General features: G+C 44.1%; 2 protein-coding genes across 5 annotated transcripts in view; both read right to left on the bottom strand.

Moving 5' to 3' along the window:
* Positions 1-18335, bottom strand: part of LOC142749412 (phytanoyl-CoA dioxygenase, peroxisomal-like) — a 48789-nt gene extending 30454 nt beyond the window's left edge. Inside the window, exon 1 of the mRNA XM_075857401.1 lies at positions 18170-18335. Within this exon, the coding sequence (XP_075713516.1) occupies positions 18170-18238 (69 nt within the window). The 5' untranslated portion in view covers positions 18239-18335. The remainder of the gene's footprint in view (positions 1-18169) is intronic.
* A 42514-nt stretch (positions 18336-60849) lies between these two features.
* On the bottom strand, positions 60850-135685 carry SEPHS1 (selenophosphate synthetase 1). 4 transcript variants are annotated; one of them, XM_075857397.1, is made up of 9 exons: positions 135582-135685; positions 98138-98401; positions 85996-86099; positions 83918-84025; positions 76487-76641; positions 72122-72212; positions 71469-71568; positions 65566-65778; positions 60850-62258 (listed from the first exon to the last, which is right to left on the bottom strand). In XM_075857397.1, the coding sequence occupies exons 2-9, from the start codon at positions 98328-98330 to the stop codon at positions 62044-62046; spliced, it is 1179 nt and encodes a 392-aa protein (XP_075713512.1). In that variant the 5' UTR covers positions 98331-98401; positions 135582-135685; the 3' UTR covers positions 60850-62043. The 4 variants fall into 4 exon arrangements, with proteins under 4 accessions (XP_075713512.1, XP_075713511.1, XP_075713515.1 ...); XM_075857396.1 differs by lacking the exon at positions 135582-135685 and adding an exon at positions 135484-135571; XM_075857400.1 differs by lacking the exon at positions 135582-135685 and adding an exon at positions 135438-135457.
* Positions 135686-144179: the final 8494 nt, after the last annotated feature.

Raw genomic sequence — 144179 nt, 5'->3', positions numbered from 1 at the left:
TTAGCAGACTGCTCCTGACCGACCCCTCTATGGGGGGTTCCGCCTAGCCATTTAGCAAATTGTGGACCAGATTTGAAGGACGACCATGCACTCCACAGAGAAAGAACCGCACCAAAGCGATCACTGTCCTCTGCAACCAGAGATTCCATTCGACATAAAGAATCCATCTCCGCTACCCATTCGACAACTGAAGGCGGCACAGTAGACTTCCAAGGTCTAGGAATAACTGTTCGTGCCGCAGTCAGGAAATGCCGTAGTAGCCCCTTCCTAATACTCGGCAAAGGGCCCGGAATTAGGGATAGCAAAGCCATCTGAGGAGTGGGCACCAGCTGTGTACCTTCCACTGCTGTATAGATTTCAAAAATCGCTTTCCAGAAGGTCTGCAATACTTGACATGACCACCAGATGTGCAACATTGTTCCGGTCTCAGTCCCGCACCGCCAACACAAACCTGACACCTCAGGGTACATTCTGCTAAGAATCTGTGGGCAACGGTACCATCTAGTCAGTATTTTGACGTTTTTTTCCTGTGCATGACATGCCACCGGCATTTTGTGAGACAGAAAAAATAGTCGATCCCAATCAGCCAGTGACAGGGTTACTCCCAGTTCTCGCTCCCATGCGCTGACGTATGCAGGAGGCTGATCATCACAGGCCTCTAGAAGTAAGGTATACAGGTTAGATATCACCCGGGCCGGAGGCTCGGTTTGAAGCAACAACGACTCAAATGCAGTGCTAGTGACGATATGCATCCCGCCCGGTAGGGCCGAACGTAAGAAGGTGGACAATTGGGCATGTTCCATCCAAGAAAGCGTCCTCCCCGGACAAGTCCCGCGCAACTCGGACAAAGGAGGAAGCCTCCCCCCATCCGACATTACCTGACATAATCTCGTGTTTTCAGAAGAGGACCAAATCATAAACTGTTTCGTATGGACAGCTGGTAAAAATTCTGGGTTATCAAACAGCGGGCTAAGGAGCCCGGGTCTATGTAAAAGGCCCTTTCTAATCATCAGTCTGTCCCATAAAGTGAGGCAGTGCTGGGTTAGCAATGGCAGGGTCGCAAGCGCCGGCCTATAATCAGGAAGAATCCATGGCAACGATCTAAGTGAGAGCGCGACTATGGACTGCTCAATCTCTACCCACTGTTTCTTGGATCCATTATGAAACCAGTCCACCACCCTTGCGAGTACTGCGGCCTGATAAGTGATCAAGTCCGGGAGTCCAGCTCCCCCCTTCAGTTTTGGACGGAACAATGACTTCCGATTAAGGCGTGGCCTCAAAGTGCCCCACACAAAGTTCCGAAAGGCTTTCTCCAATGCCTTAAAAAATGTTCCGGGGATTAATACTGGGAGAGCCTGAAACAGATATAAAAACCGAGGGAGGATGTCCATTTTGATAGCGTTTATGCGGCCAAACCATGAGAGCTGCGCTCGATCATATGAATGTAGATTTTTAAGAGTGGTTTGCAGTAACGGCTGATAATTGAGAGTGTAAAGATCTACTAGGTCCCTAGGAATCTGGACTCCCAAATATTTGATTGACCTCGCCTGCCATTTAAAATTAAAGGGAATGTGTTGCCAGCAAAACATGTTTTGTTTTTTTTAATTAAACATTTTGTGTGTAGGTTATTAAACATTGTTCAAATTTTTTTTATTTTTTTTCACGAGTCAGGAAATATTATAAATTAGATTCTAATTTATAATATTTCCCATCGCTGGTCACTAGATGGAGCTATTCCCAAAATTGCAGCATTGCAAAATTGGGAAAAAAGCACTCGCTCTAGTGAGCTCTGAGAATCCCCCCCTCCTTTATCCTGGCTAGTGCCGGGATAAACGAGGGGTTTGAACGGTCTAACCTCCTACACTGTGTGTCGCAATTTTTTGAGCTAACACACAGTGTAGTAGGTTTACATACAGTAGTAAACACACACAAACACGAACATACATAGAAATCTCTTACCTGCTCCTGCCGCCACGGCTCCCTCCGGCCCGTCCGCTCCGTCTGCTGCCGCTGGTCCAAGTGCACAAGTCCGGAAGCCGCGACCGGAAGTAGTAATCTTACTGTCCGGCCGCGATTTCCGGTCCACAGGAAAATGGCGCCGGACGGCGCGCATTTCAAATTGGACTGTGTGGGAGCAGCGCATGCGCAGTTCCCACACAGACGGCGTACACAGAAGTGGATGGGACGGGACCTGTTCGCAGTCCCTATGGGACTGTGGCTGCCGTATTCCATGTCTGTATGTGTCGTTAATCGACACATACAGAAATGGAAAAAAAAATGGCAGCCCCCATAGGGAAAAAAAAGTGTAAAAATAAGAAAAAGTAAAACACAAACACACAAATAAATATAAACGTTTTTAATAAAGCACTAACATCTTTAACATATTAAAAAAAAAATTGTGATGACACGGTTCCTTTAAAGGATGACTTTAAGAGCTCCAGTGTCTCAGAAGATAAGGAAATGTTGAGTGCTTCAGTTTTCGTATAATTTACTTTAAAGTTGCTGACCTGGCCAAATACTTTGAATTCTCTAATGAGTACTGGTAAGGAGATCACAGGGTTTGTCACGAAGAGCAGGAGATCATCGGCATATAGAGCTAATTTATGACAATCTCCACCTATTCCTATCCCTGTTATATCTGGGGAATTACGGATAGCCACAGCTAAGTGCTCCATCGTGATGACATAAAGTAATGGTGACAGGGGGCATCCCTGTCTAGTGCCGTCGGCAATCAAGAATGTTGTGGAAAGTACCCCGTTTGCCCTAACTCGTGCAGTAGGTGTCTGGTATAGGGACAGTATATTATCTAGCATAATGGGGCCAAGCCCAACCTGGGTTAGTGCCGATTTCAGGAACCCCCAATGTATCCGATCGAAGGCTTTTTCCGCGTCAACAGATATTAAACATGTGGGTAGAGACTTTTTCAGGACATAGGATATTAAGAGAGTGGTTTTATTGGTATTATCCCTCGCCTCTCTGTGCCGAACAAATCCCGCCTGATCTCCGTGGATACAACGTGGTAGGAGTGGGGCTAGTCTATTTGCAATGGCCTTAGAATAATGTTTTACATCCACATTTATCAGGGAGATTGGACGGTAATTAGAACAAGCCGAGGGATCTTTCCCTGGTTAGGGGATCACAGTAATGGTGGCCGCTAACGTTTGCGGAGTGAATGGCATGGAGGTTGTAACTGCATTATATACCTTAGTCATATAGGGAAGAAGTTAAATAACAAAGGTCTTGTAAAAGGACGCCGGGAATCCATCCGGACCCGGACTTTTACCCGACGGAGCTGACTTTATGATTGCCTGTATTTCCGATTCCGAGAAGGCCTCCCCTAGTGAGGCCGTCTCGGTCTCCTCTAAAGTCGGCAACGCCGTCTGTGCAACATAGGAATCAATCCTCCTTTGGGTGTACTTGGAGACATGTCTGCCAAAGGCCCCTTGAGGTTGTATAGGGCCTGATAGTAGTCCTTAAATGTATTAACAATGTCTTCTGGCTTATGTTTGACCTCGCCCTGTGTCGTTTTTATCGCCGGTATAAAGGATTGAGGAGCCCGTGGGTGTAATGATCTAGCTAATGCCCTCCCGCATTTATTAGAATGTTCGTAAGCGAAACGCCTCATCCGGCCTCGAAACGACGCATGCTTCTGGTCTAATAAATTTCTCAGCGAATTTCGAGCAGCTCTGCTAAAGTCTGGGGGTGTTGGGACTGTTTGTGAGTGGTCTCTAGAGTCCGTATCTGGGACAAGAGCTTTTCAATTTTGAAAGCCCGTTCCCTTTTTAGTCTCGAGCCTTGCTGTATAAATATACCTCTTAATACACTTTTCAACGCCTCCCACTGAACCGGCAGAGGAGTGGAGTCCACCTCATGATGATCCAGAAACTCCGAGATGGATCTGTTAATCGCCGTTTGGCATACCGCGTCCCTTAAAAGATGGGGGTTCAACCGCCAATGCCATTCCCGCTGTTTAGTGTCTGGGAGGGTAAGAGACAAGTAAACCGGCGCATGGTCCGCCCAAATCATAGTTCCAATCTGAGACTTCGGGGACCAGGAAAGTAGATGATGACTAATAAGAAACAAATCTATCCTGCTGTACATGTCATGTACCGGAGAATAAAAGGTGTAGTCCCGTGTTTGGGGGTTGAGAATCCGCCAAATGTCTACCATTTGCATGGCAAACAGCTTAGACTTAAGGGAAGCCAATTGAGAAGCGGAAACGGAGGATCTGCCCGAGGAGGAGTCTGCAACCCTGTCCATTGTGAAGTTAAAGTCTCCTGCCGTTACCAAGAGACCCTCTGCAAATTTGGAGAGTTCCGTTAAATAACTCCTGCATACGCGCACCTGGTCATGATTAGGGAGATACAAGTTCGCAACAGTGAACAGTCGCTCACATATTCGAAGTTTCAGAAATACAAAGCGCCCCTGGGTATCATATTGGGTAGCAACAACCGAGACCGGAAGAGATTTATGTATAGCGATACTCACTCCTCTGGATTTCGCATCAGGGTTGATACTATGGAACCACTTCGTATAGTATCGATGTTTCAGAGTGGGCACATGGTCGGTCCTGAAATGAGTCTCCTGCAAAAGTAAAATCTGAACACGTTGTTTGTGCATATGATGCAGAATTTGAGCACGTTTTTGAGGGGTATTAAATCCCCGAACATTTAATGAGCAACATTTTAAGGGATCCATCTGGGAAAGAGGAGGAAGGGTAAGAGGGAACAGGAGAAGAAAGAGTCAGTGAACTAATGGATTCACTACAGACAGTGATCCAGCCCCAAAACTACTCTGTTTAGGGGAAAGAAGTTAAAGGGAATGTGTTGCCAGAAAAACATGTTGTGTTTTTTTTAATTAAACATTTAGTGTGTAGGTGATTAAACATTGTTAAAAATTTTTTTATTTTTTTCACGAGTCAGGAAATATTATAAATTAGATTCTAATTTATAATATTTCCCATTGCTGGTCACTAGATGGAGCTATTCCCAAAATTGCAGCATTGCAAAATTGGGTAAAAAGCCCTCGCTCTAGTGAGCTTTCAGCATCCACCCTCCTTTATCCTGGCTAGTGCCGGGATAAACGAGGGGTTTGAACGGTCTAACCTCCTACACTGTGTGTCGCCATTTTTTGAGCTAACACACAGTGTAGAAGGTTAACATACAGTAGTAAACGTACACAAACACGAACATACATTGAAATCTCTTACCTGCTCCTGCCGCCGCGGCTCCCTACGGCCCGTCCGCTCCGTCTGCTGCCGCTGGTCCAAGTGCACAAGTCCGGAAGCCGCGACCGGAAGTAGTAATCTTACTGTCCGGCCGCGACTTCCGGTCCACAGGAAAATGGCGCCGGACGGCGCCAATTTCAAATTGGACTGTGTGGGAGCGGCGCATGCGCAGTTCCCACACAGACGGCGTACACAGAAGTGGATGGGACGGGAGCCGTTCGCAGTCCCTATGGGACTGTGGCTGCCGTATTCCATGTCTGTATGTGTCGTTAATCGACACATACAGAAATGGAACAAAAAATGGCAGCCCCCATAGGGAAGAAAAAGTGTAAAAATAAGAAAAAGTAAAACACAAACACACAAATAAATATAAACGTTTTTAATAAAGCACTAACATCTTTAACATATGAAAAATAAATTTGTGATGACACTGTTCCTTTAAAGTAAAGTGTTCAACCGAACACGCCCTAAGTGTGGCTTTGACTGGACTATGGAAGAAGGAAGCTCCCAACCAACTCCCAAATGCCCGAAGCCTTGTATAGACACACATGTAAATTATCACATCAAACAACAATGATCAAACAGCCCGTAACTGGCTAATGTATGCCTAGCACCATCTACCTCCATTAAGGGGAACTGCCCCTTATCAAAGATAACCTGTATCATGTCTAAACGGCTCCCATTACCATACAGGTAAGTATATCAGCTGCTATTCTGACTATACTGCCATTTATTCCCGACTAGGGTCCCATCCTGCGGGAGGGGGGGTTACTCCCGAAACCATCGCGGCGGAACTGTATATAGGCCATAAGCTCTATCATCTCCCTCCCACCATATCCCAAAGGTCTGCAGACATGATGCGAGGTGGTCCATATAAACCCACATGGCCAATTGCCAGAGAGGAGGTATGTACCCATGATCCCGACCTTGGGGCTCGTTCTGATCTGTAAGGAATACATAAATCCCCAATGCAGTCCCCTTCCCCCACATCCCCAATGCAGCATGTTAGGACATAGAAAAAAGTAACCCCAACCACTCCTTATCAGCGGAGCAGAATGTTCCAACATCTTATTCCAGCAATCTTGACCTGGTCATAGCCGATGTCGAGGTAGCCGCCATTTGTGCTTCACATAGACAATTCTGCGGGGCAGGCCAGTCCTGTAATATTCCTGGCAGGGAGGTAATTTCTCGGGACCCGCGGAACAGAGTCAAACATATGCGACCGTGGCTGTCTTAACCGCTGTATAACTCAGTAAGGCACCATGGAGGCCGCCGGCGGCGCATCAAAGGAGCAATATCAAGATTCCTGAGAGGCATTAGCGGGAGCTCCCGGGCCCTGCACTCTTCTGCGTCTCGCAGGGGTCGAGGAGTGATTACGGTGATTACGTCTTGGTGTTCATTGCGGCATAGGAGGAAAATAAGGCCAATCTGAGATGGAAATCTGTGGGAGATCCAATGCAGCGAGGAAATCAGGGATATCTTCCGGAGAATAGACTGAATACAAGGAGGATCCACGGCGTACTTGTAGTTGGAAGGGGTATCCCCATGAATACTGGATATCTTTTTCCCTAAGTGCGACAAGTAGGGGTCGTAGGGCTCTCCTTTTTGCCAAAGTGGAACGAGAAAGATCCGCCAGTAATTGCACCGGAGCCCCGTCAAAGTCCAGTTTACCCCTGTTACGGGCTTGCCTCATTATAGATTCTTTAAGTTGAAAAAAGTGGATTCTACACACCACGTCTCGCGGTCTGGCCAAATCCATGCTTTTTGGACCCAGGGTGCGGTGAGCTCTATCAATTTCCACCGGGGAATCCGCAGGTCTTTCCAGCAACATGTTAAATATCCCCTGTAACGTATGAACGAGGTCCTGGGGCCCCGTAGCTTCTGGAATACCCCTGACCCTAATATTGTTTCTCCTATTTCTGTTCTCTGCATCATCCGTCATATCAAACAGCATTTGTATATGTGCAGAGTGTTGATCCAATAAAATTTGCTGGGAGGCCTGATGCTGCTGCAGCTCCTGTGTTTGCACTTCAATAGCTTCCACCGATTCATGAATATGTGTAATGTCCTCTTTCAAGGAACGGATTTCATTTTTGCAAACCGCTTCAAGGCGGGAAATATAACCCTCCATATCCCGTTTAGTGGGTATGGCCGCCATTTGTGCCGTTAGTGCCTGCAGCTCAGGGCCCATAATACAAGTTGGTGCCGGGTTAGAGGCTGACTCACCCCTCTAAGGCTCCGACGAGCTATCATGCGGCTGGTCTGGAGGAGTTGCCTTTCCCAGAGGCGGCGTCCCTGAGGTGCTGGTGCGTACCGCCATATTGGAGAGACGGGCCGGAGATGCAGACAGGCCCGGGTCCGAAAAATAATGAGGTATACCACTCCTCGTCTTTGTCTGATCGCTTCTTGCGGGTGTCGGGGGTTTGGTGCTTGATCCCCTTCGCATTAGTGCGATGTGTGTCGCAAATAGACGCTGTTAATCGGGCTTGGGAGCAGTCAGGGAGCAGGAGCTCTTACACCACGCTTCTCACCAGCTCCATGTCCAGGCCACGACCCCTCCTTCAGGAACTTTGATGCAGTTTTGGAATTGCATCTTTGATGCACTTTTCTTTCTATGTTTTTCCACAGCATTATTTGCCTACAGCTGGTAAATCTAATGCAAGGACCTCAGGCAAAAAACGATCACAAATGAGCGCAGTGGGTTTTTCTGCTTCCTATTGATTTCAATGGCGGGTCAGAGGCGGAAACCGCTGGAAGAAAGAACATTGCTAAGAACGGAAAATTTCACACAAACGTGTGCGTTTTTCGCGCGCAAAAAACACAGCGTTTTTTGTGTGTTGCAGTGCAGTGTGTCATCAGTAGTTGGTGCGTGGCTGCGTGATTTTCGCGTGTATGACATAGTTATGACACTCTGTTTTTATGTTAATAAACAGAAATAAAGAAGGTGGTTTTATTTGTCCCATCATTTCTTTAACAACTGTTGCGCGAATCACGCGCAGCACACGGAAGTGCGTCCGTGTGCCGCAAGTGATTTTCACGCACCCATTGACTTCACGGAAATCACGGAATGTCTGAACGGCCCCATTGAGTTACATAGGTCCGTGCAACGCGCTTGATTTTTCACGCGCGTATCACAGCCGTGAACTACGTTCGTGTGAATAAGGCCTAACAACCAGGAACAATATTTACACATCTATCTAATATTATTCTTTAACTGGATACTGATACGCAAAGCTCTCCAGTCACTTAATATTTGTTGGACTGGCCACCTTAGATGGTCCCTCTAGATCACTGAATGAAGACTCACCCTCGGCTGGAAAATATCAGAGAAGTATATAAACCAATTATTAAAACTATAAACATTAAACCAGAACATTAAAACCACCTCAATTCCTTCACATCGTTCCAGTGTGATTGTGCAGTGAAAGAAGCTGGGCTGGAACAATGAGAAGTGCATGATGCTGATTGGTCACTGATTGCACATAGCGGATAAATTAAGTATTTTTCCATGCTATGCGTGTGGGTACCCTTAAGGTATGTTCACACGGAGTGTTTTCAGCCGTATGTCACTTCTTAAGCCGTTTTTGGAGCCATTTTTCATAGACTCTATAGAAAAACAGCTCCAAAAACGGCCGTAAAAAAAAAAAAAGCAGCAAAAAACGCAAGTTAGATTAAAAAAACTTCTGAAAATTAGGATCCGTTTTCCCTTGAAAACAGCCCCGTATTTTAAGACATTTTGATTTTGTGTGTGCGTATACCCTTAGGCTACATACACCTGACGTGTAAATTGGTCCGATACAATTCTGAGACGGAAACGCAAGATAAATTGACATACCGCGGATTTAAAAATAGGCACCGCAGGAAAATTTATGTGCGGAAAAATTCTGCATTGAAGTCTTAATTACTTTGCTGGTACTGTATTACACTGCAGATTTGCCACACGAAAATTCATGCGTAATACACATTGTGTGCATGTGGCCTTAAAGGGAATCGGTCAGGACTTTTGAGCCCACCACCACTAGGTATGTAGGTGTAAGGGAGAAAAGTTTAGGTATGCCTATGTCGACGTTATGGCTGAAATCCTCATCCTGGAAAAAGACAGCTCTTGGATCACAATGCCTATGAGCACTGGCGTAGCTATAGGGGTCGCAGCGGTCGCAATTGCGGTCGCATCGCAAGACAACTGTCCCATACTGTAATCATGTTTTCAGTACGGGACAGTTGTCCGGCAGCGAGGCAGGGACTCCTAGCGTCGTACATAAGTACGACGCTAGGAGCCCGGCTCCCTGCACTGTGTTCGGTCCGGTACTTGCGGCCGAAATACGTCCGTCAATTACGGACGTAATTAGTGTGTGTGCACATACCCTAACACATGTGTTACTAATCATTTTTTGTGTGTTTTCTTACAGGTTCGGTCGTTGGACTGCGGCGGATTCCAGGACTACTTCGATGACGGCTTTTTTTTTTATTATCAATAAAATGGTTAATGAGGGCTGTGTGGGTTTTTTTTTTTATTTCAATAAAATATTTTTTCTATGTCTTTGTGGTTTTTTTTTAAACTATATTACTACCGCCTTAGTAATGGCCGCCGGCTGATTGACAGCGTCCATTGCTAAGGCGGGACTTAGTGTTAGCTGCTGCAGAGGCTAACACTAACCCCCTTTATTACCCCGGTACCCACCGCCACCAGGGGTGCTGGGAAGAGCCGGGTACCATCCAGTACTTGACCATCTGTAGTGATGGTCGGCCACTGGGGTGGCCGCAGGCTGGTATTATCATGAGGGGAAAGGCCAAAAACAGTGGCCCTTCCCATCCTGGTAATGCTGCCTGCTGCTGCTTTATTGTATCTGGCTGGTTATGAAAATGGGGGGGACCCCACGTCATTTAAAAAAAAAATAATAATTGGAAAGAACGATGTCGGGTCCCCCCCAATTTTCATAACCAGCCAGATACAACACAGCAGCAGCAGGCAGCATTACAAGGGTGGGAAGGGCCACTGTTTTTGGCCTTCCCCAGCCTAATACTACCAGCCTGCGGCCACCCCGGTGGGCCTGCCCGTCACTACAGATGGTCGGGTACTGGTTCGTACCCGGCTCTTCCCAGTACTCCTGGTGGCGGTGGGTACCGGGGTAATAATGGGGGTTAGTGTAGCCTCTGCACCGGCATAACATTAAGCCTCGCCTTAGTAATGGAGATTGTCAATCAGCCAGCGGCCATTACTAAGGCGGTGATAATAAAGTTTAAAAAGATACAAGCACATAGAAAAAATATTTTATTGAAATAAAAAACACAACCCTCATTAACCATTTTATTAAGAATAAAAAAAACGCAGTCATTAAAGTCCTCGTATCCGAAGTCCAACAACCGAACCTGTAAAAAAACACAAACACACAAAAATAATCAGTAACACATAAAGAAGCAAAATTATTATTCTTACCTATCCTGGGTCCAGCGCTGGAGCCGCAATGTCAGCGAGCTGGGCCCTGTATCTAATCCTATCATGTGTGATACAGTCTGCTGAGCTGTGTATCTAATCCAATCATGTATGATACTGTCTGCTGGGCCCTATATCTAATCTAATCATGTGTGGTACTGTCTGCTGAGCCACTGTATCTAATCCGATCATGTGTGATACTGTCTGCTGAGCCACTGTATCTAATCCTATCATGTGTGATACTGTCTGCTGGGCCACTGTATCTAATCCTATCATGTGTGATACTGTCTGCTGAGCTGTGTATCTAATCCTATCATGTGTGATACTGCCTTCTGAGCCACTGTATCTAATCCTATCATGTGTGATACTGTCTGCTGAGCCACTGTATCTAATCCTATCCATAGTTTATAGGGTCGTAGTGCTATAGATATGCTATGCTGTCTCATATACACACTTTTTTTTGGGCGGACACATATGTATTGGGGCTATTTCCCGGACATTTTAAGCCCTGAGAGTATGTTCACACGGCAGCGTCTGTTACGGCTGAAATTACTGTGCTGTTTTCAGGAGAAAACAGCACCGTAATTTCAGCCGTAATGGCATGTGCAGGCGTCTTTTGCTGCGTCCATTACGGAAGTAATTGAAGCTGGTTTTCCATGGAGTCCATGGAAAACGGCTCCATATACGTCTGAAGAAGTGACAGGCACTTTTTTACGCGCCGCATTTTGACAGCGGCGCGTAAAAAAAAATGACCGTCGGCACAGAACATCGTAAGACCCATTCAAATGAATGGGCAGATGTTTGCCGACGCTTTTGAGCCGCATTTTCGGACGTAATTCAATGCTAAAACGCCCGAATTACGTCCGTAAATAGTGTGTGTGAACCCAGCCTTAGTGACGCCCCGGCTGCTAGTGCTGCATTGTTGGGTCACTTAGAAGACCCAGCGATGCAGCTGAAAGCGGACCGTCGGCCATGAGAAGTTTGCCGGGGGGGGGGCCCAGTAAGAATTTTTGCATCGGGGCCCATGAGCCTCTAGCTACGCCCCTGCCTATGAGGACCAGTAGAGCTGTCAGTCAAGATTAGAGTACAGGGGTTGAGGAGGAGTTAGGCCCCATGCACAAGTACGTAAAAACGCCTGTAATCACGGCCCGTAATTACAGGCCTATAGACTTCTATTGGCCACTGGTACCTCCCCGTATGCTTACGGGAAAGTGCCCGTGCCGTTAAAAAATATAGAACATGTCCTATTTTAGGCCGTAATTACGGCACGGGCAGGCCCATAGAAGTCTATGGGGCTCCCGTAATTACGGATGACTACGTGTGTGCACCCGTAATTACGGGAGCGTTGTTAGGCGACGTCAGTGTATAGTCACTGTCCAGGGTGCTGAAATAGTTAAACGATCGGCAGTAACTATTTCAGCACCCTGGACAGTGGCTGCCGATCACAATATAGATAAAGCTGTATAAAAAAAACAAAAAAAAACGACGTCCATACTTACCCAGAACTCCCTGCTTCTTCCTCCAGTCCGGCCTCCTGGCATGACGTTACAGCCCATGTGACCGCTGCAGCCAATCACAGGCCAATCACTGGCTGCAGCGGTCACGGTCACATGGACTGCCGCGTCATCCAGGGAGGTCGGGCTGGATGTCAAGAGAGGGACGCGTCACCAAGACAACAGCCGGGTAAGTATGAATTTCTTTTACTTTTATTACGGAAAGGGCTTTCCCTTCTCTCTATCCTGCACTGATAGAGAGAAGGGCTGCCGATTACTGCAGTGTAATTTTGCAGTCAAAAACGTGCCCGTAAATACGGGTGGAATACGGGTGACACCGGACCTGTATTTACGTGCACGGGTCTGTAAATACTGGTGCAATACGGGTCGAATACGTGTGACCAAGGACCCGTATTTACGCCAGTATTTACGGGAGGACAAAAATACGTTCGTGTGCATGAGGCCTTACAGTGGGGTACCAGACACTTTCTATTCAGCGTGTGAAGATTAAAACTCCTTTTCCAGGGTGAGGATTTTAGCCACAACACCGACACAGGTAGGCCTAAACCTATCTGGTGTTAGCCATGTGGGGTGAAAGAGAGTCCTGATAGAATCCCTTTTGGGTAGAGACACACACAGCGTAAACACTGAATTTTTCGCAACGGATTTAATTGCGGAAAATCCGCAGAATAGTACTGTAGTCGCAGCAGTGTGGATGAGATCTTAAGAAATCTCATCCACACACAGCGAAAAAAAATCAGCCGAGAAACCGTTCATAAATTGACGAGCAGTGCGATTATTTTTAATCCACAGCATGTCAATTTATGCTGCGGAATCGCTGCTCTTCTGTTGCAGGCTTTCTCCATTGAATTCAATGGGGAGGTAAAACCCGCAACAAATAAGCAAATGTTACGATTTATTTAGGTGAAAAGCTGCGATTCCACAAAAAAAAAAAAAAAAAAAGCATGCTTGAAAAAATAATAAAAATGTTCATACTTACCCGTTGCCATAGCGACATAATCCGCTGTTCTGAGCGCAGCCCGGCCTCCTAGGATGACGTTTTATCCCATGTGACTGCTGCAGCAAATCAAAGGCAGTTACATGGACTACAGCGTCATCCTAGGAGGCCGGGCTGTACTCCAAGAGGTACGCTTAGCCATGACAAAACCCGGGTGGTAAGCATAAACTTTTTTTTTCTTTCCTGGTATTTTCGCAGCGGACATTCCTCCTGAAAAACTGCACAACAATTTGGCACGGTTTTTCAGGCGGAATTCCATGCGGCTTCCAGGACAAGTGTTGGTGGCACATTTCAATAGACCTTCACTACTATGGGAGGTGACAGTCCAGATCTTTACATGGGCTCTTTATATTCGATAGTGGCACCTAATGTGTTGTTAAGCAAAAGCTCAAATAGAACTGCTGAAAAATTATTCATTAGAGAATCTGACAAGAAGCAGAGACATGTGAAATTACACTGTAGATCTCAATTTAGCAAGATCTTAAAGGGGTTTTCCACGTTCCGACAACTGAATAGGTAATCAGTATGTGATCGGTGCGTGTCCGACACCCGGACCTCGCACGATCCGCCACTTCGGCTGCCTCCAGCGCCCGGACGATATTGCCAGAAGCAGATGGCTCCGGTCAAAGAATAGTGGCCGAGCTGCGGTACTGCTCCTATTCAAGTGAATAGGAGCAGAGCTGCCGTTCTGCCGAACGGCAGCTATGCACTGGTCGGAGCCATCTGCTTCCAGCTCCAACTACTGTATACCGTTCCAAACAGTGCACGGAGGCAGCCGGAGTGGCAGATCGGTGCGAGGTCCGGGTGTCGGAGACACGCACATAGCTTATACTGATAGGTCATCAGTTGTCAGAAAGTGGAAAACCCTATTAAAGGACTTTCTTTGCGACTTTTCCAGTTGCTCTGCTGTAGATCTCAGTGAGATAAATCCTATGCAGCTGTGACTGAAACGGAATAATAAATAGGTGCTATTGAAGTGCTGCTCTAGTCATATTGTAGGTAGCCCTGATATAAAGGGTGTATTTATAAGAGTCATTTTATTTGAAGTTTTTGCTGCGACTTTGGTAATGTCTACCAAACCACGACATTTTTGCTAAAAACGCCATGGTTTTGCTGCAATTACGAAAATTGCTTCAAAAACCGCAACAAAAAAACAACTTGTGTATTACAGGCCAATTTAGGTGTCGAAAAATTCTGCAACATGTAGGCGAGATTCCTATTACACTGCAGATTTGCTGTAGGAAAATCTGTGCGGCAAATCTGCACGTAATACGCATCGCGTGCATGTGGCCTTATACTTCTCTCTCTCTAACTTTCTATTAAGCCCATACACTGCTTGCTTGGCTTTCCAAAGAAAGCCGAGCAGCTCAGAAACAAAGAGATACAGCGCTAACCGGAGCACTTCTGCCGCTTCGTTTTAGCAATCGGTGGGGGTCTCAGTGCCCGGACTCCACCAATCAAAATTTCTGACATGTCACTATGACATGAGAGTTTTATTATAAGTTTAGTATAAGTACACTTTAAGTGTGAGTGACACCCCGACCCTCTATTCTATTGAACCAAGCTCAAAATACCAGAGAACCCCATAGTGATCTAGGTTTATTCAGTAAAACTGCACAGGCTCCGGGTGTTGCGGCCACATTACAGCTGTGTAAAATAGACTCTAACCCCTTGACGCATTATCACGTACATGTACATAATAAGCTTTAGGCTGGATTCACACGAGCACATTACGTCCGTAATGGATGGGCGTATTTCGGCCGCAAGTCCCGGACCGAACACAGTGCAGGGAGCCGGGCTCCTAGCATCATAGTTATGTACAACGCTAGGAGTCCCTGCCTTGCTGCAGGACAACTGTCCCGTACTGTAATCATGTTTTCAGTACGAGACAGTACCACGTAGAGGCAGGGACTCCTAGCGTCGTACATAACTATGATGCTAGGAGCCCGGCTCCCTGCAGTGTGTTCGGTCCGGGACTTGCGGCCGAAATACGTTCCGTCCATTACGGACGTAACATGCTCGTGTGTACCCCAGCCTTAAAGGGAAGTATGGAGCACGCTCACAGCTGAAGGCCCCCAGGACTGACTTCACTCTGCCTCTGTTAAGCCCTGCCTGTAGATCGCTGCTTCAAGTCCCCTAAGGAAGCTAATAAAATGTGTAAAAAAAACAAAAAAAAGTTTAATACAGTTATTCGTTGTGAAAAAGAAAATTGAAAAAAATTAAAGTTAAAGAAAAAAAAAACAATTTTTTCCCATTTTTCCTCTAAAGTAATGTGAAAAATAAAAAAAATAAACAAAATTGGTATTGCTGTAAAAGTCCAAACCATTACAATATACCATTATTTAACTCGCACAACGAACAAAAAGGTTAAAACGCCAAAAATCCCCGTTTTTTTGGTCACCTTAGCACTCCAAAAAAATATTTAAAAAAAAGATCAAAAAGCTGTATGGACCAAAAAAAAAATTAACAATAAAAACTACAGCTCGTCCGGCAAAACATAAGCCCTCATCATGCTCAATCCACGGAAAAATATAAAAGTTACAGCTTTCAGAATGTGGTGAAGCCGTAGAAATGAAAACCAAAAGAACAATGGAAGAATCGCAGGTTTTTCCAATTTCAGCCCGGAAAATATTTTTTTTCCGTTTCCCAGTACATTATATGGTAATTTAACAACCCCTGCAAAATAAGCCCGCACACCACTCTATTGACGTAAAAAAGATAAAAGTTATGGCTCTTGGAAGGTGGGTAGTGAAAAACGAAAATGAAAAATACAAAAATGGCTCAGTCCTTAAGGGGTTAAGATCTACTTGTAATAAGTTTCCCTTTTCAGAGGTTCTACACCTTTCGAAAATGTCTTGCTGCAATTACAGGGTTAGGCCTCATGCACACGACCGTATTTTTTCCCACCGGTAAATACTGGCGTAAATACGGGTCCGGTGTCACACGTATTCGACCCGTTTTGCACCAGTATTTACGGACCCGTGCCCGTAAATATGGGTCCGGTGTCACCCGTATTCCACCCGTATTTACGGGCACGTTTTTGGCGGCAAAATAGCACTGCACTAATCGGCAGCCCCTTCTCTCTATCAATGCAGGATAGAGAGAAGGGACAGACTTTTCTGTAATAAAAGTTAAAGAAATTCATACTTACCGGCCGTTGTCTTGGTGACGCGTCCCTCTCTTCACATCCAGCCCGACATCCCTGGATGACGCGGCAGTCCATGTGACCGCTGCAGCCTGTGATTGACCTGTGATTGGCTGCAGCGGTCACATGGGCTGAAACGTCATCCAGGGACGGCCAGGACGTCGGGCCGGATGTCGAGAGGGACGCGTCACCAAGGCAACGGGCGGGAGACCGGACTGGAGGAAGCAGGAAGTTCTCGGTAAGTATGAACGTCTTTTATTTTTATTTTTTACAGGTTGCTCTTTATTCTGATCGGTAGTCACTGTCCAGGGTGCTGAAAGAGTTACTGCCGATCAGTTAACTCTTTCAGCTCCCTGGACAGTGACTATTTACTGACGTCGCTTAGCAACGCTGCCGTAATGACGGGTGCACACATGTAGCCACCCGTCATTACGAGAGCTCCATAGACTTATATGGACTGTCCGTGCCGTTATTACGGCCTGAAATAGGACATGTTCTATCTTTTTCAACGGCACGGGCACCTTCCCGTAAGAAAACGGGAAGGTACCCGTGGCCAATAGAAGTCTATGAGCCCGTTAATACGGGTCATAATTACGACCCGTAATAACGGGAGTTTTTACGGTCGTGTGCATGAGGCCTAACTAAATGTTTGACAAACTTCTGGCATGTCATAGTGACATGTGGAGTTGTTCAGATGGCACTAGCTTTTCTCAGGTGCTCAGAATAGGGTCCCAACCCAGTTGAAGAAATAGAAAGAATTGTATTCCGCACACTCGGAGAAGGGTAAAGTGAATTTTATTTTGAGTTTTTGAAATGCCAACGGCTATATGTTCAACGTTTCGGTCGTTAGACCTTCATCAGGCACTGAGCACATATAGCCGCTGGCATTTCGAAAACTCTAAATAAAATTCACTTTACCCTTCTAGGGCTGGGTTCACATGAGCATGTTACGTCTGTAATGGACGGAACGTATTTCGGCCGTTAGACCCGGACCGAACACAGTGCAGGGAGCCGGGCTCCTAGCATCATAGTTATGTACGACGCTAGGAGTCTCTGCCTCTCTGCGGGACAACTGTCCTGTAATCATGTTTTCAGTACAGGACAGTGGTCCTGCAGCGAGGCAGGGACTCCTAGCGTCGTACATAACTATGATGCTAGGAGCCCGGCTCCCTGCACTGTGTTCGGTCCGGGATTAGCGGCCGAAATACGTTCCGTCCATTACGGACGTAACATGGTCGTGTGAATCCAGCCTAAGAGTGTGCCGAATACAATTCTTTCTATGTCACAGTGACAGGTCAGAAATTTGGATTGGTGGGGGTCCGAGCACTCGTGGGAGCGCTCAGCTGCTTCGTTTCTGTTGTTTTTTCAGGAAAGTCAATACGCTGGAGTACGGGCTCATAGACATTTTATTTTAGCCCGTACACCGATACATTGATTTCCGGAAAAAGCCAAATAGAAACGAAGCAGCTGAGCGCTCACAAGAGCACTTCAGCTGCTTCGTTCTAGTGATTGGTGGGGGTCTCAGTGCTCGGACCCCCACCAATCCAAACTTCTGACATGTCACTATGACATGTCAGAAGTTTGTCAAACGTTTAGTTACCCTTTAAAGGATTTTCCCAAACAAAAAATAATTTTTCAAAAATTCTTATATTGTTCTATAATGTACACGTCCACATAGTAGTTAATACCTTTACTAATAATCATAGTCAATAAAAAGTCCTTCCACATATATAAGAAGAATGTAACATCTGAAGGCTCTATAGCTAAACACAGAACTCTCTGTAGGTCTCCCTTACTGTCAGTGTCACCAGCCATCTTGTCAGGCCTGTGATCGTATATGTTAGAAGGATACAAGGTGTCGCTGGAGGACGGACAGGCGGCCTCCTCCTCCTCCTGCAGCCATAGCTCCCCGGGCTTGCATGCTTCTAGTGGAGTCCTCGTCAACACCCGCGCGTCTGGACCAACACAAACCCCACCGGCCGGCTGATCACTCGTCCCTCCCCGGACCCGCCTCCACCCCCGGACACGCCCCTCCCAACCAGAGCCTGCGCCGCCCCCACCTCCTCCCAACCAGAGCCTGCGCCGCCCCCACCTCCTCCCAACCAGAGCCTGCGCCGCCCCCACCTCCTCCCAACCAGAGCCTGCGCCGCCCCCACCTCCTCCCAACCAGAGCCTGCGCCGCCCCCACCTCCTCCCAACCAGAGCCTGCACCGCTCCCACCTCCTCCCAACTAGAGCCTGCGCCGCCCCCACCTCCTCCCAACCAGAGCCTGCGCCGCCCCCAGCTCCTCCCAACCAGAGCCTGCGCCGCCCCCACCTCCTCCCAACCAGAGCCTGCGCCGCCCCCAGCTCCTCCCAACCAGAGCCTGCGCCGCCCCCACCCCCTCCCAACCAGAGCCTTCGCCGCCCCAGCCAAAGTTCACGGAGCGCACCACATCAACAAGGCGGCCGGTGATATGAGATGGTAGGAGCGCGGCCTGGCATTAAAACGTTACCACCTTATAGACGACTGAGACTACGTGCAATGATACAGTTCCAATATTGTTCCAGTCTGTGGTCTTAATATATATCACCTCAGACCATGTCCTACATCCTGAAATTAAAAATTGCCACAACCTAATTGCGTTTGAGGCTGGTACATGGAAAGGCTTTACTGTTGTGTAAGTAGAATGAAAATTGGATGAAAATGAAAAACTCTGCAACTTTCTAATATACTTTGTTTTCAAATTCCTCACAGTTTTCAAGAGCTCTATTTGCAGTCAGTGAATTAAACTTTTCCCCCCTTCTTTTTGCAATCAAAGAGGGGTCCCCCCTGCTCGTTTTCCCTTTGAATGCCACAAGCAGCTTTGGAGGTTAATACCATAGATCAGTGGTTGCTCTAATCTCTGTGGCTCTCTATTACAGCCGTTGCACTGCTCCTGATCGCGCATGACACTTGTGCCCACTCGATCAGCATGATGTCGATCAGCATGATTACAAGCAGTTAGGCCCCGTGCACACGACCGTGCCTGTAATTACGGGTAGTTTTTATTTTAGCTAAAGCCGGAAGTGGATCCAAAAGGAAGAATAAAGAAAAGACGGAAACATCTTCTTTGTTTTGTGTCCACTCCTGTATTTGACTAAAAAAAAAACAGCTAAAAACGAGAGCGATATCATCAAGCGAGAGATAGAGATCTGGGGCACGTAGAAGTTGCGACTGTCACAGGGCCTACAGAGGATGTTGTGGACGCACTGGGTTTCAAACAGATTTGGTGTGGGGTAAACTGTGGAGTGGAGTCTAAGGCTGGGTTCACACGAGCACATTAACGTCCGTAATGGACGGACGTATTTCGGCCGGAAGTCCCGGACCGAGCTCAGTGCAGGGAGCCGGGATCCTAGCATCATAGTTATGTACGATGCTAGGAGTCCCTGCCTCTCTGCAGGACAACTGTCCCGTACTGTAATCATGTTTTCAGTACGGGACAGTTCCACTGAGAGGCAGGGACTCCTAGCGTCGTACATAACTATGATGCTAGGAGCCCGGCTCCCTGCACTGAGTTCGGTCCGGGACTTCCGGCCGAAATACGTCCGTACATTACGGACGTTAATGTGCTCGTGTGAACCCAGCCTAAGGGTATGTGCACACGATGAGAGGCTTTTACGGCTGAAATGACAGACTGTTTTCAGGAGAAAACAGCTGCCTCGTTTCAGCCGTAATTCCTCCTCTTCGTATTATGCGAGGCGTCTGTGACGCTCGTAAATCTTGAGCTGATCTTCATTGAGTTCAATGAAGAACGGCTCAAATTACGTTGCAAAGAAGTGCCCTGCACTTCTTTGCCGAGGCAGTCAATTTACACGTCGTCGTTTGACAGCTGTCAAACGACGACGCGTAAATTACAGGTCGTCTGCACAGTACGTCGGCAAACCCATTCAAATGAATGGGCAGATGTTTGCAGACGTAATGTAGCCCTATTTTCAGGCGTAAATCGAGGCATAATACGCCTCGTTTATGCCTGAAAATAGGTCGTGTGAACCCAGCCTTAGGGTATGTGCACACGGTAGCAGGCTTTTACGTCTGAAATGACAGACTGTTTTCAGGAGAAAACAGCTGCCTCGTTTCAGACGTAATTGCTCCTCCTCGCATTTTGCGAGGCTTCTCTGACAGCCGTAAATTTTCAGCTGCTCTTCATTGACTTCAATGAAGAACGGCTCAAATTACGTCTGAAAGAAGTGTCCTGCACTTCTTTTGACGAGGCTGTATTTTTACGCGTCGTCGTTTGACAGCTGTCAAACGACGACGCGTAAATGACAGGTTGTCTGCACAGTACGTCGGCAAACCCATTCAAATGAATGGGCAGATGTTTGCCGACGTATTGTAGCCCTATTTTCAGGCGTAAAACGAGGCATAATACGCCTAGTTTACGCCTGAAAATAGGTCGTGTGAACCCAGCCTTAGGGATAGCTAGGTGTTCACCCTTTAACCTCCATAAAGAGATGTGGACTTGGCTGCTAGTATTCCCAGGTCGTTACCCCAGAGTAGTCTCTGTTAGAAATGGCCGTCGTGGACAGGTGAGGTACAATAATAGCAGACAAAATGCAGGGTCTAATATAAGCGTAGGGCAGGCAGCAGACAGAGCTGGTCAAATTCAAGCAGGGTCAGTAACCGTAAATGCGATGGAATACACAGGAGAGTTGAACAAGCTAGACAATGAAAACCTAATTGCGCAGGAATGGAGCAAAGTCTAAGGTAATCTTATATCCAGGAAAGCTGGATGAAATTTAGCGCACTAGAGGCAGGAGAGCCAAGATAAGAGCTGCAGTGGGGAATGCCACCAACGGGGGGAGCCAGAGGACGCCTGCGGACTTGTAAGTACACGGCGGCAGGAGCCGGCAGCGGCCATTACAGTACCCCCTTTTTATGCCCCTTTATTTAGGCTCGTGAGGGAACTGCAGGTAAAACTTTCTGATGAGTGCAGGACCATGGATGTTCAACTCAAGTTCCCAAGACCACTCCTCAGGACCAAAGTTCTTCCAATCAATAAGGAAGAAGAGTTTCTTCTGGACCTCCTGGCATCAAGGCTCTTGTTGACTTTAAATTCGGCATCTGGCCCAGCAGAGGAGGCTGGTAGAAACAATTTGAAACCAGATGTTCGAGGAGCAACACATGAAAAGAATTGGGAATCCGTAGAGACGGAGACTGTAGGAAACAGGGTTAATTTGCTTCGAGATGACATAGGGACCCAAAAATCAAGTAGCCAATTTGAAACAGAGTTTTTAGAAGAATATTTTTGGAGGACAGCCACACTTTTGCCTCTTTCCTGCATTTTTCTTGATTCGAGTGTATGGCATTATAAGCAAGCTCTTCCCAAATTAGGAGACCAGTCCAGTCGAGTCGTCTTGAAAAGGAGTCACAAAGCTTCTGAGAAAGTTCTCCAGAACTTGGTTGATAAAATTTAATTGACCTTTAGAATGATGGTGGTAGGCAGATGAAAAGTCTTAACAGGTTCCCAACTGCTGGCTGTATTTTTACGGCCAGCGGTCAGGGTCTCTGAAGTCCGCCGTATAGACTAATTACGGCGGCACTTCAGAGACTGTGCACGCGCGATCGCGTGCACACAGCTCTATGCCCTGACTGTTGCTAACAGCCATGGGCACTGGGCAGAATGTCAGGGGCCAATCTATGCCCTGACTGTTGCTAACAGCCATGGGCACTGGGCAGAGTGTCAGGGGCCAATCTTCTCTGACAGCCGTAAATTTTGAGCTGTGCTTCATTGACTTCAATGAAGAACGGCTCAAATTACGTCTGAAAGAAGTGTCCTGCACTTCTTTTGACGAGGCTGTATTTTTACTTGTCGTCGTTTGACAGCTGTCAAACGACGACGCGTAAATGACAGGTTGTCTGCACAGTACGTTGGCAAACCCATTCAAATGAATGAGCAGATGTTTGCCGACCTGAACATGTGATCGCTGTGACAACCAATCACAGCAATCACATGCATTTGTACGTATAAAACAGTGTGCACGCGATCACGTGCACACAGCCCTGTGCCCACACTGTTACCAACAGCTCTGGGCACTGGGCAGAGTATCAGGGACCAATCTGATGGTCCCTGAACATGTGGTCTCTGTGAAAACCTATCACAGCGACCACATTTGTTTTATTTTGACTTTTCTGGCAGAAAATCTCCTGCCTCTTTTCTTCTCCTCAAACATTGTTTCAGTATAACAAGTACATGGGGGGGGGGGTGGATTTAAGCGACCAGGTTTTACAGCCCTATTTAGTAAAGCGAAAAACAAAAACCTGGTACAAAAAAGTGGCCATTTATTTGTTACAGGTGGCCATCCACAATTCATTTGTGCTCTACAAAAGAGACACATACCTGGATTTCCAGCAGAAAATTATTGAAGGTGTAATGATAGGGGTAGGAAAACGGACAAGTGAGCCCTAATCTACCCGCCACTCTGTCCCTGCCTACTTGCAACGACCCGCCCTAGGCGACGGGGTACAGCTGGGCGGCAGTCCCTACGCTCAGTAAGTGCACGAGACAAAACATACAAGGGAATATAAAGCAAAGGGAAAGGGGCAGTTGCCCACGGCAACACCGTGAGCAACAGAGTGGTGAACGAGCCAAGTCAAACCAGGAGAGCACGAGGTACCAAACGCAGAGCAGAAGAGTAGTCAGAAAGCCAGGGTCAGAATGGAGCAGGATCAAATTGTTAGGAGCTGTAGCTGGGCCAGGAAACCACACGGAAAGAATCACAAGCAAGGAGGAAAAGGAAGGGCAGGTATAAATAGACAGAGGGCGGGAGCTAGCTGAGTCTGGCCAGGCTGCGATAGGCTCTCCCACTCCTAAGCCTGCCAGCCTGAGTGGTGGAAGCTGGAGTCAGTCTCAGAGAGATAGACTCAGGTGAAGATTGATTACCTAAGGAAGTTAACACTGAAGCTGTGCCTGGCAGATCCTTTAAAGTACCCCCCCTTTTATGAGGGGCCACCGGACCCTTTCTAAGCGGACCTGGTTTACTGGGGAAACGAAGGTGGAACTTCCTGACCAATACCCCAGCGTGAACATCCCGGGCGGGTACCCAAGTCCTCTCCTCAGGCCCGTATCCTCTCCAATGGACCAGGTACTGGAGGGAGCCTTGGACCATCTTGCTGTCCACAATCTTGGCCACCTCGAATTCCACCCCCTCAGGGGTGAGAACGGGAACAGGAGGTTTCCTCGAGGGAGCCAAGGACGGGGAGCAGCGTTTAAGGAGGGAGGCATGAAATACGTCGTGTATACGAAAAGATGGGAGTAACTCCAGCCGGAAGGAGACAGGATTGAGGACTTCAATGACCTTATACGGCCCAATAAACCGGGGAGCAAACTTCTTGGACGGGACCTTAAGACGCAAGTTCCTAGATGATAACCACACCAGATCCCCGACCATAAACAAGGGGTTAGCAGAACGTTTTCTATCAGCCTGAGTTTTTTGTACGCTCTGGGACGCCTCTAGGTTCTTCTGAACCTGGGCCCAGACTGTGCACAGTTCCCGATGAACGACCTCTACCTCGGGATTGTTGGAACTATCAGGTGAAACGGAGGAGAACCGTGGATTAAACCCAAAATTACAGAAAAAGGGGGAGACCCCTGACGAGTTACTGACCCGGTTATTAAGGGAAAATTCAGCGAGGGGAATGAATGAGACCCAATCATATTGACAGTCAGAGATAAAACACCTTAAATATTGTTCTAGAGATTGATTAGTCCTCTCAGTTTGGCCATTGGTTTCAGGATGGAAAGCAGAGGAGAAGGACAGATCAATCTCCAACTTCTTACAGAAGGCTCTCCAAAACAAAGAAACAAATTGTACCCCTCTGTCCGAAACAATATTTACAGGGACCCCATGGAGACGCAGGATGTGTTTGACAAACAAGGTAGCTAACGTCTTGGCGTTGGGTAGTCTCTTGAGGGGCACAAAGTGGCACATCTTACTGAAGCGGTCTACTACCACCCACACCACTGACTTGCCTTGGGATGAAGGCAAATCGGTGATAAAATCCAAGGTCTCTGGGGAATGGGCAACGAACGTAGTAAGCCCGCTGGTCGGGACCTGGGAGTCTTGGACCTAGCACAAACCTCACAAGCGGCGACGTAGGCATTAACGTCTTTAGGCAAGCCAGGCCACCAATAGTTTCTGGCAATGAGGTGTTTGGTACCCAGGATGCCTGGATGACCAGTTAGTGCGGAGTCATGATTTTCCCTAAGTACCCTTAGCCGGTATTGCAGGGGAACAAACAGCTTGTCCTCAGGAAGGTTCCCGGGGGCTGAACCTTGATCAGCTGCAATTTCAGAGACTAAATCAGAATCAATAGAAGAAATGATTATACCGGGAGGCAAAATACAAGCAGGATCTTCCTCCGAAGGAGGGCTGGCCATGAAGCTACGCGACAGTGCATCGGCCTTAATATTTTTAGACCCAGCCCTATAGGTAACCAAAAAGTTGAATCTGGTAAAAAATAACGCCCATCGAGCTTGTCTCGGGTTTAGCCTCCGGGCAGATTCTAGGAAAACCAGATTCTTGTGGTCGGTAAGGACCGTTACCTGGTGCCTAGCCCCCTCCAGGAAGTGGCGCCACTCTTCAAATGCCCATTTAATGGCTAAGAGTTTGCGGTTGCCAATATCATAGTTACTCTCAGTGGGCAAAAACTTCCTGGAGAAGTAGGCACAGGGGCGGAGATGGGTGAGGGACCTGGTACAAGACAGCCCCCACTCCCACCTCGGATGCGTCAACTTCCACGATAAATGGCTCGATTTGGTTGGGCTGAACCAGCGCCGGGGCCGAGATAAAGCACTTCTTAAGGACCTCAAAAGCCTGGACAGCCTCTGGAGACCAGTGGAGGAGATCAGCACCTTTGCGAGTGAGGTCCGTAAGAGGCTTAGCGATGACCGAGAAGTTAGCAATGAATCTCCTGTAATAATTAGCGAGCCCCAAAAAACACTGTAACGCCTTCAGGGAGGCAGGTTGGACCCATTCTGCCACAGCCTGAACCTTGGCGGGGTCCATGCGGAATTCATGAGGAGTGAGGATTTGACCCAAAAATGGTATCTCCTGTACCCCAAACACACATTTTTCGGTTTTTGCAAACAGTTTGTTTTCCCGAAGGACCTGGAGCACCTTCCTGACATTCTCAATGTGGGAGGGCCAGTCCTTGGAAAACACCAGTATGTCATCAAGGTACACTACAAGAAATATCCCCAGGTAATCTCTCAAAATCTCATTTATGAAATTCTGGAAGACCGCCGGCGCATTACACAACCCAAAGGGCATGACGAGGTATTCGAAATGACCTTCGGGCGTGTTAAGCGCAGTCGTCCACTCATCCCCCTCTTTGATGCGGATAAGGTTATACGCCCCCCGTAGATCAAACTTAGAGAACCATTGGGCCCCCTGAACCTGATTAAAGAGATCAGGAATCAAAGGAAGGGGATACTGGTTCCTTACAGTGACCTTATTCAGGTTACGGTAGTCAATGCATGGCCTAAGACCACCATCCTTCTTCCCTACGAAGAAGAAGCCAGCACCTACCGGAGAAGTAGAGGGGCGAATGTAACCCTTGGCCAGGCATTCCTGGATATACTCTCTCATGGCTTCACGTTCGGGACAAGAAAGATTAAATATCCTACCCTTTGGAAGCTTAGCTCCTGGTACCAATTCAATAGCGCAATCGTATTCTCTATGAGGAGGTAACACTTCGGAGGCCTCCTTAGAGAAAACATCAGCGAAGTCCCGAACAAACTCAGGTAGCGTGTTCACCTCCTCAGGGGGAGAAATAGAATTAACAGAAAAACATGACGTCAAACATTCATTACCCCATTTGGTAAGCTCCCCAGTATTCCAGTCAAACGTGGGATTATGCAACTGCAACCAGGGAAGGCCTAAAACCAAATCGGACGATAATCCCTGCATCAACAGTACAGAGCACTGCTCCAAATGCATGGAGCCAACAAGGAGTTCAAAAACAGGGGTATGCTATGTAAAATAACCATTAGCAAGAGGAGTGGAGTCGATACCCACTACCGGGACAGGTTTAGGCAAATCAATCAAAGGCATAGCAAGAGACATAGCAAATTCCACAGACATGATATTAGCAGAGGACCCTGAATCCACGAAGGCGCTGCCGGTAGCAGACCTACCACCAAAAGAGACCTGAAAGGGAAGCAAGATCTTATTACGTTTCATATTTACGGGAAATACCTGTGCGCCCAAGTGACCTCCCCGATGATCACTTAGGCGCGGAAGTTCTCCGGCTGCATTCTTACGCTTAGGACAGTTGTTCACTTGATGCTTGTCATCCCCACAGTAGAAGCAGAGACCATTCTTCCTGCGGAAATCTCTACGTTGTTGGGGGGACACGAAGGCCCCGAGTTGCATAGGTACCTCTGAGTCTTCCGGGGAAGAACGAAGCAACGGAACCTCGGGAGGCATCATGCGGGAGTCGGAGGAGAAAACACATAAACGTTTGCGTTGTCGTTTCCTGAGACGTCGGTCAAGTCGTACCGCTAAAGCCATAACCTGGTCTAGGGAGTCAGAAGAGGGATAGCTAACTAGCAGGTCTTTCAGGGCATTCGACAGACCCAACCTAAACTGGCATCTTAAGGCAGGGTCATTCCACCGAGAAGCTACGCACCACTTCCTAAAGTCAGAACAATACTCCTCAACAGGTCTCTTACCCTGACGTAAGGTCACCAGCTGACTCTCGGCAAAGGCAGTCTTGTCAGTCCAGTCATAAATGAGTCCGAGAGCAGAAAAGAAAAGATCAACGGAGGAAAGTTCAGGGGCGTCAGGAGCCAAGGAGAAGGCCCATTCTTGGGGCCCGTCCTGGAGCCGGGACATAATTATACCCACTCGCTGGCTCTCAGAACCTGAGGAGTGGGGCTTTAAGCGAAAGTAAAGCCTGCAACTCTCCCGAAAGGAGAGAAAAGCCCTCCGGTCCCCTGAGAACCGGTCGGGCAACTTGAGTTGGGGTTCAGGAGTTGAGGTGAGGGGAACCACCAAGGTAGCCTCAGGCTGGTTGACCTTCTGAGCCAGGGCCTGGACCTGTAGGGAGAGACCCTGCATTTGCTGAGCCAGGGTCTCAAGGGGGTCCATAGTAGTGTCAGGGACCAGGGTAGACTAGGTATATGGGCTTGTGATTATGTAATGATAGGGGTAGGGAAACGGACAAGTGAGCCCTAATCTACCCACTACTCTGTCCCTGCCTACTTACAACGACCCGTCCTAGGCGACGGGGTACAACTGGGCGGCGGTCCCTACGCTCAGTAAGTGCACGAGACAAAACATACAAGGGAATATAAAGCAAAGGGAAAGGGGCAGTTGCCCACGGCAACACCGTGAGCAACAGAGTGGTGAACGAGCCAAGTCAAACCAGGAGAGCACGAGGTACCAAACGCAGAGCAGAAGAGTAGTCAGAAAGCCAGGGTCAGAATGGAGCAGGATCAAATTGTTAGGAGCTGTAGCTGGGCCAGGAAACCACACGGAAAGAATCACAAGCAAGGAGGAAAAGGAAAGGCAGGTATAAATAGACAGAGGGCGGGAGCTAGCTGAGTCTGGCCAGGCTGCGATAGGCTCTCCCACTCCTAAGCCTGCCAGCCTGAGTGGTGGAAGCTGGAGTCAGTCTCAGAGAGATAGACTCAGGTGAAGACTGATTACCTAAGGAAGTTAACCCTGAAGCTGTGCCTGGCAGATCCTTTACAGAAGGCCTCATTTTTGATGTTCAGGACACCCGAGAATGCCCCCAGTCTGAGGATGTCACGCGACTGACTGAAAGACACTTCATCAGTTGGATTCCCCCAACACCAACCAGAAGCAACCCCCAGAAAAAGTGCCGCGTCTGCAGAAAAGACGGGCACCGCAAAGATTCCCGATATTTCTGTCCATCATGTCCCTCGCAACCAGGCCTGTGCATTGAGCCATGTTTTAAAAAATGCCACACTGTTCTGCATTATTAGATTTTAGTTAATTCGTTGAAAATATATTTGCCCTACATTACTTTTTTATTTTTCCCCTGATTTTACTCCAAGGGTGAGGGAGGGAATGGGTGGGGGGTGGGGGGTGGCTGTCATATTTGCATGTTTTCTAAAGTTCATCTGCTGAATAGCTCCATTTGCATAAACCTGCAATTTCTTATTTTAGAAAACCCCAAAAAATAAATTCCCATTATACCCCTAGATGAATATTTTGGGATTTCTGCTTCAAGAGCAGATATTTTGGAAGTGTTATAGAGACTCTGTTGAGTTTTGTAAAACCAGCTTTGATAAAAAGCGATTTGTGAAATAATCTTCTTCTATCGTCCACCCTCCTACATCTCTATGTGATAAATAAGGCACACATATTTGGTATCCCCATGCACGGGAGAAGTGAAAGAATGTGAAAGGAGATTAATTTTGTCCATGGTCTATACTGTGTGTGAAAAATGCTGGTATAAACTGACGCATTTGCTAAAAAATTGCTAATTTTATTTTGATCCATCTTATTCAAGAAACTTTCAGAGGAAAACTGGACTGTCTAAAAATATGATAAACCCCTTGAAGGAAACCTTGTGGGGTCTACTTGTGTGAATGAAGTCATTTATGGGGTGTTTCTAATGTTTCAGCAGCATTACGCCCCCAAGAAAACAGTATGCGGCTATAAAATCAAATGCAAAATTCCTGGACCGAAAAGGCCAAAAAGCCTCCTTTTATGCCAAGCCCTGGCACATGCCCGCACAGTGAATAAGGCACACATATTTGGTATTCCCATGCACGGGAGAAGTGGAAGAATGTGAAATGGGATGAATTTTGTCCGTGGTCCATTCTGTGGGTGAAAAAGCTAGCATAAACTGACGCATTTGCTAAAAAAAAGCTAATTTTATTTTGTTCCATCTTATTCAAGAAACTTTCAGAAGAAAACTGGACTGTCTAAAAATATGATAAACCCCTTGAAGGAAACCTTGTGGGGTCTAATTGTGTGAATGAAGTCATTTATGGCGTGATTCTAATCTTTCAGCAGCATTACGCCCCCAAGAAAACAGTATGTGGCTATCAAATCAAATGCAGAATTCCTGGACCAAAAAGCCTCCTTTTATGCCAAGCCCTGGCACATGCCCGCACAGTGAATAAGGCACACATATTTGGTATCCCCGAGCACGGGAGAAGTGGAAGAATGTGAAAGGAGATGAATTTTGGCCATGGTCTATACCGTGTGTGAAAAATGCTGGCATAAACGTATGCATTTGCTAAAAAAAAGCTGATTTTATTTTTTTCCATCTTATTCAAGAAAATTAGTACCAATTTGATAGACCTGTGTCCGTTCTGTTAAATTATAAGTTTACTGCCTGAAATGAACGATTAAAATAAATTTTAATTGATAATCATTAAAATGGGCCCTTAAAGCCAAATATACCAGGCTCAATCATAAGGTCAGCAGCAGAGACACGGCCTAAAAGGCAATGGGTAGTATTAACCCCTAGACCAGTCTCTCCTATTATATTATAATTGCTGAACCCAATAATTGAAAGGTAGTTGCGCTGTACCACGCTACACCATGCGCTACACTGCGCTAGTCCGGCTCTTTAAGCCAAGTACAGTGATATGGTCAGCAATCGAAACCAAAAAAATTTCCGGTGATAAGTAGCATGCACCTTGTTGTAAAATTGCTGACCCACATTCACTCAATGTTTATTGTGCTATACCGAGCTAATCCTACGCGTTTCTACACCACCAGTGTTTATGGTGCATCATCAGGGATTATTGGTATTTCAAATTGTTGTTTCACAATATTGCCGGATCGCACATTTGTGTGCTTTACATAACCTCCCGGCCCGTGCACGACTGAGGTATAATAGTCGCACATGAGCCGGCGAAGTGCCGGTCTTTTAAACAGCTTAAGCCCTCCTCCTACACTGACATGCACACGGCCACCGCCAATCCAGATACGACACGTCACTAGTGACCTGTCAGGACTGCGGCACGCCTCCCTATATCGGCAACCAATCAGGTGTAGTCCAGACGCCCAGCGTCCCTAGTAACATCAGAGATCCAAAAAGCGGATATATTATTTACATGGGGATATAGCACTGAGATACCAGAAGCAATACACGCATAGAACATCACCATGCTCAAAACCTGACTCTATAAAATGTTGTTATGTTCTTAAAAGGAGTACTATGAACCCATCATTTACGATGTTAACAGAGTGTTAGCGTCTGGTTGTCATAGCAACCAGAATATCCACAAGGACATACTGCACTACATTTGCCTATTGACCCGGGAATTAAAGACTCCAAATAGCATGAGACATACACCCCTAACCTGTTAAGTCTATAGTGATGACCCCCGTTACAGAATCAGACGAACATGGATATGTTCGCAAAAATCTAATGCGGCCTATATATATATTTTTATTAGGTGCAACCCATCCATAAAATATAAATGTGTTCAAGGCCCACCACTATATAGAGTACTATTGTCTTATCAAACAGATTACTATGTACACATAATTTACGGTGTTAACATAGTGTTGGCATCTGGTTGTCATGGCACTATACACGCTTATTGACCGTGGAATTGATGACTTCAGACAACATAGAATTATTATGGTGGGTGGGCTCAATGAGGTATAAACCCTGCTTATGTTCAGTCTATACTGACCTCCATCAAAGAACTAGATAGACATGGGTATGTTTTACACATTTATAACAGCCTGTATACATAAATTCATATGGATGGTGAACAGTTACCCTTCGGTACATGAGTCTAAGAACTAGGGATTCCTCCATTGATGCACGGGAGAAGTGGAAGAATGTGAAAGGAGATGAATTTTGGCCATGGTCTATACCGTGTGTGAAAAATGCTGGCATAAACTGATGCATTTGCTAAAAAAAAAGCTGATTTTATTTTGTTCCATCTTATTCAAGAAACTTTCAGAAGAAAACTGGACATTCTAAAAATATGATAAACCCCTTGAAGGAAACCTTGTGGGGTCTACTTGTGTGAATGAAGTCATTTATGGGGTGTTTCTAATGTTTCAGCAGCATTACGCCCCCCAGAAAACAGTATGCGGCTATAAAATCAAATGCAAAATTCCTGGACCGAAAAGGCCAAAAAGCCTCCTTTTATGCCAAGCCCTGGCACATGCCCGCACAGTGAATAAGGCACACATATTTGGTATCCCCATGCACGGGAGAAGTGGAAGAATGTGAAAGGAGATTAATTTTGTCTGTGGTCCATACTGTGTGTGAAAAATGCTAGCATAAACTGACGCAATTGCTAAATTCTTGTATTTTTTTCCAATTTTGCCCACTTTAGAGAAAAAAATAAAAATGATATATACTGACAAATGCCACTAAAACAAAGCCCTATCTGTCCTTTAAAAAAGAGTGTAAAATTCAAAGATGAACTTTATTCACCTACAGAGTTATAGTCATCTAAAGAAGTGCATAGCAAAATTGTGAAATTTGCTCTGGTCATTTAGCTGTAAAACAGGTTAAGATAACCTCAAGTAACTTACATAGAGCTCTCCAGAACCCAGAAGTGACTTGTACAGCTCTGTCAAACACAGTATGCTCACGGAGTCCATGCTGGCTAAAAATGTGTTTAATAAAGAGAGTAGCCAGACGAGTAGCAGTAGGATAGTGGAATAATGTGTGCCATTTTAGAGAAATGGTCAACTATGATACAGATCACAGAGAAGCCAGAGGAACTCTTTAAATGGGTAATGAAGTCCATATCGATATGGGTCCGGGAATAAGCAAAAGGAAAAAGCAATCCTCCTGGCCATTTGAAGTGAAACTTTGTTTTGAGCACAAGTGTAACAAGCTGTTACGTATTCCTTAAAGGGGTTTTCCCATAATCATTATTTATCACCTATCCACAAGATAGGTGATACATATCTGATCATCATAATGATTATGGGAAAACCCCTTTAGTGTCCCAGGGCAGGGGAGACCACCAGTAGTGACGAGAGACTAAATCTAGAGTTTTCCATATCCCAGGATGCCCAGAGTACTCAGAATTTGTATTCTTTGGTTATAAAGAACAAACGTTTTTCCAGGAGGAATATTGAGAACTTTAGCTGGAGCCACTGGCAAAAGACGACTGAGGGCGATAATGTATTGTGGTTCTGGATCTTGATCTGAATCAAAAGAGCCTTGACCTTTTTTGTCTTCTGATCGGTAATGAAGGAAAAAAATTTAAACAAGAAAATAATGAGAAGGTCTTGTCAAGGCAGAGGAAAGCTAAATAAGCTAAAGGAGTCTAGACCTTCGCATTAGCACCCTTTTTTGTAAAACCAGAGATGGGAGCCACCAGAGAAGAAAAATGTGGAATAAATTTGCGATAATTATGGAAAAATTCTAAAATAAATAAAAATCGCTGTATGACTTTGAGTACTTAGGGACGAGACCACTTGAGTGCTGCACATAATTTCGCTAGATCCATTTGAAGTCCCTGGTGAGAAATTATTTACCCTAGAAAAGGTAAACTGGATCTTTCAAAGAGACACTTCTCCAGCTTGGCATAAAGATTGTTCTCCCCAAGATGCTGCAAGACAATATGCACTTGTGTCACGGGGCTCATGGAGAGTGAGATTGTCACGGTGCCTACAAAGGATGGTGTGAACCCACTGTGTCACCAAGGGATTTGACGTGGGGCTAAAGTTTAAGGGAACCTCAGGTATTCACCCTTTAACCCCTATACAGTGATCTGGACTTCGCTGCTGTGGATCCCCAAGTCGCTACCCCCAGATTAGTCTCCCTTGGCGGCTACCGACGTTTAAAGGCATAGTACAGACTCAGCAAACAGAATGCAAGGTCAGGTATAGTATAAGTAAGGGCAGGCGGCAAAATTGCACTGGCACGGCAGAGGTTCATCACGAGTAACAAGCTAGAGGTCAGGGCAGGCGGCAAGCTAGTCTAAGTTGCAGAGGTCAATCACTGGAAAGCCAAAGTATTACGCAAGAGATCATTCGCAAGCTAGGAGAAACCTAACTGCCCATGCAATGGTGGACAGGGTGAGGTCCCTTTTATACCCTGGGAAAGCTGGTTAGTAGCCACTTTCTGGTCCTTCAAGACCAGGGGAGTCAGAACACGCACTAGGAAGTGCACAAGGGACAGGCGGAGAGCAGCGGCGAGGGAGGCTGCAAACAGAATAGAGTGAGGTAGGAACGCATTGTTGGCTAGGAGCCAGAGAATGCCGTGGAGAGGTATACAGCGGTGGGGAGTGGTGGCCATTACAGTACCCACCTCCTTACGCCCCCTCTTTTTAGGTTTGTAATGAAAGAAACTAAAACATTTCCTGAGGAGATATGGAGCATACACATTCTACTCACGTTCCCAGGATCTCCGCTCAGGACCACAGTTCTTCCAATAGACAAGGTACCAGAGCTTCTCCCTGAATCTCTTGGTATCCAGAATCTCTTCGACCTCATACTCAGTATCAGAAGTAGAGCAAGTAGGAGAACTAGGAGACTTCATGTAGATGATTCTGGACCAGCGGCTTAACGAGAGACACATGAAAATATTTAGGAGTTTTTGAAGACTATGTTAGACAAAGCTTGTAGGAGACAGGTTTGATCTGTCTCAAAACAACAAAGGGGCCCAAAAACTAAGGCGCTAACTTAAAACACGGTGTCCTCAATGAATGCACTTGGAGGATAGCCAGACCTTGTCTCATGGGTGAGATTGTGGAAGAGCTCTGCGCTTCTCGTCTTTGCTTCTCTTAAAGTGGGCTACTACCCTGGCGAGCGCTTCTCCAGACAGTAGAGATTAGATGTAGGCCACATTGGCCCGATCAGAAGCAAACTGATGCGCATCACGTCAAAATGGATTGTGCCTGGATTCAAAAATCCTCTGCAGGACTTGGAGTCACCATCATAGCAAGAGGGAGTCAGTAGATGTAATCCAGGACTGTAGGCAGCAGCTTCAAGTGGTGTTTGTGCCACTAGGGAGGCAGCAGGTACAGCTGGAAAAGATGAGGCATTAAGGTGAGATTTTGTAACAACTGAAGCAAGTGATTCTGGCACACAACTGGTGGTCCATGGCCTGAGCAAACGGTCACTCACTAGGTCTACGGAGGACCCACTGTGTTATTGACGGATTTAGTGTGTGGCTATACTGGGAAGAAGAGTTTAAGGGATAGCTAGGTGTTAAATTTTTAACCTCCAGATGTGAACTTGGCTGCTAGTATTCCCAGATTGCTACCCCCAGAGTAGTCTCGTTGGCAATGGCCATCATGGACAGGCGAGGTACAATAACAGCAGACACAAGATGCAGCGTTAGGTATTAGCATAGGTTAGGGCAGGTGGCAGATGATCGTCACAGAAAAGAAGCAATAGGTCAGGGCAGGGGGCAGACAGGGATGGTCAAATTCAAGCAGGGTCAGTAACAGCAAATCCAATAGAATACAAAGAGAGAGCTGAACTAGCAAGCTAGATAAACTAACCTAATTGCTCTGACATAAAGCAAAGTAGGGCGTACCCTTTTAAACCCAGGAAAAACTGGGTGAAATTTGGTGTGCTCTGGCCCCTGAAAAAGGAGAAGGCGTGACGTAGAATAGCGTGGAGTAAAGGAGAGACGCGGCGCCCTCCAAGAGCCAGAGGACGCCATTGACTGGTGAGTAAATAGTGGCGGGAGCAGACAGCGCCGTTTACAGTCTGCATTTTGTATGTCAACAAGACCTGTCAAACCCATGGTTGCACTGAACATAACTTAGATCACCATAGAACATTTCGCCACTCCAGGTCTTGCAACCGCAAAATTGATGCTGAATTGCGGCTTTATTACCGCAATGTGCACACAGCCTTAGGCCTGATTCACACGAACGTGTTAAACGTCCATGGGACGGCCGTTGAAAGAGCGGCCGTCCCACGGACCTATGTAATTCAATGTTGCCGTTCACACAGCCGTTGTTTCAACGGACCGGGTGAAGGGTCCGTCCGAAAATAGGCATGTCCTATCTTTTGACGCATCACGCATCCCTCCATAGACTCAACTATGCGGGATGCGTGACATCGCGTCCCGCAGCACTGAGCACGGATGCAGTTTTTCATGTGAATCAGGCCTAATATGTACTAGATTGCTTGACGTTATGGGTATTTTATCCAGTTATTTAAATGGGTTGTCCCACAAAAACATTTATCACCTATCCTGTGGATAGGAGATAGATGTCTGACTGTGGAGACCCCCAGCGATCATGAGTACGAGGGTCCTGTGTCCCCCGTGTAAATGGAAAGGCTGTTACGCATGCACACTTTCATGGCAGTCATTCTTTTTATGATTGATAGAAATAGTTCTGCACTCGGTTATCTTTGCCATTATCATAAAAAGTAAATAAAGTGGTAGTGCGTACGCTTGTCTTGCTCCATTCAAATAGGATAAATAAAAGGTAAATAAAAACAAGGATATCTGGGCGCTGCTGAATAAAGGACATAGACTGGAAAACATTCAAATAGGGACACAGGACCCTCGTGATTGCTGGATGTCCCAGCGATCGCGCGTGCAGCTATCATATATTTGTCACCTATCCTGTAAAATAGGTGATTAACCCCTTCCTGCAAATGGGCGTTACTGTACGTCCTTTTTAGCGGTGCGTTCCCGCAAATGGGCGTACAGTAACGCCCTGAGGATGAAGCGGGCACAAGAGCTGTGCGCGCTTCATCTTCAGCGGGTGTCACCTGTGATGTACAGCCGACATCCCACTGCAACGGCGGCGATCACCGTTATCTCCGATAACCCATTAAAGTGATTGACACAGAGGGAGGGGGCTCCCTCTGTACCCCGTTGGCCACCGCGAAAAACCGTGGGGTGCTGATGGATGGCCTAGCAACGGCTTCCTGGTTGCCAGGTATGGAACCCTATTAGGTCCTGCTCAAGGCAGGACGTAATAGGCTTAACTGTCAGTTGTAAAATGTCAGTTACAATACACTGCACTACATATGTACATACATAAGTAGTGCAGTGTATTGTACTGGGGATCAGAACTTCAAGTCCCCTAGTATGTGTAAAAAAAAAAGTTTTAGATAAATAAAAGTTTTACGTAATAAAAACAATAATCGCCCTGTTTACCTGATCAAGTCCTTTCTAATTATAAAAAAAATATATACAGTGAAGGAAATAAGTATTTGATCCCTTGCTGATTTTGTAATAAATATATATAATTTTGACTATGTGATTTTCTTTATTTATTTTTTTTATATAATCTATCTCTCACTGGTAAAATTAACCTAGCCTAAAAATTCTAGACTGTTCATGTCTTTGACAGTGGGCAAACGTACAAAATCAGCAAGGGATCAAATAGTTATTTCCTTCACTGTACATAATAGGTAATGCTGCGTTCGTATCGGCCTGACCTATAAAAATATCATATTGTTTATCATGGTGAACACCGTAAAAAAATAAAATAAAAAACAATGGCAGAATTTCCTTTTTTGGTCACAAGTTGCACGTACCCCAACATGATACCAATAAAAACTACAGTTTGTCAAAAAACAAGCCCTCACTCAGCTCCGTCAACAAAAAAAAAAAGTTATGGCTCTCAGGATATGGTGACACTAAAACATTATTTTATTTAGAAAAGTGTTTTTATTGTGTAAGGGCAGATTCACACGAACGTTGCGTTTTTGCGCGCGCAAACAACGCGGCGTTTTGCGAGCGCAAAAACCATTTGACAGCTGCGTGTGTCATGCGTGTCTGATACGCGGCTGCGTGATTTTCGCGCAGCCGGCATCATAGAGATGAGGCTTGTCAACGCCCGTCACTGTCCAAGGTGCTGAAAGAGCTAAATCTTTCAGCACCCTCGACAGTGAATGCCGAACACAACAGCGAAAAACCTGTAAAAAAAAAAGATAAAGTTCCTACTTACCGAGAACTTCCCGGCCGTTGCCTTGGTGACGCGTCCTTGGTGACGCGCCTCTCTTGACATCGGGCCCCACCTCCCTGGATGACGCGGCAGTCCAAGTGACCGCTGCAGCCTGTGATTGGCTGCAGCCTGTGCTTGGCCTGTGATTGGCTGGAGCTGTCACTTGAACTGAAGTGTCATCCCGGGAGGTCGGACTGCAGGAAGGAGACAGGAGTAATCGGTAAGTTAGAACTTCGGGTTTTTTTTACAGGTTAATGTATTTTGGGATCGCAAGTCACTGTCCATGGTGCTGAAACAGTTTAACTCTTTCAGCACCATGCACAGTGAATGTCTCCCGACGTCGCGGACCGGAAATTTTTTTGCCGGGTTCAGCCAAAACGAGTTTGGCCGAACCCGGTGAAGTTAGCTTCGGTTGTCGGGGTTCGCTCCTCGCAAAGACACTCCGTTTGGATGCTTGGAAACAGAAAAGCACGTGGTGCTTTTCTGTTTCCATTCATCCTTTTGACAGCTCGTGCGCTGTTTCAGTCTGTTCGCACGGAAGTGCTTCCGTGCGACCTGCCTGGTTTTCACGCACCCATTGACTTCAATGGGTGCGTGATGCGTGAAATACGCAGAGTTATTGAACCTGTCACGTATTTTGCGCAGCGAACAAACGCTGCGCAAAATACACGGACTGTGTGTACTGCCCCATAGACTTCTATAGGGCATTGCGTGCCGCGCGAAAACCACGCGGCCTACACGCTGCCAAATCACGTTCGTGTGAATCCCCCCTAAAAGTAGTAAAACATATAAAAACTATATAAATTTGGTATTGCCATAATCGTATCGAAACGCAGAATAAATTAAACATGTTGTTTATACTGCACAGAGAACGCCGTTAAAAATGTATAAAAAACAGTGAGAGAATTTCTGTTTTTTGGTCTCCTCACCTCCCAAAAAATATTGAATAAAAACTGATTAAAAAAAATGATACTAATAAAAAGGTCATTCCATGAAAATCACACAGCTCGTCAATGGAAAAATAAAAAGTTATGACTCTCGGAACGCAATAATGCAAAACAACTGCCCAGACTAATTTATAAGTGCAGCAGTTCTTCACCTAAAACCCCACGTCATCATTAGCTAGCCCCCACTGATAGACCCTGTAAATACGGCGGAAACTATGACATTTTGGGATCCGTGCTACATATGGGGATAGTGAAGAAGTCAAAGATTAAGCAATGCTGGAGTGCGGATATTATGTACAATACCACGGACACCCTTTAGAAGTGCGACTCCTGCACCCAAAAATCTGCCATGTGCATAAAGGATTGGTTCAAAGTGTACGTCACTATCCAGAGATAATTAATTTTATTATTCATTTACCCCATTATTACGTTATCCTATTATGACCTGATGCACTTCGCCCAGCTTACATATACCCTGATGTACTCCACACAGCTTACATATACCCTGATGTACTCCGCCCAGTTTACATATACCCTGATGTACTCCGCACAGATTACATATACCCTGATGTACTCCGCCCAGTTTACATATACCCTGATGTACTCCACACAGCTTACATATACCCTAATGTACTCCGCCCAGTTTACATATACCCTGATGTACTCCGCACAGATTACATATGCCCACATTATAAGCTATAATGGAATTCTGCGTAGCGAAAACGCGGCAAAACCGCACTGTGTGAATATACTCTAAGAAAATATTTTTTTATTTAAATAATTCAATATTTGGTAATTTAATATTTATTTATTTTTTATTCAAATTAAAATGTAGATCATCGAAGTAGTCAAACGTATCTACGATGTAGTCCAAACTTTCGAGCATAACCTGCAAAATAAAAAAATAAAGTTAGTAATATAAAAAATAAAAATCTGCTCACCTACTGCGACTTCTGTCTTCTCCCTGAACCGCAATAGAAACTAGACGCCAATGAAATATAATTCCCTTAGGGCATGATCAGACGCCGCTTAAAAATAGCTGCCCCAAACAGTATAATGTTCCCCATACAGTATAATGCCCTCTTAGCTGCCCTATACAGTATAATGCCCCCCATAGCTGCCCCACACACTATAATGCCCCATACAGTACATTGCCCCCATAGCTGCGCCATACACTATAATGCCCCATAAAGTATAATACCCCCATACAGTATAATGCCCCCATAGCTGCCCCATACAGTATAATGCCCCCCATACAGTATAATGCTCTCCATAGCTGTCCCATACCCAGTATAATTCCCCCTCAGCAGCTACCATATGAGCCCCCCTCTCATACCCAGTATAATGCCCCCATAGGTATGTACCTAATAGAAAAATAATAACATAATTACTTAAATATCCCCGTTCCCACGACGGGTGGAGCATCCTTCTCCTCCTCTGCACTGTGCTGTGAGTGAGTCGGCGCAGACAGGCACAATGACGTCTCATCGCGCCTGCCTGCGAGGAGCCGCTCGCGGCGCAGTGAATGCTGGAGCAAGGCTTTGAACCCAACTGAATGTGCGTCCTGCAGATGCAGATTCAGTTGGAAGCGAGTCCAGCACGGTCAGCGCTGTGTGGCAACGTGGGTCCCGCGGACCCCCCAGGCTTAGGGTCCCGGTCGCAGTTGCGACCCCTATAGCTATGCCACTTCCGGCCCGGGATTGGACCAGTCCGGTCACCTGACCTCACTGACTCAGGTCAGGTGACCGTACTGATCCACTCTTGGGCCGGCACGCACCGACCTCACTCAGACCGCCGCTGCTGTCTCCAATACTTGGCTCCTAAATGTGAGTGAGTAGGGCGGAATCACAGCGGCAGCAAAGGTCAGAGTGAGGTCAGGCCGGACCAAATGATCCCGAGGGCCTTATACGGACCGCGAGCTGGACGTTCCCCCCCCCTGTTGTAGATGGTCGAAAAGAGAGTTGGATGAAAGAAGGGAAGACATTTCAAGGTGGAAATGTTGTTCAATCTTTTAGGTAATGGGATGTAGTGTGATGGGGCGATAGCCTGGAGCCCTTGTTGTGTCACGTCCGCTCCAACTCGGACATTACAGGCTTGGACCTGGGAGGCAGATCCCATAAGGTTGCCGCTTACGCGGATGACCTGCTGTTCTTCCTCACAGCCCCTAGAATTTTCTTGCCTAACCTGATGGCGGAGCTGAGTAGATACTCGAGATTATGCAACTTCAAAATAAACTACCAGAAGTCAGAGGCCCTTAATATCTCGTTTCCACAGACTTTGGTCGCTGACTTGTCGGAATCCTTTTCCTTCAAGTGGGCAAGGGATTCGCTTAAATACCTGGGAGTCCGACTTCCCAGTGATCTTTCTCGCCTTTATGCGGTGAACTTCCCTTTGCTTCTTCAACGTATAAAGGCGGACCTGGACTATTGGACGTCGGGCACTTTCACCTGGTTCGGTAGGTGTGCGATTTTTTTAAATGAACATCTTGCCACGGATTCTGTATCTCCTACAGGCCCTACCGATCCATATCCCACGCCCGTTCTTTCAGTCCCTGCTGTCCCTGGTGCACAAATTGATATGGGCAGGGAAACCAGCACGTATCGCCCGATCTTTGCTCTTTCGTGTAAAGGGGGAGGGGGGCATTGGTCTTCCGGACTTTGTCTCCTATCATCACGCCTCCCACTTGACACGAATCTTAGACTGGTTCCGGCACGGCGGGATGAAAGAATGGGTGTCTATGGAACAGGCGTTTATGTCTATCCCATTGCAGGCTCTGCCATGGTTGGGCAGACATGTTCCCAGGGTCGTGCGGTTACACAAGACAATCGGCCCCACTCTGGCAGTCGCAGCGCGGGTGTTTACTTGGGCAGAGTTCTCGCCGTCCCCCTCCCCGCTATTTCCGATCTTGGGCAACCCTGCCTTTCCACCGGGACTGGATAGTGGTCCATTTTAAGTATGGTTGCGGGTGGGTAAGGGGCAGGCCCTACAATTTCAGCAGGAGGGGAGGTGGATGACGAGCGATCAAATACAAGCTCTGTCGGACCCTGTCCCTTTCTCGACATGGCAGGTTACCCAGTTGCGACATTTCCTGGCGTCCCTAGAACATCCTGGAGAGCAACTACGGGACTGCTCCGCGTTTTAACTCCTGTGTACAGGCACAGGCACGATCCAACATGCTTTATCCAGAATCTATGCGTTTTTGATCTCGCCCCTCCAATTTGCCACCACCTCCGTACTTGCCCAGCTGGGAGAGGCATTTGGGCGAAACATTTACACCTGAACAACAAGACCGCCTGTTCACCATGACGCATAAGTCCTCCATGGCCAGTAGATTCCAAGAGGCAGGGTTTAAGATATTGTCACGTTGGTACAGGGTGCCTTCCAGATTGCATGCTATGATCCCGGCGGCCTCGCCATTATGCTGGAGATGTGGGGACCATGTGGGTACAATCCTGCATATTTTCTGGGACTGCCCACTCCTGACTGGGTTCTGGTCCGAGGTGTGGCGCATTTCCTCAAAGTTTACGGATTACCTTCTCCCGAGATCCCCGGCCCTCTTCCTGCTTCATCTGTGCGAGGTCCCACTGCCCTCGTATAGACGTTCGGTAGTTCGACACCTGGTAAACGCGGCTAGGGCATGTGTTCCTGCACTGTGGAGACAGTCCTGTCCTCCGACGGTGAGCATGTGGTTCGGCAAAATCCAGGAAATCATGAGAATGGAGGACCTCACGGCATCAATGAAGGGGACTCATGCCTCCTTCCTAAAAACATAGCGTGAATGGATTAGTTTCCAAACGACCGAGGAATATAAAATCATCATGGCCTCGTGAATTCCTGTCTAGATCCGGTATGTCAGGTCAGCTCCCCCTCCCACCTCCCTTTTTGTTTTCTCCCTCCCCATTTTTCTCTTCTTTCTTTCCTTACTAATTTGCCTCTCCTTCTCTCTGTGTCTGTTTCTCTCTTTAATGCTCTTATGCACACTTAGGACATACCATGCACGGCTGCGGGTTCAGGGTGCATATCGGAGATTCCCTAAATAAGTGTTTTCAGCGACATGGTACTCTCAGGTGACCCCATGTGTTGATGTGAGGCTGATAACTGACCTGTGATCTGTTGCATGTTTTTCACTGCCATTTTCACACTATGTTGTGTATATTATTTGTACGATTTGTGATAAAATAACAAAATGACAAATAAAAGAATTTATAAAAAAAAAAGAAATGGCTTCTTAAGGATGGGTGTGATGGTTGCATGTTAATGAAGAAGAGAATATACCAGTGGTTAGAGATAGGTTGAAAAGATGTGTTAGAGCTGAGATAACAGGATTTTTTGAGTACTCATCGTAAAATAATTTTCTTATCCAGTTCATTGGAGGACACAGACCATGGGTATATGCTGTTGCCACTAGGAGGCACTGAGACACTGAGCTATTAAGTCTGCCCGCAAGCAGTAGGTGTAGCAGAAACAATGTAAGAAAAGTTGTGTCAAAACAATAGAGGAGAATCCCTCAAACTGAAAACCATAAACAAAAAAACGCTTGAAAACACAATGGGTGGGAGCTGTGTGGAGACCACATCCCCGGACTATGAGGTTCCGAATAGTTCCACCACACCCCTTGAGACTGGCATCCATAGAGTACCAGCCAGTGACCTTGGGGAACGGCCAGGGAGAAGATACACCACCGAAGCGATCGATGTACTGCAAGGAGAAGGGTGAACCGTAGATCCATAGAACGGTTCCACTGGGAGAGGATCACCCGCTGAAGGGAGTACGTGTATAACTGCACGAAGGGGATAGACTCAATTGAGGCCACCCTGGTTCAAGAACCCTCATGCAGAGGCGAAGTGAAGTTAGAGCAGCGATCCAGAGGAAGGAAGACTCTCGCAGAACGAGTGTTGAAAGCCATGCCCAGGAACCTGATTTGCTGAGGAGACAGGCAAGATTTGGAGCGGTTGACAATCCAAACGAACCACAAAGTGTCCAGAGTGATCTGGAGCGCTGTCTTGTATTCCCCACCGGAAGAAATGATGAAAATGTGATTCAGGTATGAGGTGCCAGACATTCCCTGGTCTGAAGGAGCGCCATCACGATCGAAAAAACTTTTGTAAAGACTCTCGGCGCCATGGCCAGGCAAAAGGGAAGACCCACAAATGGTAATGGTAAACTGCAAAGCGCAGGAAGGGTTGGTGAGTCAGGCAAATAGGAACGAGCAGCTACAAGTCCTTGAGGGGGACTGAGGTACAGCGAACTGAAAAGAACGCTCTTGTTGAAGGCTGGTATATTTGATTTTGTATGCCAAGAATACCACCCCCTGAACCTAGGCATCCGCAATGTGTGAGAGCCAGACTTCCTTGAAAGTGAAAGTCGAACTGTATCGAGCAGGGGTACACCTTTAGGCGGAAGTGGACTTACTGGCCTTTGCAGACTAAGGTCAGGGGGGCATGCTTTAAATGAAGGTTTGGTCTTCTGGTCCTGGTGAGACTGCGGTCTGGAGAACATAGTGTTGGAGAGCCCACAAAAGGACAGATAACGAGGACCCGCCTTCATGACAGGAGCGGTTCGCTTGATTCGGTTTTGGGAGAGAGATGCGTACTCTTGCCACCAGTAACCTCTGAGATGATTTTGTCCAATCTTGTTCTGAATAGAAGGGAACCTGAAAAGCGGAGCGCCATCACAGACCACTTGGAAACCGTATCCGCAGACCAAGCTTTATGCCAGGTTGTCCTGCGGATGGTAGAAGCCGGAGCCCAATCTACCAGATGAGTAATGTCAAGAGAAGCCTTGCATAGGTACTTGGACACATTGGAGATAAGATAAGATGAGACAAACTTACCAGTTCCTCCTTCGGAAGGACCCGAGTGCAGGCCAGGATGGAGTTTGTGTGCCCATTCAGTGACAGCTCTGCTGACCCAGACTGTGGCAAATTGGGCAGAAGGTGTAGCCGAGGCCTCAATGGCGGATTTGGCAAAGGATTCCATATGGTGAACCAGAGGATCTTTGAAGGAAGTGGAGTCCACCATAAGCTAAGTAGTAGCTTTGGCCAGACGGGAAAGAGGAGACTCTACTGCTAGAGACTTGACTCACTTCGAAGAGGTTCCTTCCTGAAAAGAATAGAAGACGTCCAGGCAGCTAGAATGAGAAAACTTCTTGTCAAGGTGTTTCCACTCCTTGAAAACTATACCTTCAAGTTCAGAATGAACTGGAAAAACGGTCTGGGGCTGCGGAAGCTGGTGAAAAGAAATGTATGACATGTAAGATGTCACTGAAGGCCCTAATAAGCACCTCCACAGAAGTGGGGATGCACAGTTCCCTTGTCAGCCTAATCCGATTCAAAATCAGACAGTTCCCCCTCTGACAAAACCTCTCTAGGGGGAGAGGTAGCACTGGACTGCACCTCCGCTGGGGGAGGTGAGACAGAAGACGGTGAAACAGAAGTTAGGCAGACCTGGACCGCTTTTGGGGCCTGCTACATGAGGAAGACATGGACTTAGAGTCCAGGGGAGGATAGCCAGTAAGATTAGACGACATGCCCATTATGGACTGAGTGATGTTTGCTAGGTTATCAACAGTTCCGAAAATGGAATGCACCCATTCCAGATCCAAACCCACCATAGCAGGCAACACTGGGGGTGGCAAGACTGCAGGAAACGCAGGTGTTTGGCCAGGATGCATTGCATAGGGAAGTAGGCTGACCACAAGGAAACTATGTACTACATTTGGGGTATGCATAATGAAGAGTAATCATTGTCTGCCATGAAGTTTCTCCTTTAGGGTCAGACATGGCAGTAGAGGGGGTCACAAAGCCACACATTGCAAAAAATAAATAAATGTGGGAGTAGAGACCCAATAGAACCACTCAGCACTGCGCAGCAATAACTACTCCCTATGGAGTAATGGCTGCCTTCAACTAGGTCTGCTGGAAAGTAAGGACATGCTCCTACAATGAGCAAAAGCTCAGGTATTGAGGCCAGAGCACCTGTAAGGGAAGTAGAAAAAGTCAAGGGCCAGTCCTACCCAGTTTCAGAGTGTCCTTCCTGAGGCAAGATGTAGCAGCACTGGTCAGGAGGTCCTGTGCCCCCAGAAGCATCCATCTGAAGGCAGGAGAGACACAGCGGAACAGATAGGCGCCACCCCCGAGACATGCTGCTGGCGGTCATGTGAACAATACCAGAAAATCGGAGGAGGATGATGATTCCTCATGTGAGGAATAGATAAAAGCATGGTGGAGAGCTATTAGATAAGCGGAAGGCCCACCCTCCAGCTAGTACACCAGTAAGAGAAAATGGCACCGCCCATAGAGAAAGGTTAAAAACTTGTGCCGCCGTCTGAAGGCAGGCTGGAAATGGTGTCTAGTAGGAATAAGGGGCTGCAGTGCCCGCATAATGGTAGCGACCACTGGGTGGAATCTAGCGGACCCATGAGTGTGCTCACAGTGCTTTACACATGCGGAGGCCCGGGGTGGGGGGTGTGGGTGTTAACGCTCACTCTCCATGTCAGCAGTCTCCATTCCTTCATCTCAGATGTATGAGCAGCAGGAACACCTCCTCAGTGAGTCACTGGTGGGAGATGTTGTGAGAGATGCGCTCCTTAGGCTGGTGGGTGACAGAGGAGCGGACACTCTTGTTCCAATTCTCTTCATAAGCAGGTAGACAATAGCACATTTGTAACATGACACCATGTGCCCGCCTGAGAGACTGACGACCACGTTTCCCTGGTAAAAATGGAGAAATGAAAAAATAAAATAAAACTAACGTAAAAAAAGACTGCTGCATTATCGGAAGTGTCCTCCTCCTATGAACACTAAGCTAAGACTGAATAATAGCAAAAACCAGAGAAGATCCAGCGATTGTGATATCAAAAATAGGAAAAACTAGGTTTCCACTTTATTAAATACAAGCTGTCCAAGCTTAAAGTAGAACACCAGGAGGAAAAGACAAGGTGGTGATATGCGGCAATAGAGTAGCCTACGCGTTTCAGGCACTAGGCTGTGCCCTTAATCATGGCTGTCGAGTATATAGCCATGATTAAGGGCACAGCCTAGTGCCTGAAACGCGTAGGCTACTCTATTGCCGCATATCACCACCTTGTCTTTTCCTCCTGGTGTTCTACTTTAAGCTTGGACAGCTTGTATTTAATAAAGTGGAAACCTAGTATTTCCTATTTTTGATATCACAATCGCTGGATCTTCTCTGGTTTTTGCTACTATTGCTGCCGTGTGCCGTCGCGGCTGACCCGGGCGATTATGAACACAGGAGTGTCAGATTGGTGAGCTGGAGGTTTCCTCCCATTTCCCTCTTCCCTTCATATCATTACTAAGACTGAATAACTCAGTGTCTGTGGGAAAGGTATATTCTGTAGAAAGGGCCACTTTTTCATTTCTTAGTGTCAAGCCTCCTAGTGGCAACAGCATATACCCATGGTCTGGGTCCTCCAATGTAAAAATTTGAGACAGTAGTAAGGTTGGGGATGAGGTGGGATGGATTTGGGTCAAGTGCACATGTAGGGAGGTGTGATTTGGAGAGTAGGGTTGAAATATTTTCATAATGGTGAAAAAGCAGGTTATGGGGGACAAGCACTGAGCACTTGTGGAGAGGGGTTGCGAGGACTGTAGGTTGAAACATTCTCACACAGCTGTAGGACTTGCAGAGAGAGCTTTGATACACTTAAAGGGGTTTTCGAGGACTGTAATATTGATGTCCTTTCTTTAGAATAGGAAATAAATATCGAATGGGTGGTGCCCCGACTCGTGATCTCCTTTATTGTTTAGTGAGGCACTGAGGCCTAAGTTTTATTGTGGCTATGCTGCTCAGTTCCTTTCAAGTGAATGGGACCAAGCTGCAGTAAGAGGCACAACCAACTCTATGGCCCTGTGCCTGAGCCATGTGTAATGTAACCTATACAGCTCTCTATAAGGCTGGGTCCCACACAGCCTAAACGGTGCGAACGGAAATCTGTGCAGAAAAAAAATAGACAAGTTGTGCGGAAAGTATTCCGTTGTGCGACTTCCAATTCCACAGCATAATCAATTTATGCTGCGGATTCAGTGCGAAGATGCTGCTTGATCTATAGACTTGAATGGGGAGTATAAATTCCACGCTAAAATACGCAAGTTAAGTTTTGTATAGTATTTACACAGCGAAAACGCAGTAAAAAACGCAGGAATCACTGCTATAATTCGTGCTTGACAATACAACCGCAGGAAAGAAAATGGTGTTTCTGCAGGAATAAACACAGCAAAAAAAATATTATTATGTGTTGCAGATTTCTGTGACATATTTAACAGCAGGTTTTTTAGATTCTGATGCAGATTTTTTTGTTGTAGAAAATCTGCAGCATATCTTGCATGTGGGAAGATATCCTAAGGCCTCATGCACACGACCGTAGCCATGTGTACGGCCATGATTTTCGGGTCAGCCGGCTGCGGAGTGTCACCGCGAGCCGCCCGCAAACCGTGCACATGACCGCGTCCATTATTTCCTATGAGCCTGGACCGCAGAACACGGCCATAATAAGACATGCCCGTTCTTTCTGCGGTCCAGGCTCCTGGGCCATGCACGGACCGTGGAAACCATGGTCGTGTGCATGGGCCCATAGAAATGAATGGGGCCGCAATTCTCCGGTGGATTTTCGGGGGAATTGCGGCCGCAAAAGCACGTTCGTGTGCATGGTGCCTAAGAGAGCCATAAAGCCACTGTGGGCTGCCGTTCAGGCGCCGTATGCACATACAGCACCTGATGGAACATGCCTTAGTTTTTGTTTGAATTGGATTTGTACAGAATCTGACAGAAAAAACTCTGTATTTATTTGGAGTTCTTTGAAGGTACAGTGTAGACCCCATGGACCTCTATAGAAGTTCTAAAAGGGATCAAAGGGCATAAAGGCAGGCCAACCGGTAATTACCATGGGTTCAGTAGCTGGAACCCCGTGGGTAGCCACATTTACCCTATGCAGTGTCCCCAAGCTCGTCACTCGCTCTTTGCAGTGGCTATGGCTAATAGGAGTCCTGAACAAGTACAACCATCAAGTCTAGATGTCCTCATTGTATAACCTTTTAATTAGCAATGATCCCGTCTCAGCACATAAGGACACGATCCCAAATGTGTCAAGCTCTGTGCGACACTTTTTTGGCACATTTTCCATGGAAATAATGGTGTATAATATGTGCGCTTGATTTATTGAGCACTGTGTGGCGTGCACCACTTTGTGATTCACGTTAGCAAGTAGTTATTGCCATATTTATAAAAAGCTACTTTTATTTTTCACAAAAAAAGTTTCAGCTGCACAGCATAGCAGGCTGGTATAAAATGTTATCCACTTAACTTAATGTCGCATGGCCAAACTAAATTTTATAAATTCACTGGGAGCAAGCAGAGATCTTGTAAAGTACATTAGAAATCTTCATATGTTAAATCCCTTAAAGCGACATTTAGTGCTCTTGCACACGACTCAATGCCACTTGGGCCATTTTTTATGGCATGCGAGTGGCACCCGATAGTTTTCACGGACCCGAATCTCCGATCGGTGGAAAGGTAGAACATGTCCTATCTTTCCATGGATGGGACTCGGGCGGCTCACACAGTCGTGTGTAAGAGCCCTTAGATTCCTGCATTCCTCTTGTAAATCTTTATCCTGTCTGTCCAAGTGTTGTAGCGACTGACATCTTGTTCTAGTCACTAAAGATCTTAAAGAGTCTCTGTCACCAGATTTTGCAGCCCCTATCTGCTATTGCAGCAGATAGGCGCTGCAATGTAGATTACAGTAACGTTTTTATTTTTAAAAAACGAGCATTTATGGCCAAGTTATGACCATTTTCGTATTTATGCAAATGAGGCTTGCAAAAGTACAACTGGGCGTGTTGAAAAGTAAAAGTACAACTGGGCGTGTATTATGTGCGTACATCGGGGCGTGTTTACTACTATTACTAGCTGGGCGTTGTGTATAGAAGTGTCATCCACTTCTCTTCACAACGCCCAGCTTCTGGCAGTGCAGCACTGTGACGTCACTCACAGGTCCTGCATCGTGTCGGCACCAGAGGCTACACTTGATTCTGCAGCAGCATCAGCATTTGCAGGTAAGTAGCTACATCGACTTACCTGCAAACGCCGATGCTGCTGCAGAATCATCTGTAGCCTCTGGTGCCGACACGATGCAGGACCTGTGAGTGACGTCACAGTGCTGCACTGCCAGAAGCTGGGCGTTGTGAAGAGAAGTGGATGACACTTCTATACACAACGCCCAGCTAGTAAAAGTAGTAAACACGCCCCGATGTACGCACATAATACACGCCCAGTTGTACTTTTACTTTTCAACACGCCCAGTTGTACTTTTGCAAGCCTCATTTGCATAAATACGAAAATGGTCATAACTTGGCCAAAAATGCTCGTTTTTTAAAAATAAAAACGTTACTGTAATCTACATTGCAGCGCCGATCTGCTGCAATAGCAGATAGGGGCTGCAAAATCTGGTGACAGAGCCTCTTTAAATACGCCAACTCAGCATTAATGTTCACACTAGATCACATATCTGATAAAAAAAAAAGCTCTATTAACTTTTAAAAACACTACAAATCCATAAAAAAATTTCAGATAGACTAAATACGGTGTAATCAGATTAAGGTCAGATTAACATATTGTGTATTTGTTGCAGAATCCGCACCGTAGTTCCGCAACAATGCAGAACATAATATAAGTAAATAAGGTTTTAACAAATCCCATTCACTTACAGCATAAAAAATCTGTAGTGGATTCTAGATATGCTGCAGATTTTCAAATCCACAGCATGCACTATCTGTTGTGGAAATATTGCAGATTTTCACAGTGGATTTCATTCATTGCAGGGGAAGGAGTCAAATCTGAGGTCATATCAGGAACGAAATCTGCATGTAACACATGCAGATACAAGTGCAGATTTGAAGGCAATTGAACAACACTGTATTTCCGCGATATGTGAACCCAGCCTTAGAAAGAGGACCCTCTACGTGAGCAAGTGAGAGAAATTCGCACCAAGAAAACTAAAATGGCTGACAATGGTAGGTGTCAGAGAGCTACCTACTGTCCTAGAAACGAAGCACAGATACTGCACATAAGGATTCAAGTGAACAGCAAAGCTTTCATTTTCAAGTTTGCATACCACAGTTTTTTTTTTTCCCTTCTATGTACAAGCTTTGGCATGATTTCGGTTCCTGTAAAATGTAAGGCCTCGTTCACATTCCAGTTGGGGTCATGTTCTGGGGTCCCGTTTTTAAGTTCCATCTGAGCTTTCCGTCAGAACGGGACCCTGAACAGACACAAACGGAACGTCAGAACTGGATCCAAACGCAGATGTGAACGAGGCCTAAGCGATTAATTACATCAATAATAAATCGCTTTTACTAATATTTGCTGCTCTAATGCATCTAAAATAAAAAATTAAGCAACTTTAAAAAGATCCCACCATATATACGCGGCAGGGGGGAGTACAATAACAAGTTTTTCAGTATCAGACTATACACAGGGCTTCTTTGCGGTCTGAAACCACAGAAACACAGGTCTGCATATAAGTACTGTACTCAGAACGGCAGAATATTTTTTAAAATGTTTTTTACATTTTAGATACATTGGAGTATTAAAAGAATGCACATGGTTTTTAAAGGGGGTTGTCCACTACTGAAGAACTGATGACCTATCCACCGGATAGGTCATCAGTATATCATTGGTGCGGGTCCGACAACCGGACCCTGCACTTTTAATCCGCTCCACTTGCCTCCGGGCACCGGACGTTATGGCCCATTATGCGATGTACGGAGCCGGAAGCAGTTGGTTCCTTACATAGTACAGCGGCCGTGCTGCCGCTCTGCTCCTATTCACTTGAATAGGAGCAGAGCTGCAGTACTGCAGCTCGGCCACTATTCAGAGGCCGGAGCCAACTGCTTCCAGCATGTATGTCCGGTGCTCGGAGGCAGCCGGAGTGGCTTAACGGTGCGGAGTCCGGGTGTCGGACCCCCTCAGATCATGTACTGATGAACTATCTGGTGGATAGGTCATCAATTGTCCAGTAGTGGCCAACTCCTTTAAAGGCTATGGACATATGCATTATATGCTTTGATACACATGCAGAACATTTTCAGCAGTTTTTGGATAAGATTTTTGAAACATGCACTTGCCTGCAACACTCTTCTGCTGCAGATTTTACGCCTTAAAGATAGCAGCAGGGAGGGGGAGGAGGTTGTACACGAAAAATTGTTGAATGGGGATGGGGAGCATCCAAGTCTTCAGGGAGGGCAGACCACACAGACTCAGTATCCGAGTCAGGATAGGGAGGTAAGCACAGACGGCAGTCTGCTGGGGGAGAGGTGAGAGATCACACAGGCTAAGAGTAGACTGTGCAGGGCGACGATAGAGAGTAAATGACACACTTCTCAGCATCAATGTCTATCAGAACAAGGAAGAAGAGATCCCTCATGGGATGTAGGAGAAACCAGTACAGGAATGAAGAGAGTCAGTCAAGTCAGAAGCATCCTGGACACACCAATCTCACATCCAGCATGCATTACTGGGAGGACACACCAACAGGAGAAAAGTCTGAAACTAGGAGCAAGTTGCAAACTCAATACGAGGGAGTCTGAAAATGAAATCAGTCTGAAAAACGTAAACATGTGGTTAAAAAAAAAAAAAAAAAAAAAAAAAAAAAAAAGTTGTCCATAGCCTTTAAACCCTTCCCACTGCAGCCACTTTTGACCTTCCTGACGGAGCCTAATTTTTCAAATCTGTCGTGTCAGTTTATGTGGTAATAACTTTGGAATGCTTTTACCTATCCAAGTGATTCGGAGATTGTTTTCTCGTGACACATTGTAGTTAAAGTTAGTCGTAAAATTTGGTCGATACATTCAGTATTTAATTGTGAAAAACACTAAAATTAAAGCGAAAAATTGCAAAAATTTTTCTTTTCTAATTTTACATGTGAGGGAGGACGTTACACGCTGAGACAGGCGTACATCCCAGCATCATGGGAACAGATGCAACCAACAACCTTTGCCATTGCATAAGATTCTTTTTTTTTTCTTGCCCCAAAGCCTCCGATTGAAGAGGCTAAATGGCCTTATATCCCCTGAAGAATTTTGGCCACAAGGAAACGCGTCGGGAGAAGGCATAATACTAGTCGCCTGGATACACAAAAAGGAGAAAGGAGGTTTCCCAGTCCCCAGCTATAGCAACGATATGGACTTTGTTACATCATAAAACGAGTAGGGGGGTTGATTACCCCAAATATAGTAATACCTACCTCTTTGAAAAACCTTTTCCTTATTTAGCAAAATTATTTGGAGCTTTGCATGTATTCTGTAAAAAACTGGATACAAGCTGCGCAAATAGGTATTTTGTAACCGCACAGAATGTCATTTTTTTTCCCTCACAAAAGGGAGTATATCTTCATTTTATAAGATTGTCCTTTGTGTATGTATTTGCACACTTTTAAAAAATTATAAGAAAAAGTTATATTTTATCAAACTCTATTTCCACTCCAGTGATTTGTTTATAAATTCAAAGTAGAGTATCAATATTTAAAATAACCTTTGTTGGAAGGTTCAAAAACACCACTGATACCTAACAAATTTTAAATGTACCTGCTTGTAAGACAGGCAGTTATACCACACCAAATCGTTGCTAATTACATTTCCCATATGTCTACATTAGATTGGCATCATTTTTTTTTAACATCCTTTTAGGACGTCACAAGGCTTAGAACTTTAGCAGAAATTTCTCACATTTTCAAGAAAATTTCAAAAGGTTATTTTTTCAGGGACCAGTTCAGTTGTGAAGCGGCTTTGAGGGGCCTATACAATACATAAACCAATAAGTCACCCCATTTTAAAAACTGCACCCCTCACAGTATTCAAAACAGCATTTAGAAAGTTTCTTAACCCTTTAGGTGTTTCACAAGAATTAAAGCATAGTAAAGGTGAAATTTACTAATTATTTTTTTTTTGAAGAAATTCATAATTAATAAAAAAAAATCTGTTACACAGAAGGTTTTACCAAAGAAAAGCAACTCAATATTTGTTGCCCAGATTCTGCAATTTTTAGAAATATCCCATATGTGGCCCATGTGTGCTAATGGACTAAAACACAGGCCTCAGAAGCAAAGGAGCACCTAGTGGATTTTGGGGCCTTCTTTTTATTAAATTAGATTTTAGGCACCATGTCAGGTTTGAAGAGGTCTTGTGTTGCCAAAACAAAGGAAACACCCCAAAAAAGACCCCATTTTAGAAACTACACCGAACAAGGAATTAATCTAGGGATGTAGTGAGCATTTAGACCCCACAGGTGTTTCATAGATTTTATTAGCATTTGGACATGAAAATGAAAAATGAAGATTTTTCCCAATAAGAGGTCGTTTTAGCTATAAAAAACAAACAAACAATGTTCGCAAGGAAGAAGAAAAAGTCCCCTAACATTTGTAAAGCAACTTCTCTGGAGTACGGAAATACCCCATATGTGGGCATAAACTGCTGTTTGGGCACACAGCAAGGCTCAGAAGAGAAGGAGCGCCATTTGGCATTTAGAGCACAGATTTTGTTGGATTGGTTTCTTGGCACCATGTCGCTTTTGCAAAGCCCCTGTGGGACCAAAACAGTGGAAAATACCAAAATGAGACTCCATTTGGGATACTACACCCCTTGAGGAATTAATCTAGGGGTGTAGTGAGCATTTTGACCACTCAGGTGTTTCATAGATTTTATTAGAATTGGGCAGTGAAAATAAAAATGTATTTTTTTTCCAATAAGACATAGCATTAGCTCAAAATTTTCAATTTTCTCAAATAAAAGGGGAAAAAGCACCTTAAAATTTGTAAAGCAATTTCTCCTGAGCACGGCAATACCTCACATGTGGTCACAAACTATTTGGGCACAAGGTAGGACTCAGAATGGAAGGAGCGCCATTTGGCTTTTGGAGTGCAAAGCCTCTGTGAGACCAACATAGTGGAAACCACCCAGAAGTGACCTCATTTTGCAAACTACACCCCTCAAGGTATTCACTAAAGGGTGTAGTGAACAATGTTAACCCCACAGGTTTTTTCCATAAATTAGTGTGCACTCGATGTTGCAGAGTAAAAATGGGAATTTTTCCATAGATATGCCAATATGTGGTGCTCAGCTTGTACCACCATAACAAGACAACTTTCTAATTATTATGCTGTGTTTCCCAGTTTTAGAAACACCTTACATGTGGCCCTAACCTTTTGCCTGGACGATCGGCAGGGCTCAGGAGTGAAAGAGTACTATGTGAAACTGAGGCCGAATTTGGCGATTTACAAAGTATTGGTTCACAATTGCAGGGCTCTGATGTGAAATAATAAAAGAAACCCCTGAGAAGTGACCCCATTTAGGAAACGACACCCCTCAAGGCATTTATTAAGAGATGTAGTGAGCATTTTCACCCCACAGGTCTATTCCATAAATGAATACGTTGCAGATTGTGCAAAGTAAAAATGTTAATTTTTCTCTATATATGCCATTTCAGTGGCAAATGTCGTGCCCAACTTGTGCCACTGGAGATGCACACCCCAAAAACTATTAAAACGGTTCTCCCAGGTATGGCAATGCCATATATGTGGAAGTGAACTGCTGTTAGTGCACACTGTAGGGATCAGAAGGGATTTTGCTTGGTAGTAGTTGTGTTTGAAAACAGCAGTACTCAATAATGTGGGGGTACATGTAAGCTGGGCAGAGTACATCAGGGGCATAGTCAGGTGGTATAATAATGGGGTGAAACAAAAAATAATCCATAGATGTGTGGTACGCTGTGGAGCAATCCTTTATGCACAGGCCAGTGTCACACTGATGAATGGTGTTTTTTTTTTTACCCTTTTTGGTCCACCCTCCACACTTTTGCAGTTTGTGGAATTTTGCTGGGAAAGTGTTGTACTGGTATAATACGGGCACCCTCGCTTCCAGCAGTTTGGGCCCTCCCCTTCCTAGTTGCCTAATTTTCGGGCCTTGATAAATCGCCTCTTGAAGCAGAAGTTCCCCTTTGTCCTGCACAAATGCATATTTTTTCTTTCTCGACTTATGGGAGCATTAACTCATTTTATTTTTTCATAGACGTAGTGATATGAGGGCTGTATTTTTACGGGACGAGCTGTCGTTTTTAATGGCACCATATTGGGGTACATGCAACTTTTTGATCACTTTCTATCCTATTGTTTGAGAGGCAAGGTGACCAAAAAACAGAAATTCTGGCATAGTTATTTAGTTGTTTTTTTTTATACAGCGTTCAGCATGCGTTATAAATTACATGTTAACTTGATTCTGCAGGTCAGTACGATTCCAGAAATACCAAATTTATAAGACTTTTTTATGTTTTACAACTTTTTGCACAATAAAATAACTTTTGTAAAAAGAATTTATTTTTTTCTGTCACCATGTGGTCAGAGCCAGAACTAAATTTTTTAGTCGACTGAGCTGTATGAGGGTTTGTTTTTTGCGAGGCGAGCCATACTATTTATACGTACCATTTAAGATACTTTTTATTCCAATTTTTGTATGGCAAAGTGATCAAAAAACAGAAATTCTGGCATGGTTTTTTTACAGGTTTTTTTTTCAGCCGTTCACCACATGGAAGAAAGAACATCATATTATTTTTATAATTCAGGCCGTTACGGACGCGGCGATACCAAATATGTGTGGTTTATTTTTTTTCAATAATAAAGGACTTGATAAGGGAAAAAAGGGCGATTTTGTTTTATTTTATTATTTTTTCCAACTTTTTTTTCCACTTTGTTTTAGTCCAACTAGGCGACTTGAAGTTCCAACTGTCTCATTTATTTTCTAATACATTGCACGACCTATGTAGTGCAATGTATTAGATCTGTCAGTCTTCGGGCGGGGCCTAATCGGTTTCCTTAAAGGAACAGTGTCATCACAAATATTTTATTTATATGTTAAAGATGTTAGTGCCTTAATATAAACGTTTATTTACATTTGTGTGTTTGTGTTTTACTGTTTCTTTTTTTCACACTTTTTCTTCCCTATGGGGGCTGCCATTTTTTGTTCCATTTCTGTGTGTGTCGATTAACGACACACACAGACATGGAATACGGCAGCCACAGTCCCATAGGGACTGCGAACGGCTCCCGTCCCATTGACTGCCGTGTACGGCGTCTGTGTGGGAACTGCGCATGCGCCGCTCCCACACAGTCCTATTCGAAATTGGCGCCGTCCGGCGCCATTTTCCTGTGGACCGGAAGTCGCGGCCGGACAGTAATATTACTACTTCCGGTCGCGGCTTCCAAGTGCACATGGAACAGCGGCAGCAAAGGGAGCGGACGGGCCGCGGCGGCAGGAGCAGGTAAGCGATTTCAATGTATGTTAGTGTTTGTGTGTGTTTACTACTGCATGTAAACCTACTACACTGTGGGTTACCTCAAAAAATGGCGACACACAGTGTAGGAGGTTAAACCTTTCAAACCCCTCGTTTATCCCGGCACTAGCCAGGATAAAGGAGGGGGGGGATGCTGAGCGCTCACTAGAGCGATAGCTTTTAACCCAATGTTGCAATGCTGCAATTTTGGGAACTAGCTCCAAACAGCTCCATCTAGTGACCAAAAATGGGTAGTATTATAAATTTGAAAAAATTTATAATATTTCCTGACTCGCGAAAAAAATAAAAAAAAATTTGAACAATGTTTTATCACCCACACACTAAATGTTTAAATTTTAAAAAAAAAACATGTTTTTGGGGCGACACCATGCCTTTAATGGCAGAGCAGGAAGCCATTGTTAGGCCTCCTGTCACCATAGCAGCAGTCTCATGCAGGGCTGCCGATCTGCAACCAACCTCTAAGATGCAGCGATCGCTGCATCTAAGGGGTTAATGGCAGGGACCGGAGCTAGCTCCGGTCCCTATCGTTACAGCTGACAAACTCCTATAACATACAGCTGACAAGCACCACTGATGACTCCGGCTCAGCTCCTGGAATGCTTCCGTACGAGGCAGACAGGAAGGCCAGTATTAGGCCTCCTTTAGTTGCCGGTATGGCGATGAGCTGCAAACACCTTAAAGCGTTACTAAACGTTCGATCAACTTTTTATTTTCTTGTAGCATGTGTAATATAAATATATTTTGTAATATACTTTATTAATGAATTTGGGCTCCTTTTTGTGTTATATGTGTTTTAAGTGGCCACTCTGACACATTTTATTTCTTGTATTTCTCCTGTTGCTAGCAGAAATCCGTACACCATTTGAATGTATCGGTGCACGGATTCTGCTGCCTATGATTACGGGTGGGTGATGGCCCCATCCTGACGTCAGATGTGCACGCCCCCATCGTGACGTCAGGAAGGTCTCTCTGCCTCTATACACTACACAGTTCTCTTTAGTATAACCTGCAGCAGCAGAGCGCATGGAAGAGACTGTGATGAGCTCTGCTACTGTCCGGTGTATGGTATTGTGTGCCCCCTACCTGTCCCCTCTTCCCCCTGTGCACAGTGCACTGTACTATAACCGGCAGTAACAGAGCGCAGAGAGGGGAATGACAGCTCTGTTACGGTCCGGTGTATGGTATGTGTGAGAGGCGCTTCAGTAGCAGAAGCGCCTCTCACACACACTATAGTCCGGACAGTAGTAGAGCTGTCATTCCCCTCCCTGCGCTCTGCTACTGCCGGTTATAGCATACCTCCCAACCGTCCCGGATTCGGCGGGACAGTCCCGGTTTCTCACCGGGGTCCCGCCATCCCGGGCGGTCTGCAAAATGTCCCGCTGGGCGCTGCAGCTGTATCAAAACAGCTGATTGCTGCTGATAGGCGCCCTGCATGCCATTAGACTGCAGCAGCGATCAGAAGGCAGGAGTCTTGCGGCCGTGTTCTCACTGGGATCGATGCCGGCACGGTAGTGGACCTGACCTGTCACCTGACCTCACCGGTCAGGTGACTGGACTGGTCCCCTCCTGGGCCGGCATCGACACCAGTGAGAACGCCGCTGCAAGACTGCAGCCTTCTTCTGACGATGAGTGACATCAAAGCAGAGCGGAGAGTGGCAGCAGTAGGCTACCTCAACCGCTCTGGCGACATTGTGGCACAAAGTATAAGGGGGTTGTGTTGTGCCATCTACAGCCGGGCTGTGTGTGGAGCTATGTACAGGGGGGCTGTGTGTGGAGTTATCTACAGGGGGGGGCCGTGTGTGGCACTATCTACAGAGGGGGGCCGTGTGTGGCACTATCTACAGGGGGGGGCCGTGTGTGGCACTATCTACAGGGGGGGGCCGTGTGTGGCACTATCTACAGGGGGGGGCCGTGTGTGGCACTATCTACAGAGGGGGGCCGTGTGTGGCACTATCTACAGGGGGGGGGCCGTGTGTGGCACTATCTACAGGGGGGGGGCCGTGTGTGGCACTATCTACAGGGGGGGGGCCGTGTGTGGCACTATCTACAGGGGGGGGGCCGTGTGTGGCACTATCTACAGGGGGGGGCCGTGTGTGGCACTATCTACAGGGGGGAACGTGTGTGGCACTATCTACAGGGGGGGCCGTGTGTGGCACTATCTACAGGGGGGGCCGTGTGTGGCACTATCTACAGGGGGGGGCCGTGTGTGGCACTATCTACAGGGGGGGGCCGTGTGTGGCACTATCTACAGGGGGGCTGTGTGTGGAGCAATCTACAGGGGGGCTGTGTGTGGAGCAATCTACAGGGGGGCTGTGTGTGGAGCAATCTACAGGGGGGCTGTGTGTGGAGCAATCTACAGGGGGGCTGTGTGTGGAGCAATCTACAGGGGGGGCTGTGTGTGGAGCAATCTACAGGGGGGCTGTGTGTGGAGCAATCTACAGGGGGGCTGTGTGTGGAGCAATCTACAGGGGGGCTGTGTGTGGAGCAATCTACAGGGGGGCTGTGTGTGGAGCAATCTACAGGGGGGCTGTGTGTGGAGCAATCTACAGGGGGGCTGTGTGTGGAGCAATCTACAGGGGGGCTGTGTGTAACAGAGCTATCTACAGGGGGGCTGTGTGTAACAGAGCTATCTACAGGGGGGCTGTGTGTAACAGAGCTATCTACAGGGGGGCTGTGTGTAACAGAGCTGTTATTCCCATTCCTGTGCTCTGCTACTGCCAGTTATAGTACAGTGCACAGGGGGAAGAGGGGACAGGGAGGGGAGGGGGGTTCACACATACCATACACCGGACACTAGCAGAGCTGTCATTCCCCTTCCTGCGCTCTGCTACTGCCGGTTATAGTACAGTGCACTGTGAACAGGGGGAAGAGGGGACAGGAGTACTGGCAAACATCACACACAGTAAGACACGCCCCTAGCAACTGGCCAGAATCAGGAAGTGTGAGAAAATAGATGTGGACGGTTTCACAAGAAAAAAAGCTGCAAAAAAGGTACTTTGAAGGGAAAAAAATTGCTAGGAGTAATGAAGTCACATAGAGGGACATAATAGCAGTTTAAATAAATTGCGAAAGTTTAGCTACGCTTTAAATGTAGTGATCGCTTTTGACTGCTGCATTTAAGGGGTTCATGGCGGGGATCGGAGCTAAATTTCGCTCCCTGCCATAATAGCAGGGTGTCAGCTGTAACACACAGCTGACACCCGGGGATGGTGGTACCCACTCAGCTTCTGAGACGGTGTCCACCATTTGTCGTATGGAAACGGCTAATTGCGGGAAGCACTGGCATTCCAAGACGTATCCATACGACAAATGTCAGAAAGGGGTTAAATATATTTGTAAATTGTATACAACATAAGCTTAAGTGACTAACAACCCTTGAATACATATGGTTTTTTTCATCTGAATAGGTCTAACATTCAGCGCAGAATAATTTCATAATATATATTTATAGCGCCCGGAGCCCTGTTTTTCTGATACAAAGCTCCAAATCTCTTGCATATACATAAATTTAAACTAGAACATTCTGACTACCAGCAGCAACCACTACAGAAAGTTTAGGAGCTAACTGCATACGGTTAAACATTAAAAACTCAATGATAAATCGCAGTAAGCTCCCATGCTCCCTCTAGTGGCAATTGCAGGCAGCCAGCATGTTATCTTTTTAAATCTATGTCTATGCAGGGGATTTGGAGCTCTGTATCCGAGTAGAAGAAGATTCACTTTAGGGCTAGCAAGTTTACAACAATTTAATATATATGGAGGCAGGTTAGTTCTTGCTGGAGATAAGCCACTGCCAGAGGTGTCGGGTAGAAGTCTATTCTGCTCGGCCTATTAAAATGAACATGCACACTTGGCCAAGACCAGAGTTGGAAGGGATAGCCATCGGCTGAATACAAGATGACCATTTACACATAGAATGTCAAATCATAGTAATGATAGCCAACTCAAAGCAAAAGGAAACCTTTTGTAAGTTTACCAACCACAAAATACTTGAGCCATTGCTTACCAGCATATACCACACGAAGCGGTTCGATCTCAGCGCCCCTATGGGGGGTCAGAGGTATAACTTGCTATACTACCAAAGAGTTGGTGATATGATTGGATATACCAATAGCAATAGGGCCATTCTCCGTACTGTAAGAGGCTCCAGAGATTGTGACAGCAAGAATATTGTAGTACAGAACATTCCTTGCCAGCAAAAACACCAGAACCACAGACCTTACAAGCCATACCTGCCAAGCCATGTCGATAGTATAAACAGAGCCTCAAATAAATAAATATATATATATATATATATATATATATATATATATTTATTTATTTTTTTTCCTCTCTGAATATACCATTTGCTGTAAGAAAAGAAAACAAATACAGGTTGTACAAGAGCAATAAAAAAAATTAAATATTTATTTGAATAACAAGTTTGGAGTTTAAGCTGCAATGTTGGCAATGTCAATTTTCTTTTTATTAGATCACAAACTCATGCACCGAATTGGAAAAAGGAAAGAGCTACCAACTACTTAACAGCTGCAGATTTATAAAGAAAAAATATATAAAGGCATGTAAATCACTATACAAAATATAAAAATGTATGAAACACTATCAACCACAGAACAGAAAAGTTATTGATTATACGTAAAGTGTTTTGTACTTATGTGTGCGCACATTTAGAATTACTGAATTGAAGTGACTTAAGTTATCTGTAAGTTTCTTTGCATGTGGTCTGCATTTACGTTGTACTTTAAACAGATCTAACCACGCTGCAGTTTCATGTGCTACGAATAAGAAATGACTTTGTTAATATGTTAAATATGAGAATTACAGAGGAAAAATAATCTTCTTAAACAGAAGCGCTTTAAGCAAATGTTGCCCTCTTCAGACCCTTCAATGCCGCAGTAAAATGTGTACCCAGCATAGAAATGAGAATAAGAGCACTACATTAAAGAGGAGTGGAGGGTACAAGGCTAGAAGGAGCGCAAGCCTAAATTAAAAAAATAAAAATTATAATCATGCACCCTCCTACTATGATTCGCAGCCAATTTATTTATTGCCTCTCCATAATAACTTCCAAAGCCATCCAACTTTGTCAGACCAATAATGATAAATACACATATATAAATGAAGACACTAACTGCTTGTTTGACACTACGAATGGCAATGTCTGTGCTGAGTGAAAGCACCTTTAAAAAAAGAGCCTATGCGGCAAGAGATAAGTGTCTATAGATTCAAAATGAATCAACTGTATCGGATAACAATTCTTCAACTTAGAAGCTGCCTCCATATTAGGCGCATCTTCAGTTAATGTAACAGGAAGGAGGGAAAACAGATAAAAAACAAAAAAAAACAAAAAAAACAAAAAACAGAACCAGAACAAAGGCAATGGATTTTTTTTACTTCTTAAATCATACCCATTCGCATAACTGACCCAAGGCCACAAAATGGGCAGACACAATGATATATATTTATATATATATATATATAATTTTTTCTTTACAATTATTTAAATTGTATGATGGTAAAGAATAGGGTCTATTTAAAAACAAAACAAAAAAAGCTAGGGAAGCCTAAATTAAGATGTGGCACCAGGTGTTGGGTTTACATTTTGAGTAGCAACTTGGGGGGCGACTTCTATGATCCGTGGCTTATCAATTATTCTGGCGGTGCGGTTGCCCTTTTCTACTATTCCAATGATCCATGCTTGATGACCTTCTCCATACTTTGGGGACTTGATCTCAGCACAAAACCGTGCAGCCTGTTCTCTTGGTAGACAGATTAGGAGACCTCCTGCAAAAGACCAGAATCAGAATTGTGAAAATAGCAAGCTTAGCATTATTTGTATGTTCTTAACCCTTTCACTGCCAAGGACGTATGTCATAGGACGCGGCTAGCATTTTTATACTATAAGGCCTAGGGCTTAGATCTTGGCATCATCAATATTTTAGGTGCTATATTCGGGGTGCAATACTCGTTTGAAGTCAGGAAGCAACACTCGTTTGAAGTCAGGAAGCAAGATGAAAAGTTTTTGTCTCTGTAAGGCAGGGGTGGGCTGCAAGTGATAAGAGTCATTTCCCCCTATACAGTCTTCCAGTGACCCTAGGGTAATACAATAACTTTTCTCTGTGTTGCCACCCCTCTTACCAATCAGAGAGCATATGTGCTCCCTGATGGTCACATTTAGGAGGGGGGGGGGGGCGGGTAATATATATTTTCTATACTAAGGAGTAAAAAAAGTTAAGCAGTTCAACTAATCATCCCTGCGCCTGGTGAGGCGTATTTGTCGACTGTGATCCAGATACCATAAACATTTGAGTCACAGAGATTTTTGGTCAATTCAGTTCTGGTGATTATGTGAAGATATGTGCATGTAGACATAGGCATAAGTGGCATGTAAGAACTCTGCACATCATGAACTTTTATTTTTATAAGGTTTTGTCATTCTCCGGCTCTGCTTAAGTAAGGCTTTTAGGGCTCGTCCACATGCTGCGGAATTGCAGCTTTTTTTACATCCGGATTGCGGACGGTAAAAAACGCAGCAGAATACAGTAGCAGCATAGTGGACGAGATTTAACAAATCTCCTATGTTTTTCAGAGTTATCGCCATCTCCCAGCATTGGGAAAAAAAGCAGCAAAATACGCACCATTTTCTGCAGTAAAAAACGCAGGAAATTATGCATTTTTGCCGCAGCGGAATGTCTGCGTTTTTCAACGGAATTGCTGCAGAAATTTTTCTGCAGCAATTCTGTTGTGTGTGTGGACAAGCCCTTAGCCCAAAAAATTTATTTGTATACATTTCTTAAATAACATTTAACTTTGGTGCAAAATTGCATGAAGGTGCCCAATGACTGTAAAGTGCTGGGTGGCATTTACACTATATGCTAGGTGTCTACTTTCAGAAAATATATTTGTATGGGGGTATAATATGATTTTTATTTTGTAATTCTTTATATAATGTAATAATAATTTGTTTTGGTCAAAATTGTAAAAATTGTCCCGGCACTAAAAACTTTAAAAGGACACATAAAAGTAACAGATCAATGTTCCTTAAGGAATTCACATTTACCATTTTTTTTTAACTGAAAATTTTATGTTTGAGAGATTACCAATGGATCCAAAGTGTTTAGTTTTCCATGATTAGAAGTTAAATTATAATGAACCACGATAACATAATATTCAATCTTACAATATATACGCAAACATTTACTTATTCTAAAATTCAGGTCCCTTGCAGCCAACACAGATGACCACCGGAATCCTCAGGCGTCATGTTCAGTCTACAGCTCTCTTGGTAACGCTCACATATTAAGCCTCATTCACACTTTGCATCCGTATTTGGAAGCCAAAACCAGGCGTGGAACATAAACAGAAAAGTATAACGGAAATTGTTATACCTCTTCTGTGTTTTGAACTTAATCCGGGTTTTAGCTTCCAAATACTGACCTAAATACGCAAGTGTGAATGAGGCTTTACTCTGCTTAGTGCAAGTAGCATCATGTGAGCACTTCTGAAAACATCACTTAATGTAATAAATTCAAATGAATGTAGACAAGGCTTTCCAAAAGTTCCCCTGGAAAAGATAAAATATTTATGGACAAATGTGGACTAAGTTTGATGTAATGTTCGTAAGTGATTAGCTTATTGAAGGAAACCAGATTTAAGTAATTTTTCTGCAGAATGTATACCTATAATAAAATAATTCTGAGGCACCCGAAGCATATGCTTAAAGATGTTCAACATTGAATCTTAGGGTATGTTCACACGGCTTATTTTCAGTATTTTTAGCCAAAATGGCTAAAATTATGGGAGGCTGAATGCCTCCAAATATCTGCCCATTGATTTCAATGGGAAAAACTGCGTTTTTTTACGCGGCCGTTTGCCTAAAAACAGCCCCGTAAAAAAGAAGTGCATGTCACTTCTTGAGCCGTTTTTCTTTGTCTCAATAGAAAAACAGTTCCAAAAACGTCCGTAAAAAACGCTTGATGCATAAAAAACAGCTGAAAATCAGAGGCTGTTGTCCCTTGAAAACAACAATTTTTAGTTTGCCACATAAAGATAGCCTTATAGTTTGGAATTGAACCCATTTACGACCAATAACTGCATATGTACGTCATAGAGTGCTGCATACGCTGTGGGCGTCAGAGCGGGGTGTCAGTTGTAATATGCAGCTAACGGCTGGGTTCCGAGATAAATCAGATTCTGGCCGTTTAACTGCATAAATGCCGCGGTCAATAGTGACCGCGGCATCTGAGCCGTTAGACATTCAAATTCTGCCATCCAACCCCCCCCCCCCCACAAATGCATATTGTCATGGTGTCTGGGGGCCTAATGTAGGCCTCCAGATATGCCATGTTAGTACTCCTATTAAGCCCTGCCATTTTCCCCCTAAAGTAATGTAGAAAAAAATACAATTTACAATGCTAGATTTGGTCACCTCGCTTCCCCCAAAAAATAAAAAGTTGTATAGTACTAATAAAAACTACAGCTTGCCACGCATAAAAAATAAGCCCCCACTCCACTCCATCGACGGAAAAATAAAAAGGTTCTCGGTTTCAGAATATGGTGACGCAAAACAATTTATTTTTACAAAATGTTTTGATTTTGTAAAATTAGTAACACATTAAAATAATTGTAGAATTGACCCCAAATTAAAGTGAACATGTCACTATCACTGCAGGGTGAACCCCGTAAAAACGAAACCTAAAAAACAATGGTGAAATTTCAGTTTTTTATCCATTCCACAAAATAATTTTTCAAAGATTCCCAGTATATTATATTGTACATTAAAGGGTGACGTTAAAAACTAAAACTCAACCCACAAAAAAAATAAAAAATTCAAATGGCTATGTCTGTCTGTGTAAAAATAAAAAAAAGTTATGCATCTTAGGAGAGTTGGAAGAAAATTAAAATATAAAAAATGGCCTGGTCATTAAGGGGTTAAAAGGAAAGAGGGGAAGAAATTTGAGTTGTCCTGGAAACAAGGGTAAAGCAATAGTTGCAAAGAGTCTGGACAGGTCTTTCTGCAGGTACTTTACACATCAAGGTATTTTTTGTGTGCGACTTATTTGCATCAACCAGAAGGATGGGGGTTACTTACCGGATGTCTCAGGGCAAGATCCATGCATAAGACCAAACATGTTTCCGCAGGCCTTGCTAACAGCAGCCATTTTGGCTAATACAGGAAGGTTATGGATGACGAAGGAAACCTCATTCCGCTGCTGTTTGGCCAAGTTTTGTGCGTGTCCTAAAATCCCAAAACCTGTTATATCAGTAGCAGCATGTGCATTAAACGTGTGCATGAGACCGGCAGCTAGAAAGAAAGGGGAAAAGACACAAATATGATTTATGTGCTAAAATTTAATTTAGCCAGCACACAAAAAAAAAAGTAAATACTGATTTAGAGGATCTGTCACTGGTTTAGTAATGCCTCATCACCTAGCTAATCTAATAGGCGCTGTCACACTGCTAATGCTAGTTCAAATTGTGTCCCAAAACGATTATTATTTTAAAAGTTATGAGCTTTTTTTCTAAATATGCAAATGAGCCTATACTTGACAAGTGGGAGGTAACAGCAGCGATTCTCCTGAGGTGTAGCTACCTCACAGCCTCTGACGCTGTCCTATCAGCATGAAGCTGCTTCACACAGTGTGAGAGACTGAGGCTGGAGGGAAGGGGGATCACTTCAAACAGACATATCTCGGGCTGTGGACCACCTAGAACAGCGGTTCTTGTGGCATATGAAAGAGGAGATTCTAATAGGACACCAGGATCGCAGTTCTAGCCTGTGACACAACCGGAGATATTTCCAGTTGAATACAGTCGGGAATGGAAGCTGTATACTAAATGATCAGGCTGTGTTGCTGGGCAGGGAAGGGGGAGAAGCTCTATGCTGATTGACAGCCTCATACAGAAAACATTACACCGCCCAGAGTGAAAAGAAAGAGAGTTACCTCCTGTTTGGCTATTATTGCCAAATTAGCATATTTAGAAAAATGCTCATAACTTTGCAAATAAACGTTTTTGAAAACAAAATATCACTGTAGTTATCAGAATTATAGCGCCTTTTAGATTAGTCAGGAGATAGGGAATTAATAAACTGGTGACAGAGCCTCTTAAAGCAATTTTAGAAGCCCTACAAATATAGGAATCCTGATAAGGATTTATATCTTTGGGTACATGATTTTTCACAATATAGTCTACTAAAACACAGATCTTAAGGCTATAGGATCTATTTTGTGATTACCTATTCCCTAGAGGATGCGTCCCAATTACATAGAAACAAGTATTTTTCTTCAAGATCGAAGGTTTAGTTAGGCTACATTTACACCACAGTGAAAAATGGCCGGGTGACGGACGTTTTTCTTTTAAAAGGTTGTCACACAGTCGTTTTAAGAACAGTGCAGTCCTATCGATGTAGTCGCATGGCTGTTTTTTTTCGTGAATACAGGCATTCAAAAAAATAGAAGAGGTTGTATTTTTGGACGTTTTTACGGCCCTACGGCCCCCATAGAATTAAACTCATCAGTTTTTAATACCCGTTTTTCAAATCAATCCTTGTTACTGCCATTGAAAACCAATTGTGGTCCTGACAAGAGAACTCTCCGGGCACAGCGCTACTGTTAGCGCTGAGCCCTGGAGAGCCCCCGATGTCATATATAGACAGTTACCTCATGGGCTCCCTCCATGAGTGGAATTCCCGGCGATAGAGAGTTGGACAGAGATTCCAGAGCGCTGGCCAGAGATGGACATCGACGTTAGGGGCTTTGAGATTCCGGAATTCCCTGTCAGAGTGCTATCTACAGTGGCACTATATGAAAACTATCTACAGGGGACACTATGGCGCTATCTACATGGGCACTGTGGTGTTTTCAGGGGGTTGCGACAAAAAAAAAAAACCTGACAAATGAAATCCATATTTTTGTTTTTAACAGCCATGAAAAACGGATGGCAAACGGTCATATGGACATGAAATGGATGAAAAATGGAGACACACTGATGCAAAACGGCCATGAAAATCTGGCAGTAGATCAGTTTTTAATGGCCATTTTTTTTCACTGTCGTGTGAATATAGCCTCTTTTCCAAAAAGAAAAAATTTGATCAAGGCAACAGAACACATTTTAGCAAATGGCAATAAAGTATAAGCTTGTAAAAAAAAAAACCAACATATATGTCTTACAGTGAATGCATTTACATATTGTGCTGAACGCCTCATACCTGATTTAATTCTGTTGCTTATACAGCGCCCATATATTCCGCAGTGCTGCTTCTAAATGCAACTAGAACATGAGAATTACTGCCCTCAGTCAGCTTCGGACCTCACGGGTGCTAAATGGCTCCAGCTCCCCTCAGGCTCCCTCAGCATGCAGTGGCTCATACAAGGTCCAGATGACGGGCACAGTCAGTACGTTGCATGTGGCACAGCACTGATTACGTGGAGTGCAGTGTTGCAAAATGCTCTAATGTTGCTCAGCATCAAGACCGTGTATGAGCCGCAGCATGCTGAGGGAGCCCGGAGGTGAGAAAAGGAGTGGTGAGCAGAGTATACTTCTTTTATATTTTATATCCGATGGGATGGGGGGAAATGGTGTTCCGATAGGCAAAAGGACTGCTGCTAATCGATGATTTTTGTTATCTCTAACTAAAGGCATTGCCTAGCAAAGCCCAAACACAGAGTCTGGATTTGGATATCATTTAGCTTTGCCTGGTTAATTGGGGCTATTATATACTTCAGGCTTGGATTACTCAGAGGCTGGTTATAATATTACGCCGCTGGTGGTGCTGAAGAACGCAATACCCGACAATCGCTATCACATGGTGAAGAACGCAAATATACAGACAGAAGACAAAAAGGGACAAGTAAATCACCAGTGGATGAGCAGGACCAAATACTGAAGGTAGTAGAAGATGTAGACTATGCATAAATAGAGTGGATGGCAGATGAATAGCATGCAAGCAGTTAACAGATGAATAGACAGTGGGCAAGAATACACAGCACTGACTCACCCTATCTGAATACTATCTCACAGCAGGGTAAGACAACATCTCTGTAGCAAACCAAATGCACAGGAAAAAAACAAAACCAGTGGAACTACTGATCCCAGGATACAGGTAAAACTACAATACAAAAACTAGATCTCTCAGAGGACCAACATGTCCCACAGTACAAACAAACACACAGACAAAAAAAAAGTCACCTACTAGAATCCGAAAATAGTTAAGCACATGCCAGAAACAGTATAACCAGCACCTGAGTAATCCAGGCCTAAAGTATATATAAGCCCAAAAAAGTACTCCGCCATAATTAACCAGGCAAAGCTAAATGATGACCAAATCCAGACTCAGACCAAAGGCATTGCCTAGCATCGCCCAAACACAGAGGTAACAGAAATCAGTAATGCTGCTAATCATAACAGATGGATAGTGAACGGCCGTGGTGCACGGTTGGCTGAAAAATGCAAAACAATCATTAAGAGGCGTTAGCCACTTAATAAATGTGCTGCATCTTAATAAAGAGAAAGTTAGAGTAAGAGTGAAATGCCAGTCTTAATAAATTCCCCTCATGAGGTCAAATTGAACACTATATTGTCGTAGATCAGGGTTCCATGGAAACTCTCGGCCATGCTGCAATCAGTTACCGTGACCCTGTAGGAATTAATGTGATTGTTTTAAGTTGCTGTGACTCTTTGCTCCCATAGAGAAACATTGAGGTCACATTGCGGTCACAGTAACCTGCGATTGTACACCAACCATAATTCGATATGGATGCCCTTAGCCTTAGAATGTGCTGTTATTTTCAGAGTGACTGCAGCATCTAAGCAGTTAGGGGAGAGGGGGGGGGGAGCGCAATACATTCCCCTAAAGTAATGTAAGCAATAAAAAAAACATCATAATTGGTATTGCCGTACCCGTAAAAGTTTAAACTATTACAAGAATGTGGTATGTAGCCAGCACGTTTTAAAAAGTTGCATGTACCCCTTATGTTGTACCCCAATGGTATTAATAAAAACTACCGCTCACGCTGCAAAAATCAAAGCCCTCGATAGTTCCTCTTTTGAAAAAGTGGTAAAACAAACAAAAAACCTATATCAATTTGGTATTGCCGTAATTGTATTGACCTGCAGAATAAAGTTAGCGTAACTTTTACCGTGAGGTTAACGCAGCATAAATGAAAGCCTAAAAACAATGGATCAACTGCTTTTTTTTTTTTCGACTTCACCACCCAAATTGTTCAAACATTGTTATGGTACATTAAGTGGTGCCATCAAAAACTACAACTTGTCCTGGGAAAAAACAAAAACCTTTAAACCGCGATGTAAAAAAAAAAAAAAAAGTCGTGGCTTTTGGAAAGCTGGTAGAAAATATAACCAACTACCGGTTAATATGTACAAAAAAAAAAAAAAAATGAATTAAAGAACGAAAAATTTACATTTTGACAGGAAGTGGATAAAACAACAATGTTATTCTATGATAAACACAGAATCACCTACAGCCATATTTCCAATCCAAAGCACTGATAAGATTAAGTATCTTTATTACACCACGTAACTGGAGTAGAGGTAAACTATTAAAAAATTATCTTTATACATACAGTAAAAAATAACTTAATATATGAACTATTATATAAACACTTGCCAAGGCCTCATGCACAGGGCATTGCCCGTAATAACGGGCAACAATTGCGTGCACGGCTGGCTGTCGACAGCATTCTCGATAAAACGCAAAAGATAGGACACGTCCTATGTTTTGCAGTACACTTCTGCGGCCCGGACACCTTCCCGTAAATAAAACGGGAAAGTGTCCGTGGACAATAGAAGTGAATGGGTCCGTAATTGCAGACCGTAATTACGACCGTGTGCATGGGGCCTAACACTGATGAACAGAATTTGTGCACTGATACACTGTATCAAAATACCAAAACTCTACACGTAAATTAGAGAAGCTGATAATTATTTCTATAAAACAATTTTGGAAAAGGGGATTGGTTTCATTTGAACAATACATTTGCAAATGGTCCCTCCTCTATGGTCGATTGTGTTTGTCTCAGTCAGCTCAACCACTATGATGGCCATGGTCACTCGTGTGTCCCTTGATAAACCAAGGAGCTCCATGAATAAATACTACAGAATTTGAAGCAACGAAAGATGGTGTTTAAACACAAACACATAGGGCTAGAAAACAATGACAATAGGGAAATCATAACTTTGGACCGGGGAGAACACCTTCTAGAATTAGTTTCCCATCCATTTTATCATATGGGGAATCCCATGAGCAACTCTACAGTACAAATTAAACATTTATATAGTGACGTCCCTGGTACATTTTTTTTGTTCTAGTTTCAGAAGCATAAGCAAATGTAAGTGTTAGGCTATGTTCACACTGTGTTTTTTTGCACTCTGAATTTCTGCCTCAAAATTCTGTTTGGAAGTTTGAGGCAGATTTTCCACTCCCTGCACGCCGATTTTCGCTGCGTTTTTCACCCGCGGCCATTGACCGCCGCGAAATACGCTTTCTCTGCCTCCCATTGAAGTCAATGGGAGGTCAGAGGCTTAAATGCCTGAAGATAGGGCATGTCCCTTCTTTCTCCCGCGAGGCGGTTTTAATGAGGTTGCTTTACCACATTGACCATGCTGCAATTTTGGGAACTGCTCCCTCTAGTGGCCAGCACATGGAAATGTTATAAATTAGAATATAATTTATAATATTTCCTGACTTAAAAAAAGTAAAACAATGTGTAATCACTTAAATAATAATTGTTTAACTGAAAAAATAAAAATAAAATAATAATTCTAACGACACATTCCCTTTAAGACAAACCTATTTTTAAAAGATGGCAGCGCTGTGATCAGCAGTGGAAATGCAGCATTACATACTGGCCATTCAAATAAATGGCTGTCAATGTAATGCATGGACTCGCCAGGTCCGTCAAAGCGGGAGCCTCTCAATATTGTACAGAAAATACCTTAGAAAGCAACAGTCAGAGAAAACATAATAATTAGTACCCGTTCGGTTTAGCCGTGCCATATTCATCATTGCCTCCTGATATGCCAACTCCACATCTTCTTGGGTTACCACCAGTTTTATTTTATTCCATTTTTCTGGCTGGTGGTATTGAACAAAGAAGAAAATAAATGTAAAATACAAGTATAGTTAAAAACACTGCTAAACATAGTTGCATAACACAGTTCCGTTGAACACGATTTATGCAGAACATGGGACATTTCAAGAGTTCATGTGTTATTTTTCTATATGCCAAATTAACGTGGGGGGTTGTTAGTGATAAAGTCTCCAGAACTTTGGGTACAATGAGGATGTCCTGCATTGGCACAGTCCATGTAGTGTGAATTCAAAATGGAGTAGCTCTTTCCTTGTGTAGCGTTGTATACAGAACATTAGAAGATATTTCAGATTAGTGATAAGGTGTAATGGATGTCAATGGGTTACTGAAGGGAAAACCTGACTGCTCTCCCTGGCAACCAATGAAAAACAACCTTCCAATTTCATGAATCTATGCAGGTAGCTGCAGAGCTCAGTGCTATGTGGTGCCTGAGTGTAGAAATCTAGGCAGTGAAACGAATTGGCCGTTGACCACAAAAATGTAACACCTAGAATTGTCATTTTCTAAGTGCATGAGGGTGTACAGCAGCTTACTTACAATATCTAGCCACTGATGAACTGCTACTGCAACTTGGGTCCCCAAAGGCTTGGTCAATACAAGGACGTCCCCAGGCACTGCATTGTCTGGCCTGTATGGATACAAGGACAGAGTATGCCACACATATACATGTATTTGTCACACTCAAAACTGCATGCTGTATCCAAGTACCATTAAGTTCCTATTACTATTAAGAGGGTTCCATACTAATGTGAATATTTGTTACAACGAGTCAGCTCATCAAATCTTAACACTTTGTAAAATACATTGCAGGAGATTTACGAAGCACCCAAAAAAGTGGCGTGCCCAACATTTATTATCCATTTTAGAAGCTTTTTGCACCTTCCTTGACAGTTTTTAAAAGGGTCTACAAAAAGAGGCATGGCTTAAAGAGGCTCTGTCACCACTTTATAAGTGCCCTATGTCCTACATAAGGAGATGGGCGCTGTAATGTAGGTGACCGCAGTGCTTTTTATTTAGAAAAACGATCTATTTTTACCACATTAGGAGCGATTTTAGCTTTATGCTAATTAGTTTCTTCATGCCCAAGTGGGCGTGTTTTTACGTTAGACCAAGAGGGCGTTGTACAGAGGAGTGTATGACGCTGACCAATCAGCGTCATACACTTCTCTCCATTCATTTAGTCAGCGCATAGTGACACTGCGTTATTCACTATGTGCTGTCTCATACTGACATATTAACGATACTGAAGTGTTTAGACAGTCACTAGACATTCCTTCCTGACAGGACGTGATGTCTATTCACAATCCCTGCACTTCGTTAACGTTTGTTTGGTACTTACAGCAGAGCAAAGTGTAATCTCGTTCTAACCTGTCATTTACAGCAAGCTCTCGCGAGATTACTCTTGCTCTGCTGTAAGTACCAAACAAACGTTAACGAAGTGCAGGGATTGTGAATAGACATCCCGTCCTGGCTGGAAGGACTGTCTAGTGACTGTCTAAACACTTCAGTAACGTTAATATGTCAGTATGAGACAGTACATAGTGAATAACGCAGTGTCATTATGCACTGTCTAAATGAATGGGGAGAAGTGCATGAGGCTGATTGGTCACGGATTGGTCAGCGTCATACACTCCTCTGTACAACGTCCACTTGGTCGAATGTAAAAACACGCCCAGTTGGGCATTAAGAAACTAATTAGCATAAAACAAAAATTGCTCCTAACGTGGTAAAAATAGATCGTTTTTCTAAATAAAAAGCACTGCCGTCACCTACATTATAGCACCGATCTCCTTATGTAGGAGATAGGGCACTTATAATGTGGTGACAGAGTCTCTTTAAAGGGAAGGTGTCATGAATTATTTTATTTTTTTATAATATTGCTTTTAGTAGGATATTAAAATAAATTTTATTTATTTGTGTTCTACTTTTTTTTTTCTTACTTTTACATCTCTATGGGGGCTGCCATTTTTTTTTTCATCTCTGTATGTGTCGATTAACAACACTTTCAGAGATGGAATACGGCACATACATCCCCGTAGAGAATGCGAACGGGAGCCGTTCCATTCACTGCAGCGTATGCCGTCTGTGTGGGAACGGCGTATGCGCCGCTCCTACACAGACCAAAACAAAGCTCGTTAGCAGAGCGAAATCCAGCGCCATTTTCATGTGGACTGGAAGCTATTGCCGGACAGTCAGATGACGACTTCCGGCCATATGTTCAAGGAAGCGAAGACAAAAAGGTATAGGAGCGGAGGCGGCAGCGGGAGAAGGTAAGTTATGTTCGTGTATGTGATGTGTGTTTTACGTTCGTGTATGTTTGTGTTATACTGTCTGATTAGCACTGTATCTAATCCTCCTACACTGTGCAGTCGCTCAGAAAATAGCGGCACACAGTGTAGGAGGTTTGAAGATTCAACCCTCTCCTTCTCCTGGCACTAGCCAGAATAAGTGAGGGGGGGATTGTGTGAGGACACTAGAGCGAGTGTGTCTACCCCAAATTTGCAGCATAAAGCAATGAGGTTGCTTTACCACATTGACCATGCTGCAATTTTGGGAACTGCTCCCTCTAGTGACCAGCACATGGAAATGTTATAAATTAGAATCTAATTTATAATATTTCCAGACTTGTGAAAAAATTAAAACAATGTGCAATCACTTAAATAATAATTGTTTAACTAAAAAAAAAAAAAAAATTCTAGCGACACATTCCCTTTAAAGTTTTAAAATATGCCAGATTTATTAAGTGTGCGCTAAGAGATGGCGTAAGAAAGGGACATGTCTAGCAAACCTAGCTGGTCACGCTAACCTTATAGAGCATACGCCACTGTCTGGTCTAGTTTTATTCTATCTAAATTTAGGACAGAAATAGATCTGCCCCAATGTGTCAAAATTCTGCCTGAAGAGCTACAACATTTACAAAAGAGCAGGAGCTGTCGGAGCAGCTGCAGGTTTAACCTTGTGAGCTGCTGCCTGGACGGGTCTCGTTCCATTGAAGTCAGCTTGTGTGTACAGCAAGTCATAAGGACAGACCTGAAGCCGCTCGGACCCTACCCCAGTACATGATATTCTTCTCCAAGTAACTACAACACAATTTATTACAAGCCCACTTTGTAAAGTATTTACATTAGTATAGATCCCCTGTAAGGTATCACCTAATGCAATAGACGAGTTGTTCCATAAGATCTATATACAGCAAACCATATTTAAACATATAAAACATTATGACACCAAACAAATAATTGTCATTTTTAACAGTACACATAATGTGTTATGAGAGATGTATGGTTCTATAGCAGCTCACCACATCCTTCAGGAGTAATTCCATAAGAACAGTATGTGAGGCACAATCTCTAAACATATGGAACATATTAAACCTGTTGGCCTGTTATTGTGTATTTTGTTACTACAACTCCTGACCGAACTTGCCCAGTTTGTGCATCTGCTCAATACACGACTAAAATGGATACAACGGTAAAGGAACTACTTTCTTCTCTACCAATAGTGAAGGGATGGTAGTAAAACTGATGAAAGGGGTTCGTTTTTCAAAATTATATAATTACATCTGCCTAGGTTGGATTCACACGGGACGGAAATGCTGCTGATTTTCCGTGTGTAAAATCTGCAGCGTATTACGGACCCAGTCTTGTCGATGGGATTTGAACAAATCTCATCCACATGCTGCTGAACATTTTCCGAATGGAAATCAGACCAAGCTGCGGATTTCAGCCTTTACAATGTAGAAAGGGTGAAATCCGCCACAAAATATGCACAAAAAAACGTAAGTATGTCGCTGCGGAAAGCTACGTAATTGCTGTGAAAATGCTGCAGAAAATCTGCAACATTTTTGTCCCATGTGAATCCAGCCCAACTTCTAAAGACATTGCTCACTTTGCTTCCAACAAAGGGGGGAAAAAAAACATACCAATCCTATACTGAAGGAATTGGATGCTGCAAATTCCATTTATGAATATTATTAAAATAACCAGTGAGACATAAGCACAACTTTTTTTTTTTTTTTTACAGTGTGCAACAGTGCCCCCTTCTGGGAAAGTGTTGGTGCATGCAGCTATATTTAATTAAAGGCGTTTCCCCCATCACTAGGATATGCCATCAATTACTGATCATGGGGGTCTGACTGCTGGGAACAGGAGGAGCAGTTGTTCTAGTTGAGCGAATCTGCTCCTTAACAGATTAAGGGTAAGGCCACACGAGGCGGCATTATCGCGGCTGCAACGTGGTTGAAAACTGCGCCAGTTTGCTGTTTGGTGCGGTTGTCAAAGTGCTTGTTAATGGCCGCTAGGTGTTGTGATAAAACCTGGTTACCTGCAAAATTGTGCGTCCATAAGGGTTTATTCGTTAATGGCTGCACGATTTTGCAGGTAACCAGCAGTTTTACAGGCAAAACGGCACAGCCATTAACAAGCAATTTGAAAACAGCATACCGGCGCGGCATGTGGGGCTTACCCTTACAGTATAAAACCACAAGATCTTGCGGCTCTGACGAAAGCGGTGCTGTAGTGTATTTAGAAGATATACAGATGTACTGCTGTATAACTGCTATATACACACACAACACAATTTTAGTCAAAACTGCAAGATCTCAAGATACCTGGCGAGGAAGATCCAACTGGATTCCTGCGGTGAGTCGGGCCATTTACATAAAGTGTGCACACCTTAAAAATTTATTTTTTTATTCATTATATTTAGTTTATTTTTTTAGGGGATAATGATTTTTTAAATAAAAATCATATTGACCTTCCCATAGGTCCTTTTTAAGGACAAGAACTGATTGAGTAAAAATGTTCTATTGAAATTTGATGCCGCTGTATAAATAACAGTCCTTAATCCTGGCACAGGGTACTGAATGTATAGCCTTGTAATTCCATACATTTAGCAACTCACATGATGAATTCATTAGGCTGACATACAGTGGTGGCAACTCCTCCTAGAACTACCCAAGGATTTAATACGGTCTGGCCTCCCGTAACAGAAGTCCCAGCTTCTTCTGCAGCATCCTTGAAGCCCTGAATGATGAGAGGCATCACCTTGTCTCTTTCCTAAAGTACAAGATAAAAATATATGCAGATTACGAAAATAAATACAGATCCTTATATGAAACTGCATGCATATCAATATTCATAGTGTGTAGAACACTCCACCTTGCCAATTCATGCACTTCTGTCCATGATGTTTTTAGGCTTGCTAGGAGCGGCGCGCTCTATCAGGTGGTCTTGGTCAGCTAGTGAGCGTCACTGTCAGATGTTGCACTGCATCTGGCAGTGGTGCCGGTTACTAGGTGACGAAGAACACCAGACAGAGCAAGCTTTGCAGGCCCCTCCCCTCCTAATACGTGTTCTAAGTGATAGACCGGCGGGCTGATGGAGGGGGCCCCCTCCCACTCTGTGCACTTTCGGCACCTCACAGATTGGACCCCCTTCCTTCACAAGTTATCGATGGCATCAATAAAACATGTGAAGGATGGGGGCCAGATCTGTGAGGTGCCGAAAGTGCACGGCCGTGCCGATTTATGTGTACAGCGTTTAAAGCAGCTGAGCGGGCCCCCACCCACTCCAGGCCCCTGTGCAGCCAAACCGGCTTCACCGGCGATATGTCCGCCCCTGCGCAGCCAAACCGGCTGCTCCGGCGATATGTCCGCCCCTGCGCAGCCAAACAGGCTGCTCCGGCGATATGTCCGCCCCTGCGCAGCCAAACAGGCTGCTCCGGCGATATGTCCGCCCCTGCGCAGCCAAACAGGCTGCTCCGGCGATATGTCCGCCCCTGCATGTAAGTTCATAACTTAAATGTGATATATTATATGTGGATCCTGCGTATCAGAGACACGCAGGACCCTCTTTCACTGAATCCGTCAGTCCCGTGGACCTGACGGATTCTGGTCTTAGCAAATGACACATCTGCTCTGTATACAAAATACAAAGCAAATCATTTTTAATAAAATCTATTTCAGGAAGTTGCACCAATCACACTGATGCACAATTTTATTTAAAAGAAAAACAAAAAACACGATGTCAAAAAGGTGTACGTAGCCAATAATTTCTTTACCCTACAATTTCTCTCTTCTGCCACTCCTTTTACTATTCATTACTCCCTATTCCACAGTTGATGTTCAGTTTACTAGGATTTGCTACATGAACGCTATTCTTTCTAGGATATAACTTCCTATTAATATAAATCATGTGTGTACAATAGATAGATAGATAGATATATCTATCGATCTGATAATGGACATTCAAACAAGGCCTATTGCACTTGGCAGCTAAGGTACATAGAATCTATTATATAACCGAGAAGAACGTGGTGTCTGAAGCTCACATAGAGCTCCGCCCACATCCAACTGACAGTTAGTTCCGCCCACAGCCAGAAGACTGAGGAAGGAGATGTGAGTGATTAGTGGCGTAGCTATAATGCCCCCCTCCCTCCCATAGACAGTATAATGCCCCCCCTCCCTTCCATAGACAGTATAATGCCCCCATCTCTCTCCCATACATAGTATAATGCCCCCATTTCTCTCCCATACACAGTATAACACCCCCATATGTACGGACCTAATAGAAAAATAATAACATACATACTTACCTATCCCCGTTCCCCCGCCGGGTGGGAGGATCCGTCTCCTCCTCCGGTCTGTGCGATGTGAGTGACTCGGTGCAGACAGGCGCGATGACGTCACTACATCGCGCCTGCCTTCCCCGAGCCGCTCACAGCACACGGAGCACAGTGCAGAGGAGGCAAAGGATCATCCACCCGTCGTGGGAACGGGGATAAGTAAGTATGTATGTGATCATTTTTCTATTACGTCCGTACATATGGGGGCATTATACTGTGTATGGGAAAGAGCGGGGGCATTATGCTGTGTGGGGCCAGCTATGGGGAGCATTATACTGTGTGTGGGCGGTATATATATATATATATATATATATTTATTTATTTTAACAGACCACTGCATTCCTTTTGCTGGCAAACCCGTGTAACAGGTTTTCTATACTAGTAATAATTTATTCTTCTTCGGCAGAATTCCTTCAGAAATTTTGAGGCAGATTTTGACCTGCCTGCGCTTTTCTTGCTGCGGCTTTTGCAGTGGGTTTTTGCCAGCAGCCATTGAGGACCGCGGGCAAAAAATAAAGCGAAAAATGCATTTTCTGACTCCCATTTATTTCAAGGCGGAACTGCGGCAAGAAAGGACAGAAAAAAAACCAAAAAAAAACGCCTCCACAAATGGGAGGTGATTCAGACGTGGTTTCCGCGTCAAAATCAGCTCCAAAAAACTCTGTGTGAACTGGGCCTATTTGTTCATGTTTGTTAATATAGTTCTTGAAACTGAAATAATCCCAAAGATGTAGTCCACACTTTGCATTTTGATACAGTTTTTCATGCAGTTCTGTTTAGCCCAAACTGGAAAATGGAAGAGGGGGTGCTCCTCACACCAAAGTAAGAAGAGACATACAGGTCCTGTGGTAAATCCAGGCAGAGGAGAACAGTTTTCTGGCTTTCAGTGTGGTTCTGTTGATGCGCTCAGAAAACCCACAAGCTCTCAGTACTGTGGTTTGAACAACCACACCCTCAAATGTGGCAACCCTAAATGCTCGTTGAAGACTGGTTTCTGAGAGCTAAGGTTGTCCCTGAGTGGCAGATGCCAAGGGATGCCGGCCAGAAGGGAGAAGACATTGGCGTACCACGGCCTCGAGGCCAGGCTGTAGCCACTGGGATGGTTCAGATGCCCAATGCCGTGATCTGCCTTAAAATCCTGTGGAGAATAGGGGAAAAGATTTACAGACAATTGAATCAATCCCAGGAAACTGCCAGAATGTCCACTGCAGAAGCCACATCAGACTGATGGAACTTGTGGTTAAATCTGGATCCTATTAGGTCTTTGTCTGGGGTTCCACACTGGATGCAAGATCCTGGCTCATGCCTTCATCTCTACTGAACTGTTGGTCCTGCTTTGATGGTTTAAGTAGGCGTACGCCGTGGCTTGGATGCCTCTCCAGTAGAGAGACATCCAATGAAGAAGTGACAGGTAAATCACCCGAAATTAAAGAAAATGTTGAATAAAAGTATCACTTCCTCCAGTGACTAGGTGCCTTATACTGTCAGTGTTTTGAAGACTCTTCCTCAGCCCTAAAGGCTGGCATCCATTGTGGGGTCTGTCCAGTGAAATGGCATAAAGGATCTGCTCTGAGGAATAGATGGAGAGGAGAGCCACCACTAGAGGACACAACGTATTGCGCAGGGAATGGCCTTGATTGGCGGGACAATGGAAGCCAGAACCCGCATGCAGGAACTGAGGGAATTGGGCATCCCCTTTTAAAAGGCTTGGCTGTTCCGAAGTGAGGACAGCTTGTCCTGGGGAAGGATAACCGGACATGTGTTGTGTTGAACACAATGCCCAGGAAGGAAATCTATGTAGGAGAGGGACGATTTCTAGTAATTTATCACCCAGCTGAAGGGGGATTTCGAGGCTGTCCAGGTTCTCCGAGTAAGAGGAGGCATTCACTAAGATGTCATCTAGGTAGAGAATGATTAAGGTCCCCTGGATCGGAGAATGGCCATGACAAGCATCTTTGTGAAGACACGAAGTGCAGTGTCCAGGCCGCAGCAAAAAGAGCCACAAACGGATAGTAGTGGTACTACAGCTGGGCAATAACCTAAAACTGGTTCCCTCTTTGTTTGCAGGAGGAGCATAAGTTATGCACAAGGAGCTAATACTTTTAAGCTTAGCGTCTGTCTACTAGTGACAATATCATATACCAACAGTCTTCTGTGTTCCCTAATGACACAAGGAAAGAAATAGAACTTGTCCAGCGTAAAAAAAAACCAAAAAAACATACCAAAATGTGAAAAAAAATGAAAGGGTTTGAAGACTTTCCGAATGCATTGTATTTATGCTGCTCTGTCAGAGGGCAGCCAAAAAAAGTGACAGAGATGCTGATTTTAGAAAGCTGTCACTTATTAGTTAACGTTCCATAGTTTAGGAGAATATAGTACTTCTACTTACGGTGCGCATCTAGTCAAAGTATATTTCTATATTCATGTCCATCCCCCCTGCCCTCCAGCCACCGATTGACACTTTTCTCCTTATGCACAGTAGTAGGGAGAAAAGTGTCAATCAGCGGCTGGTGAGCGGGGAGACAATGAATAGTGAATCTATTTGGACTCATGCTTGGAGTGCCAGACGCGCACCGCAAGTTTAACACCTCTTGCACACAGCTGAGTTTGGCCTGTGAAAAACGGTCCGTGTGTCGGCTGGATTTCCAGGCCCGATTGGAGACCGGAACTCCTGGCATCATAGACATTTTATGATGCTAGGAACCCTTGCCTCACCACGGAACTGCTGTTCCAAACTGAACAAAATGATACAGTACGGAAAAGCAGTTCCGCGGGAAGGCAGGGACTCCTAGTATCATGAAATGTCTATGATGCCAGGAGTCTCGTTCACCTGTACCACGGTCAGGCCGGGAAATTCAGCCGACTCTCGGACCGTTTTTCACGACTCGATCTCGGTCGTGTGCAAAAGGTGCAAGGTTCAGTTCACACGCAACGTAAATACTGCAGAATTCAGGATTTAGTTGCGGAAAATCTGCAGCATAATACAGTAGCAGCAGAGTGGATGAGATTTGAACAAATCTCATCCACACGCTGCATAAATGCTGAGCGGAAAATAACACTCAGAAATTGACATGCGTTTTTTTAATCATTTGTATTTGCGTTAACGCTGCTTATTTGTTACGGAATTTCCCCATTGATTTCAATGGGGAAGTAAATCCTGCAACAAATAGCAGATGTTTTCCGCTGCAAAAACCGCAACTCAGTCACAAGCTGCAGCAGTCACATGGGATGAAACATTATCCCTAGAGGCCGGCCTGCAGGATAATCATGGCTACGTAAGTATGAAGCTTTTTTGTTTTGTTTTCAGGGGCAGTTTTCCGCAGCAGACATTCCGGTCGGAAAACTGCATGACAATTTGGTGCGGTTTTTCGGCCAGAATTCCCTGCGCCACACAGGGCGGATACGCGGTGTGCTTTTACGCAGCGTATCCGTCCTGTGTGAACATACACTCAGTACTAAATTTTCTTAAACTACGGAACATTAACAAGTGATAGACGGGGATTTCAACGTGCTGTCACTTCTTTATTCTGTCCTTAGTATGTGACAGATCCTCTAACGGGTTAAAGTTCTTCTCCCTTTAGGCTCCACTCCTGCTTTTGGCTTAACCCCTTAATGACCAGCCTATTTTAGACGTTAATGACCAAGCTATTTTTTAAGTTTTTCCATCGTCGCATTCCAAGAGCTATAACTTTTTTATTTTTGCGTCGACATGGCTGTATAAGGTCTTGTTTTTTGCGGGACAAGTTGTATTTTTTAATAGCACCATTTTGAGGTACATATTATTTATTGATGAACTTTAATTAACTTTTTTTTGGGGTGGGGGAATAGAAAAAAATCTGAAATTTCGCCACTCTTTTTTTGCGTCCTAAATCTATGCCGTTTACCATGTGATATAAATAACACAATAACTTTATTCAGCGGGTTGTTACGATTGCAACGATACCAAATTTGTATAGTTTTTGTATGTTTTACTACTTTTACACAGTAAAAACGCTTTTTTTTCAAAATTATTTGTTTTTGTGTCTCCATATTTGAAGAGCCGTAACGTTTTTATTTTTTCGCCGATGCAGTTGTATGAGGGCTTTTTTTTTGCGGGACGACTTGTAGTTTTTTTGGTACCATTTTGGAGTAGATGCGACTTTTTGATCACTTTTTAATCACATTTTTTTTAAGTCAGGATTCACAGCAATTTTTCCATCTTTTTTTATTTAATTTTTTACGGCATTCACCGTGCGGGTTAAATAATGTAATAGCTTTATAGTCGGGGTCGTTACGGATGCGGAAATACCAAATATGTGTAACTTTTTTACTTTATTTAGGTTTTTTAAGATTAAAGCAGTTTGTAAGGGGAAAAAGTGGGGTTTTCATTTTTTTTTCCACTTTTTTTTAATTAACTTTATTAAACTTTTTTACTAGTCCCACTAGGAGACTTTAATATGCGATTGCTATTATAATACACTGCAATACTTCTGTATTGCAGTGTATTATGCCTGTCCGTTTAAAACGGACAGGCATCTGCTAGGTCATGCCTCCGGCATGATCTAGCAGGCATTCACTCCAGGCAGACCTGGGGGCCTTTATTAGGCCCCCGGCTGCCATCAGAGACACAGACACTCGGCGATCGTATCGCCGGGTGTCGGTGGGATGAGAGGGAGCTCCCTCCCTCTCTCCAAAACCACTCAGATGCGGTGCTCGCTATTGAGCACCGCATCTGAGGGGTTAAACAGGTGAGATCGATCCTTATATCGATCTCACACGGCAGAGCAGGGACGCCCCCAGCCCTCAACTGCCTCTGGCAGCTGAGAGCAGGGAGATCTGACAGCTCCCTGCTCTGTTTACTTATTCCGATGCCGCGACGTAAAAAGTCTATGGCATCGGAATAAGGCCCGTTAGTGACCGACGTAAAAACACGATGGGCCGGTCACTAACGGGTTAAAAAGAAATTAAAACAAAAATAAACAAACAATGCATGAAACAAAAGCACCAAAATGTGAACTAGGCCTTATAAAAAGACACATAGAATACTAATTTTACTGAAAAATGAATTTTTCGTTTTATACCTACAAATAACAAACAAACACCCATACTGGGGTAAACAGCGGCAAATATGTTTGTGTGAACATTGATGTATTTGGTGATTTGAATCCACACGGCAACACTGCACTGGACAGAAACTTAGAAGGCATCATGTCATCATCAGAACCTGCCAGATGTGTAGCCTGAAGCTAGAAATGGGTTTTCGCATTAAAAAAAACAAAACAAAAAAAAACACGATAGGTGATAAATGTCTGATTGCTAGCGGTCTGGCCGTTGGGACTACCCGCGATCACGAAACTGCAGGTCCCCAAGTACCCAGTACGAATGAAGCGTTGGTGCACATGAGTGACCACCGCACCATTCCCTGTCTATGGAACGGTCAGCTTTACTCGGCTATCTCCGTCAGTCCCATAGACAGTGAATGGAGAGGTGATCACGCATGTGCCCATCCACTCCAATTACACAGGGGACTTGCGTCCTTGTGATTGCTGGGCTTCCAGCATTCACACCCCTAGCGATCAGACGCAACTGTATATAGGGATAGAAGGCATGTATTAATTTCATTAGGTAGGTCTCCTTTAAAAGAACTTTGGCGTTTTGATATTGCCCATTTATTTTGCTTCCAACAATTACAAAAGTAACTAGCTTTTGTCTTATTTTTATAATACATACCCGATCAGTCAGTTTATTACTGACACCGAGAAGCATCAACATGTTGTCACATTCAGTTACGCCCATTGCATATAGGTCACTCAACACATTTGCACAGGCTATTCGACCCTAAGAAAAAAAAAAGCACATAAAATGAATAAAGCCAGTTTTATTCTATGTACATATTTATTTGGCACATTTAGATCTGAATTGTATATGGAGATTATATATATATATATATATATATATATATATATATATATACATACATACAGTGAACGAGATAAGTATTTGATCCCTTGCTGATTTTGTAAGTTTGCCCACTGTCAAAGACATGAACAGTCTAGAATTTTTAGGCTAGGTTAATTTTACTAGTGAGAGATAGATTATATTAAAAAAAACAGAAAATCAGTCAAAATTATATATATTTATTTGCATTGTGCACAGAGAAATAAGTATTTGATCCCTTTGGCAAACAAGACTTAATACTTGGTGGCAAAACCCTTGTTGGCAAGCACAGCAGTCAGACGTTTTTTGTAGTTGATGATGAGGTTTGCACACATGTTAGATGGAATTTTGGCCCACTCCTCTTTGCAGATCATCTGTTAATCATTAAGATCTCGAGGCTGTCGCTTGGCAACTCAGATCTTCAGCTCTCTCCATAAGTTTTCGATGGGATTAAGGTCTGGAGACTGGCTAGGCCACTCCATGACCTTAATGTGCTTCTTTTTGAGCCACTCCTTTGTTGCCTTGGCTGTATGTTTCGGGTCATTGTCGTGCTGGAAGACCCAGTCACGAGCCATTTTTAATGTCCTGGTGGAGGGAAGGAGGTTGTCACTCAGGATTTGACGGTACATGGCTCCATCCATTCTCCCATTGATGCGGTGAAGTAGTCCTGTGCCCTTAGAAGAGAAACACCCCCAAAAATTAATGTTTCGACCTCCATGCTTGACAGTGGGGACGGTGTTCTTTGGGTCATAGGCAGCATTTCTCTTCCTCCAAACACGGCGAGTTGAGTTAATGCCAAAGAGCTAAATTTGAGTCTCATCTGACCACAGCACCTTCTCCCAATCACTCTCCGAATCATCCAGATGTTCATTTGCAAACTTCAGACGGGCCTGTACATGTGCCTTCTTGAGCAGGGTGACCTTGCGGGCACTGCAGGATTTTAATCCATTACGGCGTAATGTGTTACCAATGGTTTTCTTGGTGACTGTGGTTCCAGCTGCCTTGAGATCATTAACAAGTTCCCCCCGTGTAGTTTTTGGCTGAGCTCTCACCTTCCTCAGGATCAAGGATACCCCACGAGGTGAGATTTTGCATGGAGCCCCAGATCGATGTCGATTGACAGTCATTTTGTATGTCTTCCATTTTCTTACTATTGCACCAACAGTTGTCTCCTTCTCACCCAGCGTCTTACTTATGGTTTTGTAGCCCATTCCAGCCTTCTGCAGGTCTATGATCTTGTCCCTGACATCCTTAGAAAGCTCTTTGGTCTTGCCCATGTTGTAGAGGTTAGAGTCAGACTGATTCATTGAGTCTGTGGACAGGAGTCTTTTATACAGGTGACCATTTAAGACAGCTGTCTTTAATGCAGGCACCAAGTTGATTTGGAGCGTGTAACTGGTCTGGAGGAGGCTGAACTCTTAATGGTTGGTAGGGGATCAAATACTTATTTCTCTGTGCACAATGCAAATAAATATATATAATTTTGACTATGTGATTTTCTGTTTTGTTTTTTTTATATAATCTATCTCTCACTGGTAAAATTAACCTAGCCTAAAAATTCTAGACTGTTCATGACTTTGACAGTGGTCAAACTTACAAAATCAGCAAGGGATCAAATACTTATTTCCTTCACTGTGTATATAATTATATATATATATATATACATACACACACCCATATTTCTCACCAATTCAATCAGCAAGCACATCTGTATATTTTTATTACTAATATGAACGTCTGTAAAATAATCTTTATCAATTTGGTCCCTACAGAGGTCATTCCTTACAAACACAGCTTTATGAATTTTACTTTATTTCTTTAACTAGTCTATTAATATGAATATAAATATCCAGAAATACACACACACCTACCATCATATAAGGATCATCTACAATAGGATAAATGTAGTCTGTAGTTTGAACAAGAGAAAGGCCCCCATGTCTTAAGGGGATGACGCATGTGTCCATACCAATACCTACAAAAAGTAGAAGATAGATATAACATTTATTTATTTTTCAAATAACTTGGCGTCTTTATCAACCATCTTCTCACATATGCTTACGATTTTGTAGTACATATTTTTTTAGGAAATAGATTTGTCAATATGCTAGACTAAAATTTCTGTACACATCCCCATCAAAGTGAAATCCTATGGAAGGATTTTAAAAGTGAAGTAAATGTCCCATTATGTAGTGTGCAAATACAATGACAACTTCATTTACGGCCACAACCCACTGTACACTTAATATTTTTCTACTGTGACCACTAGTACAAGGATAACCCAATATCACTTCTCCTGTGACTTCAGAGGAAATGGGGGAGGGCTTTCTGAAACTACAGAACTGGGGATCTGCTGAGAAGAACACAATTGTTCCCAATAGAGGGGAGTTGGGGTCCTTTTACACAGGCCAATAATCAGGCAAACAAGCGTTCATATGAACACTTGTTCCCGATCATTGCCCTGCGTAAACAGAGCTACGATTAGCCGATGAACGAGAAAACGCTTGTTCATTGGCTCATCGTATCGTTTATGCAGCAGAAAATATTATAGTTGTCAGCATGTTGTGCTGCAGACATGATGGAAATGTATGATGAAGAAAGATTGTAGTAACGATCGCTCGTCCCCATACATTACTGATCATTGCTCCACGTGAAAGGAGCAAACGAGTGCCGATCAACGAGCTGCCTCGTTGATCGGCACTCATTTTCACGGCCCATATCGGACGGTGTACTAGGACCTTTACACTCATACTCATAGCGATCGCTCGTCAACCAGGTTGTGTTCACCTGGCCCTACAGAGTGGTGTTGTTTGCTCCTTACTTTTGGCTCCTAGATTTGTCCGAGCCTCCTGTATACGCTATAAAGATTTGTTTCACAATACAATTGTATGCATATATATACATTGGATAAAAGGATCTAAAAGGCTGTAGACTGAGAAGATTCATTTGAAAACCCCTATTTTCTTGGCTTTATGGTGTGGCAGCATAGTTTAACTCTTCTTACCAATAACTACTTGGCATTTTATGAAGATTTTCATCGGGGCACCAAAGAAAGCAACAAGTATTCTGACGTAAAGCAAATCAAACATAATTTATTGTCTACTACCAAATATAGAAAAGTAGCAAATTTGAAATGTAGCGGTTCATTCACCATATTAACCTACTTCAGCTGCTACCAAAAGCCATTTGCCTGTATGATGAGCTCCCTTCTAAACCATGTAATCCGTCAATCTACAATAACTTATACAAATATGACAACTAATATATCGAAGCAATTCTGAACGTGCACCTAGAGTCTAGAGTGTCCTTTTAAATTGTTTACAAAGTTTCCACCAGGTACCTTTAAAGGTAAGTGGCATGAAAGTTAACTGGTCTTATCCTGTGTGTAAAAAAATTATTAATTAAAAAAAAAAAAGTAGGAAAACTCAATATACAACAGACACGATCAAACTGTCTAGACTCTAGGCTATCGATCTATTCCATTAGCTCACATGAGATATCCAGCATTGGAAAAAAATACAGTGGGAGAAGGGAGATTTTAGAATAAACCATGATATATTACAATTTGTATTACACTAGTGGGCAATTAATGTGAAAGATAATGGCATAGCTGTGTGAATACATGTGAAGGTTTTTTCCCCAATGCTTTATTGAATTTTACTTTGAAATGACAAAAACATATACAGTACAAAATAACCAGCACGAGTAGCAATAATAATGCCTCGATATTTTTATGTTGGATCCATATAAGCAAAATCTGCGAAACGAAGATTTAGTTGCAGATTTTAAAACCTCCCCATTAAAGTCAAATGGGAAAAAATTCCTCATCGTAAAGATGAGATTTGTTGAAATCACACCCACTTTGCTGCTAATGTATTCCGCTGCAAATCTGCTACATGTGAACAGAGCCTATATCTTGACTACTCTGGATCCCATGTTACCTGCAGGGAAAGTTAGGGTATGCTCACATGGCTTATTTTCGGCCACTTTTCGGGCCATAAAAGGCAGAAAAAAAAAAATCGGAAGCAGAACGCCTCCATACATCTGGCCATTGATTTCCAATGGGAAAAACTGGGTTCTGTTCTAACAGGTCGTTTTCTTATGCAGCCGTTTTAAAAAACGGCAGCGTAAAAAAACTGCATGTCACTTCTTGAGCTGGTTTTCATGGACTCTATAGAAAAACAGTTCCAAAAACGGCCGTAAAGAACGCAAGTTAGCTAAAAAAAACGTCTGGAAATCAGGAGCTGTTTTCCCTTGAAAACAGCTCATGATTTTCAGACTTTTTTTGCTAAGCGTGTGAACATACCCTAAGAATGGACAATATTGTCAGCTGTCAGAGGGGGAAAGAAAAAAACTCATTCTGTTCAGGGTCCCCTCTCCCCACACCCTTTAGCACAGATTAGCAGCCCCAAGGGGGACAAAAGGAAGCAAAAAAAGAGAAAGTTATTTCTTTTTTTTTATTATAGGGGATACAAGGTCCTTTTTTTTATGTTTATTTTTAATAAAGGGTATTTATTAGTTTATCAAGCATGTTTATTCTTTATTTTCATGTATTTTTCTTTTTTTTTTTCTTTTTGAAGTACTTTATTAAACTCTTATTGAATTTTTTTTGTCCCATAAGTTGACACACACTTTCAAAATATATATGTATTCCAATACATTACTTCCTGTGCATGTAGATTGCACAGGCAGCCTTTAGCCTCAGGTATGCCCTTGGCCCTTTTGTTACTATCAGCCACGGGAATCGCTATCACCGGGTCTGACAGTCAGGGGACAAAGGGCCCCCCTCCCTTGTGATGTCACAATCACTTCAACACAATGGTTAAAACATTTTCTCGGGGGGGGGGGGGGGGGGGGGGGGGGGGGGGGGTTTGACAGCTGTAAAAAATTGTGCATCTGCGATAACTACACCGCAAATGTATGGCGCTGGGTGTTAAGAACAGGCTCCTAGCACTGAATATTTAAGATAGGCGGTGTTAAGGGGCTGAACTAGCGCCTAAAACCAAGGTTCAGGGAGCTCTTTTAGTAAGGACTATACTATAGAATCAGATTTCTTTAAAAAGAGGTTTTCCCTGGTGGCAGATTCCCTTTAATTCAGCTAAAGATGAGGAATGATGTGACGTAACTGCTGGTTTCCCCTTCTTTGGCATCAGAACAATACCAAGCCAGCTTTAAAGAGGCTCTGTCACCAGATTATCAAATCCCTATCTCCTATTCAATGTGATCGGCGCTGCAATGTAGAGAACAGTAACGTTTTTTTTTTAAATGATCATTTTTGCCCAAGTTATGAGCAATTTTATATTTATGCAAATGAGCTTTTCAATGGACAACTGGGCGTGTTTTCTCGTTTTACCAACTGGGCGTGTATTGTGCTTTTACCAACTGGGCGTTGTGAATAGAAGTGTATGACGCTGATTAATCAGCGTCATGCACTTCTCATCGTTCCCACCCAGGTTCTTTCACTGCAGACACACAGCGTGACGTCACCCACAGGTCCTTCAACCTTGTCGTCGGACAAAGAAGATACATCGGCTCCAGGCGTCCAAAAGGTTAATATGCTCGTCTCTAGGGAGTTTGCTATGCTTACCTGCACATGGTAATGCTGCTGAAAATTCAACTGTACCCTCTGACGCCTGGAGCGGATGTGTCTTCTCTCTTCCGACGCCAAGGTTGAAGGACCTGTGGGTGACGTCACGCTGTGTCTGCAGTGAAAGAAGCTGGCTGGGAATGATGACGTCACCCACAGGTCCTTCAACCTTGGCGTCGGAAGAGAGAAGACACATCAGCTCCAGGCGTCAGAGTACAGTGCAGGGTATGTGCAGGTAAGCATAGTAAACTCCCTAGAGACGAGCATATTAACCTTTTGGACGCCTGGAGCCGATGTATATTCTTTGTCCGACGACAAGGTTGAAGGACCTGTGGGTGACGTCACGCTGTGTGTCTGCAGTGAAAGAAGCTGGGTGGGAACGATGAGAAGTGTATGATGCTGATTTGTCAGCGTCATACACTTCTATTCACAACGCCCAGTTGGTAAAAACACAATACACGCCCAGTTGGTAAAAACACAATACACACCCAGTTGTCCATTGAAAAGCTCATTTGCATAAATATAAAATTGCTCATAACTTGGGCAAAAATTATCGTTTTTCAAAAAAAAAACAAAAAACAACTTTGTTGTTATCTACATTGCAGCGCCCATCACATTCAATAGGAGATAGAGATTTGATAATCTGGTGACAGAGCCTCTTTAAGATGGAAGAACTATTTGCACATTACAGATTTTTTACACCACTCTTGGCGATACCAGATTCCCACCACCATGTAGTTGATGTTATCACCATTACATTCACTATGCGTAAAAGGACCTTAACAGATTAGTCATTTGAGACTGGTGGATAAAGAAACAGTCTAACAAGCACTTGCTTGGACTATGCTCACACCATGTCAGGGGTGTACGCAGGGGCGTAGCTAAAAGCTCATGGGCCCCGGTACAGAAGTCCTTCTTGGGCTCCCCCCCCCCCCCAACTTCTCATGGCCGACGGCCCGCAGCTTTCAGCTACATCGCTGGGTCTCCTAAGTAACCCAACGATGCAGCACTAGGAGCAAGGTGCGTCACTTAGGTCTTATAACATCAGGGGAGACAGCATATCCATAGCACTAAGACCCTATAGCTATGGATAGGATTAGATACAGTGGCTCAGCAGACTTTATCACATATGGTCGGCTCAGACATAGGACCCAGCGCTGGACCCAGGAAATGTAAGTATAATAACCGCTTTGCTTTTTTTGTGTGTCAATTTTTTTTCTTGTGTGTTTGTGTTTTGCTTTTTTACACGTTTGGTTGTTGGACTGCGCTTGGGAATGAGGAGGGTAAGTATACTGTTACTATAGTAACCGGGGCCCATGTAGTTTATCACATAGGCCCCAGTTACCATAGTAACTTTTAATAGACATTGTGTGGGGGGCAGTGGCCCCCTGGCCTCGGGGCCATGTCACATTTGCGACCCCTATGGCTACGCCACTGGGTGTACGCCAAGAAAATCTCCCGATGTATACTTCAGACTTCTATGGACTGGATATATACCAATTGGTGACCTTTTGGTATGTCCCTGGCAGTTATTTGTCAACACACCGTTAAAAAAATAAAAATAAATGTATTGCAGCCGACTACACTTAAAAATGGCATACCTCAAAAAGTTAATTGCAGACTTCTGTAATTAAAATGGCTAATTACAGTTGCATATGTCCGATACGTACACACCAAACATAGTGGGAACCGAACCATAATGAGGGGTTTTCAGGCACTATGCCCTGATTTGGTCCGTTTTTTTTCCAGATTATGCTGGTCTTCAGGTAAAGACAGATTTGGCACTAAACGGAGGGCAGAAAAGGGGCAAGGAGTTTGGCAGGAATATAAATACACATTTCTCCATCTCTGTTGTAGAACAATATCAGTATAAAAATACATTTAGCTGGAGAACGTCTTTAAGTATGCTTTAGATTCTGGGCTCTTGTACATGTTGTACACGGATGAACAAATTCTCTAATCCCCATCAGACTGCTTTAACCTCTTGGCATGAAGCCACACATATCCTGTTTCTTTTCAAGACTGTTTTACAGGTAATCTTTACTTTGTTTGCATCACTGTGCAAATACCTCAGTAAAAGGTCTGGCCAACAAAGTTCCTGCACGGGCAGATGGTCCCAATTTCTGCTGGCAAAGATAAACAAGGCAAGCTAAAACAAAAACATATCCTCAACCATTACCAGAAAGATGGAGGCAGTCAACCAAACCATTGTATATTCAGATTTTAGACCAAAATCTGTCTTTAATGTTAAAAATGCATCTTTGTCCTTTACCGGTCTTATTAGGATTTACAGAAGCAATATAAAACTTACCACAATGGAAGTAAAATAGAAAAGGCCATAAAAACTTTTCTAAAGGGTCACTGTTATGTGTAGCAACCAATCATATGTCAGCATTCATTTCCCCAGGGTAGATTTGTGAGTGTAACAAGTAACCTCATTGGTTGTTCTTGATTTACATTTTTTTTTTTAAGATTTTTTTATGCACAAGGCTCGTTGGCTCTTTGAAAACAAAACAAGTGTGTCATGAGATCACAGCAGGTTTGGAGCCCGTGACCTGAAGCACTGGGAAGTCAGCATAGGAGTAATATATTAAAACGTTTTCCAAATGTTTAGTGCGCACCAAGGCCAAATGCACACGATGCGTATCACATATGGATTTGCCACTCATATTTTACGGTGGCAAAACTGCAACGTAATACGGTACTAGCAAAATAAATAAGATTTCAAGTAATCTCATCTATACATTGCAGAATTTTTCTGCATGTAAATTGACCTACGGTACGTATTTTAAAATCCACAGCATGTAAATTTATCTTGCGTTTCCACTTGAGAATAAAAACCGAACCTAAAAACGCATCACCAGTGGAATTACCTGCGGTTTTCATGCAGATTTTTCTTCACCAAATTCTAAGACGTGTGCATGTAGCCTAAGATAGGTTCACACAAGGTGAATTTGCAGGGGAGAAATTTGCAGCAAATTCGCACCATACTCATGCAAATTTGACCCTTGGAAATGGCAAGGGTGAACTCGGTTACCTTTCTGCAGAAGAATAGAGCATTGGACCGCACTGCATTTTATTGTAATTTATTGCGTAAAACGCACAGTAAATTGCGCTCCACGAGAACTTGCTCTCATGCCCACCTCAGTTATTTTTTTAACTGATAGCACCATGACACATTACTTTCAATTGGGCCATGCACACCTCCGTTGTTTTAACGGAACCGTGCGGCCGTTCCGCCAAGAATAGGACAGGTCCTACTCCTGTCCATTTTTTGACGGAACAGTCTCGGCCTTTTCATTCATTTGGTCCATGAAACAATGGACTGCACACGGAAGTCATCCGTGTGCGGTCCGTGTTTCATGGATCCGTCATTAGTGGTCATACGACGGCCAACGGAAGTGTGCATGAGGCCTTATGGCCCTTCCCACTGTCTGCTGTATCAGTTTCTATGACAGCTAATACTACACCGTATTCTGAGCAGCGAGTCAATGATCATCCTGAAATCTAGTCCTAAGAATTTTCAGCACAAAAAGCCAAAAAGAATCCGGTAATGATGACAAAAAAGGGAACACTCCAATTTTAGGAGACCTATGATGAAACAAACATTAAGAAAACAGATGCAAACACTAACTTTCATAAGAAGGTACAATTTCTCTTTGCATTTACTTCACTTAGTATATGCTGATATCAAGTCTATTTTTCCTTTGAAGTGGGATTGCATTTCAAAAGGAGAAGATGATGGTTTAAAGAAAGCCTGGCAAAAAGAACAAGATGATAGAGTAAAATTCCTCCTTCAGATGTGCACATCAAGAATAATTACATAGGAATGGTTCTTCAATTGCAATTCCTCTGTTATTTAACAGAACAGGAACTTAACCCCTTAATGCAATGTCACGTACATGTACACGACAGGCGTTAAGGGAAAGTACGGAGCGTGCCCACTGGCTCCATACTCAGGATGTGTCGGCTGTATAACACAGCCGACACCTCATTACAATGGGCAGAATACCATATTACTTAGATGCCTTGGTCAATAGCGACCATAGCATCTAAGCCGTTCGAAAAAGGAGGACGGCCCATCAGCCCCCCGTGAGGTGATCATGAGGTGCCGATGGTTGTCATGGCAGCCCTGGAGCCTAATGAAGGCCTCCAGGTCGGCCATCATTGTGCTCCTATTAATCCCTACCAGAAGCCCTGCTAGAAGCCTGTCAAAATCACGATATACTGAAATACATTAGTATTGCAGTATATAGTGTAAGCGATCCAACAGTGGCTGGGTCAAGCCCCCTAGGGGGACATAAATTTTAAAAAAAACAAACACCACACCTTTTTTAAAAAGAATTGTCAGAGCTATTACGGTATAACCTTATTTAACCCACATGGTGAACGCTGTAAAAAAAAAGTGCTTTGGTCACTTTAGCTCCCCACAAAAATTGAATAAAAAGTGATCAAAAGTCACATATACCCCAGGTACCAATAAAAACTGCAGCTCACCCCGCAAAAAATAAGTCCTCATACCGCTAAATCAATGGAAATATTAAAAAGCAATGGCTCTCAGAATATGGTGACAAAAAAAATTATATATTTCTTTAAGAAATAGTATGGTTTTTTTTCCTTTGTAAAAATGGTGAAACATAAAAAAACAAAAAAAAACTATATTAAATTTTGTATGGCTGTAATAACATCATCCCGTAAAATAAACATGTAGTTTTTACTGCACAATGAATGCTGTAAAAACCAAACCCAAAAAGAACAATGGCGGATTCACTGTTTTTTGCCCATTTCACCCAACAAAGGATTTATTTTCAGTTTCCCAGTATATGATTATAGTACCATAAAAAAACTACAAACAACTCGTCCCGCAAAAAACAAGAAGCCCTCATACGTCTATGTCAACTGAAAAATAAAAATGTTATGGCTTTTAGAAGGTGGTGAGGAAAATACTAAAAAAAAAAACGAAAATTGGCCTGGTCATTAAGGGGTTTGAGGCTGTAGAATAAGGGTATGTTCACATGATTAACAAAATACGTCTTAAAATACGGAGCTGTTTTCAAGGGAAAATAGCGCCTGATTTTCAGATGTTTTTTGAGCAACTCGCGTTTTTACGGCCGTTTTTGGAGCTGTTTTCAATAGTCTATGAGAAAACGGCTCCAAAAACGTCCCAAGAAGCGTCCTGCACTTCTTTTGACGAGCCGTATTTTGACAGCGACGTGTAAAATCACAGCTCGTCTGCACAGAACATCGTAAGACCCATTGCAAGCAATGGGAAGATGTTTGCAGACATATTGGAGCCGTCTTTTCATGCGTAATTAGAGGCGTAATACGCCTCCATTACGCCTGAAATGAGGTCGTGTGCACATACCCTAAAACATCAGAATTGTCAGTCTGCGAAACTTTATGCGAGCTCCTGAAACAGTCTTGAAGAAATCTGAAAGAGGAGACAGTAGACTATCTTTAGCTGAGGAACAGCTTATCTTGGGGTTTATTTTGCCTGGTCTTCATTGCAGATAGAACAAAGAGGAAGATTTCTGACAGTAATCTACCTACTTGGCAAATACCGAGAGTTGGCTTAAGGCCCTTTTACACCAGCCGATAAGCGGCCGATGCAGCGAGCGCCGATCAACGGGACATCGTTGATCGGCGCTCGTTTGCACCGGTCATACTGAGCTATGGATGGGGACGAGCCGTCGTTACTCCGATCGCTCGTCCCCATACATTATCATCATGTCGGCAGTGCGGGAGATGTGCTGCCGACAACGATAATATAAAACAATACGATTAGCAGATGATCGAGCGTTTGCTCGTTCATCTGCTGATCGTTCCCGTTTACACAGAGCAATTATCGGCAATGAGCGCTATATGAACGCTCCTCTGCCAGATAATCGCCCTGTGTAAAACCCCCTTTAGGCTTTGTTCACATCTGCGCTAGGGCTCCGTTCCAACGTTCCGTCTGAGCTTTCCGTCGGAATGGAGCCCTGACAGACGCAAACGGAAACCATAGGTTTCCATCAATATTGATTTCAATGGTGACGAATCTGGTGTCAATGGTTTCCGGTGCACAACTGAGGCAAACGGAAACCATTGGCACCGGATCCGTCACTATTGAAATCAATGGTGATGTTAACGGAAACCCATGGATTCCGTATGTGTCTGTCAGTGCTCCGTTCTGACGGAACGCTCAGACGGAACAGAGCCCTAGCGTGAACGAAGCCGAAGTTAAACTTACTACTTTATATTCACTAGCACTGCAATGACGGGGGGAGACAAAATGTGTGCCTTTGGGACAGATAAGGCCCTTCTACACGGGCCAATTATGAGGCAAACGAGTGTTCATTAGAACGCTTATTCCTGATCATTGCCCTGTGTAAACAGGGCAACGATCAGCTGATGAACGAGCAAATGCTCATTCATCGGTTGATTGTATAGTTTATTCTACAATAAATATTATCGTCGTCGGCAGTACATCTCCCGGTGTAAACCGGGAGATGTGCTGACGACATGATGGAAATGTATGAGGACGAACGATCGTAGTAAGGATTGCTCGTCCCCATACATTACTGATCATAGCTCTTTGTGGAAGGAGAAAACGAGGGCCAATCAAACTCTCGTTGATCGGCGCTCGTTTACACGGCCTATGTCGGGCCGTGTAAGAGGACCCATACAGTATTGTTGGCCATGTGGGACAGAACAGGATCAAGGATAAAAAGTCTAACACAGCCAACATAGTAAGCACTTTGTGTTCTACTTCGTATACATAACAATTTGCATTTAACCCTTCAGAATCACACTCACTCCTACTGCTATTTTTTACCAAACTAGTGTATTCGCTCTCAAAATTTCAAATTACGGGGAACCCGTCATCTCCATTATGCTGCCCTTACTTTATAATTATAAATAAATCGAAGAGTTGTTTAGTGGGGTCCTCACACAGCAGAGCTGATTTATTTGTACCTGCTGGAGACATTAAAATGAACATAGTTTTGATCCCATGATACTACACAGCACAAATTTTATTAGCCTGAGAAAGAAAATTGATGGTGACCACTGTGATCCCTCCATGTCACTTCTGCAACACAGAGACTGCTAAATCCACCATACAGTGTGACAACTTCAGCAAACTCTTCATATCACAGCTTCCTGAACCCAAATGGGGGAGGTAGGATATCAGGTTCACCACAGTCATACTTCAATTTTAAAGTCAATTTCTAGATAATGCGTGGAGGTAGGGCTGGGCAATTAATCAAATAAAATTAATTTGCCCTCAAGGCCTCTGACTATTCTGTTTTTTTTTAACAGAATAGTTTCTTTAGTGGCGCCGTCCTGCAGGAGAAAGCACTGCCACGCTCCGCCTAGTCACCTGCCTGGTCTGCCCGTCTGACAAGCTGCACCCCGTTCTGTCCCCGCTTCCCCATGGAACTGTTGTTCTGTACTGAACAAAATGATACAGTACGGAACAGCAGTACCATGGGGAAGCAGGGACTCCTGATATATAGCCACACCGCCCAGTAGATACTACCCCCCCCTTGCGGATCGCAGCACCACCCCCCCCTTGCGGATCGCAGCACACCCTACCCCTCCTTTTTGTAGATCGCGCCACTGAAGCTTCTACTGAATTCCTGGTCAGATTGTCGCAAACCTCTAGCCGGGATTCGGCTTCTAGTGGCAGCTATGGTGGAAGTGAGATCTACAAGGGGGCGGGTGCGATCTACAAGTGGGGAAGTGATCTACATGTGGAGGTGCGGTCTACAAGGGGGGGCGGGAGCGGACACACAGACCATTTTTCAAGGTCCAATCGCAGTCGTGTGAATCCAGCCTTAATGTCATTTATTTAACACCTCATGGTGGGGCCGGTACTGCACAGGGTCCTGCTCAGACTTCAGACACTATAATGTAATCTCGCCCCAGACTGCCCTCCTCGGCACTATCTGCCTGGCCCTGCTGCAATTTACACTGCTCTCGCCTGCAGTGTCGGAGACCGGCTGAGGTGGTGACAGGGCAGAGAGGGATGTTAGTGCACGCAGCGCATCATTGATTATAGATTCTGTTAACCTGTTTCCTACCGGGAAACACCAAAGTTGTAATCAATTATAGACATTTTTCCAATTGTATTTCTGATAAAGAAAGTATTTGCAGAGGTTAAAAGTTGTGAAGTTATGTACAATTATAGCAATACATGTTAAAAAGTTACTTATATAAAGAAAATCATTTATTAAATTATCTCTTGGTATTACTGTTAAATACATGGGAAAAAAAAAGAAAATTCAACCAACAGAAAACTTTTATTTTTTAGCAAAATCGCCCAGCCCTACTTGGAGCAATAAATATAAAAATGACTAAAAGTAATTAAGTCTTAATATTTTTATAGAGATAACAAAAAAAAAAAAAGGAAAAAAAAAAAAGAAGGACACATTATCAGCACTTACCCAACCTTGGCATAACTGCTCCAAGAAACTGCTCATCTTCTTGGAAGTGATTCTCCTGCAAAGACTCCAGCAGTTTTTGTAAGACATCTTGAGGGACTTTACAACCGGTGCCTTTAAGTTCTGCAAAGCGAGTCAAGCGGAAGTTTTTGTCAAGTTCATAACTCTCTGGATTGAAGGACTCCCGGACAGACATGTTTTACAGACAGATTAATCCCAGTTTGTGTTGTTTAGTGAACAATTCTGTTGGCTCCTTTGTGGATTAACCTAGGCAGAGAAATTCAGAAGAAACAGTTTCATGTAAAACTATTGTAAATAGCTGGAGTTAAATATAAAAAAAATCAAACACTTATGCCCACTTCAGTTTTTTCCTTCAGGGTGCTATCCGTTTTTGTCCCGGATAAGACCCTGAACCATTCATTCAATGGGCCCATGCACACTTCCGTTATTTTGACGGATCTGTTGTTCAGTTCCGTCAAAAGTAGAGCATGTCCTACTTTGGTTAGTGATTCCGTGACCATGGGGCCCATAGAAGTCAATGGGTCCGTCAAAAAAACGGACGGCACACGGAAGGCTTCCGTGTGCTGTCTGTTTTTAACGGATCCATTGCCCTAGCAATGGCAGGGCGTGCCAAAGTTCACAGACTGGGACATGTGACAAGTTCAATACCTTCCGTTTTTTTTAACGGAAACACGGAAGCCAAACAGAAACCCAACGTCCGTTTGAAACGGAAACACGGAACGGACACGGAGCACACACGGAAACCATAACGGACACATGGATCCGTGAGAAACTAACGTGAAAACGGTGATGGAAGTGTGCATGAGGCCTAAGGATTAGATTATTCTCACACTGGAAGAAAATTAATTTGTACCAAATAGCTTTATAAAATGTGCTTGGTATTCCAGGTCCACCAGTAACTACATTCAAGGAATTTTAGGGAAACTGGATGAGACCTTATGCATTCACTTGCTGTATCTCTGGCCAAGCACTCCCTGCTGATTTGATCATTTCTGAAGGAGTCTAGATAGGCAGAAGTTACCTTTGCATGAGACCTCTGGGGACATCTAAGTGGCTTAGAGGGCTTGGTCTGACTTATTAGCATACATTGCAGGAAACCAAATGGCCCTCCAACCATCTAGCACACCTATGGACTTTCAACTAGCCAGGGCAACTCAGATCCCCAAACAACAAGCACTCTCTTTGATGGTAAATGCCCATTATAAAAGGCTCCTTCAGCTTATTCCGAAATGAAACCTTACCAAACAGGCCACAATCTCTACATTTTTAACTAAAAAAACAAAACAAATATGGATGAAAGAATAAAAGACATCAACGTGATTACGGAGAGAAGAGTTGAAGCACACCAAGCAGTGTCCTCTGCAATTTAAAGGGATTTTCCATTGTGACATCAAAACCTAAAAATGCAGTCGTCCAGCAGCGTGATCCAGCACCAAAGTCAAGAATGAAAAGATTCTGGTCCACATTTTCAACAGGGTAAGCCATAAATAGTGTTTGTGACAAATTTGAGGTTTCATTCCCATGGACTTCCCAGAAGGGAAAGCCCAGGTGGTAAGAAGCTTGTGTACTGCAAATCAAACCAGTGATGCACTGATCTTTATAAGACGAGAGAACAAGAGAAACCACGAAAGTAACGATACCTTTAATATGCCCACAAGGGCACACCACACCACTGGGCCATAATTACAGCATACTGTCAGGAACTAAACGCTTTAGATCCAAATGTTTGCTGTATGCAAGGACAAATATGAAATTTAGGTCCTTAATTATTAGATCCTTCAGACTTATTAGCAAATCACTAGCCGTGTTTTAAGACATAGCCAGGTGTGGGTGACAGTCAGATCTCTATGCTCTTGTAAAGGTCCAGCTCCATCAATGGTGGTGCGTATTGACATGTGCCACCAGCATTTGCAGTCCAGTTGTTAGGGAGGCACCAACAAGCCACTTTGTCTAGGACAGTGTATTTAGATACAAGGCGAGGGCAGCGAACTGAATCTTTGCCAGTTGAAGCCTAAACATAGAATCCCTGACTAAACCTAAAGTCACAGTCCATGGGTTCCATTTAAGCCTCCATTTCAGGCTGGCGAGAGGCTGACTGTAGTCTTCCCTCAATGGAGTTTCTGACAGGATATTCAGAAAAACATCTACTCTCCCATGCTTTACCTCATATCTCCATCCAGAAGCATTTTCATAAATATATATAAGGACTAGATCTAGAACAGGGGTCTCAAGCACGCGGCCCGCATGCGGCCCCTGGGGCTGTCATCTGCGGCCCGCGGGACACAGAGCCGCTAGTATCGGCTCTACTCCGAGACTCTGGAATTCCCTGACATCGCTGGCCACATATGAACAGCGATGTCTGGGGCTTCCCCAGAGCCGGAGTCCCGAGGAGAGCGCTGGTGTCGGCTCTGCTCCGGGACGCTGTGGAATTCCCTGACATCGCTGCCCATATATGGACAGTGTGTCAGGGTCTTGCCCAGAGCAGAGCGCTGGTGTCGGCTCTGCTCCTGGACTCTGGCATTCCCTGACATCGCTGCCCATATATGGACAGTGTGTCAGGGTCGGAGCGGTATTATCGTCTCTGCTCCGGGACTCTGGGGAAGCCTCTGACATCGCTGTCCATACATCGACAATGATGTCAGGGGCTTCCCAAGAGCAGGAGTCCCAGTGATGTCAGGAGCATAGCTGGAGTCCCAGGAAGAGCCTACTAGCGCTCTGCCTGGGACTCCAGCTCTGGGCAAGCCCCTGACATCACTGGGGCAGCCTCTACAGAGGGCACTGGGGCAGCCTCTACAGAGGGCACTGGGGCAGCCTCTACAGAGGGCACTGGGGCAGCCTCTACAGAGGGCACTGTGGCAGCCTCTACAGAGGGCACTGTGGCAGCCTCTACAGAGGACACTGTGACAGTATCTGAAGAGGACACTGGCATTATCTAGGGGTGTGTTGCATTATCTACAGAGGGCACTGTGGCCTTATCTACAGCGGGCACTGTGGCCTTATCTACAGAGGGCACTGTGGCCTTATCTACAGAGGGCACTGTGGCCTTATCTACAGAGGGCACTGTGGCCTTATCTACAGAGGGCACTGTGGCCTTATCTACAGAGGGCACTGTGGCCTTATCTACGGGTGTGTTGCATTATCCACAGAGGGCACTGCGGCAGCATCCACAGAGGGCACTGCGGCAGCATCCACAGAGGGCACTGCGGCAGCATCCACAGAGGGCACTGCGGCAGCATCCACAGAGGGCACTGCGGCAGCATCCACAGAGGGCACTGCGGCACTATCTAAAAAGGGGCTGCCCAATCTTGACATGTGTGCTAACTGAGCCGCCGGACTGCATTTAGCGACACTTAAACTGGAAAGCTGGATTGTTGAAATAAGCACGTGGAGAAATATCTCAAATTTTAAACCTAGCGCTATTATTATAGTAATGTAGTGTTGTAGTAGTTCAAATAACTAATTGATTAACAATAATTTTGTATTGTATCAAATTTGAAAGTAATGCGGCCCGTCAACTTCCCATTTTTTCTATAAGCGGCCCACTTACCCGGCCGAGTTTGAGACCCCTGATCTAGAACAAGGAAGGATAGCAGAATTTTCAAAAGTACATAGCGTATCCACACAGGTTCCCGCAGGGAATTCCGTCTGAAAAACCAAAGCAAATTGTGGTGCAGTTTTTCGGCCCCTGATGTCCTGCAGCCCAGCCTACTGCAGCAGTCACCTGGGATGAAACACCCTCCCCGGAGGTTAGACTGGACGCAGGAGCATAGAGATCTGAAAAAGTATCATTATTGCGGCTTCACGTTTTTTTGCGGCTGAATTGCAGCTTTTCCGCCAATTTGTTGCAGGTATTACCTCCCCAATGGGGAAAACTTGCAACGGAAACCCAAGGATTCCGCAGCATAAATTAACATGCTGCAAATTGAACAACCGCACCGAAGGTCAATTTATGAAAGTTTTTTCGGCTGATTTTTTACGCAGCGTGTAAATGAGACTTTCAAATTTCACCCACTCTGCTGCAACTGTATTACGCTGCGGATTTTCCACAATTATATATGTTGCGGAAAATTCACAGTATTTACGCTAAGTGTGGACATATCCTAAGGCTTTTAGGATTCGGCAAATGGATGTATGAACGTAGTGTGGCAATTTATCTTCTTTACCTTGTGGAATCTCAATGGATACACTAGGGTGTGAGTAGAACAGTAAATGCCCATTTACATGGGCCAACGATGGCCAACGGCAGTTCGCACAAACAATTATCGATAACTGGCCCGTGTAAACAGGTCAGCAATTAGCTGACAAATGAGAAAACACTTGTTTGTCGGCTGATCGCATCTTTATGCAGTCTATAAAATCATCAGTCAGCATCGTTGAACATCTCTCAGTTTAACCCGTTCGTGACCGCTCCATGGCGTTTTTACGGCGGCCACTAACAGGCTTTATTCCAATGCAATAGCCTGTTTATGGCGGCGCATCGGAATAAATAGAGCAGGGAGCCATTAAATCTCCCTGCTCTCAGCTACCTTTGGTAGCTGAGGCCTGGGAGCAGCCCTGCTCTAATGGGCGAGATCGATATCCGGATCGATCAGTCTCGCTTAACCCTTCAGATGCGGCGCTCAACAGCAAGCGCCGCATCAAAGTGGTTTTGGAGAGAGGGAGGGAGCTCCCTCTCTCATCCCACCAGCACCCTGTGTGTGATCGCAGGGTGTTGGTGTCTTCTATGGCAGCCGTGGGGCCTAATAAAACCCAGAGGTCTGCCCTAATTAATGCCAGAGGCATGGCCTAGCAGATGCCTGTCCATTTTACACAGACAGGCACTAATACACTGCAATACAGAAGTATTGCAGTGTATTATAATAGCGATTATAGGTAAATAGTACATTTAGGACGCAAAAAAGTGTAGCGAAATTGCGTTTTTTTCTATTACCACCCCCCCCAAAAAGTTAATCAATAAATTACCCAAAAATGGTGCTATTAAAAAACACACTTGTCCTGCAAAAAACAAGCCCTTATACAGCTATGTTGACACAATAATAAAAAAAAGTTAGAGCTCTTGGAATGCGAAGATGGAAAAACTTAAAAAATACCTTGGTCATTAAGGTTTAAAATAGGCTGGTCAATAAAGGGTTAAAAGGCTATGTAAACCTTGGAGAATATTTTTTCTTTTTTTTAATAAAACAACTTATTAGAGGTTTTTAGACAACGTTTAACTTTTTTTTTATTAAGAAAATGTATTACTTTTTAAGATACAGCTGCTTTGTATCCTGTATACAGAGAAGCTGTATCTTGTGCTCAAACCCGAATCAGTCAGGTCAGCGGAACTAATGGCTTGGGTGACAGCGGGTCCTGCGTGGATCCACCTGTTATCGATCACATCTACCGTAAGTCATTTACTTGAATGTGATCGATAACAGCTGGATCTACCCACTGTCACCGTACTGACTTTAAAGGGTTCCGCCATTGTGTCCTTCGCTTTTCTAGACAAAATAGCGTCACATGCTGCACTATAAGGGTCTGGAATTTTTGGCGGGAATCTGCGATGGAGGTTCCGAACGGAGCTCCCAGCGCAGATGTGTTAGCCTAAGAAGGGGATGTGCTGAAGACAATATGCTAACTGAATGGACACAAACGATCCTATTAACAATTGTTGGTCCCCACAGTTTCCATTGGTCCGTGTAAGAGGGCCTTTTCAACGAGCACTGACTGACTACTTACATTGGTGCTCAGTACTTGTTAGTGTAAACTCAACTTAAAGCCAAATGCACGATGCGTATCATGTGCAGATTTGTCGCGCTTATTTTCGTGCAGCAAATCCACAATGTAATACAGTATTAGCAAAGTAAGTGAGAATTCAAGAAATCTCATCTACATGTTGCAAAAAAAAATTTGCACCAAAAATTGACCTGCGGTGCCTACTTTAAAATCTGCATCAGGTCAATTTATGTTGCCTTTCCTCTTGCAAATTGTATCGGACTAGTATTAAAAACGCATCTATTTCCGCATCAAAATGTAAAGACGCACTATTAGGCCGCATTCCCACAGGTCAGATACACTGCGTAAAATCTGCACGTATCTGACCTGAAACCGGCAGCACCTTGTCGAACGGAATTTCCCCTGCGGAAAATAAGCGCTCATGCTTACCACCTCCATCTTCTCTGCGTGTAGTCCAGCCTCCTACGATGACTTTGCAGGCTATGTGACGCTGCAGCCTGTGATTGGCTGTAGCAGTCACATGGGATGAAACGTAGGAAGAAGAGCGTTCTTGTTAAAGAGGCTCGGTCACCAGATTGTGCAACCCCTATCTGCTATTGCAGCAGATAGGCGCTGCAATGTAGATTACAGTAACGTTTTTATTTTTTTTAAAAACGAGCATTTTTGGCCAAGTTATGACCATTTTCGTATTTATGCAAATGAGGCTTGCAAAAGTACAAGTGGGCGTGTATTATGTGCGTACATCGGGGCGTGTTTACTACTTTTACTAGCTGGGCTTTCTGAAGAGAAGTATCATCCACTTCTCTTCAGAACGCCCAGCTTCCGGCAGTGCAGATCTGTGACGTCACTCACAGGTCCTGCATCGTGTCGGCACCAGAGGCTACAGTTGATTCTGCAGCAGCATCAGCGTTTGCAGGTAAGTAGCTACATCGACTTACCTGCAAACGCCGATGCTGCTGCAGAATCATCTGTAGCCTCTGGTGCCGACACGATGCAGGACCTGTGAGTGACGTCACAGATCTGCACTGCCGGAAGCTGGGCGTTCTGAAGAGAAGTGGATGATACTTCTCTTCAGAAAGCCCAGCTAGTAAAAGTAGTAAACACGCCCCGATGTACGCACATAATACACGCCCACTTGTACTTTTGCAAGCCTCATTTGCATAAATACGAAAATGGTCATAACTTGGCCAAAAATGCTCGTTTTTTAAAAATAAAAACGTTACTGTAATCTACATTGCAGCGCCTATCTGCTGCAATAGCAGATAGGGGTTGCACAATCTGGTGACAGAGCCTCTTTAAGTATGGTTTTATTTTTATTTTCCCGGAGTTACAATTTTTGCAGTGCAATTGCTGCGATTACACCGCAAACGTGGCAACACTTAGCTTTCTGTTGCGAGTTTTGCATCCCCATTCAAATGTGGAAAACCCGCAACAGATGACCTGCTGCGGAATTAAGTGTACACTGCGTTTTTTCCCCCCGCAGCGTGGGCATGGGATTTTCTAAATCTTGTCCACTTTGCTGCTACTGTAAATACTGCGGAATTTACGCACACAATTCCTTTTACACTACGTGGGAACCCGGCCTTCGGGTATGTTCACACGTACAAAAAGAAGTGGCTGAAAATCACAGAGCTGTTTTGAAGGGAAAACAGCCTCTGATTACAATGGGTTTTTTTTCTAAGCTGAAAATTAAGCTTTTTTTTTTTACTTCAAGCTTTTTTGGGAGGCATTTTTCATAGTGTCAATGGAAAATCCGCTCCAAAAAGCCTCAAGAAGTGACATGCTGCTACTTTTTACGAGGCGTACACCTCATGTGAACAGCAGTGTATTTCTCATTGAAATCAATGGGAAACGGTTTGCCAACTTATTTCAAGTGTATTTTGGAGCATAAAAAGAGGAATTTCTGCTAAAAAAAAAAAAATCAGCCTGAAAAAAGCAGTGTGAACATACCCTAAGGGTATGTTCACATGGCTTATTTTCTTCCAAAAAAAAGAAAAATCGGAAGTAGGACGCCTCCAAACATCTGCCCATTGATTTCAATGGGAAAATGGTGTTCTGTTGCGATGGGGCGTTTTTTTTACGCAGCTGTTTTGAAAAATGGCTGGGTAAAAAAATGCCAGCGAAAAAGAAGTGCATGTCACTTCTTGAGCAGTTTTTCATTGACTCTATAGAAAAATAGCTCCAAAAACGGCAGAAAAAAATATGAAGCGAAAAACGCTAGTTTGTTTAAAAAAACGCTGAAAAATATTAGTACTTACAGACGATTTTTGTTAAGCGTGTGAACATAGCCTCAGGTGCAGATTTTACCTACGGTTTTGATGCAGATTTTCTGCTCCAAATTCCGCAATGTGTATTTAGCCTAAGTGTATATAAAAATCATACCCAAGCTGAAGTGAAATGGCTTTTCCTGTGGATTGTAGGCCATTGTCCTAGTCAACCATCACTGCAGTGAAGGATTATAGCCAGTGGCGGATCCTCATAAGGGCGGTTCGGGCTGCCTCATGCCCGGTGGCGTCACTAGCACTACCGACAACCACATTCACTTGTATCTGCGTCCTCAGGACACAGATACAAATTAATACTATGGGCTGCAGGCCATGTTAGGCCTGCAGCCTATAAGGCGCTGCGAAGACTCCCTGCGCAGGCCGGCATGATGATGTCACCGCATCACGCTGGTCTGCGCATGTGTACCGTCCGGAGGATTGTGAAGCGCTCGGTCCGTCGTGGGAACGGGGCAAGGCAAGTACAATATATATTGTTTTTATTTTTTGGGGGCTATGTGGCAATATACAAGAGAAGGGCACTGTGTGGCACTATATACAAGGGGGGGGGGCTGGGTGGCCCTATCTACAGGGCCTGTGTGTGGCACTATGTACAGGGGCTGTGTGTGGCTCTATGAACAGGGGGCACTGTGCTTTACTGTGTTTAACACATTTATATTCAGGGTCAGTGTTTGGTGCTATTTTAATCAGGGGCGCAATGTTTGGCGCTATTATATTTAGGGGCATAGTGTATGGTGCTATTATATTTAGGGGCATAGCGTTGCACCATACCAATTTTATCTTCGTTTATAGGTATGAAAATGTTGAAAAAGTGGAGGAGCCGAAGACATCCGAGTGGCGAATTCTGCAGAATGGGTCATGGCCGGGAGAAGTCGTCCTGAATCTGGACCGGATGGAGAAGGAAAGAGGAAAAAAAAATAATACTAGAATCTGAGATGTAGTCACCTGTGAGTCACTCAATTTATAGGGAATCGGTCACCTCTCCTGATATGTTTATTATAGGAAATCCTTGTATTTCACAAATTGTCTTTGTGCAGTCCAAGACTGAGACAAATGTGTGTTACCATTCCCATTGTCAGGAGGATGTTACATAGTTACATAGTTTGTACGGTTGAAAAAAGACACATGTCCATCAAGTTCAACCAAGGGATGGGAAAGGGGAAGTGGGATGGGAAAGGGGAAGTAAAAAATTTCTACACATAGCAGTTAATATTTTTTTGTTCTAGGAATTTATCGAAGCCTTTTTTAAAGCCATCTACTGTCCCTGCTGTGACCAGCTCCTGCGGTAGACTATTCCATAGATTCACAGTTCTCCCAGTAAAGAAGGCTTGTCGCCTCTGCAGGTTGAACCTTTTTTTCTCCAGACGGAGGGAGTGCCCCCTTGTTTTTTGAGGGGGTTTCACATGGAACAGGATTTCACCATATTTTTTGTATGCGCCATTCATATATTTATATAAGTTAATCATGTCCCCCCTTAGTCGTCTTTTCTCAAGGCTAAATAGGTTTAGTTCTTTTAATCTTTCCTCATAACTTAGATTCTCCATGCCCCTTATTAGCTTCGTTGCTCTTCTTTGTATTTTTTCCAACTCCAGGGCATCCTTTCTATGAACTGGAGCCCAGAACTGGACTGCATATTCTAGATGAGGCCTCACTAATGCTTTGTAAAGTGGTAATATTACATCCCTGTCCCGCGAGTCCATGCCTCTTGATACACGACAATATTTTGCTGGCCTTTGAAGCAGCTGATTGACACTGCATGCTGAAATTTAGTTTATGATTTACAAGTACACCCAGATCCTTCTCAACAATTGACTCCCCCAGTGTAGCTCCCCCTAGGACATATGATGCTTGCAGGTTTTTCGTACCCAGATGCATAACTTTACATTTATCTACATTAAACTTCATTTGCCAAGTGGACGCCCAAACACTTAGTTTGTTTAAATCTGCCTGCAATTCACAAACATCTTCCATAGTCTGAACTATATTGCATAGCTTGGTGTCATCTGCAAAAATAGAAATAGTGCTATTAATCCCATCCTCTAAATCATTAATAAATAAGTTGAATAATAGTGGTCCCAGCACTGAACCCTGGGGTACACCACTTATAACTGGGGACCATTCAGAGTAGGAATCATTGACCACAACTCTCTGGATACGGTCCTTGAGCCAATTCTCAATCCAATTACAAACTATACTTTCTAAACCTATAGTCCTTAATTTACCCATTAGATGTCTATGAGGGACAGTGTCAAATGCCTTTGCAAAGTCCAAAAACACTATATCCACAGCGGCCCCTCTGTCTAGGCTTCTGCTCACCTCTTCATAAAAACAAATCAGGTTGGTTTGACAGCTTCTGTCCTTTGTAAAACCATGCAGGCTGTCACTTATAATACTATTTATTGTCACATAATTCTGTATATAGTCCCTCAATAGCCCCTCAAACATTTTCCCCACAATTGATGTTAAGCTTACTGGTCTATAATTACCCGGCGAAGACCTAGAGCCCTTTTTGAAAATAGGCACCACATTTGCCCTGCGCCAGTCCCTTGGTACTATACCACTCATGAGAGACTCTCTAAATATTATGAAGAGGGGGACAGAAATAACTTAACTAAGCTCTTTAGGAACTCTAGGGTGTAACCCATCTGGTCCCGGGGCCTTGTGTACATTTATTTTATTTAATTTAGCTTGGACCATATCTACATTCATCCAATTCAGTATATCAACTGATATGTTAATAGCACCGGCACTGGCTACATCAGCTGCTCCTTCTTCTGTTGTATATACAGAGCGGAAGAACCCATTTAGTAACTCTGCCTTCTCTTGATCCCCTGTGACCAACTCCCCATTACCATTATCTAGGGGTCCTACATGTTCAGACCTTGGCTTTTTTGCATTTAGATGCTTGAAGAATTTTTTAGGATTTGTTTTACTATCCTTGGCCACCTGCCTTTCATTTTGTATTTTTGCTGATTTTATTACATTTTTACAGATTTTATTAAGCTCTTTATATTTTACAAAGGCTGCAGCTGTACCCTCAGATTTGTATTTTTTAAATGCCCTTTTTTTGTCATGCATTGCCCCTTTCACAGAAGGTGTAAGCCATGTGGGGTTTAATTTTAGTCGTTTATACTTGTTACCTGTAGGAATACATTTTGCACTATAATTACCCAAAGTAGATTTGAAAATCTCCCATTTATCATTTGTCCCATTATTTGACATTAGTTCTTCCCAGTCTATATCCTGAATTGCAGCCCTCATCCTGGGGAAATTGGCTTTCTTAAAAGTAAATGTTTTTGCCCTCCCAGCCTGCGTTTGTTTTTTACAGTATAGGTAAAATGTAACTATACTGTGATCACTGTTACCGAGGTTTTCACGAACATTGACATTCCCAACAATATCTGCATTATTAGAAATGACCAGATCCAACAGAGCTTCACCTCTAGTCAGGTCTTCCACAAACTGGCACATAAAATTTTCCTGCAACAGGTTGAGGAAATGTCTCCCCTTTGTGTCCCTGCACAGTGGGATACGGTCAGTATGTCAGGACACAGCCCTTTGACAAGGGGAATCATAACACCCAATTGTTATAAATAAAATAATGCTTGCACAAAAAGGCTGGTATAAGATTCCTAGTAGCCATGCTAGTCTCTTCCACTAAGGCTGGATTCACACGGAGTTTTTTTGCAGGCAGAAAATTTGCATGGTTAGGCTGGGTTCACACGACCTATTTTCAGACGTAAACGAGGCGTATTATGCCTCGTTTTACGTCTGAAAATAGGGCTACAATACGTCGGCAAACATCTGCCCATTCATTTGAATGGGTTTGCCGACGACCTGTTATTTACGCGTCGTCGTTTGACAGCTGTCAAACGACGACGCGTAAAAATACAGCCTCGGCAAAAGAAATGCAGGACACTTCTTTGGACGTTTTTGGAGCGGTTTTCTCATAGACTCCAATGAAAACAGCTCCAAAAACGGACGTAGAAAACGGCACGAAATATGCGAGTTGGTCAAAAAACGTCTGAAAAGCAGGGTCTGTTTTCCCTTGAAAACAGCTCTGGATTTTCAGACGTTTTTGGTCACTACGTGTGCACATACCCTTACTATAATCATTTTTACTATGATGGTTTACACAGAGAGATGTGCTGCCGACAACGAGAATATTTAATTCTGCATAAAAGATACAATCATCCGCTCACCGTCTGATCGTTGCCCTGTTTACACAGGGCAATTATTGGGAACGAGCAGTCATATGAACACTCATTTGCCTGTGTAAAAGGACCTTTACTTGCTTTGAATATAATGACCTTCCTGATACAGATCTCATGGAAATTAACTGTTGGGTTTCGTGTGCGTGTGTGTGTATATGATCCAGATGTATACTGTACCTATAATCTAGTATTGTGCAGACGATTGCCACGAATGTCCTTTTTAGCATATATTTGACAGGTTTACATCTGGATACCGTTTTTTTCCCCTTCAGAACCATATTAACTTAGTATATCTTCTGAACTATATTGTACTGTATTAGGGCCAGTTCACACAGTTTTTTGACAGGTTTTTTTGACTCGGAAACCACGTCAGAAAATGCCTCCCATTGATTTCAATGGGAGGCGGAGGCGTTTTTTCCCGCGAGCGGAAAAACTGTCTCGCGGGAAAAAGAAGCGACATGCCCTATCTTCAGGCATTTACGTCTCTGACCTCCCATTGACATCAACGAGAGGTAGAGAAAGCGTATTTCGATGCGTTATTTGCCAGTGGCGCTCGATGGCGTGCAGGCAAATGGAATTTTGGGGCAGATTTTCCGGCTGCAAAAAACTCCATGTGAACCCAGCCTTATGGTATGAACTGTTTAGCCTTAGCAATAACATTAACCCCTTAACGCTCCAGGACATACTAATAGGTCATGGTAAGTGCATCGTTCGCGCTCCATGACATAATAGTATGTCATGGAGTAAACACGGCGCCGTTCGCGCGGGGCGCGTTCATGAGCTGTGATAGCTGCTGTTTCCGACAGCAGACTATCACTGCTCAATGTGCCGGGACCGATCACGGAGCTCCCCCGCCGATTAACCCCTCAGAAGCCGCGTTCAATAGCGATCACGGCTTCTTAGGGGTTAATCCGCCATCGCCGGCCTGCTACACGATAGCGGCCGGCGATGGTTACTATGGCAACCGGACACCAAACAATGGCGTCCGGCTATGCCATAGACGGAAGCCTAGTGGGTCCTGACAACGTCAGGACCCACTATGCTTGCTGTCAGTGAGTAGCTGACAGTTCTAATACACTGCACTACGCATGTAGTGCAGTGTATTAGAATAGCGATCAGGGCCTCCTGCCCTCAAGTCCCCTAGTGGGACAAAGTAATAAAGTTAAAAAAAAGTTAAAAAAAGTTGTGTAAAAATAAGAAAATAAAAGTTTTAAAAGTATTAAAAGTAAAAATACCCCCTATTCCATTATCAGTCCTTTATTATTAATAAAAATATATAAACAAACAAATAAACTATACATAATTGGTATCGCCGCGTCCGTAAACGGCCTGAACTACAAAATTATTTTGTTATTTATCTCGCACTGTGAACGCCGTAAAAAAAATTAATAATAAACCGTACCACAACAACAATTGTTTGGTCACTTCACCTCCCAAAAAATTGAATAAAAAGAGATCAAAAAGTCGCATGTACCGAAAAATGGTCCTGATCGAAACTACAGTTCGTTACGCAAAAAATAAGTCCTCGCACGGCTTTATTGATTGAAAAATAAAAACGTTCTGGCTCTTAGAATAAGGTAACACAAAAAGTGAATGATTGTTTACAAAACTTATTTTATTGTGCAAACGCCATAAGACATAAAAAAACCTATAAACATCTGGTATCGCCGTAATCGTATCGCCCCGCAGAATAAAGTGAATATGTCATTTATAGCGCACGGTGAACGCTGTAAAAAAAATAGAATAAAAAAACAATAGTAGAATTGCTGTTTTTTAGTCACCACGCCACCTAAAAATAGAATAAAAACTGATCAAAAAGTCGCATGCACCCCAAGAAAACCACAATGGATTCCTCAAGGGGTCTAGTTTCCAAATTGGGGTCACTTTTTGGGGGGTTTCCAATGTTTTGGCACCACAAGACCTCTTCAAACCGGACATGGTGCCTAATAAAAAGGAGGGCTCAAAATCCACTAGGGGCTCCTTTGCTTCGGAGGCCGGCGCTTCAGTCCATTACCGCCCGAGGGCCACATGGGGGATATTTCTCAAAACTGCAGAATCTGGGCAATAAGTATTGAGTTGCGTTTCACTGATAAATCCTTTTGTGTTATAAAAAAAAAATGGTATAAAGAGGATTTTCTGACAAAAAAAAAAAAAAGTACATTTCACCTCTACTTTGCTCTAAATTTCTGTGAAACACCTAAAGGGTTCATAAACTTTCTAAATGCTGTTGTGAATACTTTGAGGGGTCTAGTTTCTAAAATGGGGTGTTTGATAGGGGTTTCTAATATATGGGCCCCTCAAAGCAACTTCAGAACTGAACTAAAAAATAAATAAATGAGGCAATACTTCGCTTCTCACATTATACTGATAATGAGTCGTGCCCACCCCGAGATGGCCCCAGTTTAGACCGTTTGTATAAACGGAGACCCCTATTAGACCGTTTCAGAGCCCGGTTTTCCCAAGCATACACCCCCGAGAAGTGTATTTCTATTGATGAGTCCCTGGTACATTTTAAAGGGAGGGTTCAATTCCGCCAGTACCTGCCGGGTAAGAGGGCAAGGTATGGCGTGAAGATGTATAAGCTGCGAGAGTGTATCAGGGTATACCTACAGGTTTAGGATATATGAAGGAAAGGCCACCCCAAACCAGACTGCATCCTGGACTACAATAGGTACATGGGAGGGATGGACTTGTCAAATTAAGTCCTGAAGCCCTACAGCGCCATGCGGTGTGGTATAAGAAGCTGGCCGGGCACATCATACAGATGGCTTTGTAAAATGCGTACGTGCTACGTCGATGTGCAGGCCAGAGGGGAACTTTCCTGGAATTTCAAGATCTAATCTTTAGGGACCAGCAAGGGGGGGCACCCAGTACTTCTGGAAGCGAGGCCACACGCATCGTACCAGGGCAACACTTTCCAGGAGAAGTTCCCCAAACCGGTGGAAAGGGAAAGAGTCAAAAGAGGTGCAGAGTCTGCTATAAGAGGGGGATAAGGAAGAACACAATATACCATTGTGACATGTGTCCCGAAAAACCAGGGCTCTGTATAAAAGATTGTTTTAAAATGTATCATACATCCCTTGATTTTTAATTTACCCTGATGCACTCCGCACAGCTTACCCCCCTCATCTTTCCCTTCTGAGCCCTGCCGTATTCCCAGGCAGCTGATAACCGCCACATGTAGGGTATTGCCGTACCCAGGAGAACCCACATTACAATTTAAGGGGTGTATATCTCCAGTGGCGCATGCTGGGCACAATATATTGGACTTTGAAATGGCATATATATATATAAAATTGCAAATCTCACTCTGCACCATCTGCTGCGCATAATCTTTTACACAGTACCTGTGGGGTCAAAATGCTCACTACACCTCTAGATGAATGTCTTAAGGGGTGTAGTTTTTAAAATCGGGTCACATCTCGGGGGTTTCAACTGTACTGGTACCTCAGGGGCTTCTGCATACATGACTTCGCACCAGAAAAGCTCCAGTAGGCCAAATGGTGGTCCTTCCCTTCTAAGCCCTGCCGTGTGCCCAGGCAGCTGATAACAGCCACATGTAGGGTATTGCCGTACCCAGGAGAACCCACATTACAATTTAAGGGGTGTATATCTCCGGTGGCGCATGCTGGGCACACTATATCGGACACCGACATGCCATATATATATATATATATATATATATAAAATTTCAAATCTCACTCTGCACCATCTGCTGCGCATTATCTTTTACACAGTACCTGTGGGGTCAAAATGCTCACTACACCTCTAGATGAATGTCTTAAGGGGTGTCGTTTTTAAAATGGGGTCACTTCTCGGGGGTTTCAACTGTACTGGTACCTCAGGGGCTTCTGCATACATGACTTGGCACCAGAAAAGCTCCAGTAGGCCAAATGGTGGTCCTTTCCTTCTGAGCCCTCCCATGGGCCCAAACCGCAGTTTATCACCACAAATGGGGTATTGCCGCACTAAGGACAAATTTGGCAACAAAATGGGGTATGTTGTTCCTTGTGAAATTAAGAAATTTTGAACAAAAATGACATCTTATTGGAAAAAATATCATTTTTTTCATTTCACAGCCCAATTCAAATAGGTGCTGTGAAAAAACTGTGGAGTCAAAATGATAACAAAAACCATAAATGAATTCCTTGAGGGGTGTAGTTTCCAAAATGGGGTCACTTCTGGTGGGTTTCCATTGCTTTGATACCTCTGGGGCTCTGCAAATGTGACATGGCACCCGAAAACCAATCCAGCAAAATCTTGACTCCAACAAACACATAGCGCTCCTTTCCTTCTGAGCCCTCCAATGGGCCCAAACGGCAGTTTATCACCACAAATGGGGTATTGCTGCACTAAGGACAAATTGGGCAACAAAATGGGGTATGTTGTTCCCTGTGAAAATAAGAAATTTTGATCAAAAATGAAATCTTATTGGAAAAAAATATAATTTTTTTCATTTCACAGCCCAATTCAAATAGGTGCTGTGAAAAAACTGTGCTGTCAAAATGGTAACAAAAACCATAAATTAATTCCTTGAGGGGTGTAATTTCCAAAATGGGGTCACTTCTGGTGGGTTTCCATTGTTTTGATACCTCAACACCTCTTCAAACCTGGCATGATGCCTAAAATATATTCTAATAAAAAAAAGAGGCCTCAAAATGCACTAGGTGCTTCTTTGCTTCTAGGGCTTGTGTTTTAGTCCACGAGCGCAGTAGGGCCACATGTGGGACATTTCTAAAAACTGCAGAATCTGGACAATACATATTTAGTAGTATTTCTCTGGTAAAACCTTCTCTGTTACAGAAATTTTTTTAATAAAATTGAAATTCAGCAGAAAAAATGAAATTTGCAAATTTCATTTCCACTTTGCTTTAATTCCTGTGATATGCCTGAAGAGTTAAAAAACTTTCTATATGCTGTTTTGAATACTTTGAGGGGTCTAGTTTTTAAAATGGGGTGTTTTATGGGGGTTTCTAATACATGGGCCCCTCAAATCCACTTCAGAACTGAACTGGCACCTTCAAAAAAAGGCTTTTGAAATTTTCTTAAGAATATGAGAAATTTCTGTTTATGTTCTAAGCCTTGTAACGTCCAAGAAAAATAAAATAATGTTCAAAAAACGATGCCAATCTAAAGTAGACATATGGGAAATGTGAACTAGTAACTATTTTGGGTGGTATAACCGTCTGTTTTACAAGCAGATGCATTTAAATTCTGAAAAATGCTATTTTTTGTAAATTTTCTCTAAATTTTGCAATTTTTCACAAATAAAGACTGAATATAATAGACCAAATTTTACCACGAACATGAAGCCCAAAGTGTCACGAGAAAACAATCTCAGAATCGCTTGGATAGGTTTAAGCATTCCGACGTTATTACCACAAAGTGAAATATGTCAGATTTGAAAAATGGGCTCTGAGCCTTAAGGTCCAAACTAGGCTGCGTCCTTAAGGGGTTAATGAAACAACCTAAAGACATCCAATAAACCATATTGCCAAGGAGAGGCGGCTGACATGTTTAGGTTTTGCTCAATTGTGTAATAAAAAAAAAATTATAATTATTTTTTTTTTGTAATTATTCATCACGGCTATAGATTTTCTGCAGGCATCTGAATCTCTGACCACAAAGCAAGCACACCGTATGTCACCCAAGTCCTGTTCAATAGTCAAGCAGAAGATATGCAATGGAAAGAATACTATTAATCCCACTGTACACTTTGCATACAAAGCCCCTATACAGTTAGCAAAATAACGGTTGTTCAGGATCAGAAAAACATGGCTGCTTTCTTCCAAAACCAGTGACACACCTATCTAGAGGTTGTGTATGTTACTGGAGCTCAGCCACATTCACTTCATGCAAGCTGAACTGCAACACCAGACAACTCATGGACAGATGTCGCGCCATTTCTGGAAGAAAGTCATGTTTCTCTAATCCTAGACAACCCCTAGTCCTCATCTGATATTTCACTTCTCAACAGACACCAAGGTCAGAGACCCCAAGAAATTTGCATGTGACAATGTCATTTTATTCCAGGATACTCCACTACTACTGCTTTATAGGTTTTAACTAAGCCAAATATTCTTTACAGAAATGTTTGTACCGTATGAGGAACAGACACCGATATGCAATCCATAAATAATACACTGACTCATGTAACAAATATCTACCCATGGTGTCCTAGAGTTCTTTATCCATTCCATTGTTAGGCTGGATTCACATGCGCATGTTCGGTCCGTAATGGACGGAACGTATTTCGGCCACAAGTCCCGGACCGAACACAGTGCAGAGAGCCGGGCTCCTAGCATCATAGTTATGTACGACGCTAGGAGTCCCTGCCTCGCTGCGGGACAACTGTCCCGTACTGTAATCATGTTTTCAGTACGGGACAATAGTTCCACTGAGAGGCAGGGACTCCTAGCATCGTACATAACTATGATGCTAGGAGCCCGGCTCCCTGCAGTGTGTTCGGTCCGGGACTTGCGGCCGAAATACGTCCGTCAATTACGGACGTAACATGCTCGTGTGAACCCAGCCTTAGGGTATGTGCACATACACTAATTACGTCCGTAATTGACGGACGTATTTCGGCCGCAAGTCCCGGACCGAACACAGTGCAGGGAGCCGGGCTCCTAGCATCATACTTATGTACGACGCTAGGAGTCCCTGCCTCTCCGTGGAACTACTGTCCCGTACTGAAAACATGATTACAGTACGGGACAGTTGTCCTGCAGCGAGGCAGGGACTCCTAGCATCGTACATAACTATGATGCTAGGAGCCCGGCTCCCTGCACTGTGTTCGGTCCGAGACTTGCGGCCGAAATACGTCCGTCAATTACGGACGTAATTAGTGTGTGCGCACATACCCTCAAAGTTGCAATACATCTATGAAGTTCATCCCAACTACCAACGCCTACCCGTCCTGAACTGAAAAGGTTGTGGCTTGCAGATGGTACTGTGGCTTGCGTTAACAATTACAACATAGAGGTGATGCAAGCTCAGGAGATGCGCCGGCACCCGGCTCTAATGGCCTAGATAAGATAGAACTCCAACACCGGCTGTTTAACCCCATAAATGCCACGGTTAATGCAGACCACAGCATCTAAATGGATAGATAGGGGGAGCCCACTCCTTCTGTCACCCAATCAGTGCCTCACGATCGCAGGGTACCGATGGGTTTTAAAGGCAGCCCGGGGCCTAACAATAGCGCACTCCGACACATATAACGCACTGCCATACACAAGTATTGCTACGTATTACATGCACGATCAGAAGTCAAATTTTAAAGTCCTATAATAGGAATTAAAAAAAATTAAAAAACACCTGAAAGTTGCTGTTTTTCACATCCGAGTTTGCACTCGTTCATGTGAATCTGCCCTTACTGAAATGGTTGTATGCTTATATATTTGTACTTGTTTTTATATTGCTGCCATTAAGATCCTTCGTAACCTAGAGTACTTTAGGGGGACAAGGATCCAGCTCTAAAATCTAGATCGGTCAAGCCACAGATCAAAAAATTTGCTATTTGCAATAAAAAACAACAACTAAGACTTCCGGTTCCGGCGCTGGGATGTGAGGACGGAGCTGCATGAGCTCCTGAAGCCCTGATCCCCTAACCCATCTACGCCACACACCCGCAGGATATAAACACCCAGGCATTAGGAGGAGAGGTGGGGGACAAGAACCGGGAGGTTTATGGAGAGATATCTCCTCCGGAGCGGCAGCAGAGAGATCTCCTGTCCGGCCGAGCACAGCACACGAGGTGAGGGGCCATCCAAGATGGCGGCGCCGCTGCAGCCACCACTTTCACAGAGCCGGTCTCAGAGCCCAGAAATTCAGAGGGAAATGCTATCGCCGTCGGTAATGACTGACTCACAGATTGATTATCGGAAGCTGGCAATTGAGGTAGCTACCCAACTGGCCCCCGACATCAGAGAATCCTTAATAGCCACAGTCACAACAACGCTCCAAAAACTCCAAAATGAGGTGACATCTCATGGCAATCGACTAGATGAATTGGAGCAGCGGGTTGGCCTCATGGAGGATGAATCAGCAGGGGCACATACCTGCATTAGAGACCTAATGCGAGATAACACAAAACTCAGAGACCGCTTAGAAGATCTTGAGAATCGGTCCAGAAGAAACAATTTAAGGATAGTGGGACTGCCTGAGCATATTAGACCGCAGCTCCTCCAGGGCATCTGCGAGACGGAGTTACCAGAAGCGCTAGGTCTGACCAGATCTTGCAGAGTGGAAAGGGCACACAGAGTGGGCCCCCCTGGTCCGAGCGCCAACGCCAAAGGAGAGCCGCAAAGCAGACCGCGCCAGGTGATCATGCGGTACTTGGATTACAATGACAAAGAGGAACTTTTGCGCACTTTCAGGAACCGCAATACCCCTTTGCATATAAGGGGGGCAAAAGTCATCCTGTTTGCAGATTATTCGGCAGAAGTCACAAGGCGGCGGAGAGCATTTGGAGGGGTTTGCACCTCCCTCTACAAACGCAAAATTAAATTTCAGCTACAGTATCCGGCCACTTTGAGGATCATGCAGACGGATGGCGCCACCAAGGTATTCCACAATCCTGAGGAGGCGGCATTATATGTAGACAAGATCCCTGGACTTCGAGGCCCTAGACAATCGGGAGAGGAGACGGCGAGTCAAGATACAGGAGGTGAAGGTCCCCGTACACCAGTTTCTTCATCGAGGGACTGTACATGGTCAGATATCGCCCGCAATTCCACTTCCTCACCCAAGCAACAACGGGCAGAATCGTCGAAGATGCCACATCGACAACGCTCAGAAAACCGGCTTGCAACCATCCCGGACTGATAAGTATCGCATAGAGGCTCCATGAGCGCATTTGATTGTGCCTTATATATTAATGTGGCAATTGGTTCTGGTGGGATATTATGCCGACAAAATTCCTGCTATAATAGGCATAAGCACTTGTACCCGTGTTGTATAGGAAGCCCAACTTATTTTTTGATACTTTAAAAATTAAAATGTTAAGTTCCAATATATCACGAAAAGATGGCGGGAAGGGGAGGGGGGGAGGGGTCACAGACCAGAAAAAAGTGAAGTTATGTATGCCAATTTAAAGTTTGTCTCACAGGAAATGCTGGTGACATTCCTGGATGGGCATTTTGTTGTTAAAGGTTGTGCCAATTTTCTGGCACCGAATGTAAATGTTGTTATTGTAATGTTGGGAGCAATCTGGAGCAGACGCCGCCGGGCGGCTACCAAGGCAGCAAAGCACGCTTGCCTAGAATTAGATATTTATGACCAGTCAATTGTGAACCTTTTCGGAACGCCCACTTTATGCAGCTGACCTCGTGGAATGTAAAGGGGCTTAGGTCCCCTAACAAGAGAATGATGGTACTCCGTCACTTAAAAAAACTCCATACGGACATCGCTCTTCTTCAGGAGACACATTTGGAGGAGAGCGACTTCCACCGCATGAAAAAGTTGTGGGTGGGCCAAGTATACGGCTCTTCAGCTTGTGGCCGTAAAGCGGGGGTACTTATTTTAATAAATAGAAACCTGGTACACGAGGTAATTCATACTGATGCAGATAAGGAAGGGCGACTGCTCCATATTACTCTAAGCACACCATGTGGGGTATTAAGCATTTATAATGTGTATGGACCTAATAGTGATAATATTGAGTTTTTCAATGGTTTGGAAAGGGCCCTTATGTCAGATAATGTCCAGCACAAAATAGTGGGAGGTGACTTTAATTCAGTTTCTGATCACAAGGAGGATAGACGCACACACAGTTCACAAAGCACGGGATCCATTCCAACAGGGGCTCCCAGAAAACAGGACCGAGTGTTGGGACCTCTGATGGAAAGAATACACTTAATAGATCCCTGGAGAAGGGGTAACCCGGATGCCCGGGAATTTACACATTACTCCCACGCTCAACAGTCCTGGTCCAGGATTGACTACCTCTTAATATCCCCAACACTACAACCGAGGCTGAGAGCCGCTGAGATAGGGGACCTAGTGATCTCAGATCACGCCCCGGTACGAGTAGATTTTCAGGAAATATATCCCAGAGGATCAGACTTCATATGGAGATTCCCGGCTCATTTAGCAACTGATGACACCTTTGTGAGACAGCTAAGAGGGTGGTGGTTAGAATACACGTCGACGAATTCAGAACACAGAGATGACCCCTCACTGTACTGGGATACGGCCAAGGCAGTGCTGAGGGGAAGGATAATGGCGTATACTGCCAGCAAAAAACGGGAAATAACACAAAAATTTAATGCTTCTAGTGCTGCACTGAGGGCAACCTATACAGCATATTTGGCACACCCTACATTAGATGCCAGACAGGCCTGGATTCAGGCAAAACACTCTTTTGACGAGTGGGCAGCTCAGAAAGAAACAATATATACTCGAGACTTTGAAGCTACTTTACATAAGTTCGGAAGTAAGGCGGGTAAACTTTTGGCCAATATGGCTCGAGGAAAGCGCTCAGTGCAGCACATAGCGAAATTAAGGGATCATAATGGGCGAGAAACAAGCGATCCAACTAGTATTAATTCCATCTTGGCTAAATTTTATGAGGAGCTGTACTCTGATACATCTTCCCTTCCGCTGACAGACACACTGTTGGACAAGGTCACTTTACCGGTCATCTCCGCGGAACAGTTGCAACTTCTAAATGCCAGGGTCACAAGGGGGGAGGTGGATGAGGCAATAAGAAACCTTAAAAATAGTAAGGCGCCTGGTCCAGATGGACTGACCGGCGAATTTTTTAAAGTAATGCGGGAACAGATTACGGAGACTTTGGTCTCCTTGTTTAACAATGCTCTGGGAGAGGAGGGGTTACCACCATCAGCAGACACATCTTATGTGAAATTATTGCTTAAACCTGGAAAGGACCCCCTACTACCAGGATCATACAGACCCATATCGCTCATAAACGTGGACGCTAAACTCCTTTCCAAAATCATAGCTGATAGGTTAGCGAATATAATGCCGTTCCTCATAGCCCCAGAACAAGTAGGTTTTATTAAAGGTAGGTCGGCGGTCACCAACATCAGGACGGTTCTGGCAGTGCTAGATAGAGTACAGCATAACCCATTTCCGGGGGAACATTCGGCTTTACTTTTACTTGACGCGGAGAAAGCTTTTGACAATGTCCGTTGGAATTGGTTGGATGCTGTCCTGGATAAGATGGAAATAACGGGGGCATTCAGGATATTATTACACCACATATACAAAGACCCTAAGGCTAGAATCTCCACACCAGGCTTTCTGTCTAAACCATTCCGTCTATGTAAAGGTACAAGACAGGGGTGCCCGCTATCGCCACTGCTGTTCAATCTGGCTTTGGAGCCGCTGGCACGTTATCTGGCGTCATCCAATTTATATACGGGCATAAGGGTGGGGGAGATGGAGGTCAAGGAAACGTTGTTTGCAGATGACATCTTGTTATTTCTCGCAGACCCCCTTAAAGATGTTCCGCGTATCTTCCAGGCATTGAACGACTTTGGGAGCTACTCAGGGTACAAAGTTAACACGTTAAAATGCCAGTTATTAGATTTGGGAACGCAGGACCCAACATATAGGCGGTCCCTAGCCTCCCTGGATGTTGAGATGGCTAAGTCAAACATTACTTATCTGGGTATTAAAGTGGGTCGGGCACCCAACTCGCTGTATGATCTAAATTATCCCCCCCTTATACAAGATATCCAAGCAGATCTTCTGAGATGGCACAGTCTACCTCTATCACTGATGGGAAGGAGCTGTTTGGTCAAAATGTCAGGATTTGCGAAATTACTCTACCCGCTCCAGACTATCCCACTTCTGGTCAAGCACTCAGATATCAATACACTCAACTCATCATTTACCAAATTCATATGGGGGGGGAAGAAACCAAGAATAGCGCTCACGAAACTCATGATGAGGAAGGCGGAAGGAGGGGTCAATTTCCCTAACATTCGGGGTTATAACCTGGCCTGCTTGAGTAGACATCTGCTAGATTGGAAACACAACACAGAGTTCCACTCCAATACTAGACTGGAGAGACAGCTAGCAAAACCTTGGGATCTCATGGCTCTGGTACACACAACGTTCACTTGTCTCCCAAAGATCGTCAAGAAATCATCTCTGTTACGAGATACCATCATTGCCTGGAAGGTATTGCGCAAACACTATAACCTCTCTTATCGCATTTCAAAACATATGCCCTTATGGCAGCACCCAGAGTTTGCAGCAGGAAGATCTAACAAACTAATGTCAGAATGGAGGGAGAAAGGGGTAGCGACTCTGGGGGATATGTTCCACGCGCAGGATAAGAGGTGGTTAACCTTGCAGGAGCTCCAGAATAAATATGTTTTTGTTCGGCATCAGCACTTACAGTACTTACAAATAGTTAATCACTGTAAAACTAAACTAGCGGATGTAGCGGATGAGGTCCCCCCCAACCTGTTTGATTCATGGTTCGCGGACAATCACAGACACTCCATTTCCCAATTATATAGTACACTCAGACCAACACTAGTGAAGATGTCCCCGGGGCAGGCCTTTGGGAGATGGGAAAAACTGTTTAATTTACCAGGCATTGAAAAGCATATTGAAAAAGGGCTGGTGGATTTCAGGGCACACGTGCACAACGAAAACTGGAGGGAAACTCATCTGAAGATCATTCACCAAGCAATATATGCATTTACCCTGGCCCCCTCCGCCTCACAACCAGATAGGAAAACGTCATGCCCTAGATGTAATATCTCAAAGACAGACATGTATCATGGCCTTTGGGCGTGTGCACATATTCAGCCATTCTGGGGGGAGATAACATCCTTATTGCAGCAGGTGGGCAGGTTCCATGGGAATTTAGGGCCAATGGAGGTCTTATTCCATATACAACATGATGGAGAATTAGAAGAGACAGAAACGACACATTTAGCTCCCATGGCCCATGCCACACTGATAGTGGCAAAGAGGTGCATACTCCAAAACTGGCTGGTAGCTGAAGTACCGACTCAGAACATGGTGGTTCAGGGGTTGAGGAAACTGTTTTATCTAGACCGCATTGGTATATTACAGAATAAAGACACGCAGAGCAAAAAATTCTTTGAGAAATGGAAGCTTTTCCTCACAAAATATTTCACCAGTGAAGAACGAAGGGACATCATAGATCCGTTTACGGGAACGTCATGGTACTTGATTGAAGATCTTAAGGGCACTTTAGGGGCACTGAAAATATCACGGGAGTAAAGCATATATATCCACTGGGATTTCTTTAGTCTTGCGGACTAGCTGCCTGAGTTGGTGAACTGCTTCACGAAGCTCCAATTGTTATGTATGCTCCAATTTCTTATTTGTTCTGTGTATTGTTTAGTTATGTAAGTTAGGCAGATATGCAAAGTTATGTAACAATGTTTACAGGAATACCCGACAGGTGGGGTTAAAGGAAGGGAAGGATAGAGGAGATAGAGGAGATGAAGGAGGGCTGATGGCCCATGGGGAATAACTTCCAAGATCAAACCTAGTTTGCTGGGAAGCATTCACTATCACATGTTCATTTATACATTTTTTGTAATGTTTATTATTATGGCAATGCATTACTGTATGATTTGTGTTTTTTTTGGGTGGTGAAAAAATTCAATAAAAATATGTTTAAAAAAAAAAAAAACAACAACTAAACACCATAATTTTTTCACCAATCTTGTACGTCTAACATTCTAAAAATGAAGAAATATAATCCCTTATGGAAGACATTAGGTCCATTATTAGACAAGGGATCCAAATGTCTTCCAGACTCCTGCTGCTATTAAACCTCGGTCTTCATTTTTTTTTTCTTCAAATTTGCAAGTTATTTCAGATTCCATGTCCAGCGAGGGAGTCTGTCGTCTAGAAGAGGTGGCAACAGGTGAAACATCATCAGGGGTGGATGAAGCAGATAAGAAAGACTACTTCTCTGAGGATACGGACTAGTTATGGAAGGCAATAAGAAATGCTACAAATATTGTTAAAGAACAAAAAACAAAACAAGAGGAGATGGTTTAGGCTTAGGGCCAGTTCACACAGAGTTTTCGGACATGTTTTTGGACACGGAAACCGCGCCAAAAAACGGTTGAAAATGCTTCCCATTGATTTCAATGCGAGGTGGATGCGTTTTTTTCCCCGCGTGCAGAAAAACCGTCTCGTGTGGAAAAAGATGCGACATGCCCTATCTTCGGGCGTTTACGTCTCTGACCTCCCAGTGACATCAATGGGAGGCAGAGAAAGCGCATATCACGCTTTTTTTCCCGCGCCGCTCAATGGCCGCGGTTGAAAAGCGCTGCAGCAAACGGCGTGCAGGCACATCAAAATCTGCCTCAAAATTCCAGACGAAATTTTGAGGCAGAATTTTCTGCCTGCAAAAAAACACAGCGCGAACATACCCTTAGGGTATGTTCACACGGCCTATTTACGGACGTAATTTGGGCGTTTTTGCCCCGAATTATGTCCGAAAATAGCGCCTCAATAGCGCTGACAAACATCTGCCCATTGAAAGCAATGGGCAGACGTTTGTCTGTTCACACGAGGCGTAATTTACGCGCCGCTGTCAAAAGACGGCGCGTAAATAGACGCCCGCGTCAAAGAAGTGACCTGTCACTTCTTTGGCCGTAATTAGAGCCGTTATTCATTGACTCCAATGAATAGCAGCGCTAATTACGCCCGTAATTGACGCGGCGTTCAAGCGCCTGCACATGCCGTTACGGCTGAAATTACGGGGATGTTTTCAGGCTGAAACATCCCCGTAATTTCAGCCGTTACGGACGCCCTCGTGTGAACATACCCTTAGATACAAGGAAAAAGTGCTTCCTATGCACAAAACTGCAAAAAGAAAAATCCTGACAGACATCTTACTTTGCGTAGAGAAATAAAATAAAACAATTGATTTCCTTTTGATGAAAAGAATGAAGTTTGGGAAGAGATCCCTAAAACATACGTACATTTAGCCAAAATAGTTAAAACTACTCCTCTTTCTTTTGAGGATTCCGTGCAGCGTAAAGATCCTATGGAAAGGAAAGCGGAACCCGGGAATCAGCAGAAGCCTTGAAAATTAACTTAGCCACAACATATGTGGCTAAATCCATGCATTTTTGGGCGTCAATTAAAATCTCACCTTAAAGATTGTACCCCTAGAGAACAAATTCTTCCATCTATTCCTCCAAAAAGCAAAAGGATTTTTAGCGGATACTTCAGCAGAGACAATAAAAGACAGCTGCAAAAGCTGCAGCCTTTTCTAACATGGCCAGAAGGGCATTATGGTTAAAATCATGGTCTGCAGGTATTATCTCCAAGTCTAAGATTTGCTCGATCCCTTCTGAAGAAAAAAATTTTTGCACCAGCATCAGATTAGATCTTTGAAAAGGCCTCTCATAATCATAAGATTGGAGGATGATCTTACTTCAAAAAGTGGGAAGGGGAAAAAAATCAGCAGAATAAAAACAAAAAAATGAGGCCATAAAGATACAGTACTCTGCAAACGTTTTAAGCAGTTGTGGAAAAATGCAGCAAAGAATGCTTTCAAAAATAGAAGTGTTAATAGTAGTTTTTTTTTTAGCAGTTAACAAAAATACAAAGTGAAAAGACTAAAAATCTAAATCAGATCAATATTTGGTGTGACCACCATTTGCCTTCAAAATAGCATCAATCTTCTAGGTACACTTCCACAGTTTTTGAAGGAACGTGGCAGAAAGGTTGTTCCAAACATCTTATGGCTTGTCCACACACAATGGAATTGCTGCAGAAAATTTCTGCAGCAATTCCGTTGAAAGTCAAAGGCTTTCCGTTGCGGCAAAAACGCACCATTTCCTGCGGTTTTTACTGCAATTCTGCAAACTTTCCGTAGCAGGAATTGACATGCTGCGGTACAAAAAATACGCACCGCAGGTCAATTTCAGCACTGAAATCTAGCTTTGTTAAATCTCATCCACTGTGCTACTACTGTATTCTGCTGCGTTTTTTCTGGCCAGAAAAAAACGCGGCAATTCCGTTACGTGTGGACGAGCCCTTAGAGAACTAATCACAGATCTTCTGTGGATGTGGGCTTCCTCAAATCCTTCTGTTTCTTCATGCAATCCCAGACAGACTCAATGATGTTGAGTTTAGGGCTCTCTGGGGGCCATATCATCACTTTCAGGGCTCTTTGTTCTTCTTTACACTGAAGATAGTTCTTAATGACATTGGCTGTCTGTTTGGGGTCGTTGTCCTGCTGCAGAATAAATTTAGAGCCAGACGCCTCCCTGATGGTATGGCATGATGGATTTGCCTGGGAGGGGCCTTGCTGATGCAGAATAACTACCTTGTGTCTTGTTGCTGTGCTCAGTCTTGCCATGGTGGACCTGTGACATGAAATGGTCTTCCACAACCTTACCTTTGTAGCAGAGTTTGTCTGTTGCTCACCCAGTTTTAAGCCTCCTATACAGCTGTGTGTTACAATTAATGACTGTTTCAATCTAAATATGAAAACAATGATCATTATCACCTGTAGGGTTGTCACGATACCAGAATTTGGACTTCTATACTGATACTCTGTGTAATATTGTGATAATCAATACAAAATGATACTTTGCCAATAAGAAAAAAAAGTTCTTCCATTTTCTTATGTGAGGCACATGGAGGTTCAAAATTCATAATACCTCACATTAATAAGTGAAAGAAAGCAGTTTATTTTATAACAGCGTAAACATAAATGACGCTATAAAATGTCTGTTATTAAGGTCGGGTTGATACTGAACGTGTGTATTTTCTTTGAGACTTATTTTAATGTTTATTGTAAAAAAAAAATTAAAAAATTAAAAAAAAACTGTTTATTTAACCAAACTTTTTTTTTAACTTTATTTTTAAACTTTAATATACTGGCATATATCTATATGCCAGTACATTAGCCTGTGCACTGATAGGGCATTCTTGGGTATGCCCTAACAACAGGAAATATGTTCAGACATCCCTGGGGTCCTTCAATGGACCCTGGGCTGTCTGCCCATATATGGTATGTCCCTCGATCACATCACAGGGATTCCCTGTGATGCAATCCAAAGGGCATCCCCCCTTCTTATTTACCCCTGGAGTGCTGCAGTTAGCTTTGACCGCAGCATTCAGGGGAATAGCAGCGGAGATCTCTGATGTCCACCGTTCGAGCAGGGCTGCGTTTGTGCAATACAGTCATTGCCTCTCTCCTGACAATATGTGCGCAAGCGCGGTCAGCATCAGGTGATGCGGCTGGCGTTGCACTAATGAGCGGCGGCGCAGGCACTGAAGACAGAACGGTTTTGCCATGCGCCCGCCATGTTCTGCCTTCAGTGCCAGCAATCATTAGTGCAGCGCTGGTCACATCACATCATGCTGACCGCGCACGCACAGGTCTCAGAAGCAGGGCAATGTCTGTATTACACAGCCGCAGCCCCGCTCTAACTACATTCATGTATTACTATACTTAGCTGTAAGGGTATTGAACCGTTTGAGGGTGCACGGTATCGAAACATTATCGAAGTTTCGATGCATCGTGCAACCCTAATCACCTGTGTGGTATAATTGGTTAATCATACACCTGAATATAATCCTACAGAATCCATGACTGTGCAAGTGTACCTAGGAAAACTGATGCCTTTTTGAAGCAGTGTGGTTACACCACATATCGATTTGAATTAGATTTATCTTTTGTTCATTCACTTTAACAAAATACAAATTGCTAAAAAAAGAAAAACCCCAACAACTATTAACACTTCTATTTTTGAAAGCATTCTTACTATGCAATATTTTTCCACAACTGCCTAAAACTTTTGCACAGTACTGTAGGAGGCAGGCTAAGACTACATTCACGACAGGGAAAAATTACCGTGTGATGGCCGTTGTTTTTTTTAACAGCCATGACACAGCCTTTTTTAGAACAATGTAGTTTTATGGCTGCATTCACATACTGGCCGTCAAAAATAATGGGACATATCCTATTTTTGGCCGTTTTCATGGCCCGACATACCTCATAGAACTCAATGGATCAGTTTTTAACGGACGTTTTTATGGAATCAATTCTTGTGACAGCCGTTAAAAACTGATCCTGGCCCTCACAAAAGGACTCCATGGGCACAGCGCTGCGGAGCCCAGGGAAGTTCCTTACGTCCCTGTCCATATATGGACAGTGACGTAAAGGGACCTCGCTCGTTGCCGACGCTCTGGCTGGGGATTCCAGCATTTTAAAGCCCCCAACATCAATGTTCATATATGGACAGTGACATCAAGGGCTTTCCCAAGATAGGAGTCTCTGGCGATACTCTGGCCAAGACTGAATAGTTGAAAGCCCTGACATCATTGTCTATATATATGGACAGTAACGTCAAGGTCTCAGCGCATGAAGTAGCGCTGTGCCTGGGGAGTCCTTTTGTGAGGGCCGGGATCAGTTTTTAACAGCTGTCACAAGAATTGATTCCTGAAAAACGTCCGTTAAAAACGGATCCATTGAAATCTATGGGGCAGTCGGGCTGTGAAAACAGCCAAAACTAGGACATGGCCGTGAGAAAACAGCCATGTGAATACAGCCATAGAACTACATTGTTCTGAAAACAGCCGTGTGATGGCCGTTAAAAAAAAAAAACTGCCATCACACAGCCATATTTCCCTGACGTGTGAACTGTGTTTGACTCCTATCCTTCACAGATTCGTTCTTACCGCACAACCATCAAAAGGAAATAAAAAAAATAAAATTAAAAAAAAGACTATCTTAAAGATGCTGGACATGTTTCTAGTAATACCGGTACCTTTAGGCTGGGTTCACACGAGCATGTTACGTCCGTAAAGGACGGAACGTATTTCGGCCGCAAGTACCGGACCGAACACACTGCAGGGAGCCGGGCTCCTAGAATCATAGTTATGTACGACGCTGGGAGTCCCTGCCTCGCTGCGGGACAACTGTCCCGTACTGTAATCATGTTTTCAGTACGGGACAGTAGTTCCACGGAGAGGCAGGGACTCCTAGCGTCGTACATAACTATGATGCTAGGAGCCCGGCTCCCTGCAGTGTGTTCGGTCCGGGACTTGCGGACGAAATACGTTCCGTCCTTTACGGACGTAACATGCTCATGTGAACCCAGCCTTAGAAGAAAGGCACAGGACATTACTCTCGTCTCTTTCTAGTGAAAAGAGCAAACAGAACTTTCAGGACAATAATAAAACTTGAAATTCCTAAACCAAATTTATAAAAAGTACCGCAACTTGAAGATGGAAGCCATCAGGTCAACAGCACCTCTAATGAAGAAGCATACAGTCATGGCAACTTTGGCGCTCCAAGATGATTACCATCATCTTCCAAATCATCCGATATACCAGAAGTTTCTCAGGTTTGCCTTGAGAAAATCAAATCGTGCATTTTCAGTTTACTGCCCTGCCTTTGGATTTTTTTTAAAATACAAAATAGCAGATTTCAAAATAATGGCAGAAAGTGTCTTTTAGAAAAGCCAACATCAATATCATTTTATATTTAGACTATCTGCTACTAAGAGGGGACTAGACTCCAACTCTTCAGAATCACATAAAATAAACCTGTACTCTTTTAGAACATCTTGGTTGGATCATACATAAGAAATCAGTTTTAAACTTATCCACACTAAAGAACTTCTTAGGGATCCTTCTACACTCTGCCCATCCCTTCTACTTCCAGAAAAGATAATATCTATTACTCAGAAAATCTTATTTTTTCAGAAAAGGAAAATATTTGTTCCATCAGGGAAGACTTGTCCTTCTAGAGTGATGACTGTCTGCATTCCAGCAGTCTTCTGGAGCCAGGCTCATTCAAGGCCTCACCAAAGGGTGATTCTTTCTTCTCCGAACAAAATAAGCTCTAGATCTAGACAGAAAAATATCCATCTCCCTAAGGGTATGTTCACACGGCCTGTTTGACGGTTTTTCAGGCCGTAAACGCCCGAAAAATCGGAAGCAGAACGCCTCCAAACATCTGCCCATTGATTTCAATGGGAAAAAATGCGTTCTGTGCCGACAGGCCATTTTTTTGCACGGCCGCGTAAAAGTACAGGTCACTTCTTGGAGCCGATTTGGATAGACTATTGAAAACAGCCGTAAAAAACGCGAGTGGCTTAAAAAACTTCTGAAAAACAGGAGCGGTTTTCCCTTGAAACCAGCTCCGTATTTTCAGACGTTTTTGAGTTTGCGTGTGAACATACTGATTAGTAAAAAAAAAATTCTCTAGAAAGGAAATCTTAAAAAAAAAAAAAAAAGGGGGGGGGGGTCCTTCGGGTGCAGTCTCCAGTAGAAGTAATTACGACCAACACAAATGGTATGGGTTGGGGCGCCCGGGCTCTTCATCTTGACCTACAAGGCAAATGGTCAGACAGGGACAGAATGTCTACTCCAACTACAAAATGTAGTCAAACGGGAACTTCTTGGTGGAAAACAATTCATCAAACCATGTCACGTGAAGATTCTTTCAGACAGGACTACAGTAGTCTTCACCTGCCACTAAGGCGGTACAAGACACTGAGAACTTCAAAATCTGGACAGTAGAAATTTTCAGCTGGGCAGAGTCTCTGGTAGTATCCCCAACACGATTCATTTAAGAAGGAAGGGGGAACAACTTTCTAAGCAGGAAGTAGTACTCATTTTTCACTTGCTAGCAAAAAGATGGGGTCTACTGCAATTAGATTTATTTGCTAAAAGAAAAAAAAAAAAAAAAAGGGGGGAAGTCGGAAGATTTTGGGAAAAATTATTTTTCTGACACTCCTCCAGGAGTAGGACTGGTCCTCAGGTCTGGTCCTTCCAGTTAGCTAAAATTCTAGATTTTTTACAACAGGGTGTAACCAAAGGGCTAAAACCCTTATACCTTGAAAGTGTAGATTTCAGCATTAAGTACCTTTTGTGATTCTGATTTAGCAAACCATAGATGGATTAGACTGTTTATGAGAGCAGATTCTAGGTTAAGACCGAATATTAAAAATCTATTTCCCCCCTGGGATCTAAATCTGGTTCTAGAAGGCCTAACAAAACAACTTTTGAACCCCTAGATCTAGAAGATCTCAGAACTCTGACCTGGAAAAGATCCTTCTTGCTGGCTATGAGAATCAGTGAGAAGCGCATTCTGTACAGAAACCCTACAGTAGAATTCTGGAGGATAGGATTATTTTTGTTACCCAGTTTTTCTACCAAAAGTGGTCTCCGATTTTCAATTTTCTAAGGACATCATAGAACCCTTTTTCTGTCAGAACCAAACTAATGAAAAACAAGATTTTTTTTACCTGCTACAAGTTACAAATTCTACTGCAGTTCATGGGAAAATTCAAACACATAAAGCCTTTAAAAGGAGTTATCCAGTAGCTAAAAATTTATGGCCTATCCTCAAAATAGGCCATCATTAGCTGATGGGTCGGGGTCCGAGTCCCGCCAATCAGCTGTTTTGAAGGGGGTGCAGCACTCGTACGAGCACAGCCTTTAAAACAGCTGATCGGGGGGATCCCGTGATTCGGACCCCGACCCATCAGCTATTGCTGGCCTATTTTGAGGATAGGCCATACATTTTAAGCAACTGGATAACGCTTTAGGTCTTCCATTTCTAGGTGGATAAGGATTACTGAAACCTATACTCTCAATAGGGTAGAAGCACGACAGCTCTAATAGCTCATCCTACAAGAGCAGTTTCAGTTTTTTGGGCAGAAAAGTCTTGTGTATCCATAGATCAGATCTGTAGAGTCACCACCTAGTCTTCCTCTAACACATTTGTTAAACATTACAGGCTGGATTTCCTTTACAAGAAAAAAGTACTCCAGGCCATTGTCCCACCTTAAATTGTTATCTGGTATATCTTCTCGGTACTTGTATGGAGGATGAATGTGGAAAATTAAAGATTGTTTTACCAGTCATCCGGTTTTCAGTTATTCTCCATATCAGCACGTTTACATTCCCCTCCCTTATTATTTAAAGAGGCTCTGTCACCAGATTAGAAGTGCCCCATCTCCTACATAATCTGATCGGCGCTGTAATGTAGAGAACAGTGGTTATTTGGAAAAACGATCATTTTTGAGCAAGTTATGAACAATTTTAGATTTATGCTAATGAGTTTCTTAATAGAAAGCATGTTTTTACTTTTTACCAAGTGGGCGTTGTGGAGAGAAGTGTATGACGCTGACCAATCAGTGTCATACAGAAACTAATTAGCATAAATCTAAAATTGCTCATAACTTGCTCAAAAATGATCGTTTTTCCAAATAACCACTGTTCTCTACATTACAGCGCCGATCAGACTATGTAGGAGATAGGGCACTTATAATGTGGTGACAGAGCCTCTTTAATGGGATTGTTTTTTTTGCTTTCCTCCTGGTGTAGTTATTTGGAAGTCACTGGAGGGGAGGGGGTCTTTTAAACATTTTGCCTGCTTCCTTTTCCTAGTAGGGCCAATCTCTCCTTGGTGCGGTTATGAAGGATTACAAGAAACCAATTACCGGTAACACTAATCTTCATTATTTTGGAAAAACGTGTGAAACAAACAAACAAACACAAAGACCACACACACACACACACTTGTTACAGTAAAGTTCGTAAAGACCCATACTATAAAATTAACAATTTTTATCCCACACAAAACGCCATCAAAATAAAAAATATATAAAGTGCCAAAATGAATCTCTTTGATCCTCTCGCCTCGTGATCCGAAAAAAATAAAATAATACGATGCAAAACATTTAGTGGAGTACAAGGTAAGTTTTCTAGAATGCGATGACTTCCATTTCCTGCAATACCTGAATACCTTACAAAGTGAGGGCTGGAATGCTGACGTGGGTACAGGCTATTCAAGTAACAGGCTCTGGATTTACCAGAAATTTAACGTAAAAACAGGAGATGTACATGTACAATAGAGAGGGTCTTTACATGAAGTACTGCAAAACATTTGAAGCCACATACGCTGACAGGATAACTATGCCAGCTCAGACCCTCCCCATCTCATACAATTAGGAACAGATTTGGTAAAAAGCGTTCAAATGCATTATTAAGAGACGGAAAGAAAGGAGAGGAGGGTATATGCTGCCATGAAACACCGCTCATGAGTGGATAGAATCAGGAGCACCTTAAAATTTCAGCCCGTGCCTTTAATGCAGCAAAGGCAGGCCTTTAACGTGTGCGAGTGCCAGGCTTTGTGTGCACCAGCTACAATACACGGGTACCTGCATCTGCACTCTGCCAGGTCTGCAGAAAGACTCATAACTCTTCAGTGACGGCCCAATGTCACTGCGGCCCTAACAAACAAGTGACATTTATCACAAAGCTACGCTGCCATGTTACAAATGACCACAATAGGAAAGAGCACCGATCAAATAGGGTAGATCACTGGTACATTAACAGAATCCCCTTTAAAGTGAAGCCCCAACCTTGGAGCAACTTTAAAGTGGACCTATCATGGCATTCATGCTGCCCCTTATAGAGTGATTGACAGCTTACACAGTAAAGTGAACTGTGTGGACAGGCCCGCCCTCCAGACTTGTTAGTCCACTAGTGAAGAAGTCTACACTGTCCAGTTTATAATAAAACATCAATTAGAAATCTTCTCAGGAGCTTCTTATCTGTCACATGATCGCCATAGCTAGGACAGCATGAACGCTTGTAAGAAATTAGGGGATTGCACTACAAGCATTCCTTACTTTACTTCTATCACCAAAAAACGGCTCCTTTTATAAGCAGTGGAGAGTGGCTGCCCATATTCTGTACATGGGGGAGCTTTCATGACGGCCATCGTCACACTACAGATGTAGTAGAGCAGTCTCTGGGAATTCATTGCTCTGCAGATGCTTTACCAATGGGTGTAAATTGGCTAATGGGGCAGAGAGCTACATTCTTGAGATTGAAATAGAATAGAGAATTGCTTAGAATGCAACTCCCCAATACGTAACAGTAGTTCCAAAGGTGGTACTCCACCAATTTGTCAAGTTCCACTGAAATAAAGCAGCGACAAGTAATAAAATGAACTGAATTTCATTCCCACCAATATGTAAACGTTTCTGGAGGTAATCACATCCCGAGATGTTAAAGACGCGTAGGCAAACATTTATCTGGACATTTCATTTAAGAACACTACGGTCAGCCTCTGACTAGGCTGCAAGGACTGATAACAGGGAACAATAGAGTGTAGTCAATTGCAAAGTAAACACTTTAGATCTAGTGTTATTTTACTACATTTACCAATTTTGATCTCCAAAACCTGGTGAAATGTCGATCACACCAGACCAACATAGAAAAAGGTCAATAGTTATGAAACAATTTTGTACAACCGCAAAGTAAACCAGCAGTGGAAGAGAATTTCCTCCAGTTGCTCATGACCTTACATTAACCCCAACAGTAAGGTTACCTGAGGTCACGAGATGAAGCACATAGACAGCTTTGACGTGACTGCGCCACAACATATTTAATGTGAGATTTAAGGGGCCAATGTTGTAACCTTTTCATCAAACACAACGTGACATAAAACGCTATTGGAATAGGTGGCGCATTATACAGCCATTTACTGACCCTTATGATGCAGGTAAAGGGGTCACAGCTGTTCATGAAAGCAGCTGCTGAATATTATTATTAATAATAAAATGGGGCCATAAAAACAGATTAGTTAACGCAATAGGACTGTGCAGCTATGGGAGGCCAGCACTGCAAGGGTTACTATAGATGGGGAGATGGATAAAGGGGGCTCCAGCAGTTCTGCCTGGATGACACTGATGTCTATGTATAGGGGGGTGTCCCGTCTTGGTGCAGCAAGGTGTGCAGGCCACCACTGGGCATACAGATGCCGCAGGCCGGGGGGACACAGGACACACCAGAGATGCACACAATATCGTGAACGCTCTATTCATTTGTTATGGCTCTGGGCCCCAGGCCCCGGGCTGCTCCCTCCTCCCCACCCGCCTTAAAGGCGCAGGGGGACACCAAGTCGGCCGGACAGCCTAGTTCCGTCTGCCAGGCCTACGGTAAAGGCTGGCGGGAGCGAAAATGTCGGCACTTGGCTCCCATTAACCCCGCCGCTGCCAGTCCTCCGTCCCTTAAGGCGGCACGGCCTGCTCCCCACCCTCCATAGCTCACCGCCGGACACACGGATCACGTGTCCGGGTGACACGACCCTACTCACCAGATCTATATTCTTTACTTAACGGTTCCCCTTTAAGCGGCCGTGGCGGGCGCCCTCCCCTGTGATTCCTCCGCTCCTCCTCCCTCCCTCTTACTTACCGGTTCTCCATCCGCCTCCCTCCGCAGGCTCCCGCACACCCACAATGCACTGCGCCTCCTGATCCTTGCACACATGCACTCTCTTATACTTTATTATTATAGCAGTCAGCTTATACGTGACTGAATACTGCACTTCTAGGCTGAGGTGCACGGCTCCATAAACCACCGTGTGTGTAAAAAATTAGCAGAAAAGACTTTTGGTAACTGGACTGCGGTGTGGCTTTTTAATCTTCATCATGTCCGTTTATGCTGTGGAATGGTTGTGCTCTCATGGCAGATTTTCCTCATTGAATTCAATGGGGAAGGGAAGTCAGCAACAAATGACAAATGTTGCGGTTTTTGTTGCATAATAGCTGCATTTCCACAGCAAAAGTCGCAACTAGAAGAAAAAAAACAAAACGTTATTCCACCTTAAAATAAAAAGACTATGCTCGCCTCCCCTGGTGCTTTCATGGCAACACGTCCCTGCTCCCCGGGCTGGTCTGTGTTGAGTCGGCCTCGAAGGGTTGACGTTTTTTCACATTTGACGGGGCCGTGTAGTTTATTGCATATGCCTACTTACTATAGTAACTTTTTATAGACGTGGTGCTAGGGGCTGCAGGCCCCTCCTGGCTTTGGGGCCCAGTCACAATTGCGACCCCTATAGTTATACCACTGCTCCTAAATAAGCTGAGAGCCATAAGTATACAGACAGGGAGGCTGCACTACCTTCTACATTATACCGATGTGACAGGAACCAGTGGCGTAACTGCAGCCGTAGCGGCTGCTACGGGGCCCGCGGCATGAGGGCCCGTGTCGCCCGCCGGCACGGGCCCCCACCATGGCCGGAGGCTCCACTAGCAGCCGCTACGGCTGCTACAGCGCGACGCCACTGAACACTACGGCAGAGCAGGGAGGTATCTCCCCGCTCTGCCATTAAACAAAAGACATGTATCCCCTCTCCACAGGACATGTATCCCCTCTCCACAGGACAGGGGACACATGTGTGATCGCTGGCATTGATAGGGAGAACGGGGGACTAAAAGTCCCCTGAAGTTCATCATCACAAACCTCGGACTTCCGGGGTCTGTGTCGGCAGCTCCGTAGAAATGAATGGAGCGCCGGTCGTGCTTGTGCGCATGGGTGACCAGCGCTCCTTTCATTTTTATTGAGCTGCGCAGATGCCGGAAGTCCGAGGTTTGTCATGGAGAACTTCAGGGGGACTTTTGGTCCCCTGTTCTCCTTATCGCTGCCAGCGATCACACATGTATTCCCTATCCTGTGGAGAGGGGATACATGTCTTTTGTAGGACACACTGTAGGTCGCATTTTTTTGGGGGGTTGGGGAAGCTGTATGGCGTTCCCTACAGTGGGGGGGCTGTATGGCGTTCCCTACAGGGGGGGCTGTATGGCGTTCCCTACAGTGGGGGCTGTATGGCGTTCTCTACAGTGGTGGCTGTATGGCGTTCTCTACAGTGGGTGCTGTATGGCGTTATCTACAGAGGGTGCTGTATGGCGTTCTATACAGTGGGGGCTGTATGGCGTTCTCTACAGTGGAGGCTGTATGGTGTTAGCGCCATACAGCCCCCTCTGTAGATAGCGCCATACAGTCCCCCTGTAGATAATGCCATACAGTCCCCCCTGTAGAGAACGCCATACAGTCCCCCCTGTAGAGAACGCCATACAGCCCCCCCTGTAGAGAACGCCATACAGCCCCCCCTGTAGATAACGCCATACAGCCCCCTCTGTAGATAACGCCATACAGTCCCCCCTGTAGAGAACGCCATACAGCCCCCTCTGTAGATAGCGCCATACAGCCCCCTCTGTAGATAGCGCCATACAGCCCCCTCTGTAGATAGCGCCATACAGCCCCCTCTGTAGATAGCGCCATACAGCCCCCCTGTAGATAGCGCCATACAGCCCCCTCTGTAGATAGCGCCATACAGCAGCCTCTGTAGATAGCGCCATACAGCCCCCTCTGTAGATAGCGCCATACAGCCCCCTCTGTAGATAGCGCCATACAGCCCCCTCTGTAGATAGCGCCATACAGCCCCCTCTGTAGATAGCGCCATACAGCCCCCTCTGTAGATAGCGCCATACAGCCCCCTCTGTAGATAGCGCCATACAGAGGGGGCTGTATGGCGCTATCTACAGAGGGGGCTGTATGGCGCTATCTACAGAGGCTGCTGTATGGCGCTATCTACAGAGGGGGCTGTATGACGCTATCTACAGGGGGGGCTGTATGGCGCTATCTACAGGGGGCTCTGTATGGCATTATTTACAGGGGGGATGTATGGCGCTATCTACAGGGGGGCTGTATGGCGTCATCTACAAGGGGGGGTGGTGTGACACCCAGGGGAGGGGGCCCCAGTCAAAAGTTTTCTATGGGGCCCAGTCTTTCCTAGTTACGCCCCTGACAGGAACCTAAGTATCAGTGGTAGCCGATGATAGATGTTTCTGCCACCCCACCCCCTGTGTAAAACTAGTGTGGTGCAGAAACTGGTGAAGCCTCTGATGGGTGACACATAGATCTCCATAGAATCAAGTAGAGAGAGCGTGTCACGGAGTCTGATTCACACTGCAAGCAACCATCCCGGTCTGATATATAGAGATAGAAGCAGCAAGAGAAATAACAGGTGAGACTGACACATGGAATACCATAACGGTACACATGGGAAAGTTTAGTTTTGGCCGGAGTGTCCCTTTAGTTTTCTTTTTTATCCAAAAACCCTCCAGCTCAAAGAGGTGAGACTTGTTCCATATTGGAGTGTATTTAATTGCGCTCATTATACCCCCAATCTGTTTAACCGCCTGCCAGACCTTATACATTTGAATAGCTAGCGAAAACTTGTCTTTTCCCCTGCCTAAGGCCTCATGCACACGACCATAGCTGTGTGCACGGCCCGTGATTGCAGCGCGGATGACTGCGGAGTGTTATCCGCGGACCTCCCGCAAATCACGGACCGTGCACACATTGATTTCAATGAGCCTGGACACCAAACCCGGACTGTATAATGACTTGTCCTATTATTTTTGCGGTCCGGGTTTCCAGCCAATGCACGGACAGTGGAAACCACAGTCGTCTGCATGGGTCCATAGAAATTAATGGGTCCGCAATTCACCCGCAGATTTGTGGGTGAATTGTGGCTGCAAAAACACGTTTGTGTGCATGGGGCCTAAGAATGTAATTTATCATCTTTTCCAAACAGCTGATGTATTTTCCGGGTATCCATATAGGTGAATGGACCAGAATATACATTATTTGTGGGAGGATAATCATCTTTATTAGAGCAACCCTGACAGATATCGATACTGTTAATTTTTTCCATACCTTGCATTTCCCTCTTATTTTATTAATTGCAGGTAGAAAATAAAATTTAATATATTAGTAATAAGCACCCCCAGATACTTAAAGGGAACCTGTCACCAGCATTTCACCCATTAACCCCTTCCCGCTCCTTGACGTACTATTACGTCATGGCAGCTGTATCGTTCGCGCTCCATGCCGTAATAGTACGTCTCGGGAGTAACGGCCGTTTCGGCCGTCCTCCCGACACATACAGGAGCTGTGACGCTGCTGTCTTGTTCAGCAGCTGTCACAGCTCCTACAGCGGGGACCGATCGCTGTGTCCCCGCTGATTAACCCCTTAAAAACCGCGTTCTATAGAGATCGCGGCTTTTTAGGGGTTAAGCTGCCATCGCCGGCCTGCTACGCGATAGCGGCCGGCGATGGTGACTATGGCAACCGGACACCAAACAATGGCGTCCGGCGATGCCATAGACGGAAGCCTAGTGGGTCCTGACAACGTCAGGACCCACTATGCTTGCTGTCAGTGAGTAGCTGACAGTTCTAATACACTGCACTACGCATGTAGTGCAGTGTATTAGAATAGCGATCAGGGCCTCCTGCCCTCATGTCCCCTAGTGGGACAAAGTAATAAAGTAAAAAAAAAGTTAAAAAAAGTTGTGTAAAAATAAGAAAATAAAAGATTTAAAAGTATTAAAAGTAAAAATCCCCCTTTTTCCCTTATCAGTCCTTTATTATTAATAAAAATATATAAAAAAACAAATAAACTATACATAATTGGTATCGCCGCGTCCGTAACGGCCTGAACTACAAAATTATTTCATTATTTATCCCGCACGGTGAACGCCGTAAAAAAATAAAATAATAAACCGAACCACAATCACAATTCTTTGGTCACTTCACCTCCCAAAAAATGGAATAAAAAGAGATCAAAACGTCGCATGTACCTAAAAATGGTACTGATCGAAACTACAGTTCGTTACGCAAAAAATAAGTCCTCGCACGGCTTTATTGATTGAAAAATAAAAACTTTATGCCTCTTAGAATAAGGTAACACCAAAAGTGAATGATTGTTTACAAAACTTATTTTATTGTGCAAACGCCATAAGACATAAAAAAAAACTATAAACATCTGGTATCGCCGTAATCGTATCGCCCCGCAGAATAAAGTGAATATGTCATTTATAGCGCACGGTGAACGCTGTAAAAAAAAACGAAAAAAAAAACAATCGTACAATTGCTGTTTTTTAGTCACCACGCCACCTAAAAATAGAATAAAAACTGATCAAAAAGCCGCATGCACCCCAAGAAAACTCCAATGGATTCCTCAAGGGGTCTAGTTTCCAAATTGGGGTCACTTTTGGGGGGTTCCCAATGTTTTGGCACCACAAGACCTCTTCAAAACGGACATGGTGCCTAATAAAAAAGAGGCTTCAAAATCCACTAGGTGCTCCTTTGCTTCGGAGGCCGATGCTTCAGTCCATTACCGCACGAGGGCCACATGTGGGATATTTCTCAAAACTGCAGAATCTGGGCAATACGTATTAAGTTGCGTTTCTCTGATAAATCCTTTTGTGTTATAAAAAAAATGGTATAAAGAGGATTTTCTGACAAAAAATTTCACCTCTACTTTGCTCTAAATTCCCGTGAAACACCTAAAGGGTTCATAAACTTTCTAAATGCTGTTGTGGATACTTTGAGGGGTCTAGTTTCTAAAATGGGGTGTTTGATAGGGGTTTCTAATATATGGGCCCCTCAAAGCAACTTCAGAACTGAACTGGAACCTAAAAAAATAAATAAATGAGGCAATACTTCGCTTCTTACATTATACTGATAATGAGCCGTGCCCACCCCGAGATGACCCCAGTTTTGACCGTTTGTATAAACGGAGACCCCTATTAGACCGTTCCAGTGCCCGGTTTTCTCAAGCATACACCCCTGAGAAGTGTATTTCTATTGATGAGTCCCTGGTACATTTTAAAGGGAGGGTTCAATTCCGCGAGTACCTGCCGGGTAAGAGGGCAAGGTATGGCGTGAAGATGTATAAGCTGTGAGAGTGCATCAGAGTATACCTACAGGTTTAGGATATATGAAGGAAAGGCCACCCCCAAACCAGACTGCATCCTGGACTACAATAGGTACATGGGAGGGATGGACTTGTAAGATCAAGCCCTGAAGCCCTACAGCGCCATGCGGTGTGGTATAAGAAGCTGGCCGGGCACATCATACAGATGGCATTGTACAATGCGTACATGCTACGTCGATGTGCAGGCCAGACGGGAACTTTCCTGGAATTTCAAGAGGTGATTATCAAGAACCTAATCTTTAGGGACCAAGAAGGGGGGGGCACCCAGTACTTCTGGAAGCGAGCCCACACGCATCGTACCAGGGCAACACTTTCCAGGAGAAGTTCCCCAAACTGGCAAGAAGGGAAAAAGTCAAAAGAGGTGCAAAGTCTGCTATAAGAGGGGGTAAGGGAGGACACAATATATCAATGTGACACGTGTCCCGAATAACCAGAGCTCTGTATGAAAGTGTTTTAAAATTTATCATACATCCCTTGGTTTATAATTTACCCCAATTTTACTTACCCTGATGCACTCCACACAGCTTATCCCCCCTCTTCTTTCCCCTCTGATCCCTGCTGTGTGTCCAGGCAGCTGATAACAGCCACATGTAGGGTATTGCCGTACCCAGGAGAACCCACATTACAGTTTATGGGGTGTAGGTCTCCGGTCAAAATGGCCACTACACCTCTAGATGAATGCCTTAAGGGTGTAGTTTTTAAAACGGGGTCACTTCTTGGGGGTTTCAACTGTTCTGGTACCTCAGGGGCTTCTGCATACATGACTTCGCACTAGAAAATCCCCAGTAGGCCAAATGGTGGTCCTTTCCTTCTGAGCCCTCCCATGGGCCCAAATGGCAGTTTATCACAACAAATGGGGTATTGCGGCCCTCAGAACAAATTGCGCAACATAATGGGGTATTTTGTTTCTTGTGAAAATAAGAAATTTTCAGCCAAAACTACATATTATTTGAAAAAAATAATTTTGTTTTCATTCCCAGCCCAATTCAAATAAGTTCTGTGAAAAAACTATGGGGTCAAAATGGTCACAACACCCATAAATGAATTCCTTGAGGGGTGTAGTTTCCAAAATGGGGTCATTTGTGGTTGGTTTCTATTGCTTTGATACCTCTGGGGCTCTGCAAATGCGACATGGCACCCGAAAACCAATCCAGCAAAATCTGGACTCCAAAGAACACACAGCGCTCCTTTCCTTCTGAGCCCTCCCATGGGCCCAAACGGCAGTTTATCACCACAAATGGGGTATTGCCGCACTCAGGACAAATTGGGCAACAGAATGGAGTATTTTATTTCTTGTGAAAATAAGAATTTTTGAGCTAAAATGACATATTATTGGAAAAAATATATATTTTTTTAATTCCCAGCCCAATTCAAATTAGTTCTGTGAAGAAACTATGGAGTCTAAATGGTCACATTACCCATAAATGAATTCCTTGAGGGGTGTAGTTTCCAAAATGGGGTCACTTCTGGTGGGTTTCCATTGCTTTGATACCTCTGGGGCTCTGCAAATGCGACATGGCACCCGAAAACCAAACCAGCAAAATCTGTACTCCAAAGAACACACAGCGCTCCTTCCCTTCTGAGGCCTCCCATGGGCCCAAACGGCAGTTTATTGCCACAAATGGGGTATTGATGCACTCAGGAGAAATTGGGCAACAAAATTGAGTATTTTGTTCCCTGTGAAAATAAGAAATTTTGGTAAAAAATTACATCTTATTGGAAAAAATGTCATTTTTTTAATGTCACAGCCCAATTGAAATAGGTGCTGTGAAAAAACTGTGTGGTCAAAATGCTAACAACAACCATAAATGAATTCCTTGAGGGGTGTAGTTTCCAAAATGGGGTCACTTTTGGTGGGTTTCCATTGCTTTGATACCTCTGAGGCTCTGCAAATGCGACATGGCACCCGAAAACCAATCCAACAAAATCTGGACTCCAACAAACATATAGCGCTCCTTTCCTTCTGAGCCCTCCCATGGGCCCAAACGGCAGTTTATCACCACAAATGGGGTATTGCCACACTAAGGACAAATTGGGCAACAAAATGGGGTATTTTGTTCCTTGTGAAAATAAGAAATTTTGATCACAAATGACATTTTATTTGAAAAAATGACATTTTTTTCATTTCAGAGCCCAATTCAAATACGTGCTGTGAAAAAACTGTGCGGTCAAAATGGTAACAACAACCCTAAATGAATTCCTTGAGGGGTGTAGTTTCCAAAATGGGGTCACTATTGGGGGATTCCTACTGTTTTGACACCTCAACACCTCTTCAAACCTGGCATGCTGCCTAAAATATATTCTAATAAAAAAGGGGCCTCAAAATGCACTAGGTGCTTCTTTGCTTCTAGGGCTTGTGTTTTAGTCCACGAGCGCAGTAGGGCCACATGTGGGACATTTCTAAAAACTGCAGAATCTGGACAATACATATTTAGTAGTGTTTCTCTGGTAAAACCTTCTGTGTTACAGAAAAAAAAATGAATAAAATTGAAATTCAGCAAGAAAAATGAAATTTGCAAATTTCACCTCCACTTTGCTTTAATTCCTGTGAAATGCCTGAAGGGTTAAAAAACTTTCTAACTGCTGTTTTGAATACTTTGAGGGGTCTAGTTTTTTAAATGGGGTGTTTTATCAGGGTTTCTAATACATAGGCCCCACAAAGCCACTTCAGAACTCAAGAGGTACCTTAAAAAAAAGGCTTTTGAAATTTTCTTAAAAATATGAGAAATTGCTGTTTATGTTCTAAGCCTTGTAACGTCCAAGAAAAATAAAAAAATATTCAAAAAACGATGCCAATCTAAAGTAGACATATGGGAAATGTGAACTAGTAACTATTTTGGGTGGTATAACCGTCTGTTTTACAAGCAGATGCATTTAAATTCAGAAAAATGCAATTTTTTCAAAATTTTCTCTACATTTTGCAATTTTTCACCAATAAACACTGAATATATCGACCAAATTTTACCACGAACATGAAGCCCAATGTGTCACGAGAAAACAATCTCAGAATCGCTTGGGTAGGTTTAAGCATTCCGACGTTATTACCACATAAAGTGAAATATGTCAGATTTGAAAAATGGGCTCTGAGCCTTAAGGCCAAAACTAGGCTGCGTCCTTAAGGGGTTAAACCAGCAATACCTGGTGGTAGTGGGTGAAAGATCATTTCTATATAACCTATAATTGTTTTCTTAGTCGGCTCTGTAGCTTTAGTATTCCGTTTAGTGTTC

The sequence above is a fragment of the Rhinoderma darwinii genome, chromosome 3, assembly GCF_050947455.1.
Source record: "Rhinoderma darwinii isolate aRhiDar2 chromosome 3, aRhiDar2.hap1, whole genome shotgun sequence".
In the NCBI taxonomy this organism is placed as follows: domain Eukaryota; kingdom Metazoa; phylum Chordata; class Amphibia; order Anura; family Rhinodermatidae; genus Rhinoderma; species Rhinoderma darwinii.
The sequence above is the reverse complement of the archived record's forward strand: the minus strand, read 5'-3'. Positions and strand labels throughout refer to the sequence as shown.

Coding starts and splice junctions, on each gene's coding strand:
- SEPHS1 (XM_075857397.1), bottom strand. CDS start 98,330: ATGTCTGTCCGGGAGTCCTTCAATCCAGAGAGTTATGAACTTGACAAA. Junction 76,642..83,917: donor GTAATAAACTGACTGATCGG/GTATGTATTATA, acceptor CTTGTACTTTAG/GAAAGAGACAAGGTGATGCC. Junction 65,779..71,468: donor GGCACGGCTAAACCGAACGG/GTACTAATTATT, acceptor CTTTCTTTCTAG/CTGCCGGTCTCATGCACACG.